Below are 108,262 nucleotides of genomic sequence, written 5' to 3'. Positions count from 1 at the left end.
TACCTGTCAAATACAGCAATTTACAAATTTCTTGCAAACACTCCAAACTCATGAACCGGCCGATCAAGGCACTTACCAAAAATAGGAAGATTAGTCAAGACATGCTAGCTAGTTTGCTTTCCTGAATCAGTTTGGATTGATCATCCATTGAAAGAACTATGTCGTTCCACAAGAAACTTTTAATTATGCTGCTATAAGATTTCTTATACCTTGTTGTATATCTTACTCGCGAATTAAATAATTTACTTAATCAGAAATAAAACAAGCAAGCTTTAAACAACTACAGAAAGTAAGCGTACATTTTAACAAAAAGTAAATGGTCAAGAAAATCAATAGAAGTAAAACCAGCATGTACCTATACCCCTTATGCTCCTGTATTGTATACAAATTTGAATCTAAATGGTAGTGACGACTTATGGCAAAACTATTTAGAAAAAAGAAAAAATTTGTCAGAATCCTTGGATTACTTCAGTTTATAATGGGCTACAGGCATGATGTAAGAATCCAACAACAGCAACTACTACTACATTCTTTCACCTAGCAGAATTTCTATGATCAATATGTCGAAACTCCACTGCAGGAAACCAACTGTCAAACAACTCACTTCCCGATCTTCTGAATTACTTCTTTTTCTTTCCCTTCAGGAAAGCAGCAATTTCTACTCCAATTTTCTAGGAAACAAAAGGGAAAAAAGATTAGTTGAACAGCAAAGTGTACTGCATGGAAATGATCAAGCAATTCAGATGATGAGAGACACCTCTTGATATCACAATATTGCATCCAAATAAACCACAATTGTGTAGTAAAATCAAGTGAAAAGATGATAAACTAGATATAAAGAAAAAACATAATACTGTGACAAATGTAAATCTCCTGCACAATGATAGAGCATTAATGATGATAGTATCAGATTAACATGGAATTAACACCAAGTGAAGAACTGTTAAGAAACTGAATGAAGCATCGATTATCTCTTTTTTTTTTAAATTTTTGGAGAGCAGAAACATTAATTATTCCAAATAAAAATCCTGAATTTGTATCCTAAAGGGCATGGGGTTGTTTGCATTGAGGAATCATCTTATTACTGCTCAGTTGCGTTCAAAGGCCAACTTATACCATGCTTCTAGTTCATTCATCCATATAAGAAAAGGAAGTGTGCATGACTTCTTTAGTGGCACGCTTCCTGTAACTCATAATATGCTGCAGCCATGGCTCACAAATCTCACTAAAAATGAGATTAATACATAGAAAAGGATATTGTCCTTCATTTGTCTCCAACAAAAGAAAAAGTGCACCAGAGAGAACTCCATCCTAATAACATAACCCCAAGGCTTTCTCTGATTACAGAAGCTGTCCACTGACATAACTCAAATTTCTTTTTAGACGACACAAGTCTCAAAGACTACAGAAAGGTTTCACAAACATCCATTATGAACACTCCAACAAGGACGATTTCAATAAATAGTATTGTCTAATACTTATTTTGACAAAATAACCTGGACATATATAGTCAAATAATATAGTGGAAGCAGGCCTATTAAATGTGACTACACCAAGTAATAGTAGTGTTGCCAATTGAACAATGGATATGGGATTCAAATCATATAAATATCTAAATAATAACTGTAAAGATCCGAATTTGGGCCTGTTAGTAGGCCCAAAGAACTGAAGTCGGCAGTGGATGCCGACTTCAGTTTGATCTTCGTGGTCTCCCCACGAAGACCACGCCGGCCGAACGGCCAGCGTGATCTCCGCAAGCCCCCCCCCTCTCCCTCTCTTTCCCCCCTCTCCCTCTCTTTCCCCCTCTCCCTCTCTCCCTCTCTCTCTCTCTCTCCCTCTCGTTCTCTTCTCTGAGAGCCCCATTCCTTCCTCTTCTTTTTTTTTCCCTCTTTTGAGACGATCGCCGGAGCCGCCACCGCCGCCGGGTATCCTTGCGTCGACGACCGGAGGTGAGAAAGATATGTTTTTATCGTTGTTTTTGGATTTGAGGGGAGAGAAATGAGGGGAGATTACTCGGTTTCACTTCCCCTATTTCGGGGAAGTTTATTTTTTTGGGATTCGGCCAGCCGACGGTGGCCGGCCGGGGTCAATCCGGCCGAAATGAGTTCGGCCGGAGGTGGGCGAACAGGGAGGACGAGCTTTCCAGCCCCGGGCTTCCTCCTTCCTCTTTTTGCTTCTTCTCCTTTTCTTCTTCTCCCCTTCCGTCGCCGTGACAGTGGAGTGACCGGCGGCGGCTGACTGAGCGCCGCCGCCGAGGGCCACGGTCGACCGCCGAGGGCCGACCGGAACCACCAGCCACCCTCCTCCCTCCCTTCTTCTTCTTCTTCTTCTTCTTCTTCTTCTCCTCTTCCTTCTTTCTTCTTCTCTTCTTCTTCTTCTTTATTCGGTCTGGGTGTGTGTTCTTGCTTTGAAATCCGTGCCTCACTTGTGAACCAGACTTTGAACCGGGTTTAAACTGTGAACCGGTTCCACCTACTCCGTGAATTGGGTTTGATCTGGGTTTGAGTGAATGGGTTTTGATTAGGGTCTAAATCTGAGTCAGGAATTTGGGTTAGCCTGATGTGAGGATAATCTGGTTCATTAAGATTTGATCTGATCTGGTCTGATCAGATCTGGTTTGGGCTAGGGAACTGTTCTTGGGCTGAGTTGGGTCTGATTGGATCTGTGGGCTGGTTTGGTTTGGGCCCGAGATCTGATCTGGACCTGTAATCTGGTTTGGTTCAGTTGGGCCTAATCTGTGTTGGGCCACAATTGGTTTTGGGTTAAAGGATTCTGATTTTTGGGATTTAGTCTATTTATTATTAGGGTCTATGCTTGATTTTGGGGACCCATTCTTGGATCTTTGAACTTAGGAGTTTAAGGGGTTGAAATTAGTTTAAATTATGTTTCTTAATTAATTAAATAATTAATATTTATGTTGAATCAGGAGTTCGTGATATCTGTGGCAGGGATTTTTAAGCGAACCCAGGTAGGTGACTTATTGCTTTAAAATCAAATTATAACATGTATCTTGCATATCTTGATGTTATGATTTATTCTTGGCATTATGTGTTAGAATTAGAATTAAATATTTATTTTTTTTTTTATAAACTGTTATGTGACTTATTATTGGGAGCATGTTCATGACTTTGATTTGGAAATTCACGATGTGGAAAATTTATTTATTGATTTTTAAAGACCGCGTGACTATAGTCTAGACCCCGCCAATGGGATGATACGTTGGCCCTGTCGACTTGTACTGAGGAACTGGTTCCGACACCGTGACCACCGGTGATAGAATAGTGGCGGCACAGGGGTGCGTTTTGCTCTGCGGAGCGGCTCAGTGGAGCGTGAGATTGGCACCAGGGGGTGCGGCACAGTGGTGCGTTGGCTCTGCGGAGCGTGAGATTGGCACCAGGGGGTGCGGCACAGTGGTGCGTTGGCTCAGTGGAGCGGCTCTTCGGAGAGTTGTATTGGCATTTCGGTGTAACCATGCCACTGGGTGATGTGGCCGTAGTCATGCGGTTGAGATATTTTGAGTCTCGGATCGGGTTTACAGATTATTGTGAGGATTTTTGGATTTATGAGTTTAGCTGCTTTTATATGCATTATGACATGTTATATGATGACTTTATTGCATGATGTCGCCTACTGAGCTGTTAGCTCACTCCTATTATTTGTTTTTTTTCAGGTGATGACATGTGATTATAGGGATTACGGGATGGAGTGGTCATGATGTAGTTAGCTAATGGATATGGACTTTTCCTTTTGACATATGTATATATTTATGGACATTTGAATTGAAAACTGGAATTTATCTTTGTTTAGTTATTGATGATTGATCTGATTTATCTGCCTTGCGCGCCTGCGGGGTCCGCCCTACAGGTGCGCGGCGTCTGCTCGCGCCCCGGGCTTCGGGTTCGGGGCGTGACAATAACAATAGATGTGGTAGTAGTAGTAGTAAGTCTACAATGATAGTAATTCTAAGTTCTAACATGACTCGAACATTTTAAGTTTGGCAGGGAAGATATTGTCTATCAAACCTCTGATCAAGAAAATCCTTCTTTGAAAAGAAGATGAAAGTTTACAGACAATGAGCATTCCGAGATTGTTTCCTTATGGGAGTTACAAGGTGGGAAACAATTTTACATGCAGATAAGTTATATAAATTCTTACTAAAGTTTAAAATATATTATATAAATTATCTTTGGTCCCCTTGAGGAATAAAAGGAATCTATGACCTTTGAGAGATCAAGAACTGATCCCATCAAATATGTGGAGAACTGTTCTATTATTTAGGGTGTCGTTTTATTCCATAATGATTGTAATTAGTTAATTAAGCTCAAACATAACCAATCAGAACATAAGAACTTGCTTTGTTTTACCCTCTTTTTTTTTGAGAAAACAGCAGGCAAGATCACCATCATTTAATTAAGTCAAACAAATGGTCAGGTATAAACGGGCTTCACCACAAGGGAAGCCTTTATATGTTCTATGATCTAATGATCTAATATACGTTCTTTGAGATATATGACCCTTCGAAGATCTTTGACCAATTGCCATGAAAATATGAAAGACTCTAATGGCTCGATATCTGATCAAGCTTCACCTGTCACCAAGAAGCATTGCAAATAATTATTGGCAAACACAATTACAACTTTTTTTAGCACAAAAATTGTTTTACCTTGATTTGGAAAGATCGTAAGGCTGCAATTAATATCTTGTCCCCTGTTATTTGTCTGAGACGAAATACGAGCTCCTGCCGAGTAATTTTCCTTTCTTGCATAACACACAAGTATACGCCAAAACAACAATAACAAGTACAGATACTTCTATAAACAAAACATAGAAAACGGAAACTATTTACAAAGGCTAGAAGATGTGCACATAGCATACCAGAAACTCACAGTGTAACCTCCAAACCATTCAGCTCAGATAATAGTGCTCGAAATGGCATCCATGGTGAGATTGGTTGAGTTCTTGGTTGCTTCTGTAATCCTGGAATTTGAGGGGAAAAAGAAAAACGGAAAACAAAATCTTATAATAATACCTTTAGAACTGCAGCCGTATGAATGCCCAATGACCATATCCAATCTTTCATGCCATACTAAAGTTAAATGAAACAAGGTCGAAATGTGCCCCTCTACTGCGGAAATCAACTTTTACACTCAGGACATACTGTGGTAGTATCCGAGTGTTAACATGAGGATACCATATAATGTATCTTGTTGGATATTGCTGGTTATCTACCCCAGAATCGAATTGTTTAGAGCTCGACTGAGATTGCCCCGAACCAGGAATAACTTGCTCCATTCTTCCCAAAATAACTCTACAGGAATAAACCATCCACATCAACAGTTGAGGACATCACACTGTAAATAATGTAATGACACATGTTAGGTTCGCTGGGATTCTTTTTATGTAAGAACATACAATATATATGTACGTATGTACGTACAACCCATCTTGGATGTTAGGCTCACCATCATACTTTTCAGACAAGAGTTTTGACTGATGCTCAAAAGCTTCTGCTCGAGCCATCATTTGACATGCAGTACATTTGAGCCTTTGCAATGCTTAAAGGGGACAATACTGTGCCCGCGAAACAATACTCATATTGTGAGGATCTGTGCAAACGTTTGTTTAGTCTCACAACAGTTATTCGTGGGGTAGATCTTGGGTACTTATACAGAATTAATAAATCCAAATAATATATTCCGGCTAGCCATTTTGGATGAGGTCCTGGATTATTATAAATGGTATCAGAGCGGACATGACCCATAATCTATATGAATTAGGAAACACTGCAACATGAATCCATTGGGGCTGACCACGAGCCGATCGTGGTATTTATGATTAGATTTGAATATATTTGAACCTTTAACCTGACGTGCACGTCAGGACTTGAACGGGGAGAGTATGTGAGGATTTGTGCGGGCGTATGTTTAGTCCCACATCGGTTATTTGCGGGATACATCTTGGGTACTTATACAGGATCAAGAAACCCAAATAATACATTCCGACTAGCCATTTAGATGAGGTCCTGGTTTGTTACACATATAGAACTAATGCTTTATGCTGATAAATTTGTCACATCCCTCCTCCATCTCTCTGCTTTCATCACTAAGTAATCGTGATATTATTATAACTGCTTCTTCTAGAAGCAGGGTTGTATTTTTCCATGAAAGGACATATCCGTGCAAAAGAAGGGGAATCCTTATTTTGTGCAAAAGGTACAATCCATATCCAAGAAAAATACCATGCCCGCTGAGGGCTTCGCCTGCTTGGTGATCATGCCAAGTTCTAAGCAAAGACTTGCTTAGTTCAAAGCTGAGCTCGAATTATTCTTCAACATCTTGTTTAACAGATCTGATGGAAGTTTGAGATCCATCGAGACTTCTGCCTATATATTTTATACCAACTATTTTGGTTATTATCTTAGTTGTAGTTCAAATAATTCAGTTATTAGCCCCAAAACTGATATGTTAGGAAACCTCTCTATTCTCAAAAAGCTCTAATGCTGTTGTTTTTAGGTACACAGAGGCAATTCAACCACCCCTGCAATATAGTCTGTAACTAGCAGTAACTAGCATGCCAACAAACATGTGCAACTACAATCATAAAACCATGTGTACACATAGACATAACTATTTTTAATCCAAATTAAATTATGTTTGATAGGGGGAAACCAAATAAACTTATAAATTTTTGCATGAATATCCTTCTAAAAGTTCAAATTTTTGTGGATACTCTCTTAAAATTTATATTTATTTTTTATCCTCATAAAACACTATTTAATCCTTGTGAATTTTGAAAAAAAAATGTTAGTTTTAGGTTATTCTAGCTTTCCAACCAAACAAAGTTCCGGATTTTTTTTCTAGAAAAATATGATTAAAAAAATTAAAATAATACAAAAAAAAAGATGATCTTGTTTATATCTTCCTTACAAACTTAAGACATCAAGTCGGTCTCTTAATCCATTATTTCAAATACCATATTTCTCCAAGAAAAAGGAGCTTAAAAATTAATTAATCATAATAAACAAATTGATAATTGACTTTTTAGAACAGAAACCGATCTTCACAGACGCTGGAATAGGAATAAAACCTCAAGCTAAGAGCAGGATGATTTTTTCCGTTCAGAAAAACATCAGGATCAAATCCACCCCAAACAAAGGGTGAATCCACGGTTTCACCCCACCAAGACAATGCACCGCACCTGACGGCCCCTCAGAAAAAGGGCAATATTTTATTACCGTTGCAGTCCCCGTCGTCCGAATTTCAAACCCCGTGACCAGCCACAGCCACCCGATCATCCTCCAAACCATCCCCACCGTCTCTTCACCCATTTCAAATTTCAAATCATTCGACCGTTGCGAACCCAACCATCCGCTCCCCTCCTTTCCCTGCCCCCTACTTAACCCCTCCGAGAGGGCCACAACCCTCGCCTTATCTCTCTCGCTTGGCTCTCTCGGACACAACCTCTGTGTCTCTCCTCACCATGGCCGTCGAGAAGAAGCAACCCCTCCAGTCCAGCACCGCCTACAACTCCACCCCGGGCGGCGGCGGCGCCGCCCCTGTCCCCAAGAAGACCATCGAGGAGGTGTACCAAAAGAAGACGCAGCTGGAGCACATCCTCCTGAGGCCCGACACCTATATCGGCTCCGTTGAGAAGCACACCCAGACCCTTTGGGTCTACGAGAACGGCGAGATGGTCCACCGCCCGGTGACCTACGTCCCGGGCCTCTACAAGATCTTCGACGAGATCCTAGTCAATGCTGCTGACAACAAGCAGCGGGATCCGTCGATGGACTCCGTCAAGGTGGAGATTGACGTAGCCGGGAACTGCATCAGCGTCTACAACAACGGGGATGGGATTCCCGTCGAGATCCACCAGGAGGAGGGAGTCTACGTGCCGGAGATGATCTTTGGGCACCTGCTGACCAGTAGCAACTACGACGACAACGTCAAGAAGACGACAGGTGGGAGGAACGGGTACGGGGCGAAGCTCTCCAACATTTTCTCGACCGAGTTCATCATCCAGACTGCAGATGGAAGGAGGCAGAAGAAATACAAGCAGGTTGATTTCTTGAGAATCTGTTTTCTTGAACTCTTGTTTAGATTTCCTGATCAAAGATTACTTTTTTTTTTTTTTGGTAAAAGCGGCTACTCATTCATATAAGTCTAACCTGAGTACACCCATCTAGATCACGGGAAAGTAAAGATTACATTTTTGTTGTTCCCCTTTTGGATCTAAAATTTTGGAAGGTTTTGGTGAAATTTCTTCATTAGGGTTTATGTCTGCAAAGATTTTGGGTCTTGGGATCTAGGGTTTCTTTGGTTTTGATTGTAGGGTTTGTTTACTTTATTTTTGTTAGGCCGTGGGATTTAAAATTGGGTGTTTTAGGGCAAATGTGTTTCGGCATTCTTTGCCATACGACTTAGGGTCTGTATCAGTTATCTTTCTTACGAATTTCTTATAGGCTGTTGTGGAAATATATTAGGGTTTCTTTTTATAAAATTTTGATATCTCGGTTTGAATTTTGGGGTTGGGTGATCTCGGGGTTGTTTGAATTAGGGCTTTTGTTTGCAATCTTGGTCTTTTATTCTCGTTCACAAATCTGTCGTTCTGTTGTTATTTAGAATTTTTTTTTTTTGTTGGTGCTTTGGATCTACTGGGTCCTGGGTTTACAGTTTTCTGATTTCTTTTGTGAACTTTGGGGATTTGGAGAGCGCACACTGGCGTTTGTATTCAAAATGTTGTTAGATCTTGGTGGTAAAAATTGGAGCTTGGCGTGTGAGTTCAATTCTGTAAGGCATTTTGTCAAAATTTTGGCATTTGTTTTCTAGAAGCATGGGAAAAATTTAGGCTTTCTGTGATTTTGAACTGGGGACGATGGTCTTTTTATTGCAATTGTTAATTCGTCAATTCAAGATAATGGTTTCTTTCTGCAACACTTGTAAGCCTTCCAGTTGAAATTTGGAGCTTGAAGTTATCATTATCATTATCTTGCAAGGCATTTTGTCTAAATTTTGGAATTTGTTTTCTAGAGGCATGGGAAAGATTTAGGGCTTCTGTGATTTTGGACTGGGGCTGATGGGTCTTTGTATTGCAATTGCTAATTCCTCATTTCAATATAATGGTTTCTTTCTACAACACTTATAAGCCTTCCAGTTGAATTGGAGCTTGAAGTTATCATTATCATTTAAGTTTCAATATCTGTGATTTAGATGTAAGATTTACCTTTGCAACCTTGTCAGGTTTTGTTATGTTGAATTCTGGGTTTTGGATTAATCAAGAACAACTATTGAGTTGGTGATTTGAATCGGATGTAATATATAATTCTTTTGATTTTCAAATTATGGTTTGTGCATGGAATCTGGTTTGATCCATAAGCTAAAAAGAGGGGTTGTCAGCTACAACTTCGGGTATCTATGGAATCTTGTATTCTTTACAATCTGAGTAAGTCTGTATTTCAAAATTTGGAAGTTGTGAATTTGATTCAATTGAACTCCTGGGTCCGATTATCTGGAACAGGGGTTTGAATACATCATCCTTATCTGTATGCTTGGGAATTTGATTTGATGGTCTTATTGTCTATATTAATTGATATTGTATTATTTATGTCTCTATTTTGCTTTCCCAAAACTATTATCCTAATCTAGGTTTTTGGTTTGCGGGTGTAACTTCTAAACAATTTCTAGCTTATGAGTTTTAAAGCCTCAACTTTGAGATTGGGAGATCTGCGGTCATGGTTTCTGTGATTCTTCATGTGTAGGTTTTCTCAGAAAATATGGGAAAGAAGTCTGAGCCCTCCATTGTTAAGTGCAAGGAAGGAGAAAACTGGACTAAGGTCACTTTCAAGCCAGATTTGGCCAAATTTAACATGACCCATCTGGAAGATGATGTGGTTGCACTCATGAAGAAGAGAGTTGTTGATCTAGCAGGAATCCTTGGCAAATCTATCAAGGTCGAGCTAAATGGACAGCGGATTCCTGTGAAATCATTCAGTGACTATGTCAACTTATACCTTCAATCTGCTTCTAAGTCCAGACCTGAGCCTCTTCCAAGGTCTGATGATGGCATCAAGTTTGTATTTCATGTATAAGCTTTTCTTACATTATAAGTGTTCTTATTTGGTGATTTGTGCCGGATAGGATTTTGGAGAAAGTGAATGATAGGTGGGAGATCTGTGTTAGTTTAAGCGAAGGGCAATTCCAGCAGGTATGTATGAAACTTAACCTGGATGTCTCTCTGCCAGTTAATTTCATTGTCTTTAAATTCTAATCTATGTTAATAATGTCACCTCCCTTATTTTATCAGGTCAGCTTTGTGAATGGGATTGCCACTGTAAAAGGTGGAACTCATGTGGAATATGTTACTAACCAAATCACGAGCCATCTGATGAACATTGTAAATAAGAAGAACAAGAATGCTAACCTGAAAGCCCATAACGTGAGAAGTCATTTATGGGTTTTTGTCAATGCGCTTATCAACAACCCTGCCTTTGATTCACAGACAAAAGAAACCTTGACTACTCGTCAAGGAAGCTTTGGTTCAAAGTGTGAGCTCTCACAGGAGTTTCTTAAAAAGGGTCAGTGTTGTCCTACTTACTCTTTTTGAAGTGACGAGAAAAAAAAAACTATTGTTGAAACTGAATTAAGTATATCTAACTCTGTTCTTCTGCAGTGGCTAAATCGGGAGTTGTAAATAGCCTCCTCTCATGGGCTGATTTCAAGCAGAGTAAGGAATTGAAGAAGACAGATGGAACCAAGAGGCAGAGAATTGTGGGTATTCCTAAACTTGAAGATGCTAATGATGCTGGTGGAAGGAACTCTGAGAAGTGTACCTTGATTTTGACAGAGGGAGATTCAGCAAAAGCTCTTGCTGTGAGTAGCGAGAACTTAGTTAAGTCTGTTAAAATCTAAGCTTCTGAGTATGAATAAATAATTTCTGCTTTGCTGTTTAATATACAGATGGCTGGTATCTCTGTAGTAGGAAGGAACCACTATGGTGTGTTCCCTCTGAGGGGTAAGCTACTGAATGTGAGGGAAGCAAGCCACAAGCAGATAATGGAGAACGCAGAAATCCAGAACATTAAGCAAATTCTCGGTTTGCAGCAGGGGAAGGAGTACGAAAGCACCAAAGGTTTAAGATATGGACATCTCATGATAATGACCGATCAGGTATGTTTTCGATGTTGTTTATGTTCATTCTTGGAGGAAAAAAGGTCCCAGCATACTTACAGGTTCCTTTGTCTGCTGGTGCAGGATCATGATGGTTCTCACATCAAGGGCCTCCTGATTAACTTCGTACATTCATTTTGGCCATCACTGCTGAAAATCCCATCGTTCATGGTTGAATTCATCACACCTATAGTGAAGGTAGGCCTTGATTGCAAAGTTTTTTGTTAGAAAATTGTCATATTTAGGATTGTGAAGCAAGTGATGCATTTTCTGTTCTACAGGCAACTCATAACAGAAACAAGAATGTCCTGTCATTCTACTCCATGCCTGAATATGAAGCATGGAAAGAAAGTTTGGGAGGGAATGCAAGTAGCTGGTCTATTAAGTATTATAAGGTCGTCCTGTTTTAGAGTGTAATGAATTAGAATATAATCTACCTGATATTCTGTTAGCTCACATATAGCATTGCTTATCTTTCATGTAATTGCCTATCATAGGGGTTGGGAACAAGCACATCAAAAGAAGGAAAGGAATATTTCCAAGATATTCATAAGCATAAGAAAGATTTTATGTGGGTGGATGAACAAGATGGAGATGCTATTGAATTGGCATTCAGCAAGAAAAAGATTGAGGCTAGGAAAAACTGGCTTCGCCAATTTGAGGTAAATATCTGCCTTGATCCCAAACTTGTTAGGGTTGGCTAAATTATCTGTTTTGAATTCTGATAAGAAAATTTTTATCAATGTCTACAGCCGGGCACATATCTTGATCAGAGGGAGAAGCTCATCAAATACAGTGATTTTGTCAACAAGGAGCTGATCTTGTTCTCTATGGCAGATTTGCAGCGCTCTATACCATCAATGGTTGATGGCCTGAAACCAGGCCAGAGAAAAATTTTGTTTTGCTCATTTAAGAGGAATTTTGTCAAGGAAGCCAAGGTATAGTGGGCTAGATTTTGCTAATTATGTAGTTTCTATTGTATGAGTTTGAGTGCGAGAAATCAGGTATAATATGCTTTCTTTCACTCATGTTTCTCTGCCATACAGGTTGCTCAATTTTCTGGTTATGTTTCGGAACATTCAGCCTACCATCATGGTGAGCAGAGTCTTGCTAGCACCATTATTGGAATGGCTCAAGATTTTGTTGGTAGCAACAACATTAACCTTCTGCAACCTAATGGACAATTTGGCACCAGGCACCAAGTGAGATAGCAAAACAAAAAAATGAGACTTCTTACATCTGGCTTCGATTTATGTCTGGAATTTTAATTACTTCATCTATTTGAACTCAGGGAGGAAAAGATCATGCCAGTGCAAGGTATATCTACACTCGCTTATCACCCCTAACCCGGTTCTTGTTTCCCAAGGATGATGATATTCTTCTTGACTACTTAAATGAAGATGGCCAATCGATTGAACCAACTTGGTAATAACATGCACAATACTGGTTTCTTAACTATTATTTTATTGGTCCAGACTTATTGAGAACTCTGTTGTTTACTTTCCCTAAATACTCAGGTACATGCCCATCATACCTATGGTTTTAGTCAATGGGAGTGAAGGGATTGGTACTGGATGGAGCTCCTTCGTCCCTAATTACAACCCAAGAGACATTGTTGCTAACGTTAGACGGTTGTTAAATGGCGAGCCAATGCAGCCGATGGACCCATGGTACAGGGGTTTCAAGGTCAGTTGAGTTTTCCTTTGCATGAGATAATCTGCATAGGAACACCATACTAAACCACAAGCCCTTTCCCCCCCTAAAACCAGGGTCTAATTGAGAAATCAGCATCAAAGGAAGCTGGTGTTACCTACACCGTTACTGGTCTCTCCCAGGAAGAGGACAACACAACATTAAGAATCACAGAGTTGCCGATTCGAAGATGGACTCAGGATTATAAGGAGTTTCTTGAATCAATGATGACTGGGAATGATAAGATTAAGGAACCGCTTATCAAGGTAAGTTTTTGAAAAGCACAAGGTTAGTTTTATTTACAAATAGAATGCTATAATAAATCTTGTCACTTTTTTAATCCACAGGACTACCGAGAGCAAAATGATGATGTTAGTGTGCACTTTGAGATCATTTTGACTGAGGAGAAGTTGAAAATGGCTAGAGAAGAAGGCATTGAGAAAAAGTTTAAGCTCACTACAACTATCGGCACTACTAATATGCACCTGTTTGATTCAAAAGGTGTCATCAAGAAATATGATACCCCAGAACAAAGTGAGTTTTTCTGATACACCCTCATTGAGATGGATTCTATCATTCTCTACCTTTGCTGATGCCTTGGTCTTTGTTGCAGTTCTCGAGGACTTCTTTCATTTGAGGCTTGAATTTTATGGAAAAAGAAAGGTACCATTGGACTTGGTTTTGAATATTTTCTGGCTTGTGAACACTCTGCAAGTCTTATGATCTTTTTGCCATACTTATGCAGAAAGCGCTCTTGGACAATCTTGAGTTGGATTTGCTGAAGCTGGATAACAAAGTCAGATTCATTCTTGGTGTAGTTAGAGGTGAGATAATAGTCAATAATCGAAAGAGGGCAGATTTGTTCCTCGAGCTGCAGCAAAAAGGTTTCGCTCCTTTCCCGAAGAAATCAAAGGGCATTGATGCTGCCATTGCTGGAGCCACGGTAGAAGAAGATGGAAATGAGGAGAGCCCGGAAGTGGTGAATGGTGGTGGAGCAAAGGCTACCGATTATGAGTATCTTCTTTCCATGGCCATAGGAACCTTGACTTGGGAAAAGGTTCAGGAGCTCTGTGCAGAAAGGAAGAAACTAGAGGATGAGGTTGAGGAACTGAGAAAGTCCTCACCAAGGGATTTATGGACGAGAGATCTTGATGCTTTCGAAAGGGAGCTTGATGTAAGTGAAGCTGTTGCTTCAAAAAACCCCTTGCTTTCTTTCTCACTTGTGCTCAATGAGCTCATCTCATCTTCTGAAGCAGGAGCAAGAACGAAAAGATGCCGAGGAAGGAATAAAAAGAGAGACTAGGATGAAGAACATTACTGGTGCTGCAGTGTCTAAACAAGGACCTAAGAAGCCACGGAAGAACAATGCAAATAACTCCTCTACTGTATCGGACGTTACGTCAACTGATACAGGTATGTTTTTTTTATTCTCTTAAAGATCTGAATATGAATTTTTTCCATTATAATAGTACTTGTAGGGGGTTTATTCATAGAATCAGTTCTGTTTTTTTTGTAGGCAATGCTCCTGAGGCTTCAAAACCGAAACCTAGAGGACGCACAAAGAAAGCACTTGCGAAGATGGTGAGCTTCAGTTAATTATTCCAATATTTTATAGATTTATAATAAATTAGATCTCATTATTTGATTGATGCTCTCTCTCTCTCTCCTTCAGGCTGCGGTGGTTGAGAGTGATGAAGACGAAGAAGTGCTTGCATTAAAAGACCGGCTGGCCGCTTATAACCTTGATTCTTCCCCAGATCAATCTGGTACGTTGGTTTTCTACTACAATTATTTTTTTGTTGCAATTTATGGCTTTCCTTGCTGCCAAATCCTGGCAGGTTGGCTGATTTTTTAGTTACTTTGCAGCCACCATGGAAACTGAAGCAGTATTAAGCCAGCATGAACAGAGGAAGAAAGAACCTAGCAAAAGGACAGCTGCAAGGAAGGCTCCATTAACAACCTTTACGGAGATTTCTGATGGTGATGACGCTGAAGATGACATCCCGACCATTCTGGAAGATGATGACGAGGATTTTGAGCTGGTGGAGGAGGTCCCTAAGAAGCCTGCAAATGTGAAGGCAAGGGGAGGGAAAGCTGGCACAACCACCACGAGAAAGAGGGGAGCAGCACAGAGCAAGCCAGTTCTGAGCCAGAAGCTGATTACTCGAGTGTTGAAGCCAGTGGAGAGTGCTGGAATTTCGCCTGAGAAGAAGGTGAGGAAGATGAGGGCCTCTCCCTTCAACAAGAAAAGTGGGTCAGTAGTGAGTAGGATTGGCAGTGAGGATTCCGGCAGTTCCTCGCCCGGAAACCTAGCTGAGTTGAATGAGGTTCCAGCAGCAGCAGCTCGACCGAAGAGGGAGAACAGGAGGAGAACCGTGTATATAGAGAGTGATTCAGATGTGGAAGATGAACCTGCGGCGGACGATGATTCGGATTTCGAGGAGGAAGAAGACTAGATTCTTCGCTAATTTCATGACTGCCGGCTGCCGGTGAAAGCTGTAAATTCCTTATAATGTGGATGATGCTCGTCATTTTTATGGTATTTTCCATGGACCCCTGGCTTTCATTTCAAACTTAGATATTAAAATATTTCTGCTCCATCAAATGTTGCTTCTTTAATATTTTTCATCTATATTACAATTTCAGAAAATGTATCAAATCTTTTTTACTTTCCCAATGGATTAGATTGGTGCCATCAAACTGTGCAATTCTCCAACGGATTTTTTTTTTTTTTTTGTTGCATCAGAAAATGATTGGAAGGTTTTGGACAGCTTATCCAGCATGGATGTATCAAACCAGCCTTTGCAGTGTACCTCTTATGCTTACGAACATCCTTATCACCATTCTATCTGAAGTTTCTTTATTCTCCCTCCTGACTGCCTCTCATTTGTGCAATTTTTATATCCTCAAGAGGCCAGCTATCTGGTTATGTTCTCTCTCCATTCTCATGACAGCTTATACCCATCTTATTGGTAACATCATTTTGGCTAACCTCAGGGAAATCAGATTTAGGGTCTGTTTGAAAAATAAAATAGGATTGGGCTGGATCTCTTGTTGGATCATGATTGCATAATTTATTTAAATAAGGCCTATGTCAACCTAAGTCCTCTCTGGTCCGAATCCTGTAAGAGACAAAAAGACCTCCAAATCCTATGTTCTCTTGCTAACTTCATTGTGGCTAATCTTGCGGAAATCAAATTTAAGACAAATTTCCGGCTATAATACTTTTATTTCCGGCTAAGTGGTAAAACTATATCAAATGGAAGGGGCTAGCAAAAAAGGAATTTTGTCCTTACCTTCTTGTTTTCCAGAAACAGGCCGTGTGAGAGCCTAATCGCCTCCATTCAACTAATGTGAGAGATTTTGAGGACCGCATTATCTTTGCAAGAAAACTCCTTTAAATGGATTTAGAGAAAGAGCAAGATCCTAGCAAATGATCGATGGACTCTTCCTGCAGTTTCATGCAGCACATTTATCAGAGCCGAGGACGGCTCTTGGCCGAGAGTGGGTGAATAAAAGATCTAACATCGGTTAGGCTCGTTTCAGAGCCTGAGCATATAAGGCGGGTGTTTTCAAATCCTGCAGACGCATTTTGGATGGAAAACAAAATCGAGAAGGGTCTGAGCGGCGTGCGTGCGCATGCGTACGGGCTCCGAAACCGAACAATATCTGGCAGGAGACCTCCGTGTTCTCCTCTCATGTGGCCCCCACGTGGACACTGGATGCCTCACATGCCCCGCGTAGGTGGGAGCATGACATTTTTGTATCAAAGCCGAGGATGGCTCTAGTCCGAGGGTGAATGAATGAAAGATTCCACATCGACTAGACTCGTTTCAGAGCCTGAGCATATGAGGCAGGTATTTCCAAATCCTGCAAACGCATTTTGGATGGAAAACAAAATTGGAGAGGAGTCTGAGCGGTGCGTGTGCACGTGTGCGGGCCCCGGAACCGTGTTTCCAAATCCTACAAACGCATTTTGGATGGAAAACAAAATTGGAGAGAAGTCTGAGCGGTGTGTGTGCACGTGTGCGGACCCCGAAACCAGACAATATCTGGTAGGGGAGCTCCTTGTTCCCCCCTCATGTGGCCCTCATGTGGGCACTGGGTGCCTCACGTGCCCCGTGCAGGCGTTAAACATGAGACAAAGAAGATGGCTTGAGCTACTAAAAGATTATGATTTAAGCATCAAATATCATCCGGAAAAGGCTAATGTTGTGGCAAGTGCTCTCAGTAGGAAGTCAGTAGTGGGCTCCATATCTTTGCTTACCAGTCAGAAGTAGATTTTGAAAGATTTTGATAATGACGCAGATCGAGGTGATTACCAAGGATGCTCGGAGTATGTTGGTTAGTTTGTTGGTACAACCTACTTTGATAGAAAGAATAAAGGCTGCTCAACATACAGATGCACATTTGTGTCAGCTTAGAAAAGATGTGGAGAGAGGATTGCGACCCGAACTCCGAATCCACCCAGATGGTACTCTGCATTTTGGCAGTAGATTATGTGTGCCCAGGGATACTGATCTAAAAAGAGAGATTCTGGAGGAAGCTCATCAATCTTATTTTTTTATTCATCCTGCTGGTAGCACTAAGGGCTCGTTTGGTTCGCAGGAAAAGAAGGGGGGAAAGTGTGGTCAACGGGAAAGTAATGAAATGCCTCTTGTTTGGTTGGAGTTTTCAAAGGAGAGAGATGGGAAAGTTGTATTCCCATGGGAATATGATTCCCACATTTCATGGGAAAGTCTTTCCCATGAGAAACATGGGAAAGTTACTTTCCCATGAGGTGGGAATCACTCCTTTTTTATTTTTTCCCAAAAAGACCCTTCAGCATTAAAGAAGCATTAAAGAGGTATTAAAGACCTAATTTTTATTAAGGGCATAATAGGAATTATACATAACTTTCCTAGGAAAGTGGATGGTCAACCAAACATAAGCACTTTGGAAATTTGTCACTTTCCCATCGTTAACCAAACATGCCAAAAGTACTTTCCTAGGTATCCTCTTCCTAGGAATCTGATTCCCAGGAATCATATTCCTAGGAGGGAAAATACTTTCCGCGAACCAAACGAGCCCTAAAATTTATAGAGATTTATGGGAACACTTATGGTGGAACGGCATGAAGAGAGAGATAGCAAGATTTGTAGCTCGGTGCTTGGTATGTCAGCGGGTGAAAGCTGAGCATCAGAGGCCTGCCGGTTTGCTAGAACCACTAGAGATTCCAGAGTGAAAATGAGAGCACATTACTATGGATTTTGTTACTGGGCTTCCGAGGATAGTAAGCAAGAATGATGCAGTGTAGGTGATTGTTGATCGCCTCACGAAGTTAGCTTACTTTTTACCCTTTAGGGTTGGCACTTCACTTGATAGGCTGGCTCGGAGGTATATTAATGATATTGTGCGCTTACATGGAGTACCGGTAAGTATTGTATCTGATCAGGACCCCCGCTTCGTATCTAGATTTTGAAGAAGCTTCCAGACTACTATAGCAACTGATTTGAGACTCAACACTACTTATCACCCTCAGACTGATGGTCAGTCAGAGAGCACAATCCAGACCCTGGAGATATGCTGCGGACTTGCACTGTTGATCTGGGAGGTTGCTAGGATGATCATATATTACCAGTAGAGTTTGCTTACAATAATAGTTATCATTCTAGCATACAGATGGCACCTTATGAAGCCTTGTATGGACGGAAATGTTAGTCTCCTCTACATTGGGATAATGTTGGAGAGAAGAAACTGTTGGGCTTTGAATTAGTTCGGAGTGCCAGAGAGAAGATCCTACTGATCAGAGAAAGGCTCAAGGCAGCTCAAGATATACAAAAAAGCTGGACAGATAAGAAAAGAAAAGAAGTAAAATTTCAAGAGGGGGACTTTGTATTCTTAAAAGTTTTACCCTCGAAAGGCGTTATGAGATTTGGAAGACATAGTAAGCTGAGTCCTCGCTACATTGGCCCCTTTGAGATTTTGAACAAAAGTAGGAGAGATTGCTTACGAATTGGCTTTGTCACCAGAGTTATCCAGTGTGCATAATGTCTTCCATGTTTCTCTTCTACGGAGATACATTCCTGATCCCAGCCATATAGTACAGCACAAGCCCTTGCAAATTGATAGGGACCTGACTTACGAAGAGTATCCTTTCTGCATCATTGATCATAAGGAGCAGGTCTTGAAGCGGCGTATCATACCCTATGTGAAAGTTTAGTAGAGCAACCACTTGGAGAGAGAGGCTACATGGGAACTTGAGGAGGAAATGCGGGCGAGGCATCCACAACTCTTTAAAAATGCAGGTATGTAAATTTCGAGGACGAAATTTTTTTATTAGGAGGGAAGAATGTGATAACCATCCCCGTTTCTAGGGAGAAACGGGGGGAGACCATCACACCAAAGGGCAGGCGTTTGGGTTGCCTGATGGTGGGCGGTTACGACCGGCCACCTTCCCTAGCAATCAGAGGCTACAAGAAGCCCCGATCGGAAGAGCATTTCATCACCCTCTTTCCTTTTCTCCACTTTCTCTCTCACAATCCTCTCTGATTGGCATGACCCGATGTTAGACCCACACCGTCGGAGCAAAAGGCCGCATCGCCAAAGTAGGAAGCGGGCAACCACCTTCATAGCAGGTAAAGCCCTTCCCCATAATTTATTTTGTAGATCTAGCTTAGAGATTAAGTCTAAACGAAAAAAAAGGAAGGCGGGCGTCGACCGGGGCGGCCGCAAGCTGCATCGGCCACAGGCCATGGCGACCGCAGGGGCGGTCGGTGCCGCTGATCGGCCGGGGAGCATCGCCGGCTGCGGCTCGGGCCCTCCCCGAGTCCGATCTCCCCTCTGTGGGAGAAGAAAGAAGGGGAGGAAGAAAAAAAAAGAGGAAAAAATGTAAAAAATTTTAAAAAATAAAATAAATACTTACCGATGGTTGATCCGCTAGCACTGACCTCCGCCACAGGATGTCGACCGCGGGGGCACCGGCCACGGGCCCAGCTGCCGAACGCCGCTGGCCGCTGGACGCCGCCGGCTACTGCTCGGTCCTCTCGAGCTTGATCTCTCCTCATGGGAGAAGAAAGAGGGAAGAAGAGAAGAGGAGGAGAAGAAAAATATAGAAGAAAGAATGGGGGAAACTTCGAGAAGGACGAAGAAAAGAAGAAAAATAAAAGAAGAAAGAAGAAAAGAAAAGAAAAAAAAAAGTGTTGTGGGCCTGAGATGGACCTAATTTCGTCAATAGGCTTCAAATGACTTGGGCTTTATAGACCTGAGGTTGGGCTGGGCCTGGGCCGGGTTCGAAATAAAAAAAAAGACTAATCAGGCATGAATGCAAATAGTCCAGATCTGAACCAGAAGGCTATTGGGTCTAAACCAGAAGATGAAACTGGCTCAAACTTGTGCCAGAAGCTGAATTGGACCTGAATCAAAAGTTGAATCAGGTCTGAACCAGAAGTTGATCCAGACCTAAACCAGAAATTGGGTCAGAACCGAACCATAATGCAATTGGCTCAGACCTGAAACAAAAATTTGGGTTAGACCTAAACCAGAATCAGACATCGAGTCAGACCCAAATTAGGGATTTGAGTAGACCTAAAATAGAAATTGAACCTGGTTAGGGACCCAAGAATGAAATTGAGTCCTATTGATGGGTTGTAAACGGGTTAATTTAGAAAGAATGTAAATAAATGAAATTGAACGTGCAATTACCAGGTAATTTGATGATGTTTTTAGGTAATTGAAGAATTGGCACCTAAACCTAGGAATTGGTGAGCAAATTAAGGTAAGTGACCCTGACATAATCTTATGTTTTATCAAATATATGTGATTATTTGATTATGAAATTGTATATAACTATTAATATTTTCATAAAATTAGGATCAAGCATGTGTTAGCAAATGTTGCATGTGTTAGGATCAAAGTTTACAGCATGATCATGAATTTCATATGTCATGATGCCATTATTCAATTTTCAATGTATCTATGAGATATGATTTATAAAAAAAAATGATATGATTTAAGAACTCTCAGATCGCTATGTATGACCGTGCTAGTGGGTAAAAGTAACTTGGCTTTATGACCCCCGTCAGTGGGAAGAAATAACTGGAAGATGATCCTGTAGTCGACCCTCGCCAATGGGTAAAAGTAACTTGGCTTTACGACCCCCGCCAGTGGGAAGAAATAACTGGAAGATGACCCTGCAGTGGTAAAGGCCTTGCCGTGGGAATAAGAGCGACCATAGCTATGCCTACACTACTATCTAAGAGTATGAATTTCAAAGTATGGAATTATGACAAAAGTTTTATGATGCATAACCATATTTATGAAACTGCATGATTGGATATGTATTGTTTTTTATGACTGGTATGATTATATGTTGTATGAAATGCTTACTTTGTTACAACTGTTTATTTCTTAAATTGATGCACTAGTATGTAAAATATTATGCTTGATCCGGTAAGATTATACATAGTCACTTACTGAGCCGTGTAGCTCATATTGTTTTATTTATTTTTCTTTTTACAGATAGATAAGATTGCTTGGAGCAGGGAGCTTGATGTTATTTAGGGTTGGGGTAATTGAAAATGATATATAATATTCAAATTTTAGAAGCTCTGTATCGCTCCTAATTGTTCAAACACTTTATGACATTCATGATTAATATAGTTTATTTAGATTTAAAAAATTTTATGTGGCTGCATGTTATTGTGGGCAAAGGTTTGTAATAATACGGTCGTGCCATGATCCGAATTTGGGGTGTGACATATGTACTGAAAAATTGCACTTTCTTTTCTTCGTATCTTCCCATGCGGGAATTTTCTTGTTTAGGAGCAGCACATCGAAAGTAAACTTTTTTTGGAGCTTACAATCTCCAAAAAGGATTTGCAATCTGTCAATGGATAGCTCCAAAGTTGTGAATGGAATCACAAGTATTAACAGAGAATAAACATTTTTTATTTCATTGCCTGCATGGTTTATCCTGATTAGAGAGAACTGTGAGAAGAGGCCCCAAAAAGGGCTGAAGCCGGCAGGCCCAGCTGACTTCAGCCCAGGGCCCAAAAAAAAGAGAAAAAGAATAGAGGATTGCGATTGCGATCTTCTACTCGTGCGTTACGGGGGTGGAGACGGCACGGCAGCTTGCGACCTCTTGAATGGCCTCTGATCTCGCTCCATCGCTGCAACCAACTCGGCGGTGAACGAGCCACGACCATTCGAATACCGCCTATAAAAAGAAAAACCCGATCGCTCACCATCTCGGTCATTTCCAACTCTTCTGTTCTTTCTTTCTCCCTCCTTTCTCCTCAGCTGGGGTTTTCACAACCCTTACCTGTGCCGGGTGGTCGCAGCTTCTTCCCGGAGCTAGGTAAGACTCTTGACCTCTTCCCTACCTTTTCTTCTCCCAATCTATTCAAAATAATAGAGCAAAAGAAAAAAAAAAAAGAAGAGAGGGGAAGAAGAAAAAGAAACAGAAGAGAGAGAGAGAGAGGTGTACCTATGGTCGTCGGTGTCGCCGACCCTCGGCCACAGGCATCGCTTGGCTTTGGCCGCGAGTATCGCCGACGCTACTAGCCTCGGCTGCAGGCGCCGCGACGATGCAAGCTCGGTCCTGAACGGCCTGACTGTGGGCAGCCCGGCCGTGAGTGCCACGGTCGTCGCGAGGAGCGGCCACTGGCGCCCTGCGGGTGCTGCTGGCCAGCCGTGTGCACCGCCGGCCCCTCCCGAGCACTCCCCTTCCTTGGGTTCGCGGGAGGAGAAGAAAAGAGGAAAGGAGAAGGAAAAAGAAAGGTTCAAAAAGAAGAGAGAGAAAAAAAAGAAAAGAAGAAGAGAAAAAAATAATAGATAAATACATAAAATAAAAATAAAATAAATAAATACATAAATAAATATATATTTGAATGAATAAATAATAAAAAAGATAATAAAATAAATATATTAAAATAAAATAAAATATTAATAAAAAAAGAGCGAGTGGCAAATAATATATTCTCTATGATATTGATAGGTGCGGTGAATTTGTCATCCGAGCCTAAAGATTTGCGAACGAATTGAAGTAAGTGACCCTGGCACAAATTTTATTGATTTCGAAATACTAAAATTATTTTAGATATGAAATTATAAATTATATGATTGATTATACATTTTCTCAAAAATTAAGAACAAGCATAAATTAGCAAGTGCTTCATTATTTTGACTAAATGGCATCTTTCATGAATACTAGATGGTGTATACATGAATTATAATTATATAGAAAATTGCATGAAAAGGATGTTTGTGGCATAATTCATTTTCCAATCTATTATGATGTAGAAAAGTATGAAATGATTTATGAACTTTCAGATTGTACTATACGGCCCTTGCTAGCAGTTTATAATAGCTCGGCCAATGGCCCTCACCAGCAGGTTATAATAGCTCGGCCAACGACCCTCACCAGCAGGTTTAATAGCTTGGCCAATGGCCCTCCCTATCAACAGGTAATAGTAGTTGGCGAATATTACAACCCTATCACGGGTTATAGTGACCACTGCACTACCATCTGAGAGCACAATTTTCAAAGTATAAAATAATTGCAGAATTTTACATTGCCATCTCTATCTTTATAAACTTGCATAATTGAGCATGCATTATTTTATGGCTTGTTTTGGATATATTGTCTATGAAATGCTTTACTTTGCTATAACTGTTAATTTTCTTAAATAGCGCATTGGCATGTGAAATATTATGCTTGATCCGGTAAAATGGTGCATGATTAGTTACTAACTTGCATAGCTCATATAATATCTATTGTTTTTCTTTCAGATAAATAAGGTTGCTAGGAGCAGGGAGCCTGAAGACTTTAGGGTTAGAGAAATTGATTCTAAATGTTCAAATTTTAGAGCTCTGTATTGTTCCCTTTTGGAAAACATTCTATGAATAACATGACTCTTTTGATATGAATTGGTATTGTGGCTTCGTGTTATTGTGGGAATAGCTTACAGTAGCACGGCCGTGTCAGGGGCCGGATTTGGGGCGTGACAAGAACCCAGGATGTGAAATTGCTGCAAATTTCTGAATTCAATATTCCACTTCTGATCCATCTAAGTCACTATATAAATCTACTATATTTCTTTCTTTTGACAAGATCAAGCAAGAGAAAATTGACTTTATGAGGTTCCACATTTAACCAACTGAATGAAAGTTGATTAATCATCCATCAGCTACAATAAACGCGGGGCCCAATTGAAAAATGTTATGGTCCTGCAAAATACTTCTGAGAGAAGGGGAAGCTTCAGCACTCAGAGGTTGGAGATAGAATTTAGATTCCTTCTTGTGGAGTACATTTAGTTGATAAGATTCTTCCAGAGGTTTGACATCTAAATTTTGGAAGCCGCACCACCATTTAACTAGCAGAAGATCGTTGAAGGAGGATAAATCTGTTGGAAAAATACTATCCCAGAAATTTTTTTAAATCTATAATACTCTACTTCAACAAATAATAGGCAGAAATAGGCTTACAGAAAATAAATAGAGAAAGTGGAAAAATGGAACCCGAGATGCTGAGGCGTGGTATGTTGGTCACTTTCCTTGAAGTAGATTTCGCCGCCTTACAGTGCACTAGGCTTGGATGGCGTTCTACTCCTGAGATACAACAGCCTCTCGCACTGTTCCTTCTGCCTCAATGATTTGCACGGATCAAAGAAGCTTTCGAACCCAAAATCAGTATGCAGCAAGCCCGTTGATTGAAAAAAAAACAGCAAACAGGAAGAATAGAAGTTCTCCGTTTTCAATTTTCTATATATTTTTTCTGTCTAATCCGAAGAGGTCTATTTATAGACTTCTTCGGGACAGACGCGACCCAAAACCGATCCAACGGTCAAAACCGGTAAGAAAGTTTGAAAAAACACTGGGAGTATGGCCAGCGGATGCGAGATCGGTTGCGAAGAGATGCTATCGAGGAAGCGACGTGGCTCCTCGTGCTAAGGGTGCGAAGCACGACTCATGCGCCTCTTGGCTCATCGCACCTGTTGTCCGACCTCGGCTCCTCTGGGCTCATTGCACCTGTGGTCCGACCTCAGCCTCGGCACCTCGGACGAGCACAGGCACAAGGAACCTCGGACGAGCAGGGCCTCAGTCTCTTGGACGACCTCAGCTCTGGGTCGCACAGGTGCAAGTAACCTCGGACGAGCAGGGCCGACGAGCAGAGGCACGAGCGCAAGGAAACTCGGACGAGCAGGGCACATGCGCAAAGAACCTCTGGTCGCACAGGCACAAGGAACCTTGGACGAGCAGGGCCTGTGAGGCGCAAGTAACCTCGGACGAGCAGGGCCGAGCGAGCACAGGCTCGAGCGCAAAGACCGTCGGGTCGGATGAGCACAGGCACAGAACCGAGCCTTCATGTAAATAAATCCTCCATATGAGAGATTTAAAAAAGGAGGGAACAGAGATTCGAACCACCTACCTCAAGCGGGCACACCAACCATCCACACCACACTCTCTTCTTAACATATATACATAATATATATGTTTTAAGTATGAAAACTTTTAATTATTATTTAATAAAAATCTAACATTCCCCCACCTGATTAAAATGTTTTCAAAAACTATATAAAATAAAAAATAGTCAAACTGGGCTTGTTTATGTCACGACTTCAATAAAGGTAGCTTGCGGCTTTGAACCTTTACCTAGTGAAAGTATATTTTCATCTGAAAGGTATAGTGGTAGCTAAAAAGCTTTGAACCAAATCCTTTGGTTCAGATTTCTATATACTTCACCCATGACAAATGCAAATACTGGGTTCATTATAGGTGGTGCTTTTTCTGGCCTTATGCACCAATATCTCAGTTTCATGAGTGCTCTAGGGGTTAAACCCTTATCCCCATAGACTGCGGCCACACAGTCACACTCACATAGGTGAGTCCTCTAAGGGTGCTCGCAGCACAGCACCTTGCCATAGTCTCGGACTCATTCAGAGTTTTAAACTCTTCCGTATACCTCTGCTGTATTTAGCACTCACATCACAGGGAGAGACCAAATGACATAAAGTCATTTTATTATAGTGCTAACTAATCATTAAACAACTTGTTTTTTCCGTTGAACCTTTCGTCTTGGGATCTCCAGTCAGAAAAGGTTGGGTTGCCATTGTCAATGATTCCTTATGGGTTTCAGTCCCATCCCCTTTGATGTTTCTATGACTTTGCTTCTAGCCAGTCCTTTAGTTAAAGGATCTGCTAGGTTATCTTTAGATCCAACAAATTCCAAAGTTATAATACCATTTTTAATTAGGTATCTAATAGTCTTATGTCTCACACTAATGTGTCTTCTGTTTCTCTTGTTATACTCAGTATTTCTACAAGTATTAATTGCAGCTTCATTATCACATAACAAAGAGATAGCAGGTATAGGCTTTTCCATAATAGGTATTTCAGACATAAGATTCTTAAACCATTCTGCTTCTTGACTTGCAGAATCTAAGGCTACAATCTCAGCCTCCATAGTGGATCTTGTGATCACAGTTTGTTTGGATGATCTCCAAGCAACAGCTGCACCACCCAACATGAATATGTATCCACTAGTTCCTTTTCGATTCACTGAATCAGTGATCCAACTAGCATCACTGTATCCTTCAAGTACAGTGGGAAATCTTGAGTAATGTAAACCATAATATATTGTACCTCTCAAGTATCTAAGTACTCTATCCAGTGCTTCCCAGTGACTAAGACTAGGGCAACTATTAAACCTACTGAGCTTTCCTACAGCATAAGAAATGTCAGGTCTACTTGTATTTGCAACATACATCAGTGTCCCAATAATTTGAGCATATTTCTCTTGGGCCACTGGATCACCTTTATTGCACTTCAAGTTCAAACCATGCTCATAAGGTGTACTCACTGGTTTACAGTTGTACTTATCAAATTTCTTCAATATTTTCTCAATATATTGTGATTGATCAAAAATTATACCATCAGGTATTCTGGTAATCCTGTTACCAAGAATTACCTCTGCCTGACCTAAATCTTTCATATCAAAATTATTAGACAAGAAAGTTTTGATATCAGTCACCATATTCATATCAGTACCAAAAATTAAAATATCATCAACATATAAACACAAGATAATACATGAATCATTTTCTAACTTTGAATATAAGCACTTATCTGATTCATTTGCTTTAAAGCCATAAGAAACAATTATTTTATCAAATTTCCTATGCCATTGCTTAGGAGCTTGTTTTAAACCATAGGGGAATTTGACTAACCTACAAACTTTTCTTGCCTGTCCTTGAGCCACATATCCCTCTGGCTGATCCATATAGATCTCTTCCTCTAAATCACCATGAAGGAAGGCAGTCTTGACATCCATTTGATGAATTATCAAATTATGGATTGAAGCCAGTGCAATTAAAGTACGAATTGTGGTTATCCTAGTCACAGGAGAATATGTATCAAAGTAGTCAATACCCTCTTTCTGAGAAAAGCCCTTAGCAACTAATCTTGCTTTATATTTTTCAATAGAACCATCAGGTCTTAATTTCTTCTTAAATATCCATTTACAACCTATAGCCTTACTACCAGGTGGTAAGTCAGTTAAAAACCATGTTTTATTAGTCATAAGTGAATTCATTTCACTATTAATAGCTTCCTTCCAAAACATAGAATCTAATGAGTTCATAGCATCTTTATAAGTTTTAGGATCATCTTCAACCATAAAAGTATAGAAATCAGATCCAAAATCTTTCTTTTTCCTAATTCTTTTCCCTTTACCAAGTTCATTAATATCATTAAGTTCATTTTCATTTTCATTATTAGGAATAATTAGAGAATTAGATGGCGAACTACAAGATGCATCATTAGATCTATTTATTACATGCTTTTCTATTTTATCCTTAAATGGAAAAATGTCTTCAAAGAAAGAAGCATCTTTAGATTCAATTATAGTATTCTTTTCTATGCCATTAATATCAGAACTAATGACTAAGAACCTATAAGTAACACTATTAAGAGAATAACCAAGAAACACAGCATCAAAAGTATTAGGTCCTAATTTTCTTTTCTTGATTAAAGGAATATTAACCTTAGCCAAACAACCCCAAACTTTTACAAAGTTTAGGTTAGGTTTTCTTCCTTTCCAAAGTTCATAAGGAGATTCATTAGAACCTTTAAATGGAACCCTATTAAGCAGGAAACATGCAGTAAGCATTGCTTCCCCCCACCAAACCTCAGGTAAACTTGAGTTGGCAAGCAAAGATCTTACCATATCTTGCAGAGTCCTATTTTTCCTTTCAGCCACTCCATTAGACTAAGGTGAATAGGGAGGTGTAACTTCATGTAGAATTCCATTAACTCTACAGAATTCATTCAAGTCATTAGAGGTGTATTCTCCTCCTCTGTCTGACCTGAGAATCTTTATTCTCTTGTCAAGTTGATTTTCTACTAAAGATTTATAAGTCTTAAATATCTCAAATGCTTCATCTTTAGATTTCATTAAATAAACTTGACAATACTTAGAATAATCATCTATGAAGGTAATGAAATACCTTCTACCCCCTTTAGTCAAAGTTCCATTTAGATCACATACATCTGAATGTATTAATTCTAATAAAGTTGAATTTCTATTTACTATTTTAAATGGTTTTCTAGGTTGTTTAGATTGAACACAAATTTGGCACCTTTCCTTTTCATTTAATGAAACATTAGATAATAAACCAGAGCTAATCATTCTTTTAATAGTATTATTATTCACATGTCCTAATCTAGCATGCCAAAGAGATGAAGAACATATTGAAAGCACAATTTTATTATTATTATTAGAAGAAAAATCCAAAGATACATTATTTATTACATACAAGCCATCACACTCATAACCTTTGCCTACAAATGTTCCATTCTTTGTTATAATCACTTTCTTAGATTGAAATAACAAAGAATAACCACTTCTATTTAGAAGAGATCCACTGATCAGATTCCTCCTTCCATCGGGCACATGGTACACATTAAATAGTGTAAGCACATTCCCAGACGTAAGCCTTAGAAGTACTTTTCCAGTTCCAAGCACTCGTGCCGAGGTGGAGTTCCCCATAGTTACTGTTAGGCCGCTCCGGACCTGATAAGTAGTAAAAAGGGTATGATCAGTACACATATGAACATTCGCACCTGTATCCACTAACCAATCGGTAGAGCAAATTGCCAAATTTAATTCTGGACTTAAAGTTACATACCGATCATCAGTACTAGTAGGACCAGTACTGGATAGCACCATGTTGGTTTGTGGATTTGCAGGTTGAGAAGGCGCATGTTCATAGTTCTGATACTTCTTCTTCTTCATCCGGCATACTCGAGCCATATGACCGAGTTTTCCACAATTGTAGCAAATCGGCTTCCGATCATTCTTATTGATATGGTGTTTTGGCTTCATAGGTTTTCTTTTGTTTCTAGGTCCACCCTTTTCAAATTTGGAGTTCTTGAACTTATGGGTCTTATTTTGGCTTTCTACAAAGTTCACCTTGGTTAGAAGCTCAGGATTCATGAGTTGCTCATTATCTTTCTCAAGGTGTTGTTCTTGGATCCTAATGGCAGACAATAGAGTTTTCATTGTCATATCCTCGGTTTTATGTTTCAGGGATAACCCAAAGTCTTTCCAAGAAGGTGGGAGCTTGTCAATGGTACAAGCAACTTGAAGGCTCTCAGTTATTCCCATTCCCCTTAAGCCTAACTCATGATAAATCACTGTTAACTCATGGGCTTGGTCAACTACGGGCTTGGTGTCAACCATCTTATAAGACAGGAATTGACTAGCAGCATACTTGTCCATTCCGGCATCTTGGATACCATATTTCTTATTAAGATCATCCCAAATCTCCTTGGAGGTTTTAAAAGTGCAGTAGACATCAAAAAGGGGATCAGTAAGATAGGACAGAATCCTTCCCCTACACAGGTAGTCTTTCTTCTTAAATTCCTCCAAATTACAAGTTCTAGCTGGTTCATTCTCTTCCTCATTTGGAGGAGAGTCAAAGATTATGGAAAATAACCCAAGTGTGGTTAAGAAGATTTCCATCTTCTGTCTCCAACGCTTAAAGTTATTTCCATTAAATTTTTCAGGAGGAACCGGGTTACTTGCATTGGCCATTGGGGTAACTCTAAGTACTAGCCTATTATATGTAGGAAGAAATCTACTTCAAGAATGTTGGAAAAATACTATCCCAGAAATTTTTTAAATCTATAATACTCTACTTCAACAAATAATAGGCAGAAATAGGCTTACAGAAAATAAATAGAGAAAGTGGAAAAATGGAACCCGAGATGCTGAGGCGTGGTATGTTGGTCACTTTCCTTGAAGTAGATTTCGCCGCCTTATAGTGCACTAGGCTTGGATGGCGTTCTACTCCTGAGATACAACAGCCTCTCGCACTGTTCCTTCTGCCTCAATGATTTGCACGGATCAAAGAAGCTTTCGAACCCAGAATCAGTATGCAGCAAGCCCGTTGATTGAAAGAAAAACAGCAAACAGGAAGAATAGAAGTTCTCCGTTTTCAATTTTCTATATATTTTTTCTGTCTAATCCGAAGAGGTCTATTTATAGACTTCTTCGGGACAGACGCGACCCAAAACCGATCCAACGGTCAAAACCGGTAAGAAAGTTTGAAAAAACACTGGGAGTATGGCCAGCGGATGCGAGATCGGTTGCGAAGAGATGCTATCGAGGAAGCGACGTGGCTCCTCGTGCTAAGGGTGCGAAGCACGACTCATGCGCCTCTTGGCTCATCGCACCTGTTGTCCGACCTCGGCTCCTCTGGGCTCATTGCACCTGTGGTCCGACCTCAGCCTCGGCACCTCGGACGAGCACAGGCACAAGGAACCTCGGACGAGCAGGGCCTCAGTCTCTTGGACGACCTCAGCTCTGGGTCGCACAGGTGCAAGTAACCTCGGACGAGCAGGGCCGACGAGCAGAGGCACGAGCGCAAGGAAACTCGGACGAGCAGGGCACATGCGCAAAGAACCTCTGGTCGCACAGGCACAAGGAACCTTGGACGAGCAGGGCCTGTGAGGCGCAAGTAACCTCGGACGAGCAGGGCCGAGCGAGCACAGGCTCGAGCGCAAAGACCGTCGGGTCGGATGAGCACAGGCACAGAACCGAGCCTTCACGTAAATAAATCCTCCATATGAGAGATTTAAAAAAGGAGGGAACAGAGATTCGAACCACCTACCTCAAGCGGGCACACCAACCATCCACACCACACTCTCTTCTTAACATATATACATAATATATATGTTTTAAGTATGAAAACTTTTAATTATTATTTAATAAAAATCTAACAAAATCCTCCCCCAAGCCTCCTTGAATTTTTTGTTTATGCAAAATCTGCCAGTAAAGAAGACAAACACCACCACCGATGGAATCCTTTCCTCCCCAGCAAAACTCCTCCTCAGTTTATCCAGCCTTTCGATCACCCAAGGAGGAGGTTCGAACTTTGATATCAAGTAAATAGGGATCGATGATAAAGAAGCATTACTTGGAGCCTATCAGCCTTTCTCTGGGTACGGTACAAAGAAGACCAAAATGGATGGAACAACCCTCAGACCCAATCGACACAGTACCAAGCCAGAGCAGTCTAACAACGGACAAGAGACTACTTGTTTACAGCTTCACATCCTAGTGCAAAGGTGCCCAGCTAAAGCCAAAGGCTTTCTGCCTAAGACCGTCTATCCTTGCGAGGTCGCAAGTGATGAGGTTCAGTCTCTGCGTGTCCTCCTTGTGAAGGTTGTAGAGTGACCTTCGGATTCAATTAATAATGAACAGCAAAGTCATTTCAAAAGCAGTTGGTGCTGCTAGTTCAGATGGTGCAGCTAGCGCTAGAGTTAGGAAGGCAAGAAAGTTCAGATGGTGCAGCTAGCACTAGAGTTAGGAAGGCAAGAAGGTAAGGAGTTATTTCACAGCGTCGAAGTTTGAAAGCGGAAGGCACCCAGATAAGAGATCAGCGAAGTAGCTTCTTTACACTTTCACACATTAGCAGCAAACTGACCTCTTTTGTTATAGTTCATGTTTAAACCTGACAGCAACTCCCAACTTCAAGGTGGTTGGAACAAAGTCACACATTTCCATCAAACTTTGACATATTTATAGTTTTGAGAACATCATACTTGTAGTAAATGCGATATGAGGATAGCATATTTAGTATATCACATTGGAAGCAACACAACCTCCTCTAAAGAAGAGCGAGGCACCGTTAGGCCACGCACCAATTTGTTTTTGGTGAGGGTGGGCACAAACGATGGGCACAAGCCTACTAGTGCAAGGCTTCTGACTCATTCTTGTACAATTAAGGTTGCAAAGGGGCAGAATTGTAGGTCTGGACCAGTGTCTCAACCTGGATCTATTTCATTTTTCGGTTCGAGTCTGAATTTACTGAATCTCGACTCGATCCAACCCGATCCCTGATAAGAGTAGGCTACTTTTCTGGATTCTTAAGTAAAAAATATAATAGGCTTCTCAACCTTGATGTGGGGAAAGATAGAGAACGAGAGATAGAGTCCGAGGATACTAGGTGGAGGAGAGAGGGTTATCTGGTGTGCTCTGATACTTATTATTTTTTTGTTTTTTTATTGCTGTATTCGTATTTGTAATGTATGATACATTAGTTTTAGTAAAAATATATATATATAGATGGGGAGCTATAATGTCGACGTTTAATGATGGAAAAAATGCTTGCTAAAGGGGCAAAGCAACAGCTATTTGACGTGATCTTCTCTCGCTTTAGCACGGGACTTCAGACTTTGCTGTTCTCCCAGCTGTAATCTGGCCTTTCCTCAAAACTCCACAAACCTATATACATTAAAACATGTGCATGCGACCACCTCTCTCTCTCTCTCTCTCTCTCTCTCTCCCCCCCCTTCTTCCTTCCTTCATCTCCAGTGACCAGCTCCTACTCTCTCCTCCAATGGCTCTCCCAAATCTTTTCTCCTCCTCTCTCCTCCTCCTCGTCATCGTCCTCGTGTTCTCTCCTGTCCACATGGTGGCTGTTGTGGAAGCCCAGATGGATGACACTAGCTTGCTGCTGATGACGGATGCCATGGAGTGGCCAACCACCACCTCCCTCTACTTTTCTTCCTCCTACCCTTTTGGCTACGAGGGAGACGAAGAAGAGCTAGGGGAGGCGGCGAAGGATAACAGGAGGGCTCTGTTCTGGCGTCGGATCCGGTACTACATCTCCTACGGGGCGCTGTCGGCCAACCGAGTGCCGTGTCCTCCTCGCTCCGGCCGCTCTTACTACACCCACAACTGCTACCGCGCCCGCGGCCCCGTCCGTTCCTACCATCGCGGCTGCTCTGCCATCACCCGCTGCCGGAGATGAGCTCCAAAAACCACAAAAAAAAGGTCATTTTTTTTTAAATATCCCATTCCATGCCTATGACTACTTCTCCTGTTTCTACTGCCTTGTTATTGTTGCCGTTGTTGTTGTTAGTGGCGATACTAGTGGAAGTGGATGTATTCAAGTGTTATGTGGCTCTGGTTAATTCGGGCCTCCGCAGGGCAGGATTTTGTTGGACTACGGATCTCATATAGTTGGTTTATTGTAATATGTATTTGCTTGCTAAGTATTTGGAATGAGACTGGGTTTTTTGTTGTGCGGTCCTTTTTGATTTAATGTTGTTGTTTGATTGGGGCAGGTCTCGACCCGGACGAAACCAGACCCGAATCGGACTTGAAATTTTTGGATTTGGTACGGGGTATACATGGACCCAACCCAACCCAAATTATCCGTTGGGTCAAAAATTATAGCCGTGAATCTGACCCGATCCAACCCAATCTTCTATTAGGTTGGGTCTACATCTAAAATTAGAAATCGAACAAGAAATCGAATTGGGTCGAGGTCACTCATGACCTGGTCCGACCCGACTCATTTGCACCCCTATATACAATGCAATGTAATCTTTGAACGAGATGTGCGAGGACCCATAGGAGCATGTGTTTAGTCCCACATCGGCTACGCACTAGATAGATTTTGGGTAAACCTACTAGTGCAAGTCTTCTGACTCATCCTTGTACACTGCATTGTAATCTTTGGACGAGATGTGCGAGGATACGGGTGTGTGTTTTGTTCCACATTAGCTGTGCACTGGATAAATCTTAGGTACTTATACATGACCAAAGAAACCAAACAACACCTCTGGCTAGACTTTATGAATGAGATCCTAAGTTGTTATAAATAGTATTAGAGCGGATCCGACCCATGGCCCATATAAATTAGGGGATACTACAGCATGGGCCTATTGAGGCCAACTACAGGCTGATCGTGGTGCTTGTGATTGGATTTGAATCTTTAGCCTAGTAAGTATGCCAAAGCTTAAATAGAAGAAGTATATGTGAGAACCCTGCATTGTTTAGTTCTACATTGGCTATGTGCTCACTGCCCTGGTTCGGCCTAGAAAAAATCGCAAACCGGCCCTGTCCAGATCCATCCTGGATTTTATAAGCATCCACGGCTCTCATTTCCTTCCACAAATTCGAACATTTTTGGAGGAGATCACCAGAGATGCAAACTTGGATGTAATAAATCTTGATTTCTTCCTTTTTATTGATTGTTTATATCAAGTTCTTTGCTCGTTCTTCTCTCCCTTTATTTTTTTACAATCAATCTCTGGCCTTGCTCTCTTAAGTGTATCTAGGTTAGGGTTTTGGTACTTAGTTTTTGTTTAGAATTTGATGCAACATGGCTTCTTGAGCTTCTTTATTATTAATTGATCTGTGGCCTCGCTTCCTTAAGCAAATCTAGAGTTAGGGTTTTGGTGCTTTCTCAGTTTCTGTTTATGACTTGATGCAATATGGCTTCTTGAGCATTTTTATTATCAACCGATTTGTGGCCTTGCACTCTTAAGTGGATCTAGTATTAGGTTTTGGTGCTTTCCCCGGTTTTGTTTAGGATTCCATGCAATATTGCTTCTTGAGCATTTTTATTATCAATGAATCAAGGGTCTTGCTTTCTTAAGTGGATCTAGTGTTAGGGTTTTGGTGCTTTTCTTAGTGTTGTGTGGGATTGGATGAAGTATGGCTTCTTGAGCATCGGTTGTAACCTCTAACCTTCGATTTGCAATCGAAATGATTTAAATTAGAATATGTAATGTTGTTGTTTACCGGTTAATGATGTTGGAGGGATGTGAGCAAAGGGTCCATCCCAACTCTTTGCTTCACAGACATGAACCATTAACCATTATTTTCGTTAAGTTGAGAACAAGGATGCTTTAAGATGTTTTGGAGAATGCTACTGCACATGCCCCATCAAACTTAATGGAATAAGGTTTGGGGTTGAGACACAATTTTTAGAGAGGAATGAAGAAACCATATTGGCAGGTAGCCCATGAAAAATGAATGTTTTGTTAGGCTTGCTCGGATTATTTTTCGTTGGAGAACTTAAAAGAATTCATGGTGACACCTTCTCCTGGATATAGTCTTTAGGATGGAATCCTTTTTGGGTTGCCATTTAAAAGCACCACTTGGGTTCTCTTTTTTTGTTCATATCATCTTGGATCCAAACCACATATTGTTATTGTATTTGGTGTTTCTTTTGAGTTCCTTTTTTTATGTTTTCTAGGGTTTGTGGACTTTTGAGGAGGTTGAATTTTGAGATAAAATCTTAGGAAGTTGATTTTTTAAGGAAAAATAAGTGCTCTTGGATGCCATTAGTTGAACTTTTCTTTTTACTCAAGTCCAGTATTCTCTAGGATGAAATCATACTGCTTCCCAGTCCCCCTCCCTCATAGGAACTCACTGAAACATTTGTCCAGCCTTGCTTGAAATTGGTGCTTCCTTGCTTCTAATGTACTTATGGATTTGATCTACAAGCAGCCTTCCTTATCTTTTCTGAGTGATTGTTGGATAGGAAGATTCTTTCAGTTTTATTTTTTATATATTGCATCGTGCCATTGTCCTTGTGTTGGTGCTCTTAGCATTAGAAGCAGAGCTCAATTCTCAAGTTCCTTTCTCTGGCCTTCTCAACAAGCAGAAGTTGAACACCCTTTTTCTGTCTTCTTTTATTGGAGTTTAGAGATTTATTGTCTCTCATGGGGCAAAAATTAATTTCATCCACTAAACATAAGACTGTTTGAATTCACCCAATATTTTCCTGTATATCTTTCCTTTAGAGATAGCATCTCAATTCCCCCCCCCCCCCCCCCCAAAAAAAAAAGTCTATTGTAGATTTTTTTTTACTATTGAAACACTCTGTTTAAATATGAAAATCACTTATTTCACCTCATTGGTTTGATGGTTTCAGATCCAGTTTCAACTATTTTAATGTATCTGATGGCATCATGCTTAAAGAATTAAACTTTATAATTTTTGAAAACAGAATGTTTGAACAGCTCCATTAGTTTGTTTTAACTGGAAATTCGAAAACAACACAGGTTTTGGATTGGTTCTAGCTGAAATTTTGACATTTTGCGCTCAGTTTTCATATCATGGGGAGAAGTCACAAAGTATTATAACAAATTTCTCCTACCATGGTTTACTAATTTGAACATTAAATTTTTATGTTATCCTTATCTTTCTGTATAGAATTATAAATTAATTAGTTTTATCTTACCGTTTTTGAATAGTTTGCATTTTCGGCATTCTCGAATCTCGACCATTTTTAAAGTATGTTATACTTATTAAAAATTTATTATTATTATTTTTAAAAAAAATTTCTCTCAGTGAGTTCGTTTTAGATCTCCAAATGTATTAGGCTGTCCTTGGCGTTTGTGATAAATTGAGTGAACTAGTGCACATTAGTTTTCATGGGTGGGACCTCTGGCTATACCTTAAAAACAGACTATATAAAGATCTTAGCTTGTAGAATTTTCATAATATGAGCATCAATCTTGAGTAGACTTGCCATTTATGAGATTCACCATTGGTACGGTGTAGCCATTCTTGCAGCAAAACTTCTAGTCTTCTAGATGCAATGTCAGTGTCAACCCATCTTTTCCTTATATTCCTCTGTATTGTTTTCTTCTGCTATTCCTCTTTCACTGAATTGCTATTATGTGTACATGGGATAAATTCCGGACTTTGTTGCATGTTCATTTCCATAGTTGATGCTTTGGAAATTTTTCACCATGAAGTCCAGATATAGCTGCCAGATACATTGGAGCTGCGGCGGCATCCTTCGTGATCGTATGTGTATTCGATACAGCTACTGCCGAGAAGAAGATACTTGGAGCTAGAAAAGAAAAATCATTGTAGAGAACCTGCTTTCATCTTATTGCAATCAAAATTGAATGTAATTTAATTACCATGGTTGAAAATTAAGCACCCTCAAGGACTGCAGCGTTAGCAGAGGAACCTTTATTTTAAATTTAGTTTAATTTTAACCTCATGAGTCATTGTTATAAATTGAAGTCTTTTTAAGCATGTACCATGGCAAAGTAGATTCTTGCCATCATGATGGAACGATCATTTGCATGTTTTGTAGCCACGTCAAGGTGCCATGAACAAGACGAGGGCTGTGGACAAAGTCATTGGACCTAAAATATACATTCAACCCAAAATAAAGTAGTACCATCAGGCAGATCGTAAGCAAACCAACTTTGATTCCTGAATGATCCACATTACTTATGGTTCTGTTGTAACAAAGATTCTCTTTTTATGTGGAAAAGATCCGTATCAATAATTATGATATTACATATGGACAATTCCTCAATATCTTGTTCATTCGCAACAAAATATTTTTTTTGTGCATCGGTAAAAAAAAAAAATATTTTTTTGGAGAGGGAGACTATCTCACCAATCAAGTCATGGATATCTGATATATTCATATCTTAGAATTTTTCACAAAGTGGTGACGAAACGTATAACTTGTACAAATTTTTCCATTTTCGATTCGATCCATTCGTTCGTAGGGCTATTAACTAAATCGCAGATATTTCTACAACACCTCTAACAGAGAAACAACTAGTAAATTTTGAACTATCATGGGCCACCTACAACTAAAGGTTTAAAACTATAACATTCCATAAATATTAACTGATCACTAGGCTTTTCACAAGTTCTGTCCATCAGTAATCAGTCTACAATTCTAGAGGTCTCAAAAGTGGACGAAAATTCCAGTCTATCCAAGAATTAAAATGCATAGAAGATGACAAAATTTTGTTTCCAATTAAATCAGCTCCGGTCTAATATCTTGCTACACCGGATTCATCTATTCTGCTTGCTGTTCTAACGGATCGCAGATGAAAAATCAGAAGAGATCATGAACAAATGGGATAAACAGGCCAATGCACCTCATTCCCTCTCAGCAAAACCATTTCCCTTGCAAAATGGGAATGCTGAACCCGATGAGTTAGGAAAATTGTTACCGAAAGTATGCATGGACTCTGCATGTGTTCTTGCTGCAGATTCATGAGTTCTTTTCTAAGCACGTTTACCGTAGGTGATTTCCAATGATAGCAGAAATGACATCTTCCAAGGTTCTCTGTTGATACATCTCGGAGCCGACCTTCACTGACGAGGCAAACCAATCGATGAAAGCTCGTCATCTAGCTGTAGGCTGACCATTCAAAGCTTGCCATATGACAGACCTAAAAGATGTGTGGAGAGTCTTCTGCATTTCAAACTCTCTCCCTAGCCGGCAACAACTCAGCTATGATCGTTAACCGTTTTCTAACAAACCTGATAGCTGAGCAAATCCCCGTGACTGAGAAGTGCGGGCGTGATTTGCGAGATACGCGATTTGTTATCTTATCAACCAGTATATAACCCGAAATTACTCGACGGTGGGCTCCGACCCTTACTTATATATTACATTCCCAGAGGCTGTTCAGGTAAATTTTCTTTCGACTTTCTTATGCTCTCTCTCTCTATTTCTTTCAGACCCCTTTTTGTTTTCCGAGAGTCATGTTTGACTTAAATATCGGAGAGTCCCTTGCTAGAGCGGACTTCTTTGTTTTTGTTGTTTTATATCGGAGTCAGCATCGAAACACTGGTCAAAGCCATTCCTCCATCATCCAATGCCAACTAGTGGGTGTTCAATGTCAGAATCATCAACGATCAAGCGGCAGCGGCCATCAGACCATCATTGCTGAGACATGCAATCTCTCCGATTCGGATGACAAATAAGTCAAGATCTTCAGCGACTCTATCAACTCAACGCCCAGAATGGTCTGGATAAACATGTTTCAGTAAGGACCACTTCGTCGTTTAATAAAAGCACCAGATTTCAGATTAAACCATCTGTCATGAAGAAGAGAAACCCCTTCAATTTTGGGTTCAGGCCCGGGTGCTTGTCATTTGCACAAGGCAAGTGCAATGGTATTTACAGGACATGAGAATCTTCAAAAGAAACATGCATTTGTTTGACATGTTACCAGGGAGCTAGTGGTCCTTAAGACCAAGCCACAGCACCAATGGCCTGGATGAGCTGCAGCTACTGCTGAAATAAATTAAAAATGTCAGATTACTACATTACTCATTCTGAAGTATATTTTCATGAAATTTTAAGAAAAATCTTATTTAGCATTTCTTTTTTTTTTCCCCCTCTTATCAGCAAGATTCACGAGTGCAAAGAAAGATTACTGCACAAAATCCTACTTGGAACCTTCCATCGACAAATCCACTAAAGCACTACATTTGCCTGAATTGAAAAGAAAAATAGCAGAACAGGAGCTCACCATTCAAAGTCGATTTGCCTCTGTTTTTGTTATTAGCAGGTAAACTATGCACCAATGAAAGTAACAATGGACTACGAGCTTGAAAAAGAGACAATATAATGATAGGAATACTAAGAAAAGAACTAACAAGAGAGGGATGATTTAGCAAGGTCAATCTGTGTTAAGCTAAATTTCGTAGCATGATTGTAATTAAATCTTTACCCATCATCTGCCACATTGCTATGTACACAAAATTTACGGTAAACAACTTGGAAAGATGTAGATTTTTTTTTGTGTAAAAAAAATAAGATCACCTAATACAATTTGAAAGGGCCATGATCCACACAGTTTCAATTTGTTTAGACATATTGGTTGGTGTTGGGGAAAAAATGGATTGCTCAAAGCACGTGGGTAAATCGCCGGCACTTGATGGCAAGCGCGACGGCAATAACTCTCAAGACGCCCGACCTCAAGGTGCCCGATCCCAAAGCGTCCGACCTTAAGACCCCCGACCTCAGTGCGCCCGGCCCCAGAGCTTGCAGCCTTGATCTCGGCTAAGTTGAGCCCGATCAACCTCAAGCTCAAAGAAGACCCAGTCAAAGGAAGAAGCAGACCCCTCCACTCCACCGAAAATCAAGTCCTGCTTCTCCTCATCCGAGGTCCAATTCCGCGATCTCCGCCTCAACGACTACCAACGATGAAATATGCACGATCTCAACGGACCGCCAGTGAGCCCAAGATCTCGGGCCGTCTACGCTAATTCATTAATTCACACGATCACGTTCAATCACTACGGTAACTCATTAATTCGCACAATCACGTCCAGTCACTGGTAACCCATATACCTCTCTTATAAAAAGGAGGACTTCTTCCTTCTCAAGAGAGATTCTTTTTTTTAACGTAATCTCTTTGCTTGCTCCAAAAAAACCTCTCTGACTTAAGCATCGGAGGGTCGGTGGTCGAGGGTCGCCGGAACCCCCGGCCACCGGCTTCTTGCAGGTCCTTCGGAGAAAGCTGTCTGCCGCCGCATCCCCTGCCGGAGCTCCTCCTCTTCGGTCCCCGGTCATTCCAGGTCCAGTTTCCAGCAACAGTTAGTATCCTTAGTTACAAAACTGTATGCTACCAATCTATTTCTAGTCAACTCTATTATGTGAACTCCAAACATTTTTCAAGCATCACTTTTTTTAATTCAACTTGTAAGTTGCAACTATGGAAATTTAGCTAAAGCAATGTACAAAATTGTAGGTCAAATAATATGTAAGTGCTATGAATAAAAATATTTCATTTATACTTTTCGCAGATAGAGAGGTATCCTTAACCACACATCAAAACATTTATTCTGCATACAATTGACATTGGTTTCTATCACCCGACCTACACGCGTGCACTTGTAGCATGGTCATTCAAGCAGGTAGATTGCTTGCCGACCTTATTTGATAACAATATCCATAACCATCCATCGATCATCCTAGCTGTATTAGTCGGTGATATCTTTATAAATGTAAAAATGCGAAAACAACTTGAAATAGGTTGAGTGTCAACCCTAGCCTTATCAAGACGTCACCCTTGGAGGAACAACGTGTTAAGATTGGATAACATTCACAACATTCTTAATTCAATTCAAGCTCAACATTCAAGTCAAGAATTCCATCCAAGGCCTTCCATTTATCCCCTGCCCAAAGGGTAATGACATTGAATAATGACTTGGAATTTTGACCCTAGATGGATCCTGAGAGCTACAGGTATCCACCTTTCAATACAACGTGGGAAGCCGTGGCTGGTCAAGATAACGGTGCCGTGGGTCCCGCGAATCGGAGATGCCGGTCGAGCCATGCCGTCTCCACGAAAGCTTATGTGATATTAAAACAAAATATTCCAATGTAGTCTCCTGCTATAGGTGTGAATAGGATAAGGTTCAGGACAATGACAGAATTATTATGTTATAGTGGACCACCACAGCACGTCCGTTATTTATCTTACGATATTTAAGCAAAAAATTTAATGATTCAGATAATATTACTATATAATTGTTATAACAATATTATAAGAGAGATAATGAGTAGCAATGAAAGATTAATAACTTTATTTTCAAATTTTCATTGTTCATTTGGCAAACTTATTATTTTTTAAGATTAGAGTACGTTGGAAGAAAATTTAAATTTGGGACGATTGCTGTTTGTTTGTTTGTTTTTTTTTTTGCTATATAACTAGCAAAATTTTATATAGAGATTGATATGAAAAAAGTATTTTAATTATTTTTTATTTATTTCTAAAGCATAAATTTTTGGTTTCAAAGTCCTGAAGATTTCTATCCAACAATTTTTTTTTTCCTTTTTTTCCCTTAGATTTAGATGAAAAAGAAAAAACCAATTTATTTTAAAAATAGTATTAAATAATGAAATTTTTTTGCATGAATACCCTTCTAAAAAATTAAAATTGCGTGAATACTCACTTTATTTCTAATTATTTTTGCACTCTCATAAAATACTGTTTTTGCATAAATGCCCTAAATATAACGGTTGTTCTAACACCATTAATAAAAATTATATTTATTTTAATTAAAAATAAAATTTTAAAATTATTTTTTGTTTCCATCACAATCATCTTATAATTTTTTTTCCACACCTAGCTATTAAGAATATTTTAGCCATTTTAATTTAAAACCGTTAATTTTTTAACAGCGATAAATGACGTGGGTACATATTGAAAAATAAAAATAAAAAAAGATAAAATAGTAAAATAAATATTTTATAAAGGTATATATATATTAATTTTCAAAGAATATTTATATAAAATTTGATATTTAAGAAGGTATCACGTAAAAAATTCTAAATAATATTTTGTAATAGACTGTTATAATGCCAAATAATCCATTGTTACTGTCATTATATCTTCAGTTATTACATATTGTACCATGCAACTGTTGTAACCGCCGTTATAACGGTACAGAAGCCGTTATTTTAAAGAACGGGAATTTTGTTGGGATACTGGAACCTTCCTCGCAGTTTCTTCTATCAATTTCACCCCTGTACGAGATGTCAGGTGACGACAGTGATGGGGCCGGTGAGGCCGGGGGCATGCCGGGAAGAGGGTCATCATGACTCATATCCCATAACTTTGACATGACATTTAGAGACAAATTTTATCTTAAATTATTTTTTTAATAGAGGAGGAAACGATCAGCCCATCCCATATAGCAGCCTCCACTAGACCTCCGTCCTGCTAGAAAAATATTCAAAGCGGATAGACTTCGTTTTACTCATATTCTCTTCATCCGAAAGTAAGTACGCCATATCTGATACCACTCAGATATAGATAAAAAAATATATAATCGTTAATAAGCTGTTCGGGCATGGGACATTCAGTCTCCGGACTTGTCCGTATATTTTGAATTGGGACAACTTAAACGGGATTATCGTCCTCCTACCACCTAGCACCTTATTGGCTTACATTATCTTTCTTCGCTGTCCGAATCGTGCCGTTCCGTTTCCCATTGCAACTGTCCGAACTCGTGCTCTGGCTTGATCATTAATTGCGTCGAGAGTGAAGACTTTTGTTTTTGGTAAAAAAGAGTGAAGACTTAAATGACGGCCTTTGTACTTACCAAATGAACAAGCGCTGTTATTATTTACCCAAAAATACCGGCATCTAGAAGCACCCTTTCGGTGACGTGACGTGCAAAATAATTGGCTTCCCGATCCCTGGTGCAGTCGTCTGTAGTGACGTGGGAAGATTTTTAAGTTGGTGAGAATACTATAGTTATTATACACATAAAATATATTTGGAAGTACATCCAGTATTCTTGTGACAATCTGTATTTTTTAATATAAACTATTTATATTAGAAAAGGATACACTGCACTTTCAAGGCAAAAAAAAGCTGAATATTGTATACAGGGAATAGCTATCAGATAGATCACATCTTTGAAAAATTTTTAGAAACAATTTTTAAAGCAATTCAAAACTAAAATAATATATCTAGCTACCATTAATCAATTAATAACTGCATACAAGGTGCGGAGATGTCTGACTTCCAAGGCGCAGTATTTGCTATTTACAAAGTTGCTATTATTCTGGCTGTTATTATCAATATATTCAGTATTTTATTGTTTAACAAATATTCATATTTCATCTAGATTAATGTCTTTCCTCTAGAGTATTATTGTATGATAATTTTTATGTCACATAAAAGATAATCATTTCAATAAACAGAAAAATAATTAAGACCATCATGTATGATGGTATTTGGTAATTTAAATCGGATCATAAGATTGATTTTACATCATCGATGATTTTTATTTTAGAATAATTTGATTTTCGATAATTTAAAATTACCATATTTGATATTTAATATTTCAGTAATTAAATATTCTCGAATATCTATGAATAATTGGCTTGGTACTTGTTGAGAATCTAAAGTCACATGTTATATAATAATAAAATTAGCCTCGATATAGTTCATAAAATGTATAATATATATTATTATAACTAAGTAATTTGGTTGGTGCTTCACAGAAATTCAAGTATAATATCAAATTATCTCTGTTATATCTCATAATATATATATATATATATATATATATATATATATATATATATATATATAATAAAAATATTATAACTGTCGTTTTGCTGGAGGACATGATCGCTTATTGGCTAAGACAGAAGGGCTATTGTGGTCATTTCAATATAAAAGCGGAACACTAACCGACTCCAGGAGGGCGTTAATAAACTAACGCCGTGAAGGAATATACCTCCGCATATTCGCATTCGCATGTGCGCGACTACCGAACGCCGTGAAGGACCATGGTTTACGAGACGGCGAGCGGGCGAGCGAGCGAGCGAGCGAACGAGGGCCGCGTGGTTAACGTAGGACGGAAGTGGGGTGGGCTGTTGTTGGTGGGGTCTATAAATAAGTTCGAGGGGGCCGGAGCCGTCTTATTCTTTTCATCCACTCTTTTCTCTCCGTTCTCCGGACCCAACTCTCTCACAGCGAGCTCGATCCAAGGGGATCTCGTTCTCTCTTGTATGGCAGCCAATTCGAAGGGGAGAGTGCTCGCGGGCAGCTTCGGGAGGCGACTCGTCAACCAGATCTGGGCAGCCGGCTCTCGGGATTCACCTCCCTTCCCCTACTCCGCTGCCTCGGCTTCTAGGTATCTCCGCTCGACGATCTCTCTCGAATGCCCTTCTTTTGACTAAGGGTTTTAGTTGTTTGGGTTCTAACGAGCTTTTGTTGGTGTGGATCTGATTATATTCCAGAGTAATTCTTTTCTGTGATTCTACTCTTTCTTGATATGAAGGTATTCTTCTTGATTTATTTTAGTTTTTATTCTCGATCGAGTAAATTTTTGATCGCTAATTTTTCTTCGGAAACTCTTTGTAAGACGATGATCTCTACCGATCTATTTTTCTATAAAATATTTCATAAATTTATCGCAAATCAAGAAGTGGCTTCGAAAGGAATCGTGATTACGGGGGAAAATAAAGAAATCTTCCTTATGGATTTCTTCGATCTTTCTCTTCTTTTTCTTTCGCATATCTGACCGAAAGGAAGTGATGAATACTGAAAAATTCTTCACATATAGCAGGTTTTACCATCTTCTTTTTCAAAAATTACTGAATACTGAAACATCCGTCTCCGCTGGTCACCGTACCTTCTTTGTTTTTTTTCCCCCAATATCAACCCTTCTCCAACCTTTTATCCGTTCCTTGTTCTCTCTCTCTCTCTCTCCCCCTCTCTCTCTCTCTCTCCGATGAAAATGTAGTCATCGAGAAAGAGAAAACAATCAAAGCACTGGTAGTGACAGCCAGAAAGCATCCACTGCGAACCGGATTCTCGATCCGGATAATCAGAATCGTAGGATCTCCTGATCAGCTCTCTTTTTTGACCCTCTCTGGTTGTCCTCCGGACCGTGGGGCCCCGTGCAGTATGCCTAACCAATAGTAAACCGCTGGAAGAGCATATTAGCTTTGGACCGTACGCAATGGACGGTCCTGATGATGGGAAAACTCTACCGCTTTAAGTTCCTTGCCGGTAGATTAACAGATCCATCAGGGGCATCTAGGTCTTTATACTTAGGGGAACAGGGCTTCCGTACACGTGGGTTCGGCCCTTACGTGGCTCCGGGGTTGTTCAAGCACGTCCCGCCCGGCTCTTGTCCGGAGTTCCCCTAATTTACCAAAGTTGCCCCTGTCCTCGCGGCGAACACGGAGCAGCACGGTCCTCGAATTGCTGATCGACACGCTTACAGTTGAAGGGAGGGGTCCCCCTTTTCTCGTGGTTGGCTGACACTGTATGTTTATTTTTATGCTCTTATTCCCGTGTCGCAGGAGGAGCGTGCACGTCTCGACATACGACAAGAACGTCGACGATCAGGTGCCGCCAAGTGTCCTGCCGGACGATGTGATCGCAGCGCAGTCGGAGAAGTACTGGAGCCCGCACCCGAAGACCGGCGTTTTCGGGCCCGCCGACCAGAACCCGGCCCCTGGCGGGGATCCCGCCGCGCCGGCCGGGAATGGTCCCTCGGTTCTGGACGAGAAGGCCTGGTTCCGCCCCCTCGAGGACGTGGACAAGCCTCCCCACGCCTGACCTGAGGAGACGAACATCGAGCACTTGGTGGGCTCTTATCTTCGGTTCGTATTCCTCCCGTAATAGTACCGAAATAGGAGCGTATCTAGTAAATAAAAGCGTGCGTTCTTCACTTGTACGGGACCTATCGTATTTATGCTGCGGGGATGATGACGATGATGTTGGTTGACGTGTTTCGATGTACAATCTTCCTACCATATTCCGTATATCGGAAAGGTTGTGATTTCCTGCTGCAATTGTTCCTGCGTTTTGACTGTTTTTTAAGTTTTTCTTCCTTCACTGGCCTTTTCTGCCTTAAAAATCTGTGTGTGTATAATAATCTGTCGGAGTGCGTAAAGGGTTTTTTTTAATGCCTGTTTGGATGCATGTAGGAGCTGACGCAGGACATGCTTATCAGATTAAGCAGCAATTCGTGTTCATGAGATACATAGTAATTCGGTGTTAGAGTGGATTGGTTTCTGACAGGAATATGGATTAGTGCAATGCAATGTCGATTGTTGTTCATGCATTCCAGAAATTTTTGAGTTCTAGTTCGGGAACAAGCAAGAATAAGCCATAGTTATCCTAACTGAATAAAGTGGAATAATTTCTTTTGGATAATTAGTTTATACAATATCAATAGCAAATATTTGTTTGGTTGAAGAGGCAAAAATATGTTTAAACTCTATAATTACTTTTTATTAACTGATTTAAGAGAAATGGTGGTGGGATAAAAACGAAGAACACCGCCGATCTAAACAATCATCTGTTGCCACTTTCCCCGGTTTGAGCGCGTTTTTGTCCGGATAGGTGGGGATAAAGATCGTTTTCCTGTTCGGGACAGAGTTTGGAGCTTTAGCATTGTTGCACCAGGAGGAATACGCAGCCTTGTATGCTACAGATCAGCAATGACAACAGTCACAAGCGTAAATTTTGACCCATGCCCCATATTGCATGCGCTAATATTTAAAATGTAAAATAATTATCCTTAATTAAAGTGACATTTTAAAATTAGGAAATATCTTTTGAGAGGATTTTTTTTTTTCTTTTTCAAGAGTGGTACGTTCTGCTTAATCCGAGCTGTTTGGAATTAAATGTGCATTCGATTCGCAATAGAAATTAGAATCAAAAGGTTTTTAGGTAAATTCTTGAAAGACCAATTAAGCAGTAGATTATTTTTAAAAAATTAAATTTTTTAAGTGAATCAGGTGGATATTAGGAGGAGAGCTGTGATTAAATTTTGGAAGATTAGGGCATTTTTATTTTTTCATAAAATGAGAATAAAATTTCTACGAACTAAACAATAGAAGTGGGAGTCACTAATGTTCATTTCTATTCTATAGTCTAACTCGTGTCTTTCTAGAGGAATTAAAGAAAGGCCGTTAGGATGGGCATGAGGTTGGAGTGGGCCGGGCAATGTTTGTCTTGTAAAGTAAATGCATTCATGCAAAGGAGGTTGTGTGGGGGATAACGTGCCATCGTTTCTTTGCGTCAGCACCAAGATATGCTGTTGGAATTTGGAATGATTGGCCCTTTTGTTAACTTGTAATATGAGCATTCTGCTTGTTGCTTTTGGTATGGTTGCAAAGGGAATGCACCTTTATAAGGGGAGTACAGGTTTATTGCCTTTGGTTGTGATGCTCCATAAACTTTACCAGAGATGCATGTGTAGGTGGATTCGATTATTTGATTTAGCATGAACGATGGAAGTTGATCCTTCAGCAATACCATGAGTGATCTGGATGGGTCATTGACATTATTTTCGTTAGATCAGTCCTCGACATTATTTTCTCGATGTACAGAATTTTTTCTTTTTTTAAAAAAAAAAATTGTTTCTAAAAGACAACGGATTTCCCTATTATTTCAGAGAATTTTATTTCTTTTTAAGGAACTACAATTTAGAGAAATTGTATCTCTAATCCAGACCGTTCTTTACTTCAAAAGAAGAAATCCAAGTGGTTCTTGCAAACTACGATGCAGCCACTAGTCGCAGTAGTTTGCAGGATCTAAATTGGAACTCTTGGAGGTGGCTCTTAAGGCTTAACATCATTAATTATTGCGTGCGGACTATGTTATAACCACCACTTGCATCTTCGAAATGAAATAAAATATCTTGAAAAAGTAGCAGTAAAGAAAGAATACTTCATCTTTTCCAAAACTTGTTCAAATCACTGGTTACCTGAACTAGCATTTCGCCTCTAACAAACCACCTGTCCACTATATCTGGCATTGAAAAGCTGGGTTCACATCAGCTTTAGAGAGATTGTTGGATAGATGTAGCAGCATCCATAAGGAACACAAATAATTTGCTTAAAGCTTTCTTTCTCTTTTCTTCCTTCCTCTCATTTATATACGGAATCCAAGCCAAACCTAAATGTCACAAACACATATGCATACAGGCTTTTATTTTCTGGTAAGGCGGATATATTATACCATTCTTGTATAGTTACATATGTGGAAGTTAGAATTAATATAGAATATCTAAGAACGGAGCAAGAGCTGAGTTCCACATAAGCCGCCACCTAATCAACAATGTTGGCTTTTCTGTAAATATGTGTCGTTTCCAAAGAAAGTAGGGAATCTAATATTTGCCAACAACTTCAGCTAGTCTATATAGAAAGCAATGTTGAGAGCTACCTAACAACTGTCGATGAATCCCTCTATAAGATGGTGTGGAAAGCTCTTGAGAGTTTTATAGTATAAATCAATCATTTCCATATAGCATGCAGTTCTAATATCGAAATCATAGTATCAAAGATACTAACTCCATATGCAGCTATTAGAGTACCATTGGTGCTTCTGATAACAAAGCCTTCTCCACCAACAATATATAGTTTAAATGGAGAGAGCTTTTTGGTAGCAAGTAGTACACTGGCTAGCACTTTGCCCTCGATAGAGTTACCCTTACCACCCCATGTCATTGTTTGTGCCACATGACATTAGTAAGTTATGGATTTTCAGTAATGTTTAGCTCTTATATCCAGCCAATGAGCCAAGCGAATGGGTGGTGGTCAACAAGGACAACTTTCTCTCATTTTCTCCTAAATTATTGTGTTTGTTTTATAACGAGAGACGTTCTTGTTGGTAACTCAGCCGAGATTGTATGGATTCTTACAGGATACCAGCTGTTGGTCAGAAGAACGCCAGAAAGAGTTGCGAGTGGATCGATCCCGACTCGTTTCTTTCCCAAGAATTGATTTAGAGTGTCACAGATGTTCAGTTGTATTGTGCACATTTACAAATAACTGCAAGCTAAACAATTCAGCTCCTGAAAAGATGTAACAACTAAAATCTCATCCAAAAAAAAGGCTAGGGAAGGTGTGACGGCCGACATCTCACTTATAAAAAGATTTGTGTAAATACCTAGATCTTTCTGGTGCATAATTGATATGCGACTAAATATATATAAACACGGACTCTCGCATACTCTCAAATACAATCAATCCAATCAATTCAATCATTCCCATGTAGGCACATGTTTTGTGCTATAGCCATTTTGCATTATGGAGATCTTAGGTACTTATACAGGATCCAAGAACTCAAATAATACCTTCTTGCTTATCTCTTTTTGATGAGGCTGTAGGTTGTTGCAAATAGTCGACCATGGTGATGACTGAATGTGATTGAATTTATATTCTTAAATTTATATCATTCTAGAAATTTGGCTGAAAAAAATTTCATTTCCACAAAATAAAATAAATGCTCCAATCTTTCAAAATTCAATCCTTACACTGATCTAGTATCCAAATCCCATTTCAATTCTTATTCCGATTCCAATGCGCCTGGATATGACCATTACGATTTTCATTCCAATTTCACAAACTTTAGTTCTTTTTGATACTTTTCCCTCTTTCTTTTATTTTTTGTCCCACGACTGCTACTCAATACCGATGGTGCCTCGGACAGAACCTAAAGCGTTGCAAAAAATAAAGAGCTTCCCAAAACCAGAGACTTGAAAAGTAGCCATGGTTCAAATCTGGAAAAATGGCCGAGGTGGATTTAGTGTTTGGTGGGAAATGCTAGACAAATAAGCATACAAAAGGCATAACCTTCCGAGTGGATTCTTGGTCTAGTCACTCACTCACCTACACCTCAAATCTGGAGAAAACGGCCAAATTGGATCGACACTTTTGACAGGCAAAGCAAAAGTTTGCTGCAAATTTATTTTATTGGTTGTAAATTTTGCATAACCTACCTTGACCACACAACATATATCCCAGCTAAGAAGACAGCAAACCTAGCAATTAAGTATTGGGTCATGCATTCATTAAATGCCATAAATAATAACAGCCACTTCTTAAATCTGGTAAAACACAAGATAGCATCATATGCTTCTCCTGGTAAATCTTTATTTTTCTCGTGCAAGGGACAACCATGGCTGATGATGGAGACAGTTTGTCCGAACAAGTCCTGGCTCATCTAGTAACAAATTAAAATAGCTGCCTCAATTTGTTCACAATATTACTCAGGCACAAAATAATGAAAGATTACTGAGGAATAACTCATTAAAGGAGATTACTGCCAGAACAGACAACTTTAATGACCTCATTGCGGAACTTGACATTTTCCTGCCAAGACCCAAACCCAAAATGATTGTTCGCATCTGTATCATAGTCAATGAACTGAAAAATCCATAAACAAATCAATGCAGATACCTGAAACCCCCGAAATCAGAAGGGAACCAGAAAAAATAAATAAATAAAATGAGAAGCTCTGCATCATTGCATTTTGGGTGCATGATACAATCTCACCACTTCCAGTAATATCAGACCAGCAAAGATTAGTCCTACAATCTAACCTGCAAAGTCAAGCAGGGGATTCATGAATTAACATTTGCACTGAATGCAACAGTAGTTGTATGAGATCTTGGAATGTCATCTACAACGAAAACAGCCGCAATTAGGGGACGTAATAATTGTTGAGTCATAATTGCTGTCAATATACTTACCAGACGACCTTTAGCATTATGATTCAGCTACTAATGATTTTAACTTCTCGCGGACCTTGGGAACATCATCAGCTTTTACAACCATGACTAGTCCCATCTCCTTGTAATTCTTCAACTGCAGAAGAACATAAATTCCATGGTTAACCTGCCTTAAAAGTCACAAAAAATGATAACTTGCACTAGAAACACACACAACAATGGAAAAGAAGAATATATTCAACCATGAATCCTATCTATTCAGAGCCAGCTTCATGAAACTAGTTATGAAGATATAATCAGTGTGTTGTATCCTACATTAATAAACTCTTTTGAATTTCTGCTGAGTCATGACTTAAATAAACACCTCTTTCACCACCACTATTCAAGAAACTTCCGAGCCTATTCTCTTTTAAATAATTTTCCTTTTCCGGTGAATGGTACTTTTCCTTCAATGAACAAAATCAGGCCACTTTATTCAGTTTCCGCTCATTCATAAGGCAAAAGAGACATCATTTAATGCTTCCTCTTTTAACAATAATACAAACAACAAGAAAAAATAAATCAATTGTATCAGCCCGTTAATAAGTTGCAGTCAGAATTTTTCTGACAGTTCCATCCAAGTGGGGTATCATAAGCTCTCATGAGAGTCTCCATTTGTTTAGGGAGTTCCAATTAGCACAACAAAGAATTTGATGTCCACTACGCATATATTAAGCTTTGATCAAGAAAAATGAATAATTATAACCTATAAATATCGTTACAAGTTAGTTTGAAAAAAATATTTGGAAATTACTGATAACTGGACACACAATAGGGTTTCTAGCATAAGAAAATGGAAAAAAGAAAATACAAAGAATGAAAGAAATACAATGAACAGTAGATCTGGTTTGATGCTTCAAAGGGACAATGGGATGAAATCCATGACCAATTACTTTTTCTCTGTTGCAAAGAATGTCCCAAAATTTTTTTTGGAGTGGCAGGGCACTTAAAATCCCATTCTCTTTCATTCAGTCTGCCTTCCCACAAACCAAATACTCTTTATCACTAAAATGACTCCAACAGAATTTTGGAGGGGTGGTTGAACCTTACCTTTCCTCTCCTTTATCCACCTTTCCAGTACAATGACAGTATTAAACAAGAAATTTTCTTAAAATATGATTCTCCTGCTCATATCCAGATTTAGTGCTCACACTCAGATTAATATAAACAATTAGTTAAACAAGATTCACTTAAACCACAACCTAGGATAAATTCAACATAAACGAACCTTCCATTTCATTAGAGACTAATAATACTTGAAGTTTGCAGATGCTTCCTCTGTATTTTTGGTGCATAACCACTAAAACAAGTCATGGGCCTGAACCATTTAAATGACTGAGCAGTCCACTAAAACTTACAGGCTATGATATCAATGAGTTAGGGACATCAAGCCCGTAGAGCCTAATACTTTTGTGGCAGTTCTCTAAAAACTATGACTATTTGCATCCTCATCCGGACTCATATTTGAAGCCTTAGCTAAGGGGCTGTTTGGATATTCCTACAGGATTGGACTGGAAATCCTGAAGAAATTGGGCCCATTGGCCCATTTATCTTGCATTTTCTAAGAGCCTGTCCAAACCTAGCTTAAATCCTAGCCTTTGGGCTGAAGGAAAAAAAGGGACCTATGGGCTGGGTAGTATTTTTTTCTTCCTATGGAGTTCTTTTTTTCTTCCTACAGGATTTGGGCTGGGTGGTATTGGTTGATATAGGGTCATGCTTAAATGGACGGCCCAATCCATGAATCCTATAGAATTTTCAGCCCAATCCTGTAGAAATGTCCAAGCAGGCCCTAAATGTTTTGTACCAATTACTCATGGTTTGAAGCCTTCTTGGCTTCAACAAGATAATCCATGATGTATTGAATGTAATTTGATCTTATGTGCTGATGTATTTCAACGCATTTTGTCTGCTTAAAGATTGTCTACAATTAAGGACATACTCCATGCTTTCTGGATCCTTGTTTCCAAGAAACAAGCCTATGTAATTGATCTCCTACTTGCTGTCTAAAGGCCATATACTCCTCTTAATAGTAAACAATCTTTGGTATTCTATATCTCCATCTCTACTGCTTCCAGCTAGAGCATAAACAACTTACATTTCCTTGTTTTCTTCTTCAATACCAAACTGTGAAGAAATCATACAGTCACCAACGTTAGAAGGGCTTTCAGTGCCATCTTTCATGAATGAAACATTCTTCATTACTGTTCTTTAGAAATAAATCTTTAACATAGTAAGGCGGGTCCAGTGGATCCCTGTGAAAAACAAACATTTGCTGGAACCACATCTTTTCCACGATGCTGCAAGCCTTTCCACATATGAGATCTAGTTGAATTCAGGAATGTATTTTGTGGCATCCAATGTTAAGGTATTTGCTGTTGCTGAAGGGTTATTGCCTTCAACTTCATCTTCACATGAATCTATTATGATCTTCAAATAACATTCACTTGGCACAACTTTTCTTCAAATGAAAATAAAAAAAAAAAACCTGCATTCACTTTTCCAAGTTATGAGTTGATTTAGAACTTATTAGGGGAAGAAAACAACTGCCTGAAATCCAGCATGCCATAGGATAATCATAACTGAAAGGTCCATTAAATAGATCATAAAACTTCTCCACAATTATCTCCTTGATCCCTCCTTTGAAAAGTCCAAGAGTTCCAAGATACACATAAGCGTGGATCACCATTTGAGCTTCTACATGCTCCTTCTGTTGCAAGTTTTGCATGCACTTACATGTTTCTCAATCCTCCTTAAAATATATAAAACCACATGCTCACCATTTGCCTATGGATCACATCTGTGCAATGTCACCATGCCTTCAATTAGAATGAACTTTTGCATTCTCAACAAATTATGCTGAAATAGGTGTCATAGAGCATCACCCTGCACCATAATGGGAGCCTCTAGAATCAACGTTGCATTAATTATATGATTACTTCCATCTAATTTAGGTTAGTATGGTTAACATGAAGTGCAGAACCAAGTGTCAAAAACATGCTTGTGGAACCAAATTGTATTCCAATAGATAAAACAGGTTAGAAAGCTATCTAGTAGACTACTACACTAAGCAAGACTATATATTTTTAACCTTTGATAAACAAATCTTGTTGGTGCAAAATCTGATAGTGTTCAATTGGGCTTTGTTTATAGCTCCCATAACTCCTTCAGTCCCTCCCTTAGATATGTGTTTGACTGAGTTCATTGCTCTACAACATTTTGCTTGCCCTTTCTTTTTTTTTTTGTTGAAAAAAAAGTCTCCATGACTGCAGTTAGAATGATTTTTTGCTTCTCAACAAATTATGGTGGCATAGATGCTGTACAGCATCACCCTACTCCATTATGGAAGCCTCCCCAATCAGTGGTTCCATAAAATTTAAGATTACTTTCATCTAATTTAGGCTAGCATGTCTACAGTGAATTCCAGAACTGAGTGCCAATACATGTTCATTGATCCAAATATATGCCAGTTGATAAAATGGTGTAGCAAGCTATTGGAATCAACTCAACAGTTATGTTAAGCAAGACTATTTGTTTTTAGCATCGATAAACTAATCTCATTTTGCGGAATCCAAAAGTGTTCAATTGCTTAAAATTCCCAGCCAAAAACTTCTATCCATCCTTTAGATGCTCATTGTTCTAGGCTCATTGTCTTAGAATTACAGTAAGGCTAATACTAGAAGTTTATAACAAAAAACCCTTTAGCATATGAAGTAATTCAAAAAAGTTATGAAAGCTAAATTAAACAATGGAAAAGCTTTTGACGTGACTGATTTTAGTAGGGAAGGCAAGCTAAATATTTATTTAGAAGTTTATATATTTTTCTTCTTTTTTTCGTTAGTTCCAGCAAGAATATGCAAGTCCATTCAAAAACGAAGTTTGAGGGCTCCAGAGAGTTAGCATGGTTTCACATCAAACATCTAGAAGAGACAGGACAAATGAGGATTTTAAGGCCTACAACCAAGGTTCGGAACGGGTTCCGAACCAATCGGAACTGGCCGGTTTCATTCAAACTCGGTGCGAACCATCCGGTTCGCACCGAGTCAACCGGGTTCGAAACCAGGCCCCTCCCCCTTTCCTTCTTTTGTTAAAAAAAGGTATTGGGAAGGCCGAACATCTTTGTTTCATTTAGTGTCTAAAGACCTGAACGGCTCCCTCCTTTAGATGCTCATTGTTCTAGGCTTATTGTCTTAGAATTACAGTAATGCTAATACTAAAAGTTTATAACAAAAAAACCCTTTAGCATATGAAGTAATTCAAAAAAGTTATGAAAGCTAAATTAAACAATGGAAAAAGCTTTTGACGTAACTGATTTTAGTAGGGAAGGCAAGCTAAATATTTATTTAGAAGTTTAGATATTTTTCTTCTTTTTTTCGTTAGTTCCAGCAAGAATATGCAAGTCCATTCAAAAACGAAGTTTGAGGGCTCCAGAGAGTTAGCATGGTTTCACATCAAACATCTAGAAGAGACAGGACAAATGAGGATTTTAAGGCCTACAACCAAGGTTCGGAACGGGTTCCGAACCAATCGGAACTGGCCAGTTTCATTCAAACTCGGTGCGAACCGGATGTCAACCGGGTTCGAAACCAGGCCCCTCCCCCTTTCCTTCTTTTGTTAAAAAAAGGTATTGGGAAGGCCGAACATCTTTGTTTCATTTAGTGTCTAAAGACCTAAACGGCTCCCTCCTTTAGATGCTCATTGTTCTAGGCTTATTGTCTTAGAATTACAGTAATGCTAATACTAAAAGTTTATAACAAAAAAACCCTTTAGCATATGAAGTAATTCAAAAAAGTTATGAAAGCTAAATTAAACAATGGAAAAGCTTTTGACGTAACTGATTTTAGTAGGGAAGGCAAGCTAAATATTTATTTAGAAGTTTACATATTTTTCTTCTTTTTTTCGTTAGTTCCAGCAAGAATATGCAAGTCCATTCAAAAACGAAGTTTGAGGGCTCCAGAGAGTTAGCATGGTTTCACATCAAACATCTAGAAGAGACAGGACAAATGAGGATTTTAAGGCCTACAACCAAGGTTCGGAACGGGTTCCGAACCAATCGGAACTGGCCGGTTTCATTCAAACTCGATGCGAACCATCCGGTTCGCACCGAGTCAACCGGGTTCGAAACCAGACCCCTCCCCCTTTCCTTCTTTTGTTAAAAAAAGGTATTGGGAAGGCCGAACATCTTTGTTTCGTTTAGTGTCTAAAGACCTAAACGGCTCCCTCCTTTAGATGCTCATTGTTCTAGGCTTATTGTCTTAGAATTACAGTAATGCTAATACTAAAAGTTTATAACAAAAAAACTCTTTAGCATATGAAGTAATTGAAAAAAGTTATGAAAGCTAAATTAAACAATGGAAAAGCTTTTGACGTAACTGATTTTAGTAGGGAAGGCAAGCTAAATATTTATTTAGAAGTTTATATAATTTTCTTCTTCTTTTCGTTAGTTCCAGTAGGAATATGCAAGTCCATTCAAAAACGAAGTTTGAGGGATCCAGAGAGTTAGCATGGTTTCACATCAAACATCTAGAAGAGACAGGACAAATGAGGATTTTAAGGCCTACAACCAAGTTTCGGAACGGGTTCTGAACCAATCGGAACTGGCTGGTTCCATTCCAACTCGATGCGAACCGTTCGCACCGAGTCAACCGGGTTTGGAACCAGGCCCCTCTTCCTTTCCTTCTTTTGTTAGAAAAGATATTGGGAAGGCCGAACTTCTCTGTTTCGTTTAGTGTCTTAAGACCTAAACAGCTCCCCTCTTCCTCCCAATTTGTAAAATCACACCGATTCAGCGCGATTGAAAAAAAATCCAAGCCTAAATAAAATGTGCTCTCTTTCCTATCACATTTTCTCTATTTTTTGGGAGCTTAAAAAAATAGCTCAAAATTTGCAGAATAAGAAAAGACCATGCCAAAATTTTTGATTTGGGCTTGATTTTAGTATATGTTATATATCTATGGATGATCTACACTATGTCATAAAAATTTTTAATTTATGGATTATATGTAATTTTTAAAAATTAAAAATATATTTTTGGATTAAAAAATAAAAAAAATAAAATAAAATTAAAAAAACTGTGAAATTAGAAGCGTATTTAGAGGCATGCAAGCTTTCTCTAGCAAAATTTGGTGTCCATTTATTTAAATTTTGATGCGATCATGCGCACAATAGCCTGGCCTAAATTTGAAAAAATTTGAAAAATAAGTAGCCTTTGATACATGCCTATATGCCTAAAAATATATATAATTTTATTATTGGATTCTACATAGATATAAGCTGAAATTAATTTTCTAAAATATTTATATTTAAAAATTAATTTTAAATTTAAAAAAAACTAAAAATATGTAATTAATACCAAAAATTATGAAAAATTAGTAGCACATATTACATAATTCAGAAGTATTTTCTGAGGTAGAAAACATATTTTTTGAATTTATGATATTTAAATATATTTTTAAATTTAAAAATTATTAAAAATAAAAAAAATAAAAAAATTGTATTATGTATTAGATAAATTATATGTATTTTTTAAAATAAAAAAATTATCTTTATTGTAATAAAATTTTATTATTTTTAAATAATTAATAAACTGACGTACTTGATAAACCTACAAGAATGAAAACATCAAAGAAAAAAAAGGAGCCAGGGCATGACATTAGTTGGAATCATATATAAATGCTCTCGGGTCGGCACCATTGGAAGTGCAACTGATGCAACATAGAGTTCAAGGAAGGAGTACTAACTAGGTTGAAGAAATATTTAGCCGGTGGGCCACTTCATAACCGTTTGATGAACCATTTTATCAACTAAAGGACACCTCTTAGAGTCAGAACTTCAGCAAGAGATCCGAAAATGCATATAACCCGGAGCTCCTTATGGGATACATATACAACACTACAACGTCGCTTGATTAGAGAGGTGGGCTCATATGCCTCCTGACTATGCTAATGATTTGAATATCTACGAGAGGCATCGCCACTTGACGAGATTTTAGATATCGATATATTTATTGTACTTTAAATATATATAATTGATTATATTATTTTATATTTTTTACATCACTACTTGATTTGAGAATATTTCATGTTGCTTCTCGTAGCATGCAACATTTTACTAATTATTTTATGTTTTGTATCATTTTAAAACAACAAGATGCATCATTTAGGTTAAACCGGGATCATAGAAATATAAAAAAAATCAAATTAGACTTCAAATCATTAAAAAAGTTAAAAAATATTGATTATCAATTAATTAAACTTGAAAAACTCAAAAAAATGCATGCCGGTACAAAACCGGCACGCCTAAGCATACCGTGTCGATACGGTACTAGTTTGGTACCATACCGACCTGCCTGCTGATCGGTACGGATCCCGGTTCGGCGGACTGGTACCGTACCGACCTGCCCGCCGATTGGTACAGGATCCGGTTCGGCAGACCTTGCCTACAACCCAATTGATGAAAATCAAAGGAGCAACGGCCCTACTAGTAAATGGTAATGATAAGAGAACCACCAACCAAATCATTAAGGATAGGTCTATGGAAGATTTAACAAATATTGCATATGCTACTGTTCATGATTTGAAAGAGGACCACCAAGCATCAAATCCCAACATAGCTGATTTCAAATACAAGCAGTTTAAAACACATTCGTTTAGAATGTAACAGATCCATCGTCTTACCTCATTTAAACTTCAATCAAATGCATCAGGTCAAGTACATGGACCTATTCGAAGTTGTGCTCTGAAATATTCAGAAGTCAACAATTTGCTTACCTGGGGATCCAAGGTGGACATAAAGATTGTGCACATCAAATAATCTGATTAATTTTTCATGGGATTTATTTTTATGCATATATAACAATGCTAAAGTAACATCAACTCTCACGAACAACTCACAAAAATCATGGCTAGCAACCCCAAAACTGCAACTGTGGGAAGGCTGCCATCCATGCAACCCATAGACAAAAATGGAGGCGCTAACCCTGATTTTCAGGGTTGTTCATGAGGATTGGCATAAGTTTGGCATTTTTCATGTTTATAAAAATAACAAAAGGATTATTTAAACTACTCTGCATTTTGTGTTTAAAGTCCTGCAGAAATCTGACAAAGTTGGCTGCTAAAGGGAGTTTATGGGGGTTTTGGCTGGTTATGTAAACCTCAAACTAATGATCAAGGAAATACTTGTGATAAAAATTTCAGGTGAGCAAAGAAGTGTTCTGGCATTTTCTTTCAACCAAAGTTCAACTTGGCAAAGAATTAAAGTCAACCAAGAAAAATTAAACAATAAGAGAGAAGCAAAAAAAATGAAGAAGAAAGAGTAAAGGGAAAGGAGGAAAAAGAGAGAACTTAAAATGTTCTTTCAATGATCAACTCTATGTCGAGACCAAAGGGAATGACCACCAGGAAGCTTGTATAATAATTATTATGTTTGATTCTAAAGAAGTGGACCCTACACTGTTCAAAATAACTTCTTTTACAAATTTATCTACATTATAAAATCTTATTTTTCTCAGTTTAGAAAAGGAGCCAATAGGTTTGGCTGACCATAAGTCAAATCGGCCTATTACAAGTTATAGCAAAAATTTATAATTTCAGTTGTATTATCTTGTTTTGCACCACGAGTCCATGCTTCCTTAGTAACTTAGGAATTTAGGGTTAAGACTAAAGGATTTGTCAGTCTTTATGAAATACAGCGAACTGGGTTGCATCCTCTCCAACCACTCCATTCTTACTAAGATCTGGTCCATAACTAGAAAGACTTGTTCAAAGTGGAGCTGATAAATATCTCACCAGCTTCAATGATGTCATTTACCACAGAACTCTACCACTTTTGTCTTGATGCCCTTTTCATTGTTAGCCATCTCTCCACCATACTCATCAGAAAAGCAACTCTGCCATGTTGATTAAATTGCATCTTCCCTCTCAATTATATGAGTAGAAGGGCCAATTATTTTTGTTTTACATGGTCAAAATAGATGAGCAAAGTTGTCTTCTAATTTTAAGTGTATTTTGTTAATCATTGATGAGAAATCTACCAACATATATGCCTTTCACTGAATTGTTTACACATATCAGGATAGTCTAACCTGGCAGACCACCATCTCCAGGTTCCTTTGGCACAGCACTTACATCTGTGGCACAACGTCCTCATTAGGTAAAATGTAGGATAAGATAATTCCTATATCTTAATCGATTGAGGTGCACACATAGTGGTTAGGTATGTTAACAACTGCTCCAAGACCAGAAATTTGATCTAGAATACAAAAGATGAGAGAAAGTTAAACTCAGCAAATAAAAGAGGCAACTAAATGAAGATCTATCAGAACAACTAGGAGAACCAAAAAATAAATCAGAAAAGGCAGCCCTTATTTGATCATTCACTACAATGACCATTGCATGATAACCCCAAAAATTAAGTTCATCAAATTAGAAAAAAAAAGATCCATAAAGTAGACCTACTTTTGTTTATTTGGGCTTTATGCACACATGAGCAGTGATAATATCTACTAGCCCCTTGTCACAACAAATAACTATTTGCAGTTTTAAATTTTAAGAAACTAGCTACATTTCCCAACTTTTCAATTTCCAAAATAATCATAATTAGATTTCTCCCTTGAAAGGTTAAAACCAAGCTATTTCAACAAAAAAGGCTTGAGGTTTGAAGATTGCTAGACTCTGAGGAGCCAAGGGGAAGGTATTCTTAAATTGGGATTTCCATAGTTCTTTGCACCATAAGAGTCCCACATCCTCCAAAGTCCAAATTCAGAGTCATAGTAAAGCTTAAGCTTATCTAGATTAAGAACATAATGTAACAAATAAAACTAAACAACCTCACAAGGTATATTAGATCCTGATCTATGTTAAAATCTTTTTAAAAATATAGCCTATATCTAAAATCTTTCAGAGTCACAGGGAGAACCTTCATTATTAAATTATAACTGGTCACAGAAGCATGGTTGGTAGACATAACCAACTGCATGTTCTACTACATTTTCCCTTTCTAACAGGATAGTAACCCATGAAACAATCGTAAAATAGGAGAACAGTATTTTAGAGCATGATCACGGATAGCCATATGCAGCATACCTCAGGTGGAACCAACTGCTCAGCATGCAGACGAAAAGGAAAAGATAACGAGCTGAGCTGAAATGAGAACAAAGACCATGTAGATAACTTAATTACCAAAACAGAATGGATATCCTGTGTCTGACAAAAAATACCTCATAAAAAATCTGATCTTCTGACTTTATATAAATGACAGGTTCATCGCAATTCTGGCTTTGTTTCGCCTTGCATTGGTTGACAGTTTTCTTCTGCAATAACGAACAATTGGAAGGGAAATTAGGACCACAGAAAGATCAAGAGAAGAAGAACGATAACTCTGGACTGTTGAATGGACATGAAATTCACTGGATCTTAGTTGTCAGCAATAATTTAAAAAACATAATTTTTTTTTTAAAAAAAGGCTCTTGATCTCCTCTTACAACAGGCATCATGTTTCTTTGGGCTATTACCAGCCAGCTAAGTCAGAGGACATTATAAGCTGAAGTTCAATAAGTAAGATTAAAATGGCAATGAAGAATTAAATTTGGATAGGAAAACAGTATACCTCAAAGATTCTGGTAACCAAGATATAGTATTTGAAGCGGAATGAATCTCGGAGTTCCTGTGTCGGCTTCAAGAGGCAAAACATGTATACCCATGGAGGAATGAAATTAGCAATTCAAGCGAACTCAGTAAACTATACATAAAACAACTAAATCGCCTCAAACCTCATCCTCTGTTGCCCATGAAACCTCATCAAAAAGCGCATCGTAAAGTGGAGGCACCAGTTGGTAGGGGCAGTTTACAAACCGCTGCGAGACCAGAAGACCAACATCACTTGCTTGCTTTTCCAACAGCAATTTCAGCTTTTTCTTTGCACTGTCATCGCTACAAACGTCGAGAAGGAACTGCTTGAGCTCCTTGATGCATCTGTGGCCCTGCAAGAGATCAGAAGCCACAATTTTGCTCAGAAAAATGTAAAGAAACCAAGGTGAGACGCAAGGTCTTAAATTCTTACAGCATATCTCCCCAGGTTAAGGGCACTGATGACGGCATACAGACCCTCGTCATCATCCCCTTCATCATCGTCTCCTTCCTCCTCTTCATCCTGGGCGCCCGATTTCACGACGGTCCCGACTGTGATCTGCTCCAAGATCAGGTCCACGAAGCCACCGAGATCCCACGGCTTGTTACCAAGGTAGTTCTGGAGAAGAAGCTTCACACCATGGAAATCTCCGGGCTTGGGGTCAAAGAACTCGAAATCAGCTTGCACCATCTCGACCTTCCCCGAAACCAAACCAAGAAGAAATATCACAAGGTGTGGAACAAACTGCTGGATCAAACAGAATAGAAACAAATCCAAGATTCTTACTTCTTGGTCCTCCTCGTCTTCGGAGGACTCGATTCGTTTGATTGCTTTGGTTGGCTTAGGATCGGCAAATCCAACCCCTTATGTGGGGAAAGAAGCGCAATAGGTGAGGATTGGGGGATCGAAACCTAGAAACGAGGATGAGGAAGCGACGTACCTGTGGTTTTGGAGGAAGGGGAGGGCTCGGAAGCGGTGGAATTGGGGGCGGCGGAGCGGGCGAAGAGGATGGAGCGGGCGAAGGGGGAGAAGGCGAGGAGGAGGGGAGGGAGCCTAGTGAGGCGGCGCCGCTTCGCCGGCCGCCCACGCTGGCCCATGGCCGCCGACTCGGGTGGAGAAGGCCGCCAAGGGTTTTGGGGTTTAAAGGGGGGTTAAAGGGGTCTATTCCATTCTCATTCTAGGAGAAATCCGAGAAAATAAAATATAATATCGGTTCTTCAGTATTCAAATTTTATCCTATAAAAAAATAAAATATTATTTTTAAAAAATAATTTTTAGTTGATTTTTTAAAAATTCAAGTTTTCAGCGAACATTTGCTTTCAATTCTAATTCTACTCACCAACCAAATACACGGAAGAATATAGCCATTTTGATTCCCAATTCTAGTTCATTTCTATTACAATTTCAATCATGGACCATACACATCCACATATTCTTGTACAGACAACACGCAAGTCCTCCAAAACTAATAAACTTTGTAATGTCTTATATAAATTGCATAAACTCTTTTTTACTACAAGTCAAAGGTAGAAGTTATGGCATCAGAGGGAGAGATATCCTAAACATTGGTATCATAAAACAGTCTAATTTAGAATAATCTCTTTTCCAACAATAAAATGATTGTTATAGTGGTCTAGACTCAACTTGAGTTATCCATTTGCATGACAACCAATTGAAGTAAAATCTTGTTTAGCTATTATTTAATTATAGAAGGTTTTTATACACTAATTACTGACATCAGATGTCTCTGTTTTGGCGAGCAAACTTTTGATTGTATAAGTCATAGAAATCATTTTCCCAGATCAATGTGCTGATAAATGCATAGGATATTACTATAGAAACATAAAAATGTACCATATAATCAATATTCTTTTAAATAACAGTGCTTTGCTATTACTATCTTTTATTTTGGATTACCATGGCTAGCAACAACAGTTTGGCAATTGTTATTCTATTTGAAAGACAATGAAGGTAGCGAGACTAAAGATCTGGCTAATCGCCCTTTTCTTTCTTAAAATCTCTATTTTTGTAATGTAAAAGCAAAGCTTAGGATACAACCTTGCCCCCGAGTGACTCCACTTTGCCTTATATCTTCTCAGCAACCTTCTCTATAACTAGGAAATATGAAAAATTCCATCTCATTTTAGAGTTCCTAGTGTTAGAATGACATTAGAATAACAGAAGAAGAATTGGAGTAAGACCTCCCTTTTGCTAGTATATTGGGTTAGCAACCTTCTATTTGGGCTACATTCCAATGTCCAATCACAGCCAGAAGCCTAAGTCATTCAAATGTCCAATTCATATCTCCCTCTTTTATTTCTTTTCAAATTCTATTTGTTTACTTCTTTCTTTTATGTTTGATTTTGCATTATCTTCTTTTTATTATTATCTAAAAAAACACTCTCCATTCGCCAAATTTGCAGATTGGATGGCCTCAGACTTTACCCGTCTACTCCTTGCTCTCCTATCATGGCCTATTTGGAAACGGAAGCATCTTATGGAGGGAAGCAATTTGAATGACATGATCTATCATGTCCCTAAAATATTAGGATAAAACCATCTGATTGTTTTGATGTCAAAGGATAGCTCTTTTGACACCCAAACAGATCCTTAATTTTGGAACTTAGGTCGCAATATATTATAATGGCCACTCCTAAATTTCATGCATGTAATCATGTATATATCTTTGTCCTTCAAATCTTTATCTTATTGAGTTGATATGTAAACAACAATCCTATAGCCTTTAAAAAGTGATGCCAAATGCCAAACCAACCGATATTCATAATAATGCTATAGTATGAAAACCCTAGACATTTTTCTCCTTCTTTATGAATTATTCTTTTCAGTGGCATTTGTTTTTTTTCTGAATTTTTCACAACCTGTATGAAGAAAATATTCCTGAATTACAGATTAGTTGTAAAATCTGGCCAATTTCGGTCGAACTTCCTCATATCTTAATTCTTAAGAAAAATTTTTGTAAAACGAAAAAGCTAGAAAAGATTTTCCAAACAAAAACTAGTTCTCTTGATAGCTAAATGAGCTTAGATTTATGCATTCCATATTCCATGTTTGCTCCTACTTAATTCTTAAATAGATCGACTGTTTCCAAAAATTGCTATTGCATTTCCTAAAGTTTTTTATTTGATCCCAATTTTCCCAAAAAGATATGTTATTATGTCTAATTTGAAACCCTTTCAAATATCATTGGTTTCTAAATTTCCTTATGTCAAATATTTCCTTATTTCTTGAAGTTTTAGATTATTTCTTGAAGTTTTGAAGCTTGGGTTTTTTTTGTTCTTTTTTTATTCTCTCATGTATCTCTATGCTGTTAGCTTGTTAGTAGATTTCATTATAATAAATGGCAGGCAATGTCTAATCCTCCTATGCATGGCTTGTTGGTTATATCACTCTCATACATAATTTATGTCCTGGGCTGGATCTCAGGTTAGATGGATCCTTCTCAATTTCCTTCTTATATAAAAAGGTGGCAATCAGGTCAGATCAGATCGGACACAAGATAGATCAAAATTCTATCAATCCAAACCATACATGTTTCTGAAATATGTCAAAAATCCAGATCTTAACCCGATTATTTTATTAAACAGGCAATCTAATTTGATCTATAACTAGTTGAATCAAAGTCAAACGGCTCAAACGGCTAAGTATTGCCACCCCATAAATCTTTGCTTCATATTTTCACTTCTCCAGGCCAATTGCTTCATTGTAAGCCTCCTTATACCCGTTGCCACAAGATATGCATCACTTCAATGTATTTGTGGTGCATGTGATGCCATTTTTTTTTTCAAAGGATAAGTTAACTTTAGTTCACGATCTTATTTTTTGCTTCCTTTTGTGAAGGTTAACTTCAGTAGCTCTCTTTTGGCCACAAAACGATAAGTTGCTGAACATTTTGTTTATTGTAGAGATTTTTTTTCTTTTTTTAATGTAAATTGCAGAGAAAGAGTTGGTTTGGTTGCAGCTGCAACTGCAGAGGTAACAAAGTAATCTGTGATTTTATCATATGAAACATGCTAAAGAGGTGAGCTAATAGTTGGAATCATGCCGGTTTTTGTTTATGACAGCTGGTTTGTCCTTTATGCAGGATAACCAACACGACAATACCTGCTAATCCAGGAATCTTCTCAAACAATGTCTTAAAAGGGAGTTTTGATTGTATCTTTCATGTGAAAGAGTGATTGATTTTTTTTTTTCCCCGATGTCGGCAATTGGATCACACCCTACGTGACTCTCAAAACGCTCCAAATTTTTTTCATTCTCTATCTACACATATTTCCTATTATGTGAGGGTGGATTTGCACTAAAAAAAAAAAAAAAAAAAAAAAAAAAAGATGAATCCTACTTTTGCACAAAAAATACAATCTCTATCTTTTAAGACTTGATTTGCGGAAAAAAATTTTACCACTAGAATATTTTTCTGCAAAGATGATTTTTGAGAATATGATGCCCAAAAAAATAGTTTTAGCCTATTTAGTTAATCATTAAAAAGTGACACATCCCGTAATGATTTATATTTGGTTGAATATCTACTTTTCTGAAAAAATTGTATGAAATATATATTATATTCTTAATAAAGAAAAAAAAAATTTCAGAAATTTTGATAGCTTAAGCATATTTTTGAAAAAAAATCTAATTTCTAAAAAAATAATTTTTCTATATCTCTCATAATTTTTTTTAAAACATAATTTTTTTTATTCTAATGAGAATATTTTTTTTTTTTTGAAACACTAATCAAACAAAGAAGTATTTATTCTTGTAGCTGACCAATGCAAAATGTTCAATCTGCCGTTGCATGGAAAGCACCCAAATTTAGTCATCTCCGTATTTGGGAGACCCGAAGTCAAGTTGTACCCGACCAACCCATCTTTGCAGCAGGTCCCAGCAATGCTAAGCTTTTTTAAACCATTTTTCCATCAGGTGATGACCACTTTCCCCCTGCACGTGGGAACTTCAAGCTGGTGGAACGACACCTCGTCTTTGTGACATTGCAAGGCTCAAAAAAGCTAATTAGGACGTCCCTTTCTAATCATAATATCATGCAGGACCACGATAGCTACAATGCAGTCATATCGGAGGTCTATGGTGGGCCCACGATGCTGAATAACACTCGATGAAAAGGCAGTTAGAAAATAAAAATTATATCCTACACCACATGCACCACATTAATGATAATGCCCAGCCCGAAATGAGATGAGGATAGTAAGAATCCATGAAACCTATGAAGCCTCTAGAATGATGAATAGGGCAAACGCCGCTGATGCGGTGCAGGATATAATTTTTTGGATCGAGAAACGTACAAACACGAGCAAAGCACCTTGGATGCCCTTGTAGGGGCTCAATTGGGAAATATTGTTAGCATCATTGGGCATGTACATCAACCTAAGTATTATTTGAATGCACTGTGGTCATCATTGACAGCAGATAGATGGTCCTGACCCAGAAATTTTTGTCCCTTCTAAGTTGCATGGGGCAGTCCTAGTTTAGTTGAGTTTGGGCAGAAAGGGAGGACGACCCACTTGCATTATAACTACTGAAGAATTCTGGAGATGCACCAAATTTATGAAATCCAAAACTTGCATTTTAACCTTTTTTTTTAAAGAAAAAATCAATTTGATTATTTTCTTGGGTTGAAAGAGACGCATTAGTCCTTTGGGTTGACGCTATTTCATCTGATAGCTATGGTGTCATCATGATCATCTTTCTTGTTTTCTATTTCCTTTATAGTTGGTCTCCATTTATCTTGGCCATACAATAACCCCCCTTGCAGCCAACTAGATCTATTGCAACCGGCTGTTTAAATAATAACCAGGGGATCAGACCACGCAACATGGAGATTTACTTGGCTAACGGAAATGGCTAATGAATTGGTTAATGAGTTTAGTCATATTCTGGAGAAAAGAAAAGAGAAGGTAATGACAATTAAGATGGAGGTATAGTTCTAACTTGTTGAAGCTGTTGACAATGTCAACCTCAGCATTTGATTTAACTGAGTGAGCATTTTGATTTATCAGCTTCCTAGTAATGAAAGGATGACATTAGAGTCGTAAGAAATAGATTTTTTTTTTTTGGTGAGGAGCTTGATTTATCAACTTATAGTAATTCAAAAGATGAAATTTGACTTCTAAAAAGAGTTTTTTGCATGAATACAATCCTAAATATCGAATTTTGCATGATTACTTTATCAAAATTAATATTTGCATGTATACCCTCGTAAAACACTTGTTTTGTCATTTTATCATTTTTTATCCTTATTGTTGTATATGTACCCGCATCATCTAACACCGTTAAAAAAATGGTGGTTTCATATTAAAATGACTAAAATACCCTTAATGGGTAGATGTGCAAAAAGAAATATTTATAAGACGATCGCGATGAGAAATAAAAAAATAATTTCAAAATTCTATTTTATGTTTAATTAAAATAAATATGTTTTTTTATTAACGGTGTTAGAAAAATCGTTATATTAGAGGTATTTGTGCAAAATCAGTATTTTATGAGGGCACATAAATAAATATAAATTTTAAAAGTTGTTCATGCAAATTTGAATTTTTAGAAGGATATTCATGCAAAAATATCTTTCTAAAAATTAGGATTCATTTTTAGTTTAATATTTAAAGAGACTAATTTATCAAAATCTTGGTGGAGGAAAGAGGTCTCTCTCTCTCTCTATATATATATATATATATATATATATGTATATGTATGTATATATGTGTATATATATTGTTGAGGTCGAAGTTCCTCCGACCTCAGATCTTAGCTCCCATCGAACTGAAACAGGAAAAGAAGACTGCGTTTCCACAGAAGGTATTGTCCGCTTTGGAGCAGGTAGAAGCCTTCCTCACAGTTTTGCCGTTTAAAAGGCACCTCCTGAGGGAAGGGTAATCTAGTCCTTCATTTAAGGTACAGACCTTTTCGCTATTCAATCGATGTGGGACTAAGTCTGAGACCTTTTATTTCCACAACATCAGCCCTCCAGCAGGAAGGTCTGTGCCGAGGTCAAGAGTCCCTTCTTGGCGTGCCATTGTTGAGGTCGAAATTCCTCCGACCTCAGATCTTAGCCTCCACAGAACTAGAACAGTAAAAAAGACTACGTTCCTACAGAAGGTATTGTCCGCTTTGGAGCAGGTAGAAGCCTTCCTCACGGTTTTGCCCTTTAAAAGGTGCCTCGTGAGGGAAGGGTCAATGTGCCTCCTTTGAGAAGGGTAATCGAGCCCTCCATTTAAGACAGACTTTTTCGATATTCAATCAATGTAGGGACTAAGTTTGAGACCCTTTATTCCCACAACATATGTATATATCTTAATTGGATGAACAAATAAGAGGAGTGACAAGAAACATGGAGTCTTGTGTAGTCCACCTTGGTTGGCCCCTGGGAAATTCAACAGCACGGAAGGCTGTCCCGGACCAAGCAGCTGATCCTAGCAGAAGCCCGTGATGATGGGGGCGGCGCCATCTTATCTATGAGGAAGAAGCTGGGCTTTACCTCCGGGCCCACTCGCTCTTATCCCCAACAACCGACTCACCGGCGCGACGTGCGGGCCGATGTCCGTGCCCACGTGTCCATCACGTGCCTCGGTCCCACACATGCCTTTCATCAATCATGGAAAATAGCAAACCATCGTACACTTGATTGTATTAAAGGTAAATCTGCTTGCTAAAAAAATATTTTAATTTAAGTTTATTACCTTAATAAAACATTAGATCTTAAAACAAGATTTTATTTTTTTATTTGTGCTACAACAAAAATTACTTGTGCAGGGCTATGCTAATCTTCTTCGATGTATTATTTCAGTTTTATTAGGTATTTTCAATTAGTCCAAAAAAAAATTCAAAATTTTTTTCTTGCATACTAATGTACTTTTAGTTGTCAAAATTTGGCAATTGTTTGTGAGGCTTCGCCCTGCAATGTGCAGGGGCTCATAAGAATTTCATACATGCGATGATGGAATCCAATGCATCAGGTAACTAGTTTTATAAGAAAAAAATTATCCAGACTTTTTAGGATATTGAAGTTTGCCTAAGCTCAACTTGGGATATGCAGGACCTGGTGCCTCTGAGCCACAAGGATAAGCACAGATAAATCTATTTTGATGGACCAGAAGAAAAATCTATCGAAGTGCGAGAGTCGTTTAGAGGAGGACAGGTTAGAAAGAGATAGATTTGGGGTACTTTTGGCTACCATGCTTATCTTATGATTTTGTGTCAACTTTGTTATATTGATGGCTGAAATGTAACAACCCAGGACCTCACCAAAAATAGCTAGCCAGAAGGTATTGTTTATGTTCCTTAATTTTGTATAAGTACCGAAGATCTACCTAGCGAATAACCGATGTGGGACTAAACACACGCCCGCATGGATCGTCACATACTCCCCCCGTTCAAGCTCTGACGTCCTCATTCAAATCCATTCAAATCTAATCACAAATACCACGATCGGTCCGTAGTCAACCTCAATAGATCCATGCTGCAGTGTCCTTTAGTCCACATAAGTTATGGGCCGGATCCGCTCTGATACCATTTGTAACAACCCAGGACCTCACCCAAAATGGCTAGCCGGAAGGTATTGTTTAGGTTCCTTGATCCTGTATAAGTACCCAAGATCTATCCAGCGAATAACCAATATGGAACTAAATACACACCCGCACGGGTTCTCACATGGAAGGTTCGAGTAACGATAGTTATAGAATTGCAGTGGCCATTGCTGCTATAATAACAGACATTGCTTACTATTTTTATTGGTCACTAACAAAAAGTAATACTATGAATAAGTAGCAATACTGCGTTCGAGTTCCGAGTGATGTATCTCCAATAATTGGACCTTGGTGATCATAGTAGTGAATTGGTTTCCCTTTGGAAAAATCTTGGAGATATATATGTAGACTTGGCTACACTAGAGTGAATTTCTCTACTCAGATTTGATCAATTCTAGCTTAGATGGTGGGGGTTGTAAATCGATGATCCGAGCCATTGGATATTATCTGCAGTCTCTAAATTGCTTGCACAAGAAAATAATATGATTTAGAGATTTCTATTTTATGCATCAAGTAGCCAAAAAATTAAACAGTTTAAATAATATGAAACAATATATCTCTTTAACCACTTGATACATAACTAGAGATCTCCAAATACTTCATATAAAATTTAATTTTTTTTTGAAGATTAGTCTTTGAAGTAATCCATATTTCCATATTAAGTCCTTTCTTTTCATGTTTGTATTTTAATTCCTAAAATTTTATAACTTATTGCTTATACACCCTTTACATTAATTATATGAGAATGAAATATTTTGCTTTTATTTGATATTCTAATTATATTAATTTTATTTTTGTGGATATTTTATTATTAGTCCTCAAACTTAACCGATTCCTTAATATGTGCTCCTCCACCATGGATATCTTAGTGGTCCAATTCTGAGTAAGAGGAAGCCAAGGCACAAGCCTAATATAAAGGCATTTTTGTCCTCATGCAATCCTGGTTAACTTAATCAATATTTAGTTAAAAAAAAAAGAGCAAGCGGTAGGACTGATTTAAAGACACAGGGAACTTTATAAGTATTTATATAATATAAAAAATAAGGAGAATCAATGCACAAATATGGAAAACTTCAGGACTAATTTATCAAAAACTATAAAACTACGATTCACACAGTTTTCTTCATATAATTGGCTTTGTATCCGTTATGATGCAAGAGCAACAAAAAAAAAAAAAGCAGAACCCAGAGATTTGCAGCACCCCAGCGGATGTTCTGATTCGGACACTGGGAGGTATTTCCTACATAATTTTTTTCTCCCAAAAGGTTATATTATAAAAAAAATTATCTCATATAGTTGCGTGACTTTCTTGTTCTTGTGTAATTCATCTCTAATACCTTACAATGCTGGCCAAGCCTTGTAAAAATACCCTCATTGGGTTAAGTCTAAATATAGTTAATTTTGCAGCTAAACTGACTCAACCATATCATTAGTCATCTCCATAGTCCCTATCGGGTAGAATTGCTAAACAAGTACTTGCTAAACACGGCCTAATGATGCATAAAGTGATGGATAAGAATGGCAATGCTTAACCATTTAATCATTTAACTTGTTTCAACCACTGAAATTCATATTAAATTATGAGCTTAATAAAATTGTCAGGCTGGAATCTGAAGTTTTGATATGTTTAAATTAATAGGTTAAGTTCGGTTTGATACATTTTAATTTATCCTATATCCGATCAAATCAATATTTGATCCGATCTGGTTGCTACCCTCGTGGTAGGGTTGGATCCCCAAATGCATAACAACAATAGCAGTAATTAAAATTTTTTTTTTTTTAAAAAAATTGACTTTGATATCTTTTATACAGTGGTGGATGTCGGAAATTTGTGGAGCAAATTTATGTGTGGGTTTGCATCTAAGAAGTCTCTCATTTTGAGGGATGAGTATCAGCATATTTATTTCAATGGCTGATGGAAATTTCAACGGAAAAAAAGGCAGACGGAATTCTAATTAAATGGGTTGTTTTGTATTTTATATTCGCATCTTGTCCATCAAGCACGAAGGATGGGATAAAGGAAAAAGGCCAGTGAACATAATGTAGTGGAGTTTAAAATTATAGAAAGGGAGCTGTGAGACTCAATTATGGCGGGCTTTTTTCTCACCTTTCGTACAAGAAAGAGGCAAATGAAGGACGGCAATGCTTTAAGCAATTTAAAGGTCAAAAGAGAAAAAGGAGGCGATAGCTGTGGGGTTGTGTTGGAATCTTGTTCCTTCAGGTCGTAGTACTTTTCTTGTATCTTTTTTTCATTCAACGATGACAGCTTTTTGGTGCTCCTTTCCCCAAATTGTAAGAACTCTTGGAAAAAGTGAAAAAATTTACAAAAATGTTAGGGGTTTGCGCTTTTTTTTTTTTTTTTTTTTTATTTTTATTACTCGGGGATGCTGAAAGAAGCAAAATTTAAAAATTTTTATCAGTGAGCAGAAAATTTGTGCGAACATATATTTAGTTCCACGTCGGTTATTAGCCGAGGAAATATTAGATATTCATACAAGACTAAGAAAGTAAAAAAATTTTCTTCTAGCTAGCTATTTTGGGTGAGATCCTGAGTTGTTACAAATAGTATTAGAACAAATTCAGCCTATAGCCTATGTAGATTAGAGGACATTGTAGTACGAGTTAATGGAAGCAGGAGCGGCCCAATGCATTTGGGGGCTTAAAGCGAACTCACTAAGAATAGCCTTTTTTTTTTTTTCTATTTTGTCTTTGAGGCTTTTCCTGCAGTGGGCCAGCCTAAGGCGAACTCACTAAGAGGCCTTCCCTATGGTGGGCCTTCTTTAGGCCGGGGCCTTAGGCGACCGCTTCAATTGCCTAAGGGTTGGGCTGGCCCTGTGGAGGCTGACCACGAAACAATCGTGATTTGAACCACTAGCCGATGAAAATATGTGAGGACCCGTGCAAACCTGTATTTAGTTCCAAATCAGTTATTTGCCAATGAGATGTTGGGTAATTATATATAACTAAAAATTTCAAAAAATATCTTCCAGCTAACCAACCTCAAGAGGTCTTCACTTATTTAACAATTGGTTGTTCCTATGTATTCAAAAACATGCAATTTCAGATGACTAGGTACTCAAATGGAGGATTTCTGGATATCCTTTATCCAAGAAGGGTCATCACGGCTTACTTTGTTTTTCATTTCAGCAGCAGAACTGGCTCTAAAATGATTTGTTTGCGGCTTCTTAGGCATGCATGCATCATCGATGGATACCAACTCCAAATATTGGTGGATTCCACTACAATGCTGAATTATTCCCTTTTAATTATCTATTCTATCTTCTGTATGACAATATTGAAACTGAATACTTCACGGTTCATCGTATCATCCACTCTTTTTTTCAATCAGGAAACTATATCTATATTGAATAAAATTTGGGGGGCTTAGCCTCCCTTTTTCTCTCTCTCTCAAAAAAGAAAAACTTCAAAAAGATGCAATGACCTACGGGGAGAACTTATGGGAGCATACTCATCAAATTTCAGTTCCTTCTGTACCTGAGTTCACTGAATCTAATATGAGCATTTTGAAGAGTCCATTACTTTGTCAATTTTTGTTTTGTTTTTTTCCTTAGTGTTTGCATAGATCAGATAGAAAAGAAGACATAAAAACTGAAAATTTCAGAGATCATGTTCAATTTTGCATGGCTATAGCATGTTTTCTTTTCCACAAAATATGGTCATAGCAGACTGATACCTTTTCTTCAGGATATATTGTGAGTGCTGACATGCTTATTCTAGAATAGAAATTGGAGTGGGATGGGAATGGAAGATAGAATGGGAACTAGAATTCCTATTCCAATATTGTTTGGTCATGATATAGGAATGCACAAAAAAGAAATACCAATTCAATTCTAATACTTAATTTAGCTAGTTATGTATTAGAGTATTCTATTTATCATTTTTAGGATATTTTACTATATTTTTTTACTTAATATCTTTACTTTTATTTATTTTTCAATATTTTCTTTGATTAAAGTGATTCATAATTTTCTTATAATATTTATTTTATTTTTTATTTTTAATATTTTATTTAATATATTTAATTTTCTTAAGTTTATTTATTTATTAATATTTTATTACACTTTTATTCCTACTTTATTCATATTTTATACTTTCTAACAAAAATATTATATATATTAGTTTATATTTTTGACATTTTCATGGGATATTCTAGTACTTTTTATTTTTATAAATTTTTATTTTATGTTTTATTTTAATATATCATCTTAATTGACATTCTAATATTTATCTAATATATTTTTGTTTCATATCCAATACTATTTGATAATTTATATCTACACTTTATAAATTCTTTCATGTAACATGCATCATGTAATGCTCATTTGTTAGTATTATACATAGCAAACCATTATGTAACAATATAATGATATAATACATGCTGCTAGGTATTTCTAATATTTTCAATATAATAATAATTAATTAAAAATATTATAAATTTATTTATATTATCTTGTACTATAATTATCAATAATTAACTTAATTCAAATATAGCATTTGTTGTTATTTTATACCATAAATATTACTAATAAGTTCATTTTTCTAAAATACTATCCATTCTTATCCACATGAACATGGCCGTCCTTCCTATTTAAAAGTGGATCACCATTCCTTCAATTGAAGGAATGGCGATTCCAAAGAAGATGTGATTCCATGGTTTATTGCTGTACTTGAAGGAATGTGATTCCAAAGAAGATGTAATACCAGAATTTTTCGCTATACCAAACGCTGGAATGGAGCTAAAGATAAAATTTCCATTCCATTTCAGTGCTTATTCCAGTGAACCAAACATAATGTAAGAGGTTTGAGTTGGGAGGGTTAATTTGTTAAAAACCAATTAGTATACCAAAGATAGATCAGTTATCCAAAAACTAAGATATATAGCCTCTATTTATAATGGTGAGGCCCATTCTTGCATACATCGGATCGATTTTTTTTTAGTTCTAATATGAATTATTTTTCTAAAATACACTTGACCAGTTAAAATAAACTCAAAAAAGCTAAAATTTTACATAAGATAGATCTCAACTTGTACATCATCTTTATCTTTTGTTGCTCCACCTAATTCTTCTTAAATTAGGATATATGTTCGGTCAAAGTAAACTTTTAGTTGACCAACCTATTTCAGAGCTCCTAATGTAGGCCTCCAAAATTTTTGGCAGATCTCAAGCCCGAATCCCATTCTACCCTATCCATAATGGCCAAAGTAGTCTAAATTGCGTCCAGTGATCCTCCTGGACCAATGCACCTAAGCTTCGTATCTAGAACTTCCCTCAAAGAGATCAAGGGCGTTCCTAGGGGGGCATTGTCTACTTCTAGTTTTTTAAATTTTAAATGCTTGTTCTTCTTAATACTCATTCTTCTCCTAACATCATGACATATTTGCAAATTCGATCCATTTGGGCATCCCCTAACCTTCATCGCACGTGTTTGTTCTTTCACAAATAATTCCTTGTTAATTTCACCTATCGTACCGCGACTCCATAGCGAGAGCGTGGGTGCATGCATGCATACCTTAAGGACAATTTGTACTTCGAAATATTATAAGTGTCTACTCTGACACCTACCTTTAATATCACACAATTCTGGGACCCAAACATCTCATAAAGGCAGTTGATTTTGGTATTCTACTTCCATCTCATGAAGTCGCATGATCCATGGCCCAAGGCATACTGCATAGCCCTCAAATAAAGGTGCAAGCAAGTACAGCTACAGAGATATGCTTGATTTCCGAAATTAACTCTTACAGAGTCAATAATTGCACCCTTACACCCTTACACAAGTTACATGAGTCAGGAGACAAAAGGTTGTTGAATTTAAAATTCTTATTGGTTTAAGTTTCTTGTACATGATGGCATACTTGTGTGTGCACAGTGAGGCTAGTTTAGATATACAAGCCCGGGCAAACATGACTTACCCCTGAAGTTTGCGAGTGTTAACCAAAAGAAAAGGAGAAAATTAAAAAGCGAGATCCGAATAAGAGCCTCACAGGGGCAGTTTGGTGCCCAGGCAAATTATTGGAAGAGTGCAGTATGAAAGCAATCAATGCCTTCTCTTTCCGTTGCTTGGAGCAATGGAGAGGACCCTTGTGACGAAGACAAGGTGGGAATTTTCTCATCACTTTCCTACTCATGCTCCTCCTTTAACTTGCAATCCTGCGCTCATGCCTATCACCATCTGAGTCCCATCAATCACCACCAGATACTCTCCACTTCTATTTAAAATTCTGTTCTTGCTCATCTCCTGGTGCCTTCGTATGAGATTTTGAGCCATGGAGGTGGCTTCGTCGGCCTGTAATGGTGACTGGAGTAGTAAACAAAGCACGGCCGGGCAAGAGCTTAGCTTGATGGATAAAGATGGCGGGGCACTGACGATCCAACCCTCCCTTCAGCTCGAATTGAAGCTCTCGTGGCTGGCCGAGACTGAGTTAGGTAGGTCTCTGTTTTCATAAATTAAGCTCGTAATATCGAAGATACACGCTATGGTGAGAAAAAAGATCGACTATACTGCTTTCTGAAACTTGCTGAGATGCTTTTTTCTTTGTTTTTGGACACAGAAGAAGAAAGGAACATTGATGAAGCCAAATCTCGACGACGGCTCAATGTGAAGGGGGCCGCTAGAGATGCACACGATGCTTGTGATGATATGAAGCCCTCGTCTTCAACTTCTCACAGCATAACAGCAGAGAGAGGCTCTCAGCAATGTCGCAATGGTAGCGAAGGTGAGGGAGGCAAAGGAGGAAAGAAGCTAAGGCTATCCAAAGAGCAGTCTTCTTATCTGGAAGAGAGGTTTAAGGAGCACACCACCCTCAACCCGGTTAGTAACATTGAGATATGCATTAAAAAATCCTATATATTCTACAACTTCATTTGTCTCTTCTTCTTCTTCTTCTTCTTCATCCTACTCCCCTCCCCCCTTTTCCCTTTGTTTAGTTGGTTTAGTTTGGAGCTTGGTTTGCAAGTTTGAAAACATGTCTGATATCTTGTTCCTTGATTTTCTTTTTATTGAGAATAAATGGGTTAACCCATGGGATTCATTTCACGAGCAGAGGAAATGAGTTTCTTGGATTTCCTTCCAAAAACAAATAACAGAAATCATGTTTCTAGTATTCACTTCTTGGTGCTTCTTTCCTCCCACTGAGTCAGGGTATGTTTACATCTCTCTCTCTCTCTGTCAGATTAAAGATCTTGCGATTGTTACCATATTATGATAACGTAATAATTATATAAGATGATACCGTAACAAATATCTATCCTTAGATTGCCTTTATCGAAGCTTGGATTTGGCTGTGTCTTTAATTCATGTCCTACAGATAGCAGAGTTTGCTATATTAACCTCACCCTCTACTATTGTGGTCACCCCTAACTTTTGAAGATCCAGCAAGGTTGTTCCCTAGTTCCATGAGAGTTCAAATAACTAACAGCTATTGGAAATATTTCTTGACTTGTCTCACTTAACAGGAAGGCTACTCTTAAGGCGATTATTTTACAGAGCAATTCCTGAAGGGCCAGCAATGATCCCATGTTACATTTTGACTTTCTGACCCACTGGAGGAATAGAGCCATACACTTAATCATTATGCTTAATAAGCACGGCTAATTGTGGTAGTAGTGGTTGTCATTCCTTCAATCATCCCCTCGGACTTTCTGACTGAAATCCAAAATGCTACATATAATTCACCAAATGATCATGTAAGCGCACCTTCAATTGCCACCAAAAGTTATCTTGAAAGCTGACAGGATTTCATGATTGCAGAAACAAAAGCTTGCAATAGCTAAGAGGCTAAATCTGCGGCCTCGGCAAGTAGAGGTGTGGTTTCAAAACCGAAGAGCCCGGTATCATATTGCGCTCTGCTGCTGTCTTGACCATAATCTAATCATTGTCTTAAAATTTCAACTTCTTAATTATCTATTCACTCGGTTTTTCTATTTGTCGTGCTACCTCTGATTCAGAACCAAGCTCAAGCAGACTGAGGTGGACTATGAATACTTGAAACAATGGCGTGAGTATCTGACTGAAGAGAACCGAAGGCTCCATAAGGAGATTCAGGAGCTCAAAGCATTCGAATCTCCCCTCCAAAATGTTTATCACTTCAGGCATCCGACGATGCTAACTATCTGCCCTTCATGTCAGCATGCTATCGGTCTTCAGAAAAATTGGTAGCTTCGATGCCACGGCTGCAGCGACAGCTTCCTTAGATTGGCCTGTTAGGGTTTATAATTGGTTTGTAACATGTTAGAATCGCAGAATTTAGGAGTGTTAGATTTAGAGAAGCGTTAGCTAATGTGGCCGGGAGAAGGCTTTTTTTATAGCAGTTCCTCTGTTTTAATTTGTTACGAAGAAGAGCAACTTTTGAGTAGAGTGCAGGAGGTCGAACAAGGCCCCAAGCTTGGCACAACCAGGTTTTAACATGAATATATTCTAATACAAATTATATATTATATTTATATCAACAAATAAAGATATTGTACAAATGCATGTATACATAAAATGTCAAATGAGAGAAAAAAGTGCTCATAAAAACCAGTGCATGGAATAACAGCCTAGTTTGATAACCATGAAATTGGAAACATACCAAGCACTTGCAAAATGCATGGAAAGTTGGAAATAAAGGGGAAACCAATACTGTTGAAGATATATCCTCTTATTATTATATTGAAAACTTTCTTGTTTCAACTCCACCCTAGATTTGAATTATTTTTTTATACGGACTCACCCTCTGTATTATATTTTTTTTCTTGAACATCTTCTCGCGAATGTCAACTTTACATGTTTAATATTTTAGCTTTTTAGCTACTGAAGTAGGATCTCCTTTTCTGTGATTCTGATTATTCTCTGAAGCACCCCGGCACCCCAAACATGTATATAAAGACACCGTATTACATGTACATATGTATATAAAGACATTATTACACATACATAGTGTAGTTTCAGAGAAACAGAAGTGCTTTGGCCAACCTGGTACCAAAAGAAAATGCTCCAAAAATCAGGCGTAAATGGGTTTGGTACTGTATACCGCAACCCGACTATGTATCCTATCACCAATTTCCTTGAGCCATATAATATGTTCTAAGGTTGAGACATGCAACATCACTCGTAAAAATGTGATCAAGAAGCTTTGATGGCGACAACTTCTCCTGATCTTGTATCCATTTTCCATATGTTTCTGACATGCTGAGACTTTAATCTTTATGCAATTCTCATTAATTTGCATTTTTGACAAGATTAAGATCTTTAGGAGGCTAATATCGAAAAGAATTTACCCACCGCTAAGTCCTTCCTAAGATTGACTTGTAAACCAGCATGGTCTCTCTTCTACAAGACTAGGGTGAAACATATAGATCACCTGCTGTTGGGAGCAATCATTATATTCTTTCATGGTAAATCTGAAAAATCCTGCTCTTCATCATCTTTGTACCACTGGAAGGATGTCCATGGAACAAGCTAACCTCAGAAATGTGGAATATGTTAATCTTGGCTATCTGATGACTCATTGGTTTATATAGAGCAAAAGAAGAAAAGCATGCATTTGAACATTAGAATTTAGAAAGCACCACTTATTTTATTTTTGCAAGGGATGTGAACAATGCAGTAGAGATAGCAATGGCTCAGGTTGGGTTAGTCATAATGTTCAAAACCCTTCCCATACTTAACCCCTCTCAACATTGGGTCAAGACTCCCCAAACCATAAGCGTCCATATATAGGTTGAAACCTACGATCCTATGTAAACCATTCCATCCACAGTCTTGTCTTTTTTACACACCTTAGTCCCTTATGAACCCAACCTAATATTTCTAACCTAATTTTTATAATTCTTGATCATTCATCTTCAAGGTGATATAAGCAACTAGTGTTATAAATTATTAAAAAAAATATATCCAGATTCATGATCCAATCATATATAAATTTTTCCGATCCGTATAGAACTCTACCTAAATAATTCGAGGTGGGTCAAAGTTCTGATCTATATAGGGCTCATTTAAAGGTCAAAAGGTATGAGAATCTAGACACAAACTAAATAAAACCCGACTGAACCTAGCCCAAAGAAGGTTGTGTAGGGCCAGGTTTTTGGGTTAGATCAATTTTTGCCGCCGCTGCAATAAAAACCCTTTAGAATATTGTCTCTGAGTTTCTACTTGGATCTTTTCCTGTAGGACTTTTAAGGCAACTCCAATAAAGCTTCTTGTTTAGTCTAAAGAAAAGCAAGGAGAAGCGAACGAATAAAATGAATGGTGAAAGAACAGATAAAGTCACAACTATTATCATAATCACACTAAACGTCGGTATATAACATGGATGATTACAAAAAATTATCCCTAGGTACATGGCAGTCCAATGGCATTTGTCGTTACAATAATATCCTCTGCTTCTTTGTTGATCTATAAATTGTGCTGTTACTAAAAAAAATTTATTTTTAAGAAATATATTATTCAAGAAAGAATTGATAATGACAAGGATTGTGATCATGATATATAATTTTCCTTTTTGTACTCAAAGAGACCCATCCTTCTGGTTATATGAAATCTTCTTCTCCTTTTGACATTCTCAGTATTTTTTTTTTTGGTTTCAGTAATTGATTGTGATGTAAGGAAATGAATATTCTTTTATCAATGTAAGGGCTTGTGCGAGCGTGTGTTTAGTCCCATATCAATTATTCGCTGGATAAATTTTGGGTACTTATACAGATCAAGAAACTCAAATAATATCTTTCGACTATCTATTTTGGGTGAGGTCTTGGGTTGTTACAAATGATATTAGAGCAGACTCGGCCCATAACTTATATGAAATAGGAGACACTACAGCATGGATCCATCGAGGCTGACCATGGGCCGATCGTGGTGTTTGTGATTAGATTTGAATGGATTTGAATCCTTAACCTGATGAGGATGTGATTATTTGCTAGGTAGATCTTGAGTACTTATACAGAATTAAGAAACTAAAATAATATTTTTTTACTAGCCACCAAAATAATATTTTTTGGTTAGCTATTTTAGGTGAGGTCTTGAGTCATTAAAGTCAAGGTTTTAGTCACCACACTAATCCAATGCTATGACCAATCAATCATGTGTTAATATATGCATGCAAGCCGTTATATAGCCTTTAAATCTGATGCAAGACATGAAGCGCCAGCGGCCAGGGCAAGCCAAGAATTCTCCTAAACCACTCTTTTGGAACTCATCAAGAGGAAGATCCCTTAACCAAACTACAGAACACATCAGGAAGAAGATCTCTCTCTCATGGCCTCTTCCAAGAATCTCTTGAAGGACGTCCCCAAGCCTCTTTTCCAGTCCTTCCTGTTTGGGATCGCAACCTGCTTCACATCCTGCCTACTGTTAGCGCTCTTCTCCTTCATCATCTTCCTCGGCCGCCACCCTCAGACTTTGGTGTTACGCCCCCGGGTCCTCATAGGCGCTGGCTCGCCACCTTTTATTCCTTCAAACACTTCTGAGAATGGCACGAATGCTACCAAAGTCCTTAATTCTTCTTCCACTTTCCTCCCTTCTGCTGCTCCCAAGATCCTCTCCGGCGTCATTCAAGACCTTAACCTCCTCAAGAACCAGAAGTGGAACATGGGGAGTTGGGTGGAGGGTGGGCATGGGGACTTGGCCTCTTGTGATCTCTTTGATGGGAGATGGGTGGCTGATGACTTGAGCCCCAGTTACTCACCGGGGACATGTCCGTTCATTGACAATGCCTTCGACTGCTTCGGCAATGGCCGCGCCGATTTGAACTACATGAAACTCCGGTGGCAGCCTAAGGGCTGCAGGATACCAAGGTCTGGAATCTCCTCCATTTTCTTTCACTTCTTGCATTGAATTCTGGCGTTGGTGCCGTTTGGGTTGTTGCTTTTCTTTGTCATTTTAGTTTCTGTCTTTCTTGTAATCAGTTTTGATTAATGTGGGTTTCTTCTTTCTGGTGAATATATATATATATATATATATATATATAGGGTTCTCCTTATGCTTCTGAAAACAATGTCTTCAGAACTACTAACAGTTCTTGGATGGAATTCTGGCAAAAGAATTGTACTTTTGATTTTTTTCTCAAGTAATTGGAGCCTGTCGACATGGGAAGTGGAAATGTTTTAACTTTGGTTTACTGCTGAATCTGTCATTTGGGCAGTTACTATTATATTTCAATTGCCTAGTACTTGCCCTGCTTGAAGTCAAGCTAGAGATTCTGAATGAAATTTCTTTGCTATAGTTTGAATTTTTCTCACCAGCTTTGAAATCTATATTCTTAGGCTGGAAGGGAAGAGAATGCTGGAATTGTTGAGGGGGAAGAGGCTGGTGTTTGCCGGGGATTCGCTGAATCGGAATATGTGGGAGTCACTGGTCTGCATCCTGAGAAACTCTCTGCGAGACAAGCGACGGGTATTCGAGATAGCAGGCAGGACGGAGTTTCGAACCAATAATTCGTATGCTGTTAGGTTCATCGTAAGCATATTTGTACATATGCTCATAACTCTATAGTGATTACAGAGACTATAAGATGAAAGATTTCATCACATTGCACATTGTCATGCAGCACTACATTTACTTGATTTTGTATTTTGGAAGCATAGGATTATAACTGTTCGATCGAGTTCTTTCGATCGCCATTTCTTGTGCAACCATGGGCAAGAGTGGATGCAAAGGGACGGCGGAGGGAGACACTTCGACTTGATTTGATCGAAGAATCATCTTCAAAGTTCGAAGATGCCGATGTGATTGTATTTAACTCAGGGCACTGGTGGACACATGAGAAAACCTCCAAAGGGTAATGCATGAATATTTCCATCAGCTTCTAGAATTCTAAGTTCACTTTGAAAGACATAAAGCAACTTCATTTGGTTATGCATATCTGTATGTCTGTGACCTTCATGCAGGAAGGAAAAAGATTATTACTTTCTATTTTCCTCAACCTAACTGGACTACAACATGGTTTCTTTTTCCTATAATCAATCGATCAATTAATAAAACTGTTCAGGTATTAGTCAGCACTGGATTTTAGTACTTCATGATTTCTTTTCCTTTTTTTTTTTTTTTTTTTTGTTGATTGGTTGAACCCTCCAACTTGAAGCTGGCTAATTAAACAGTCCACATTGAATTATTTGTTATGATTGCAGCAACAGTTTCTGCTGAATTCCAGGGTAACTGAAAAAATAAATGCTGCACACCAGAATTATTACCATTTAGTGGTGTTAAAGAAACAAGTGATCCGGAAAGAGAATAGAGTAGTAACTGACCTCGGAGGTCTTTGCAACGGTCTCAAGTTTTTTAAATCATGTAAATGGTTGCTCCCATGGAAATTGTTTTGAACCTCGGAATAATAAGAGAACTTGGTTTCTTAGCCCAACCTAGCACCTAAATTTCATGTCTTGCTGCTAACTTCCAAAGTTTTAGCAGGAAGAATTACTACGAGGAAGATGGTCATGTGTACCCCCAGCTGAGAGCAGCAGAGGCTTACGGGAAGGCGATGAGAACATGGGCGAGATGGATCGACACACATATCGACTCAAAACGAACTCGGGTCTTCTTCCGGGGTTACTCCAGCTCTCATTTCAGGCAAGTCTGATTCACCGGTTTATCCTAACAATTGTAGAACACGAGAGCTGAAGTCAGGTTCTCTGCAGCGGCGGCCGGCGGTGGAGCTCAGGCGGGACCTGCGATGGAGAGACCCTTCCAATTACCAATGACAAGCACCTAGCAAAGTACCCGGCCCTGGTGCAAATCCTCGGGTCGGTGATCAAAGAGATGAGAACGCCTGTTCTGTATCTCAACATCACAAGAATGACGGATTACCGTAAGGATGCTCATCCTTCAGTGTACCGCCAGCCCGCGGCACAGAGGAAGCCTGGAGCGGTGCAGGACTGCAGCCACTGGTGCCTCCCTGGCGTCCCTGATGCATGGAATGAGCTCCTGTATGCAATGCTTTTGAGGGGCTCAGGTGGAGAGACCAGAAGCAGCTAACACTGATGCATGCTGATCATGGAGTTCAGACAAAATGACTGGAGTCTATAGATGGTCTAATCTCCTTCTCTTTGCACCATAAGAAATCCATGACATTGCCGATGCTTTTTAATATGTATACCGATGCTTAGTATCGGTAGTTTTGTTTCCGATACTTTCAAAAGCATCGCAAAAGCGTCGGCAATGTAAGCATCACGCTTTTGATTTATAAGGAGCTAAAAGACTACAGTGAATCATGAACTTTTGCCTTACATGAAGAGTGCCCATATATGTTTTTTTGTTTTTTTGTTTTTACTTTGGACTGCTGTATGTTTAAGACATGAAGAAACTTCTACTGTGTCTGGAAGTGGTGAAAGTTCGGCAACCTGTGATGATGATGTTGTTTGTGTTTATCTTCACCTCTCATCGACAAAAGGAGAGAGAAATGAGAAGACCAAGAGGACCAAGGACAGATCGAAGGTGTGATGCAGGGAGAGGGAGGCACAAGTTTAAGGTTTGCGACTTCTATACTATGAAAAATCAAGGTTAATAACTGGAGTTGGATTTGAAATTTGAGGGGAAAAGAATTATTTATGTATTTTAAGTCCATGGCACTCATGTTATAGCATTATTGTTGCACCAAGACGTGAACTCAAATTTAGAAACTGAAAATTTGGAAAATAAGTAAGATTAAACACCACCACCAGATGGAAATTGGAATGCCGACTCCAATCTCGCTTGTGTATTCGCTTCTCCGTAGCATCCCGGGATCTCACGAAGATGGAGCTCGTAAACACAAAAATCGATTTCTAAATCCTCTTTTTCCCAGCAGGATTTGACAATTCCAACGATGATGGAGCGCGGGGCTCTCGAGCACAAGACTAGTCAAAACGGATAGAGTCATAGAGAGGTTCCAGGAGATGGCCTGCAACCAAACGAGCCCCAGAGAGAGCAGGACGTCGTGGAAATGGCCACTGGATGCATCATCACCTCGTATGAAAGAAGTTTCATATGTGGCCAATTCCTTTCTCACGCAAGAGTTATTCATATGGTAGACCCACTCTGTTGGTCTTTCTTTTTGTCAAATTTCCTATCAAGTGTCAGTTCCTGTGACTGGAGTAGTAAGCTTTCTACGTAAAATTTATTATCATTAAGAGGGACGCAAATGGTGTGCATACGTGAAGGAATATTTTATTGCCAATGACTTTCCTTGGTCTTTAAATAGAACTTGCAGTTGGAAGCAGAAGCACTACAGTTCTATTTGCACGGTAATCGTGACTGCAAGAAACATACTTTTGGTTTACATGGCTGTTAGGTGATAAGTGCGAGGGCAATGAACCAAATAGGATGATCCACTTCAAGAACAGTGGGCATAATGCATTAACTCGTGATATTATATTTAGACAATATTATGTTGTAATAATATATTTATATAATATTATACTTATTTTAGTTGGTATAATGTTGTATTTGTTATTCTACTATGTTAGTATATTACATTACTTCTTAGATAATACTATTATGGTACGCATGGGCAGATCTAGGGGAGGTTCATAAGTCATAACGAACCATGACCACCTCCCTCCCTCCCTCCTCTCCTCCACCTCTTCCCCTATATTAATATTTTAAAATTTTAAACCCTGTTTATATATGGAAAGCTCAAAACTAGAACTTACTTTCCTATTGGTTTATAGAAACCTCCATCCCTTAAATTTTTCTACTATGTTTTCTTTAAAACCCTACATAACTTAGTTTTAAAACATCTTTTTTACTTCTATGCATATGCTTATGGATGTGCACAAAAAATTCTATTGCAGAAATTAGATACAATTGTAAAAAAATCTAAAGAAGAAATTAACTTTAGATAATTTGGACATATGCAAAAGAGCACAAACCTCATAAAATCATTATTTTCAGTGAAAAGTGTTAATCAAATTTTAATCAATTTTTTTTTGGCTACATAGGGATGACAATCTGCTCTGCTCCATCAGGCACACGACCCTTCTCGACCCTAATGGGTGGATTTTACACAAACCTATTTAGAGTCTATGGCAGAACGGGTCTTCATGCTAAAACCTGCAGCGGATCTAGAGTAGTGCGAACAATAGCAATGTCTACCCCAAACTTGACCCCATTATATATAATGCTTGATCATTATGATGTTACGATGATAATAGAGGAGAAAGTATGAAGATGCAAGCTTAGTCTTTTCTTTTAATTTTTAATCGATTGCTTTTCTTAATTTAAGAAACATTTGATTCCTAAATTAAAATATTTTTGTTTGTTGTTTCTATTATTATTCAAAATTTAATTTGTTATGTTTTCTATCTTTGACTCTTATTTTATTTAATGTTATGTGAAGTGAAGAGATTTACTTTTATATTTTATTTATTTATTCGACTTGTATGCCCTGTCTAATTCTAACCATCCCATCCTACCCTAAGACAGGTATGAGGCGAGTATGGATACGTGCTTTCCTAGCAAAAAGAGTACAAGAAATAACCAATCTAAGCCATACCAACCCTGCCGCCATCTCTATGGTTGCATGTATATGTACAGCCAGTTACACCAGCACCTCCGCCTTGAGCTTCGTATCCCAACAGTCTACAGATATACGAAACAACTCTGTTATGGGTTGTTAGAACCAACTCTGTTATGGGTTGTTGTAACTGAGAATATTCCTGTAACTGAATCTGTGTATAAATATCCATCATGTAATCACTGACGAGGTGTGTAAAAACCTCTTCAGAAAGACTGTTCATATCGTTATATGGTATCAGAGCTTGCATTCTCCACTGAGTTTTCTTTTTGCTCCTTTTCCTCTAACTCACGTCTGTGCCATGGCTGATTCCTCCTCCCCGACTGTACATCAATCAGCTTTTTCTTCCATGGATAATTCCCTTGTTGCCATCAATGCTTCAACCCAGATTACTGCTCGTCTTACCCCCACCAACTTTTCTTCCTGGCATGCCCAGTTTGAGTCACTTCTTCTTGGGTATAATCTCTATGGTTATGTTGATGGCACGTTGTCTGGTTCCACCAGTTCTTCCTCCAACCACTGGTTTCGTCAGGATAAACTAATCCTGAATGCTATCCTGGCATCTGTTTCTGATGTTGTGGTACCCCTCATCGCATCATCCAAAACCTCCTGCGATGCTTGGAGCAAGCTGACCAAGCTCTATGCCAGCCACTCTCGCACGCGGGTCATGCAACTTAAGGAGGAGCTTACTCTTCTTCAACGTGGTGATCGTAGTGTTACTGTCTACTTACACTCGGTCAAAACTATTGCTGATGAACTTGCTCTAATAGATTCTCCATTACCAGATGATGACATTACTCTCTACGTTCTCAATGGTCTTGGTCCTGAATACCGAGACATTGCCGCTCCCATTCGAGCCCGGGAGACATCTTTATCCTTTGAGGAACTTCATGACCTCCTTGTCAGTCATGAAGCCTATTTGAAACGGCTTGAGGCATCCTCTCCCGCACTGGTGGCAACTGCAAATTCCTCTCAGCGCAGGCAGTTTTCCGGTTTGCGTTCCTTCAAGCGATCATTCAATAACTCTCGTACCAATCCAGATCACAAAGGTGACTCAAAACAACGATACTCCAAGCAGCGGTATGCTCCTAAATCTCCCAAGCATTAAATCCTAACTTCACCTTGATAGCATGCATTAATTCCTACAAAGAGCTTTGGTAGGTGCTTTCTCTCGTTTTCCACCAATTCAATTTCGGAAGCTTGAACAAGGGTTGGAGGCTCAACAAATACATCACATCAAGGGGAATCCTCCATAGACATTAGGGTGGCTTTGGAATGGAGCCCGATTCCCTTCAATTTAGTAAAACTAGAACCGATTTTAGTAGAAAATGAGGGCACAAATAGGATGCGAGTTTTTTGATTTATTAGGTGTATTCATACACACACTATATAAAGAATCTGCCTAAGGGAAAAAAAAAAAAGAAGGATGCGAGCGTGCTCATGCAGAGAGAGAGAGGATGGAGATTCCCACCCCTCAAGCTTCAAGCTGGATGGTATCAATATATTGAACATCTACAATAATGTCTTTTCTTTGGGGAACAAGGGAGAGTACTATCAAATTTGCCGAAATCAAATATACTGGAATAGAAGCACCATATACTATCTCAATCTATTGGGACAAAGATTGCAATCTGAAGGGCAAGCAAAACACCGAACTTCCATGGAATGTCCAACAAATCCATTTCTCAAGAAGTAAACTGTACTCTCCCCCTATAAGATCACCTTGAAAAAATATATATGCATTTCTAACTTGTAAAATCTTGTTACATTTTTATTCTTGGTAAAAGGTAAAAAACACAGAGCCGATGCAAGATATTTCAGAATCACTATAAGTGCAAGTATGGTGAGAAAATTTGAACATATCACTTATTATTAACTTCTCTCATCACCTGAGTGTCCAAGGTCAGTTTGATAAATCCCACATTACAAGATCCTTAATGTTTTCAATACTGAACAATAACATGTAACATGCATTGAAAACGAAGAAACTAGTCAAGTAAACTTTGTGATTTATCATTGCTACATATTTGCCCTATTGCATATTCTGCACTAATGCTAAATTCTGATTTATTTTTAAATCAGAAGAGCTTAACTAACTTTTTTCTTTTAAGAACTACATAGAAGAACTAAGGTTACTTCTTTTTTTTCAAATGAAAAATTTTCACATAATTGTTTTATCTTTCCTTGATTTTTCTTTTGTTTTATATGCCATAATTTGCACAGTAAGTCCAACAAGTTTAAATTAAATGGCTCGTATTAGAAAAAAACAGAATGTTTCATCAATATATATTGCCAATGTTTAAACCTAGATGTATTTAGAAAATGATATAATTGGGTCCTTGACTATTCAAACAAAAATCTGCAGAAACAACTAGATATCAAGTGTTTACATTATTTTCCTGTCAGCAAAAACAACAAAACTAAATCTAGCATTAATCATGATATAAAAAATATCTGCTTTAAATCCTTCAAGTTCCTCTGCAAGATGAATGTAGAAGTTGATATATACTTGGATTCATCTTACTCTCCCCTTAACAAGAACAGTTAATGACTGGAGTTTCATAAAGCTGGCCTTAATATGTTTCCACATGCATCTGCATGGACAAGGGGAATGCAACTCAGTTAATTACTGGCGATATTGAAAACCATGGGGGAATCATATGGTAGAACATATACTTAAATTTAAGAAATTGGTTTAAACAAGAGGAATTCACAAGGTAAACATATCAACAGGATCGAATCCACTAGAAGATTGTTTACAACAAAAAAGGTAAATGCTTACCATGACCTATCAACTAAATATTCAAAATTTGGAAATTTGTCTGTTTAAGCCAATTGGTGAGGACTGCAAAACCCAAGAAAGTGATCAACATGTTGCGCCACAGAGTGGGCAAGACCATCAGCAGCTTCCTGTGTGGATGCCTCAGCATAAACACGTATTATATCCTCTGTACCAGATGGTCGGATAAAACATCGCCCTCGATTGTACTTGGCTGCAATAAGTTCCAGCAAAGAAAGTGCCATAAATCAGTAAGTGTGATTTATTTGTTAAACAGAACTTAGGATAGTAATCATGAAAATCTCCTAATATTTAGTCAAATGGGTTAAAGAGTATACTAATTAGGTAGGAATTTTCATATAAGATCCAAAGATAGATAAAATAATCATTCCATATACAGGCAACCAGAGGTACTTCCAGACATGCACATCCTTACCAGTCTCAGCATCTATCACTTCTTGCAGTCCCAATGGTTTCACAACCTGTGTTTCTGCATTTGCTGTGACTACAGCGCTTCTATCTGCAACTTTTACCTGAGTAAAAAAGAATCAAAAAAATCAGTGAACCCACAAATGTCAAAAAAAAACATTGTTTCAAACAAATCTCCTGTTGAAACCAAATAAACATTATAAAATGTCTGATTAAATCTTATACAGAGAAAGTGTGGCTAATTTGATGTTGGATGCACCCTTACAAAAAAAGGACATAGAAGACAGAGCTTAGAAGATCGAGCTAACTTCAACGTTTTAATAAGTTATAGCTGGGCTTCTTATTAAAAGGCATGGACCGAAGGTAAAATTGCTGGTTTAGTTTATTTGTAACACCATAGAAGGATCAACTTATCAGGCATGATGCTTGATTTATTTTGATATGAATGTGGAACGAGACAATTTACAGATAGAGATCTATTTCTACATTTTTAAATCTGTAAAGGAATATTTTAACAAGAAGAGCAACTCTTGTTTGGTACATATTAGGCACTATACACGATGAAGTTTCACTCAAATATCTAGATCTCCAGATCATGCAGTGCTGTAAGTTACAGATTCTTCAGATCAGTATAAAAAATCACAAGTTTGGATTTTTCTGTGAGGGCTTAGTAGATAATCTGTGAGGGAGAGCTTTGGCACAACGGTAAGGTTTCTTCACTATGACCTGGAGGTCATGGGTTCGAAACAAGAAAACACCCCCTCCGCATGCAGGGGTAAGGCGGGAGCATTGTGCATTGAGCTACCCTTTACTAGTTGATAACAATCTGTCTGCAAAAGCAGTTACTTATTTCAAAATTAAAATTAGAACTGTAGATTCAAAATAGATTCACAATCCTTCAAATTTAGCTTCAATTCTAAAATACTCCATACCAATCATAAGCCCAATTTAAATCCTCATTAAAATTTAACTCCTTAGTATAATCAGAGACATCCTACCCTTATCCCATACCTAAAGATTACTAATAACTAAATCACTTCAATTTACCAACTTAATCTAATAGCAAAATCCGTGTCCATAGGAGATGAAAATTGATCTTGTACCATCTTCTCATTTATATATATGAATATGAATTCAATCAACAATACAATATGAACCCCACCACCCCAAAAAATGCCCCAACCAAAACCACAAAACCAAAAGCAGAAGGAAACTAGGAAGAAAGCCATCCAATCAAATCTAGATGGATCTTAATATGGACATAAAATACATAGATACCTTAGAGAATATTAAAATTATGGTTGGCATCACAAACATTGCTTGGAAATCAGAAATTAACAACTGATGGAGTTCATTCTAAGTAAAGAAGAAAAGAATTTTAGTTGCCCAACAACGAAATGTCATGCAAGGGAAGTATATCAATAATCTCAACTATCATGCAGCAAATAAGCAGAGTAGTTGACAACTTCATCCAACAAAAAGAAAAAGTGTCAGGCACATCAACCAGCAGAAATGGCAGGCATAGAAACAAATTGATCTATTAGCTGGTAAAGTGGGGAAATTTTTGAAACATTGCTCATTACAAATATTTTTAGTTTCGATAAAAGGGATTAATTGTTAAATTTTATTCAGTTTATCAAAATTCACACGTAACTGTACAGTTCACTAATAGAATTAGTAACATGTAAGGGGAGAAAAAACAATTACCAATAGGATAAGTTTTGTCTTCTTGAATTTGAACTGTCATCTACAATCACAGAAAATCTAGTGTGACTGATATCTTTCTGTCTAGACGCATAGGCATTGTAAAATTGTAATATAACTGCTGGATATTATTAATTATTTTGTGGATTTCCATGTTAAGTAGAATCGAATTCAGTCTATGTATCTACAAGTGGGTGTATTCAAGCAAGTCTAGGTTGTGTAAAAATAGCATCATCCAAACAAGCACCCACATAAGCAACTTACCTTCAGCTGCCTACTGGGCAGGTCACTGTAAAGTTCACTCCACCTTTGGATTGACCATCCCATATATTGCAGCACAGCCTCCACCAAAAGCAACCCACTAAGGGCATCTCCTACTGCTTGATTGATCAATTGACTGACTGCCAACAATCTAAGAGCAGCCTTATGATGCTCCGAACCTAAGAACAACAGTAATGGAATTTTAATATTGTCCTGAAATATTAGGCATGCAGGCTAAATATGTTACATAAATTCATGAGTAAACCTGCAGATCCAGAGGCAAGTTCATTGTTCACAGCCTCCAATCTAGATATAAAATTTTCTGAGAATAGAATAGTTCCGTGCCCATTTGCCTCAAAATATATTCCAATATCATACTCTAAAGCTTTCTTATGCAGATATTTTACACCTGTAGGAGTAAATACTACTTCCAGGCCCAGCTGCTTGAGGTAATCTGTTGATGCTCCATTCGCATATGCCGTCTGAACAATGCCAAGTCTTGCTGGGAATTCTTTGTATAGTTCATTTTCCTTCTGATTAAGAATACTTAATTGTTCCTTGATGAATACTGCAAAGAGAGCTAATATCTTATCTCCATCGACAAGATCAATGCTATCACTACTTTGTGATAAGACAGAGAAATAAACAAGCCTGTCAGCATCACCATCAAAACTAGCACACCTGAAACACTAGATGAACCCATGCAGTTAGCAGTAGATGAATACAAGCTCAATGTATCAAGCTTCAAACTTACGAAGTAAAGAAAAAGAGAGGCACCTTATTCCTACATCATCAGGGCCAAAACCACATGGAACAACTTTCTCCTTCTGCACATAATCAGCACCACATCTCTCGTTAAGTATCCCTTCTCCTTTCTTACCAGAATTTCTCACGTAAATCTCCAACCCTGTCATCATTTTCTTCAGTTCTTCAAGCTTCCCTCCACCAACACCATTGGCTCCATCTACAACAAGTTTTGTATCCATCCGATCTTTTATTTTTTCTTTAGGGACCAAGTCCATCAGGCACCTGCCATCCAATATTTTGAATCTTAAACACACTAAAGCATCATTTTTCCTTTTACGTCTGATAAAAGCTTTTTTTGGTCAAAAAAAAAATTCTTTTCAAACCGACTTAAAAGATCTTGAGAGTTGCGTAAAGTAATCAGGCTCAGATGCCTTCATTCCCTTATTCCTACTCCTAACCATCCAATGGAGTTGTGGGGTTGTTAAGATTCCCATGTCGATTGCAACAGCACCAATTATAGCATTAATTCCCTTCAACAGAAGAAAGAGAAATTGCATTTATTTTTTACATTTGACAGTAAATATACATCAGAACATTTATATCAATTCTAAAGACACCACTACCTGCTTTGCAGCTTCAAGAAGAGCTTCACCGCTAGGCCTCGTGTCTCTTCCCAATAATATCTGTGCAGACTGCCCCCCTCCTAATGTTATATTCTCCTCCTTTGAAAACTGAATCACCAACTGAAAATCAAATGGAAAAAAGAATAAAAAGGCCGAGCTCAGTAGCATGAGCTTGTAACTCAAGCAGGGGCATGGCTGAACTGTTTGGGTTATCATAAATTCGAGTGAGGTACACTACTACTATAAAAAAAATAAACTCTCATCGGTCTTTCCAGGTTAATCAATGAACACATGGACAGGTCTGTTAATTAGTCATTTTCTTTAGCTGAGCAGGTTCAGGACTTGACACTGACCACCCAGGGGTCTTGATTGGTCTGTGTCATCTCAAATGTTTAAACAAAATCTTGTAATCTTCCTCCAAAAAGAAGGGTGACAATATAAAACACTTGCATTAGACGGACATAATAATAAGTGAGCGACTTTTTATTTGTGTATCGCAGAAAAGGTTTAAGAAGAATAATAGAATTTCAGAATCTCACTAAAATAGATATACAGAATACATATTTCACCATCTAAAAAGTTAATGATAAAGTTTATTGGTCCAAATTTTTTAATTTAAAAAATCTCAGATCATCTAAATGGTAACATCGAAATCCAGTATGGGGGCAATTTGGAAATTTCATAAGAAAAATAAAAGAGCACAGAAGGAAATCACCAAACATGGGACAAAAAAGAGCTTTTCACGAATCGTCAAAACTAAAATCACCACATATCGGGCATCACATAAGTTCCAGATACTCACAAACTAACTGAAATGTAAAAAAATACATTCGAAAAAGTAACAAACTATCTGAGTCAGACGACGGCAAGTTCAAAGAAATCCGCTAAATACATTCCAAAAAGAAACAAACTATCTGAAATCTAGACCAAATTCTCCGCTAAGAGCGGCAAGGTCAAGAGAGAATAGAAATAAGGGGAGAAAACTACGAAGACAAGAAACAAAGAAGAGCCATTTTTTCTTTCTTTTAAACATCAAAGTTAACACCACAGTATTACCATCCAACATAGGTTATAAAAGATATTGAATCGGGCAATCCAAATACTAACAAACAAAATGAAATCTAAATCAAAATTTCCACAAACAAGGCCAAGATCAAATCAGAACGGAGCTACTAAGAAAAGGGGAAAGAAGAAAAAGCCCAACTTGGAGGAGGTGCTCGGGATTTGGGGCGTTGGCGAGGGCGTCGGCGAAGGGCTCCCATCGCTGAGTCATCATGCCGCCATCGGGGTCGGCGATCTTGACACCGTTGTCGGCGACGGGGTTGTGGGAGGCGGTGATCATCAGGCCGACGGTGGATCCGGTCGTGAGCGACCTCAGCGCTGCCAGTATCCCCGCCCGGAACACCGTCGATGCCAGCATCGAGCCCTGCGACCGGAACCCGGCGGTCCCGTACGAGAACTTCGCCCCTGCAAGCAAAAGGTGGGATCTTCTTGATGCGGGGAAACCGAGAAGATTCCGGGATTAGGGTTTGAGATGGTGCGAACCAGAGGGGAGAGGAAAACGCGAGGCGGATTCGAGGAGGAGGGATCGCTGCTTCGCTTCATCCGCCATCGCCTGCTGATGCTGTTTCTCATCTCGACTTTGCCCCTCACAATATTAGCACCGAGCGCGTGACATGCACGTGAGGACCATGTGGATAGTTATGCAATTATAAAATTAGTTTTACTTCATAAAATAAGAATTTTTTAAGAACAAATTATGTTAAATCATTGCAAGGCAAATATGAAATATTTGATAGATGATTAGATCGCATGAGAGGGGCATCAATGGTTGTGATTTGCTCTCTAAATACATTCTTTTATGAAATGATAATGATTTTTTACTATAGATGGAGGAGGCTCAATAACCATGGATAAAGGCAGACTGCTGGCAGTGCGGATAAGTGCCACCCCCTGGTCTGAGACATCCAAGTCATAGTCTGCGACAGAATGGCCTCGTATTGGCCAACCACTCCGGAAACACTCTATAGGTTGGAAAAAATGAGCTACCTAGTACGCTTTAAGATATGTTGTATTTTGATTTTTTTTGGATGCATCTATACTAGATCTATATGAATCGTCCGTTTCAAAAAAATGATAAAAAAGAAACAGACTGAGTAGAATCGGCATCTATAACCAGCTCACTGCAACTTTTGGTTGCTCCAAACAAAAAGAAAGAAAAGCATATAAACTAAGCTAGAGACATTTGGCAGACACACATACAAGTGAAAGATAGAAGATAGATGAACATCCAATTGCTCATATGCTAATAGAAGTTGGCTTTATGTGGTGATAAAGATGAGCAATATCGGAAAAAAACCCCAAGTAAAAGAATTGCTCATCCATTTAATTTTTCTAGGTAAAGATAACTTGCAATCTAACTGAGCTAATTGAGTACAGGTCTACAAAGCATTTCTTGAAATCAATATTATATTAAGTCTGAAATTGAGGGTCGAGCTTGGCTAGTTTTAACTTTAATTGTCTTCACTCAACTTTATTCAGAGTCAAGTCGAGCACGAGCCTTTTCTCGAATAGTTTGATACCACTTGAATAGTTTGAATTTAAAATATCAGCACTCTTATCCAAAATAAAAAAAGAAGCTTGTGAAGGCACATCCACAGAGATTGTGAGCCCACCTACAACTTAAGGACCTATATATAATTGGAAATATATTCATGCCTAAATATGTAATGTGCATATATTTGTTGTCATAAGGGTTCTTGATCAAACATCCATAGTTTCCTTGGGAGACAATATTGGTTGTATGGTATTCATTTTTTCATAAAAATACAGTATGACGCACAAGCATTTGTTTTCACATGGATGAAACCTATTTGGAGAATTCTGGGCAACATATGAATCCTTGCTTGTAATTTTATTTTCCCTTATATGCATATGCCGGAAGAATAATGTAACATCACACTAAAAGGCCCTTGAATATACCTTATTTCAGTTCACATATATATAATTTGTGTGGGTTCATTTGTCAAATTTGACATCACATTGAGTAGGAGAAAAGTATGATGTGATTTGCAAATACTTAGGTTAATTTGTGAATGTGATCAGTATAGTTCAAGATTACTGACATTACGACCCCCAATGAAGAAAATGTAATAATTTGGAGCTCATTCAGTACCGAGTGCAATTGTCTCTGACCAATTCTTTATCATCAGATGATCAGATGTTACCACCACACAGTTGACAGAAAAACATTAGAACATCACCACAGAGAAATAAGAGTCATGTAACAAAAAGCCATTCACTTCAACAGTAATCCCTACAGCAATAGCGGCAAGGTAGAAAGGGCAAAAGTAAAACGAAATGGCAAGCTATCCTTACAAATCACAACCTAAAACCCATAATCATAAAATTCATGTAAGTGTTGTATCTTTCTGTATCTCCTGTCATCAATATTTTCGGCCATCGAAACATCATATATCAAATTTGTAGCTGATTCGTAGGAAGTGAGAAAAGGAGATTAAATTGTCCGTTAGTCTACAGCACATGCTCCATTCAATACTTCTAATTAAGAGAGGCTGCCCAAATGCTAATTTGAGAAAGCATGGAATTCTATCAAGAAAACACAAATTACAGAAGAATATCTAGAGTTGTATCAAGTTTTATCATTTTTAACCCTTTTATATTTTAGTTTGTTTGTGGTGATTGTCTTAATTGCTTTGTTTGATAATATTATTTTTAGATTCAAATATCTAATAGAAAATATAAATGTGGAAATAAAAAACTCAAAAAGAAAATGAAAATCGAAAAACTCATTCAATCTCAAAAAGGAGCTCTAGATAGATTTGTTGTCACAAACAAATAAAACATCACATCAAGTTCAACTCAGAAATTAGCAACAGAACAAGCACCCGAAATAGAGTTAGAAGATGACATAGAAAAAACGAAACAAAATGAGATTGACAACCAGATTTATAGTAGTATTCAAACATCAACTAAAACAATCTCTAGTGAAGAACACAATGAGTAATTAGATGGAGATAGGATAAACAAAGATAGTGTACAGCTTAGTGAAACTAGTTCTATTTCTACAAATATATATGATCCTGGTAGATGGAAACAGATTGATACAAAGTTGGAAAATCTCTTAGTGGAAAGAAGTCAAAATAAAGATTATAATCTTCATTGTTTAAGGGATGAAAACAATAGACACTTCTCTACGATACATTACATTCGTAAGTTACCTAATGGTAAAAAATATGATAGAAGATAGTTAGTGTATTCGAAGGATTTGGATAGGGTATATTATTTTTGTTGTAAATTATTTGATTCAAAGCATAGCATGAGTCACTTAGTCAATGAAGGAACTAGGGATTGAAAAAATCTAAGTATTAAGCTCAAAAGTCATTACACAACTAATGAACATAATACTAGCATGAATAAGTGGATTGATTTAGAAGTGAGATTGTTGAAAAATAAAATAATTGACAAAAGTCTCTAAGAACAAATAAACCAAGAGAATGATCATTGAAAAAAGTACTATTTAAAATTATACCATAGTAAAAAATCTTGCAAAAAATAATTTAGCATTTCAAAAAAAGAATGAAAAGATCTACCCAAGCAATAACAAGAATTTTCTAAGTCTTATTAAAATGATTGCAGAATTTGATCTAGTAATGCAAGAACATGTTCGATACATTCAACATGGTGAAATTCACAATCATTATTTAGGTCATAATATTCAAAATAAATTGATTCAAATGTTACAATCTAAAATTAAAACTATAATAATTAAAAAAATAAAAAAAGTAAAATACTTTTTCGTAATACTGAATTGCACTCATGATGCAAGCTATTAAGAACAAATGGCCCTAGTTTTAAGATGTGTAAATACTTCAACAAGTCTAATAAAAATAGAAAAATATTTTTTAGAATTTTTAGAAGTAAATGATACATCTAGGAAAAGCTTTTTTAGGGAACTTCTAAAAATAATAGAGAAATATAAATTTGAGGTTAATGATATAAGAGGACAAGAGTATAACAACGAGTCTAATATGAAAGAAAAACATCAAGATGCACAAAGAAGATTATTTGATATAAATTCTAGAACGTTTTACACACCGTGTGGATGTTATAACTTGAATTTAGTATTATGTGATGTTGCTAACTCATGTCCTAAGGCTATATCTTTTTTTGAAGTGATACAACGAATTTATACCTTATTTTTTTCTTCTACAAAATGATGGGAAATTTTATAAGATAATTTATCTACATTGACTCTTAAACCCTTATCACAGATACGTTGGAAAAGTCGTATTGAAAGTGTCAAAGCAATTAAATACCAAGCTTCTAAAATAAGAGATGCCTTAGTTCAATTAGCGAAAACTAGTAAAGATAATAAAATAAAGAGTGGAGCCATATGCTTAGCTACATATGAGATTGAGAATTTTGAATTTTTATTGGGCAAAATATTTGGTATGATCTTTATTAGTTTTCGCTAATTTAACTAACACATTTCTTATTTTAGGAGCTTGGTATTTAATTGCTTTGACACTTTCAATATGACTTTTCCAATGTGTCTGTGACAAGGATTTAAGAGTCAATGCAGATACATTATCTTATAAAATTTTTCATCATTTTGTAGAAGAAAAAAACAAGGTATAAATTTATTGCATCACTTCAAAAAAAAGATATAGCCTTAGGACATAAGTTAGCAACATCGCGTAATACTAAATTCAAGTTATAACATCCACATGATGTGTAAAACGTTCTAGAATTTATATCCAATAATCTTCTTTGTACACCTTAATGTTTTTCTTTCATATTAGACTTGTTGTCATACTCTTGTCCTCTCATATCATTAACCTCAAGTTTATGTTTTTCTATTATATTTATAAGTTTACTAAAAAGTCCTTTCCCAGTGGTATCATCTACTTCAAAAAAATTTAAAAAATATTCTTCTATTTTTACTAGACTTGTTGAAGTATTTACAAATCTTAAAACTATGATCATTTATTCTTGATGACTTGCATCAGGAGTGCAATCTAGTATTACAGAAAAGTATTTTACTTCTTTAATCTTTTTAATTATTATAGTTTTAATTTTAGATTCTAACATTTGAATAAATTCATTTTGAATGTTATGACTTAAATAATGATTGTGAATTTCACCATGTTGAATGCAATCATTTTAATAAGACTTAGAAAATTCTCGTTATTGCTTTGATCTTTTCATTTTTTCTCCAAAACGCTAAATAATTTTTTATAAGGTTTTTCACTACATTAATAATTTTTAATAATACTTTTTTCCAAAGAACCTTCTCTTGGTTTATTTGTTCTTGGAGACTTTTGTCAATTGTTTTGTTTTTCAACAATCTCACTTCTAAATCAATCCACTTATTCATGCTAGTAATATGTTCATTAGTTGTTTAATGACTTTTGAGCTTAATACCTAGATTTTTTCAATCCCTAGTTTCTTCATTGACTAAGTGACTCGTACTAGATTTTGAATCAAATAATTTATAATAAAAATAATATACCCTATCCAAATCCTTCGAATATATTAACCATCTTCTATCATATTTTTTACCATTAGGTAACTTACGAATGTAATGTATCATAGAGAAGTATCTATTGTTTTTATCCCTCAAACAATAAAGATTATAATCTCTATTTTGACCTCTTTCCACTAAGAAATTTTCCAACTTTGTATCAATCTATTTCCATCTATCAGGATCATATATATTTGTAGAAATAGAACTAGTTTCACTAAGCTCTACACTATTTTTGTTTATCCTATCTCCATCTAATTACTCATTGTGTTCTTCACTAAAAATTGTTTTAGTTGATGTTTGAATACTACTATAAATCTGGTTGTCAATCTCATTTTGTTTCGTTCTTTCTATGTCATCTTCTAACTCTATTTTGGGTGTTTGTTCTGTTGCTAATTTTTGAGTTAAACTTGATGTGGTGTTTTATTTATTTGTGACAACAAATCTATCTAGAACTCATTTTTAAGTTTGAATGAGTTTTTTTATTTTTCTTTTTTTTTTAATTTTTTTATTCCCATACATTCATATTTCCTATTAGACATTTGAATCTAAAAATAATATTATCAAACAAAGCAATTAAGACAATCACCACAAACAAACTAAAATATAAAAAGATTGAAAATGATAAAACTTGATCATGTCAAAAGAAACGAACTCAAGTCCCGACAAGCAGTGCCGAACTCGACGACGAGAAGTGGTGCCGGAGACTGATGGGTAGAGTTGGAGAAGAAGCCGAAGTATTGGCCGAAGATGGCGCCAAGCGGCAAAATAGAGTTGGAGAGGACAAAAGCGAGGCGGAACTTGGGGCTGCTCGGGATCTTGGGTGTTGCTTTTCTTTCCTCTTTAATTTTTTTCAGTAACAAAGAGACTCATGAAGCACGTTACAGGCTGATAATTTCCATGTCTATAGTAATATAGAAAAGAAGATGTATAGAAGGCTTGCAGATTTAAGTCCAATTAAGCAAGATTTGAAATTGTTAACACCAAAAAAACAAAAAAGAAAAAGAAAAAGATCATGCTGATAAAAGAGACAGTAACACACCTGATTGAGAAGGCTCGGCTGGAGGTATACTTGAAGCATAGAATAATTTTTTTAATCATAACTACATTGATCTAATAACACATGCTAAAAAGAAAACTATCTAACAATGTTAGATACGCTCTATATAGTCTATACTAACGATGCAGTAAGCACAGGGGAGCTAAACAGAACATAGCGACGGAAATTCTTAGTGTTCAACATTTGATTGACCAATCCTGGAGCAACCGAATAAATTAAACCACCGAAGTTCACATTTTCTTAGTTTGTAGTAACTTGACAAGGACTTGCTAGAAATGAAAGCAGCTGTTTTAGTGCACTCAGCACCCTAAAGGAAAAGCTAGTCTCCATTGAACAAGATTCAGGAAAGTAAGCAAATAATTCAATAGTTGAACTGTAGACTACCTAAGATTTTTTAGGAAAAAAAAGAGAGAGAGAGATGCTCTTCCTCTGGCATGCCGTGAACATGCAGGAAAATATTACCCTTTTTTAACATTAACCTAATTTCCCAGGCTCATGGATAAAGAATTCCTCCTATTATCTATAAAACTCATTTCAGTTATGATGAAGTGGAATTATTACTTAAACCGGACTTTTGGAGAAGTTAAACAATATTTCCATGTAAAATAACTCAGCTTTATCTACATGTTAAACAGTTGCACTAAATTAGGAAACCCAACAGCACCTAAATGTGCCTCAAGAAAATTTTGCATGTCATCCATCTACGAACAAGACACCATTTGGAACTATTAAATCACATAGCAGTAATTTTAGAATTGCCAAGCAGAGAATAAGCAATTTAGTGATACTCTTCAGGGTTTCGATGATATTCACATTTTGCATAGTATTCTAAGCAACAAAAACTGTGCGTACTCTACTTAACCCAACTGCTGCTAATTTACTATATGTTTAAGCACCTTTACATCATTCTCATTTGATAACCAATTTTTCTTCATCTCAAACCACCACCTTGGCAGGAGATTGGAAATCTCAAAATAGGACATATTCTACTGCAAGAAACACAGATATTTTTTTGTTGCCTCGCCCTTAAACTCGGGAGCACTGTCCTATATACGTCTGGTCAGTTTGATGTGCGAAAGTATAGACTTGTTAAAGCTCAAAACTTGTACGAACAAATCTTTGACATTAATCAGGTGCTTAACATGAAAATTAGAACCCTGATGGAAATCGGAACCTGTATTATTGGTTACACATTATAAGTTTCCATAACGATGTGCAACCTTCCAATATCTTTCCAAAATTATAATGAGTTCGTATGAGAGAGTAGCAATGAGAGGTTTAATCCAGCAAACAGCAATCATCTTACAGGCAAAAACTATTAGGCAACAAGTCAGAATCCAACACAATCTCAATAATCAAAATATGTATTGCTGGTAAAATACAGCCAACTGTCAATCAATGGCTACGTATAATCTTCATCTAGCCGGAAGAAACAGAGATGAACCTATAAATTAGAATTATGAACACAGAGCAGTATAAAAGAAAATAGCTGCATATTGTAATAATTAAGTTAAAAGAAAGAAAAACTACTATGATGAGCCTTTTTTAGGCTGGGGACTTAGACGACCGTCTCAGTCGCTTAAGAGTGTCCTTTATTACCGACGCTTTTAATCGTCCTAATCTATTGAAGCTAATAAAAAGCGTCGGCAAATTTTGATGTGGTAGACAACTTACCAACATTTATTTCTAACATTGGCAAATAACAGCCGGGATTACCATTTCTTCCTAGTGCAGTTTAAAGTTGAAGGATTGGAATCAGGAAAATAATCAAAATAGAGAAAAGATGGTGGAAAAACAGTAAGGTAGAATGAGACCAAGAGGGGCTAACGTTTACATTTTGGAGAGCTTGGATGGCATCTGCCCCGTCAACATTGGTCATGTTGGCTGGAATCCGGTTCTTCTAGCAGAGCGCCTGCAGATCTCTCCTCGATAGGCTGTGGAAATCCATTTCTTGGATTGGACAGGGGAAGCTTACCTTCAAGGTGATTGAGGGCAATGACGAGGGGGACGGTGGAGGAACGATAGAGGCTGTCTGAGGAGAGGGGGAAGAGAGGCTTAAATAGAGGAGGGGTGATTTAAAAAAAAATGACCGTTGCGAGAGCTTTGCTGAAACTTTGAAAATATGACCGTTGGTGCATTGGCGAAGCTTAAGGCGGCCGCGCCGGTGAGCGGATTCGCCCCGTCCACCGGAAACAGTGAAACCCTTCTTTGCGCGTAGGCTCTGTCACTCTGTGCGGCTACAGCTTGTAGGCCGGCGGATTAGATATGGTGTTCGTCTTGCACCTCTCGGCCTGTCCATTTTTTGGTCAGACTAGAATTGGTAATTGTTTTTTTTTGAGAGATGCTAGAATTGGGAAAATGGAAATTGTTTATTTAGGGCATCAGACTGATGCACGGCAGGGAATCCGACGCGGCAAGGAGAGATTTGATTATCTATTTTTGTTAATATTTTTATGTTTGAATTTTTTTTTCAAATTTGTTATGCGCAGTACCGAGCAGTAGTCTTTTAGTTAGAACAAAACTCTGAATGCATTATGACCAACTTCGTCGGACAATTCTGAGGTCTAATTACGCCGACAAGTAGAAGCGCACGGTAGAATGACTTCTTTATTTTATCTAAAAATTAAGAGTGTGATTGCTTTATGAAAAAATGAATAAAAAAAAAGGGAGATTCTTCTCATCCTTGTTATCTTGAAGGGTTTTTCTCATTCTTTGAAAGAGTACTGCTGGGATCTGTCATTCGCATGAGAAGTTTTCCTGCTACGTAGTGCGAGGGGAGTAGTGTTGATTGCAGGATTTGGTGCAACACCGAAGGGCTGGGCAAGTTTCAAATTGCCAACTAAGCATTTGGGAGCACTTGGGCAGCATTAATGGAAGCTCCTACCCAAAACCTAAACAATACCATCAATCGAGGGAAGGTTTTATCATTTATGCCTTGAAAGTGCATGTAATTTTTTATGTTAGCCATGTTGTTCCTCCCATCTTTTAGCAAGTTCTCCCCAAATTAATGCGAACCTTTTGTTTGAAGATTAGGTGGGAAGAATTCTGCCAGAAATTGAGTATGAGGGTAAAACTTGAATCTAGGTCCTTAATACCAATCCTATAAGACCCTAGCTAACACTGCGATGAAGAAAACTCCCACACTATTTTTTTTTTCTTTTTTTTGCCTTAGGAAAGTTTACCAAGGGATGCAGCATGAAGACTTTAACTGCAAGTTCTGATGAGATCAAATAATCTGATGCTGGGATTACGACAACCCCCCTGCCAATTAGTTTCAAGGTTTCACATCAAGCCTATAATATCTTTGGCCAACACTAAATTCATAGAGGGTTGGTGTGTGTTTACGAACTGAAGCTTCACACTCGCCCTTTTGAGCTGGCAGCATTAAGACTAATAGTTAAATCAAGTAGAAGATTTTATATCAATTGTCTAATTCCTTGCATGATTTTCTTGGACTAAAGAGTCACTCGGAATAAGTATCTGCAGTAATCTCCCAAGATCACATACAGACTAGCAATAGCACTTGCTCCATGCAGCTCCTGCAGTAGCCACTTAGACGAACCCAGATGACCACGATCTGTACCTTTGCACATTTGCTGATCAATCAACTCCAATGTTGCTCCCAAAAAAGCGAATCAAATCCAAAAACTGCTTGTCGCACCAAGGTCAAATCAAATGTAAACTGCTACAACCTCTTACAGTATCTTCTTCCCCTTTTTTCCCCATTCCAGTTGATGCAAGAAATGCAAGAGAAGTTGAGCATGTGCCAATGCAGCAGGACAACGTGCAACCCTATACGCTTCAAGCTCCTGTCATCACCCGGTGAACTGACACCACAGGAAGCTTTCACCGTTGGCTATTCTATGAATGCACTCCCATGGAGCCGTTATCCATATACAGTCAATTAAATTCGGCTCCAATTTAGGTAACAAACTCAATCAGCATATCCTGCAGAAGCTCTTACAACTGATTTTGGTACTTGATATATTCTGATGGCAGTGTATATAAATAAATCTTTACAACTTTGAGCTTAGCGTATAGAATAAAACATCCTCAACTGTCCTAGACATGGTATGATGATTATACACAAAATTATCCTATTCCGATTCAACACCTGAGCAGAGATAGAAGCACAACTATAGGCACAATTCAAACATCATCAACACAACAAATCAACAGGTTTGTGCACTTACTACTCTAAGATCAGAAAGAATTAGATTAGTCGATAACACGCATTCCATATCTTAAATCTTGTGAAGTTGAAAATATTTTTCTTCTTCCAGAGGAAAAAAAAAATCTAGACAGCAAAAATCATAACAAGCTTTACAACTGGAAGACATGGCACTTCCCTAGGCAGCAAGGTGTCAGATAAAAAAAGTTGATCACCTGCACAGCTGAAGAGCTACAGGTTTAGTCACCTTGGAGGGCCTTCTGATACCTGATTACACAGAGCAGGATTGGAAGGGATGGATGGGAGGGTTCCGTTGTCCTTGGGGGGCAGCGTTCCCCATTTTGATTCTGTATCTGATGGTTCCACCACATGGACTGCCCCATCACTCATTCCCAATGCTAATTGATTGGGGTCTGATGGATGGGCAGCAATTGCCAAAGGATAGACTGTTCCAGTGCTGCACAGTGATTAGGTCAAAAAGTTCAATATCCACCCCAAATTAGAGAACAAAGCAACTTTGTAGAAAGATAAGCAAAGTATACACTTGTGTTACATAAGAAGCATGCAGATTATCTCAAACTTAATAGTAAAAAAGTTTATGCACATGGACATAATTTGATAATTTTAAGATAGAGTTGAACTTCTGCTTCTATAGTTGGCAAATATCTATAAATAATTATTCATCCACTGAAGGTGGCTAATTTGCTGTTCATGCAACAAAGGAGATGCTGCTGATTCATGTTAGCACTGGAATACCTGGGAACTGAAGGGGATATATAGGCAGAAGGTGCAATACGACATCGAAGCCTCAGGCTGTCTGCATCAAAAACTCCTACTGCACCATCACAGAATCCAGCATATACCAACAGACCATCACAGGAGTATATTGCACATGAAATGGGGGCAGGAAGGGCATCTCTAGGAGACCACTGCATTACAGGAGATGAGGTCAGTTGAAAATCAATAGCACCTGAAAATGAGTCAAACCTCCAAGCTGATTTTAAAAGTGCAAATAAAAATGAGGTTAACAAGACTCTGCATCTCAAGGTCAGGCCTATGCCCTTCTTCCACTGATCAAACTACATTATCTCACTACAGAAGATCCAACTTTTACAACAAACCATGATCCATTTCACCATCACAGAAACTCTTCGGTTGCAATTAATGCTATAGAAAATGATACGGAATGGATATACAGCAAAAACTTAATCGAATGCATCATTCAGCATCACGAGTTACGGGACCTGTGAACTAATATCACATACGGTCATTAATCATAGCCTCATACAGTCATAAATCATAGCCAAAATATCCTTCAGGATAACTCCAAGTCACAACTCCCAAAATATTTGCAACTGCAAGCCAAAAAGAAAAAATCCGGTTTACTAAGGACTGAAGCAATCATTGTTTTCCTGCCTAAAACTTTCTTCCTCTCACCTGCTCGGAAGATTTATACTGGAATGCTAGAGTAACAGTCCTATAAACGATAAGTGACACGACCATATTGTACTCAAATAAATCACAAAAATTTCAGGTCTTTTGTTGTTGATATCTACCAAGCTTCCTTGCCACAGGGTACAAACTAGTAACAGACATGATACTTTTAGTCCAAAAAAGCATTTCTGTAAGGATACATCTTGGTGATTAAATTGCCGCAACTGAAGGAGTATGGATTTTTTTTCTTGTTTTCTTTTTCAACACGAAAAACTACAACTATGATAACTAGATGTAAGAACTAACCGAGCGAAGGCATTCAAGTTTGCTGTCATAGACAGAAAGTTGGCTTTCATGCACAACTAAGAGATGTGCCTGATCATTGTGGAACTGAACCTTGGTTTCCCCAACTAATGGAGCTGCATGACTAGCTGGTGCTTGAATGAATCTTGATTTCTTCTTCTCCCATCCATCAATATTCCATACACAAAGCTGCAATTTAATTTACATCAATGAGTTAAGAGTGAATAGTAAACAGAAAATGCAACAAAAATTACAAGCGGAAATGAAAGAAGGTGCTATGATTTCATATGTTGCAACCTCTCTCTCACTCACAGGTTAGAGCCTTGGAGCAACTGTTTATTCTCTGAGAAGAGCAAATTTACCTTATTTCTAAACTAAAGTTTATCTATGCTTATACACAAAGTGCCATTAGATTAATTATCCATATACCTGTGCATCTGCTCCTGAAGATACGAGAACATTTAATGACTGGGAAAATGCGAGGCCTGTAATTTTTTTCTGGTGACCCTTGAGTTTGGTTTTTACCTGCAAGCATAATGGAGATGAATACTGAAGCCCACAGCCTATAATTTCAGAAAAATGGCAAAATGAAAACTTAACAGTAAATGTTTTTCATTCAAACCAACCCTCAACAACATCTTGTCCCTAGTATGGAATATTCGCACCATGACAAACAAATGATCTACTGCTGAAAGTTCTAAGAAATCTAAATATAGGGGATATTAATAGTTAAAAAACTTTTAGCCCATGCAACAAGGAGCAATAAGTTTTTTCTAGGCTTGGAAAGAGTAAAAGTAAAGGAGCGGTTTTTTTTACTCTCTTATCTCAGTTGACAAATGATCCATGACCTCGAGGCCAATATCCTTTCAAAGGTCAGTAGTTAGTGCTTATAATGTAACTTGAGGTTTCTCTTTGCATATCTCAACTGGCATGCACATTATAAAGGCAGTTATTCTAAAGATAAGATTGCAACAGCTAAGAGAATTATTAGTAAATGTGACAAGCTTGTAATTCTTCGCTTTTCTACAATGTGAAGACTCAGGTTTAGACTCCACCAAAGCATTCGACGGCACCTTGGTTTCTTCCTCTTCACAGTCACGTGCATAGCATGTGCAAAAATCTAGCATTAAAATTCATAGAGCACTAACAAGACTTCATTTGTAAAAGTAGAGACAGCCGTTCCTGCCACCACGTGCAACATTAACTTTTCAGAGGTTTTGTTGTAGTGTAAGCACCAGAATAATTTCGTATCAGGACACGTTTGCAATTTTCTACCAGAAAGCAAAAAGTCGGAAGAGCTCTGTCATCACCTCATCAATTCTGACATTATATATTTGGATGCTAGAATCTTCCATTCCTATGGCTATAATATTATTATCCTGAGGATGAAATGCCAGAAAAGTGGCTGCAGGAGGAGGTGACATGAAGGTCGTCATAACCTGTGAAACATTTATACAGTATTAACTCCAGATCATTAATAAAACCAGTTAAATGATGCTTTAAGAACATGCCACATAACATGAAGAAATGTCTTCCAGCACATGCACATGGAAGGTGGTCTATTAAGAAGTTTTGTACCTTA

General features: G+C 38.0%; 7 protein-coding genes, 1 long non-coding RNA gene and 2 pseudogenes across 26 annotated transcripts in view; 5 read left to right on the top strand and 5 right to left on the bottom strand.

Annotated features, from left to right (window-relative positions):
• Positions 1-4,533: 4,533 nt before the first annotated feature.
• LOC148714440 (putative inactive poly [ADP-ribose] polymerase SRO5) lies at positions 4,534-5,520 on the bottom strand (annotated as a pseudogene).
• A 1,884-nt stretch (positions 5,521-7,404) lies between these two features.
• LOC103708090 (DNA topoisomerase 2-like) lies at positions 7,405-15,552 on the top strand. Its single transcript, XM_039118256.2, has 21 exons — positions 7,405-8,058; positions 9,758-10,050; positions 10,137-10,203; positions 10,303-10,573; positions 10,669-10,868; positions 10,956-11,165; positions 11,250-11,363; positions 11,447-11,560; positions 11,663-11,827; positions 11,918-12,103; positions 12,212-12,367; positions 12,457-12,590; positions 12,683-12,851; positions 12,935-13,123; positions 13,205-13,391; positions 13,471-13,520; positions 13,603-14,031; positions 14,114-14,270; positions 14,374-14,438; positions 14,530-14,623; positions 14,724-15,552. The coding sequence occupies exons 1-21, from the start codon at positions 7,480-7,482 to the stop codon at positions 15,311-15,313; spliced, it is 4,419 nt and encodes a 1,472-aa protein (XP_038974184.2). The 5' UTR covers positions 7,405-7,479; the 3' UTR covers positions 15,314-15,552.
• Positions 15,553-30,308: 14,756 nt separating this feature from the next.
• On the bottom strand, positions 30,309-30,930 carry LOC148714439 (uncharacterized). The gene is made up of 2 exons (XR_015976645.2): positions 30,727-30,930; positions 30,309-30,661 (listed from the first exon to the last, which is right to left on the bottom strand). It is a non-coding gene; the product is annotated as an uncharacterized LOC148714439 (long non-coding RNA).
• A 1,810-nt stretch (positions 30,931-32,740) lies between these two features.
• Positions 32,741-33,154, top strand: LOC103706559 (protein RALF-like 34 pseudogene; annotated as a pseudogene).
• Positions 33,155-44,360: 11,206 nt separating this feature from the next.
• Positions 44,361-46,302, top strand: LOC120105634 (late embryogenesis abundant protein At5g17165-like). Its single transcript, XM_039118261.3, has 2 exons — positions 44,361-44,577; positions 45,755-46,302. Exons 1-2 carry the CDS (start codon positions 44,453-44,455, stop codon positions 46,011-46,013), a joined length of 384 nt encoding a protein of 127 aa, XP_038974189.2. The 5' UTR covers positions 44,361-44,452; the 3' UTR covers positions 46,014-46,302.
• Positions 46,303-50,386: 4,084 nt separating this feature from the next.
• Positions 50,387-62,759, bottom strand: LOC103706516 (protein BCCIP homolog). Of its 15 annotated transcripts, none has more exons than XR_015976642.1 (10): positions 62,522-62,759; positions 62,368-62,444; positions 62,014-62,277; positions 61,724-61,933; positions 61,561-61,626; positions 61,172-61,264; positions 61,038-61,094; positions 58,632-58,724; positions 50,941-51,055; positions 50,387-50,870 (listed from the first exon to the last, which is right to left on the bottom strand). XR_015976642.1 is itself a non-coding variant. In XM_008790655.4 (9 exons), the coding sequence occupies exons 1-8, from the start codon at positions 62,676-62,678 to the stop codon at positions 50,957-50,959; spliced, it is 1,023 nt and encodes a 340-aa protein (XP_008788877.2). In that variant the 5' UTR covers positions 62,679-62,759; the 3' UTR covers positions 50,387-50,870; positions 50,941-50,956. The 15 variants fall into 15 exon arrangements, 10 of the variants coding, with proteins under 10 accessions (XP_008788877.2, XP_008788869.2, XP_088575094.1 ...); XR_003385703.3 differs by having other exon boundaries at positions 50,387-50,790; XR_015976641.1 differs by lacking the exon at positions 58,632-58,724 and having other exon boundaries at positions 50,387-50,657; positions 50,792-50,870.
• Positions 62,760-76,167: 13,408 nt separating this feature from the next.
• On the top strand, positions 76,168-78,598 carry LOC103706503 (homeobox-leucine zipper protein HAT2-like). 2 transcript variants are annotated; one of them, XM_008790635.6, is made up of 4 exons: positions 76,168-76,582; positions 76,708-76,967; positions 77,907-77,960; positions 78,104-78,598. In XM_008790635.6, the coding sequence occupies exons 1-4, from the start codon at positions 76,423-76,425 to the stop codon at positions 78,122-78,124; spliced, it is 495 nt and encodes a 164-aa protein (XP_008788857.2). In that variant the 5' UTR covers positions 76,168-76,422; the 3' UTR covers positions 78,125-78,598. The 2 variants fall into 2 exon arrangements, with proteins under 2 accessions (XP_008788857.2, XP_008788847.2); XM_008790625.6 differs by having other exon boundaries at positions 76,215-76,582; positions 77,907-77,986.
• Positions 78,599-81,389: 2,791 nt separating this feature from the next.
• On the top strand, positions 81,390-84,104 carry LOC103708074 (protein trichome birefringence-like 4). The gene is made up of 5 exons (XM_008792844.4): positions 81,390-81,928; positions 82,397-82,589; positions 82,718-82,911; positions 83,541-83,699; positions 83,768-84,104. Exons 1-5 carry the CDS (start codon positions 81,390-81,392, stop codon positions 84,102-84,104), a joined length of 1,422 nt encoding a protein of 473 aa, XP_008791066.4.
• A 4,774-nt stretch (positions 84,105-88,878) lies between these two features.
• Positions 88,879-94,870, bottom strand: DRT101 (phosphoglucosamine mutase-like protein). Of its 2 annotated transcripts, none has more exons than XM_088718963.2 (10): positions 94,711-94,870; positions 94,370-94,632; positions 93,163-93,285; positions 92,930-93,072; positions 92,573-92,824; positions 92,061-92,476; positions 91,799-91,974; positions 89,838-89,934; positions 89,405-89,615; positions 88,879-89,216 (listed from the first exon to the last, which is right to left on the bottom strand). In XM_088718963.2, exons 1-9 carry the CDS (start codon positions 94,775-94,777, stop codon positions 89,449-89,451), a joined length of 1,704 nt encoding a protein of 567 aa, XP_088575089.2. In that variant the 5' UTR covers positions 94,778-94,870; the 3' UTR covers positions 88,879-89,216; positions 89,405-89,448. The 2 variants fall into 2 exon arrangements, with proteins under 2 accessions (XP_088575089.2, XP_008788828.3); XM_008790606.6 differs by having other exon boundaries at positions 93,166-93,285.
• Positions 94,871-104,990: 10,120 nt separating this feature from the next.
• LOC103706477 (protein TOPLESS-RELATED PROTEIN 2-like) overlaps positions 104,991-108,262 on the bottom strand; it is a 20,836-nt gene continuing 17,564 nt past the window's right edge. For all 3 annotated transcript variants that reach the window (XM_088718965.2, XM_008790586.6, XM_008790596.6), the window contains 6 exons: positions 108,259-108,262; positions 107,991-108,119; positions 107,110-107,205; positions 106,684-106,869; positions 105,700-105,872; positions 104,991-105,400 (listed from right to left, as the gene is read on the bottom strand). The exon at positions 108,259-108,262 is cut by the window's right edge and continues 179 nt beyond it. In XM_088718965.2, coding sequence (XP_088575091.1) covers positions 105,187-105,400; positions 105,700-105,872; positions 106,684-106,869; positions 107,110-107,205; positions 107,991-108,119; positions 108,259-108,262 — 802 coding nt within the window. In that variant the 3' untranslated portion in view covers positions 104,991-105,186. The remainder of the gene's footprint in view (positions 105,401-105,699; positions 105,873-106,683; positions 106,870-107,109; positions 107,206-107,990; positions 108,120-108,258) is intronic.

This window comes from Phoenix dactylifera, chromosome 3 (assembly GCF_051530095.1).
Source record: "Phoenix dactylifera cultivar Ajwa chromosome 3, Ajwa_hap1_PhDact_Kaust_v1.1, whole genome shotgun sequence".
NCBI lineage: Eukaryota > Viridiplantae > Streptophyta > Magnoliopsida > Arecales > Arecaceae > Phoenix > Phoenix dactylifera.
Note: the sequence above shows the minus strand (reverse complement) of the source record. Positions and strands in the feature narration are given on the sequence as shown.

What these genes read in the sequence shown, in the direction of transcription:
- LOC103708090 (XM_039118256.2), top strand. Translation starts at nt 7,480, where the DNA reads ATGGCCGTCGAGAAGAAGCAACCCCTCCAGTCCAGCACCGCCTACAAC. An exon ending in AATTTGGCACCAGGCACCAA is followed by an intron (nt 12,368 to 12,456) that starts GTGAGATAGCAA and finishes ATTTGAACTCAG; the next exon opens with GGAGGAAAAGATCATGCCAG. An exon ending in CAATCGATTGAACCAACTTG is followed by an intron (nt 12,591 to 12,682) that starts GTAATAACATGC and finishes CTAAATACTCAG; the next exon opens with GTACATGCCCATCATACCTA.
- LOC120105634 (XM_039118261.3), top strand. Translation starts at nt 44,453, where the DNA reads ATGGCAGCCAATTCGAAGGGGAGAGTGCTCGCGGGCAGCTTCGGGAGG. An exon ending in TCCGCTGCCTCGGCTTCTAG is followed by an intron (nt 44,578 to 45,754) that starts GTATCTCCGCTC and finishes CCCGTGTCGCAG; the next exon opens with GAGGAGCGTGCACGTCTCGA.
- LOC103706516 (XM_008790655.4), bottom strand. Translation starts at nt 62,678, where the DNA reads ATGGGCCAGCGTGGGCGGCCGGCGAAGCGGCGCCGCCTCACTAGGCTC. An exon ending in CATGGGCAACAGAGGATGAG is followed by an intron (nt 61,627 to 61,723) that starts GTTTGAGGCGAT and finishes TGCCTCTTGAAG; the next exon opens with CCGACACAGGAACTCCGAGA. An exon ending in TGGTTACCAGAATCTTTGAG is followed by an intron (nt 61,265 to 61,560) that starts GTATACTGTTTT and finishes TCGTTATTGCAG; the next exon opens with AAGAAAACTGTCAACCAATG.
- LOC103706503 (XM_008790625.6), top strand. Translation starts at nt 76,423, where the DNA reads ATGGAGGTGGCTTCGTCGGCCTGTAATGGTGACTGGAGTAGTAAACAA. An exon ending in GCTGGCCGAGACTGAGTTAG is followed by an intron (nt 76,583 to 76,707) that starts GTAGGTCTCTGT and finishes TTTTGGACACAG; the next exon opens with AAGAAGAAAGGAACATTGAT. An exon ending in AGCACACCACCCTCAACCCG is followed by an intron (nt 76,968 to 77,906) that starts GTTAGTAACATT and finishes TCATGATTGCAG; the next exon opens with AAACAAAAGCTTGCAATAGC.
- LOC103708074 (XM_008792844.4), top strand. Translation starts at nt 81,390, where the DNA reads ATGGCCTCTTCCAAGAATCTCTTGAAGGACGTCCCCAAGCCTCTTTTC. An exon ending in AAGGGCTGCAGGATACCAAG is followed by an intron (nt 81,929 to 82,396) that starts GTCTGGAATCTC and finishes CTATATTCTTAG; the next exon opens with GCTGGAAGGGAAGAGAATGC. An exon ending in CGTATGCTGTTAGGTTCATC is followed by an intron (nt 82,590 to 82,717) that starts GTAAGCATATTT and finishes TTGGAAGCATAG; the next exon opens with GATTATAACTGTTCGATCGA.
- DRT101 (XM_088718963.2), bottom strand. Translation starts at nt 94,777, where the DNA reads ATGGCGGATGAAGCGAAGCAGCGATCCCTCCTCCTCGAATCCGCCTCG. An exon ending in ACTTGCCTCTGGATCTGCAG is followed by an intron (nt 91,975 to 92,060) that starts GTTTACTCATGA and finishes TGTTGTTCTTAG; the next exon opens with GTTCGGAGCATCATAAGGCT. An exon ending in AGTGATAGATGCTGAGACTG is followed by an intron (nt 89,616 to 89,837) that starts GTAAGGATGTGC and finishes AACTTATTGCAG; the next exon opens with CCAAGTACAATCGAGGGCGA.